The sequence below is a fragment of the Gossypium raimondii genome, chromosome 6 (assembly GCF_025698545.1).
Source record: "Gossypium raimondii isolate GPD5lz chromosome 6, ASM2569854v1, whole genome shotgun sequence".
In the NCBI taxonomy this organism is placed as follows: domain Eukaryota; kingdom Viridiplantae; phylum Streptophyta; class Magnoliopsida; order Malvales; family Malvaceae; genus Gossypium; species Gossypium raimondii.
Window position 1 is genome coordinate 53,143,999 of NC_068570.1, and position 116,647 is coordinate 53,260,645.

General features: G+C 33.4%; 7 protein-coding genes and 1 non-coding gene across 13 annotated transcripts; 5 read left to right on the forward strand and 3 right to left on the reverse strand.

Moving 5' to 3' along the window:
- Nucleotides 1–31,423: 31,423 nt before the first annotated feature.
- On the reverse strand, nucleotides 31,424–35,842 carry LOC105774194 (uncharacterized). 2 transcript variants are annotated; one of them, XR_001127293.2, is made up of 4 exons: nucleotides 35,357–35,842; nucleotides 34,726–35,010; nucleotides 33,658–33,708; nucleotides 31,424–31,734 (listed from the first exon to the last, which is right to left on the reverse strand). It is a non-coding gene; the product is annotated as an uncharacterized LOC105774194 (transcript). The 2 variants fall into 2 exon arrangements; XR_008196766.1 differs by having other exon boundaries at nucleotides 34,065–35,010.
- Nucleotides 35,843–53,195: 17,353 nt separating this feature from the next.
- Nucleotides 53,196–55,164, forward strand: LOC105774248 (transcription factor bHLH91). The gene is made up of 4 exons (XM_012596667.2): nucleotides 53,196–53,330; nucleotides 53,421–54,210; nucleotides 54,350–54,769; nucleotides 54,885–55,164. The coding sequence occupies exons 2-4, from the start codon at nucleotides 53,452–53,454 to the stop codon at nucleotides 54,990–54,992; spliced, it is 1,287 nt and encodes a 428-aa protein (XP_012452121.1). The 5' UTR covers nucleotides 53,196–53,330; nucleotides 53,421–53,451; the 3' UTR covers nucleotides 54,993–55,164.
- LOC105774247 (transcription factor bHLH91) lies at nucleotides 53,217–68,408 on the forward strand. 2 transcript variants are annotated; one of them, XM_052632502.1, is made up of 4 exons: nucleotides 53,217–53,330; nucleotides 66,660–67,452; nucleotides 67,592–68,011; nucleotides 68,127–68,408. In XM_052632502.1, exons 2-4 carry the CDS (start codon nucleotides 66,691–66,693, stop codon nucleotides 68,232–68,234), a joined length of 1,290 nt encoding a protein of 429 aa, XP_052488462.1. In that variant the 5' UTR covers nucleotides 53,217–53,330; nucleotides 66,660–66,690; the 3' UTR covers nucleotides 68,235–68,408. The 2 variants fall into 2 exon arrangements, with proteins under 2 accessions (XP_052488462.1, XP_012452120.1); XM_012596666.2 differs by lacking the exon at nucleotides 53,217–53,330 and adding an exon at nucleotides 66,423–66,569.
- A 1,685-nt stretch (nucleotides 68,409–70,093) lies between these two features.
- Nucleotides 70,094–72,498, reverse strand: LOC105774139 (protein IQ-DOMAIN 11). 2 transcript variants are annotated; one of them, XM_012596514.2, is made up of 6 exons: nucleotides 72,083–72,498; nucleotides 71,852–71,939; nucleotides 71,477–71,752; nucleotides 71,098–71,316; nucleotides 70,890–71,021; nucleotides 70,094–70,808 (listed from the first exon to the last, which is right to left on the reverse strand). In XM_012596514.2, the coding sequence occupies exons 2-6, from the start codon at nucleotides 71,924–71,926 to the stop codon at nucleotides 70,185–70,187; spliced, it is 1,326 nt and encodes a 441-aa protein (XP_012451968.1). In that variant the 5' UTR covers nucleotides 71,927–71,939; nucleotides 72,083–72,498; the 3' UTR covers nucleotides 70,094–70,184. The 2 variants fall into 2 exon arrangements, with proteins under 2 accessions (XP_012451968.1, XP_012451967.1); XM_012596513.2 differs by having other exon boundaries at nucleotides 71,477–71,755; nucleotides 72,083–72,497.
- A 21,172-nt stretch (nucleotides 72,499–93,670) lies between these two features.
- Nucleotides 93,671–96,780, forward strand: LOC105772387 (G-type lectin S-receptor-like serine/threonine-protein kinase At1g67520). The gene is made up of 7 exons (XM_012593658.2): nucleotides 93,671–94,853; nucleotides 94,970–95,080; nucleotides 95,175–95,350; nucleotides 95,438–95,648; nucleotides 95,735–95,972; nucleotides 96,054–96,204; nucleotides 96,305–96,780. The coding sequence occupies exons 1-7, from the start codon at nucleotides 93,689–93,691 to the stop codon at nucleotides 96,611–96,613; spliced, it is 2,361 nt and encodes a 786-aa protein (XP_012449112.1). The 5' UTR covers nucleotides 93,671–93,688; the 3' UTR covers nucleotides 96,614–96,780.
- Nucleotides 96,781–97,491: 711 nt separating this feature from the next.
- LOC105772388 (pentatricopeptide repeat-containing protein At4g20740) lies at nucleotides 97,492–100,928 on the forward strand. 2 transcript variants are annotated; one of them, XM_052632932.1, is made up of 2 exons: nucleotides 97,492–97,877; nucleotides 98,128–100,928. In XM_052632932.1, the coding sequence occupies exon 2, from the start codon at nucleotides 98,359–98,361 to the stop codon at nucleotides 100,513–100,515; it is 2,157 nt and encodes a 718-aa protein (XP_052488892.1). In that variant the 5' UTR covers nucleotides 97,492–97,877; nucleotides 98,128–98,358; the 3' UTR covers nucleotides 100,516–100,928. The 2 variants fall into 2 exon arrangements, with proteins under 2 accessions (XP_052488892.1, XP_012449113.1); XM_012593659.2 differs by having other exon boundaries at nucleotides 98,189–100,928.
- A 565-nt stretch (nucleotides 100,929–101,493) lies between these two features.
- Nucleotides 101,494–105,583, forward strand: LOC105772389 (ubiquitin carboxyl-terminal hydrolase 24). Of its 2 annotated transcripts, none has more exons than XM_012593662.2 (7): nucleotides 101,494–101,900; nucleotides 102,234–102,914; nucleotides 103,041–103,231; nucleotides 103,728–103,975; nucleotides 104,385–104,530; nucleotides 104,704–104,880; nucleotides 105,121–105,583. In XM_012593662.2, the coding sequence occupies exons 1-7, from the start codon at nucleotides 101,886–101,888 to the stop codon at nucleotides 105,307–105,309; spliced, it is 1,647 nt and encodes a 548-aa protein (XP_012449116.1). In that variant the 5' UTR covers nucleotides 101,494–101,885; the 3' UTR covers nucleotides 105,310–105,583. The 2 variants fall into 2 exon arrangements, with proteins under 2 accessions (XP_012449116.1, XP_012449115.1); XM_012593661.2 differs by having other exon boundaries at nucleotides 101,495–101,900; nucleotides 104,698–104,880.
- A 189-nt stretch (nucleotides 105,584–105,772) lies between these two features.
- LOC105772392 (protein trichome birefringence-like 38) lies at nucleotides 105,773–107,854 on the reverse strand. The gene is made up of 5 exons (XM_012593665.2): nucleotides 107,498–107,854; nucleotides 106,798–106,975; nucleotides 106,520–106,695; nucleotides 106,282–106,440; nucleotides 105,773–106,190 (listed from the first exon to the last, which is right to left on the reverse strand). Exons 1-5 carry the CDS (start codon nucleotides 107,785–107,787, stop codon nucleotides 105,896–105,898), a joined length of 1,098 nt encoding a protein of 365 aa, XP_012449119.1. The 5' UTR covers nucleotides 107,788–107,854; the 3' UTR covers nucleotides 105,773–105,895.
- Nucleotides 107,855–116,647: the final 8,793 nt, after the last annotated feature.

Consider the following 116,647-nt stretch of genomic DNA (forward strand, 5'->3'; position numbering starts at 1 on the left):
CTATGTTCGACAATGGTTTAACGGTGATGGAGTTTAGAGATTCAACTAAGGAGAGGAGAAGAAAATAGAAGAAAAAGTGAAAGAGGAAGTGGAATCGTGGTGGCACACGACGGTGATGGTAGGAGGGAGATGAGAAAAGAAGAGGAGCAACGGCCACGAGAGGTGGTAAATGGTAGAAGGTTGTTTGGTTCACGGTGGAGGAAGAAAAAGTTTAAAAGGAAAGGTGGTGGTTGTTTGCAAAATAGGGAGAAAAATGGTGAGAAAGAAATGAAAAATGGAAGAAAGTGAGAGGGAGAGGATTATGGACGACAAAAGCAAGAGAAGAGCTTGGTCAACTATGGTCAGGTTCAATGTATCAAGCTACAAGGTAAGAGGTGAGGTTATGTCAAGGGAGGGGGACATGGTGCAAAAAGAGAATCATGTACCCCCTGACTATGGTAAGTTTGACCATCAAATGGAGGAAACAAATTCTCCTCATTATGGTGCACAAGGTAGACGACAAACACGTTAAACAATAGAGAAAATTGCCAAAAAAATAAATGTAAGAGTGTGAACAATGAGGCTTGAACCTCGGACCACTAGGAAAGATAATTAGTTACTAAACCACTTGACCATTAATTCCCTTATGTCCAATATTATGCATTTAATTTAAAACATAGGAGATGACAATTTCACTTTCACTTAAGTAATCAAAAAGTGGGATGTGACAACTCTACCCTTCTTAAGAGAAATTTTTTTCCTCAAAATTACCTGATAGGAAAAGGTAAGGATATTGTTGTAGCATCGCATCTTTCAAATCCCAAGTGGCTTGACTAGAACCGTGATTCCTCCACAAAATTTTTACAAGTAGGATCTACTTCCTTCGAAAAAATTTGACCTGTCTATCTAGATCTGTATCGGTTCATCTTCAAATGACAAGTACAGTCGAACCTCAATCTCTTTAATCGAAACTATATAAGAAGGGTTAGACTGGTAAAACCTCAACATGGACACATGAAATACATCGTGTATACGATCTAACTCTTGCGATAACTCTAGTTGATACACCACTGGTCCCACTCTCTTAATGAAGTAATTTCCCTTTATGACCAAATCTTAACACTTTCTTCCAAAGTCAAACCTTTAGGAAGATTTGATTACCAACACTAAACTCAATATCCTTCCTTTTCAAGTTAGAATATGATTTCTGCCGGTATGATGCTGCTTTCTAACAATCCCAAATAAACTTCATAGTATTCTCAGTCTCTTGCACTAAATTTGGTCCCAACACTTTCTTCTCCCCTTACTCAGTTCCAACACAGAGGTGTCCTACACTTGTGTCCATAAAGAGCTTCATAAGGAGTGATCTGAATGCTCGATTGAAATCTATTATTATAAGTGAATTCTACAAGTGGAAAATGTTCCGCCTAACTACCTCGAAAATCAATAACATAGCCTCTCAGCATGTCTTCGAGAATCTAGATAACCCTCTTAGACTACCCATCAGAGTACGGATAGAAAGTAGTGTTGAAATTCAACCTTGTACTAAGAGCTTTATGTAGCTTCTTCCAAAATCGAAATGTAAACCTAGGATCCGAATCAGAAATTATGGAAAACGGTACCCCATGAAGTCTCACAATTTCGAAGATATACAACCTCGCCAACTTCTGTAATGAATAATCGGTACGTATTGGCAGAAAATGGGCGGACTTGGTCAAATGATTAACAATCACCCAGACAGAGTCTTTCTTCAAGGGTGTCAAAGGTAAACCACTCACAAAGTCCATGGTGACGCGTTCCCATTTTCATAGAGGAATCTGAATGAGTTGGAGCAAACCCGAAGGAAATTGATGCTCTGCTTGACTTTTTGGCACGTCAAGCATCTTGCCACAAAGTCAGTTACATCATACTTCAATCTCGGCCACCAATACTACTTATGAAGATCTCGATACATCTTGCTCCCTCCGGGGTGTATAGCGTAAAGACTACTATGTACTTCCCTCATAATGGACTGCCTCAACTTTGAATCTGGAGGTACACAATATCTTCTATGATAGCATAAAAATCCTTTAAAATTAAAGGCCAAAACCGAAGTCTTTCCTTCCCCGATAAGTTTCACAGGAGGTGCAAAAGACGTATCAGACAACTGCTTTAACGTAATCTTCTCTAAAAAAGTAGGTAATACTTGTAATTTCGCGAGTAAGCTACTGTCCTCAAACAAACTCAATCTAGCAAATAATGCTCTTAACTTGCCCATCGTCTTCCTACTCAAGGCATCGACCATGACATTAGCTTTACCCGGATGATACTCGATAGTGTAGCTATAATCCTTTAAAAACTCTATCCAACGCCTCTATATCAAGTTCAACTCCTTCTGGATAATGAGGTACTTAAGACTATTATGATCTATATAGATAATACACTTCTCTCTATAGAGATAGTGTCTTTAAATCTTAAAGGCAAAGACTACTAGTGCCAATTCAAGGTCATGCGTAGGATAGTTGTACTCATGCAGTTTTAGTTGTCTCGAAACGTAAGCCACTACTTTCTTATCCTGCATCAGTACACATTCAAAACTCATATGAGAAGCATCGCTATAAATCGCATAATTCTTACCAGATTCGAGTTGGATCAATACAGGAGCTTAAGTCGACATTGCCTTAAGCTTCTCGAAACTAGCATGTTGTTCCTCGATCCATTTAAATGGCACACTCTTTTTTTAGAAACTTCGTCATTGGTGCAGCAATCAAGGAAAATCCCTTAACAAACCTCCGATAATACCCAGCAAGTCCGAGAAAACTCCGAATCTCACTAACATTTTTAGGCTGCTTCCAATCCAGAATAGCCTCAATCTTCATGAAATCAACTCGGATACCCTCGGCAGATACCACATGACCCGAAAACATCATTTCTCGGAGTGAAAGCTCACACTTGCTGAATTTCGCATACAACTTTTTTCTCACGCAAGGTTTGAAGGATTAACCTTAAGTGCTCTTCATGCTCTAACTCAAACTTGGAGTAGATTAGAATGTAGTCGAAGAAAACTACTACAAACTGATCTAGATAAGGTTGGAAGACTTTATTCAAGAGGTCCATGAAAGTGGCAGAAGCATTTGTAAGTCCGAAGGGCATCACTAAGAATTCATAGTGCCCATATCGAGTTCTGAAGGCCATTTTTGAAACATCTACCTAATTTACTTGCAAATAATAATAACCCGACCTTAGATCAATCTTAGAGAAAACAGTGGCACCTATAAATTGATCAAAAAGGTTGTTTGTCCTCGGTAATGGGTACTGATTCTTTATAGTCAGCTTGTTCAACTGAAGATAATCGATGCAAAGCCTCATCGACCCATTCTTTTTCTTTACGAACAACACTGAAGCTCCCCATGGCAATACACTCGGCCTTATAAAGCCACGATCTAGCAACTCTTGCAACTGCATCTTGACCTCTTTAAGCTCTTTCAATGCCATGCAATAGGATGCAATAGACATCGGTTGTAACACCTCTAACCAATATATATATCATAAACACCACATCAAATTAAGATTAGATCATAATCTAATATACATCATGTTCTTTCATACTCATTAGCCGATTTTTTTTTAGTAAAAACTTACAAGATATTTACTATGTTTTAAACTTACTAATATAAACTAATTCATAAATTAATCATGACATAACCAATCAAGACATATAATCAAGTTACCAATCATACTAATTATCATCTATACCAAATGGACTTATACCATGGTCAAATCATTTCAAATCATTGAAACCAAACACATTGAACATTCAACCGAGAACATATAAAACTAAGCTTAAACATAATGATCAAGCCATTTTTTTTTTACTAAACAAAATTTAAGCTTGGAAATTAGGCCATTTTCGCATTGCCATTTATATACATAACCCAAAATCAAGCATTTCAGTTATGCTATACATACCATAAAATTTAATTCAATTTCAACAAAATACCGAAAGGATTCGATAGTGTGATAGCCTTCTCTGACGATCCCCGAGCTCGTTACCAACTTTCAAAATCTATAAAACAAAGAATAATCATACACACAGTAAGCTTTCGCAGCTTAGTAAGTCGTAAGCAACATTAATTATATGAACATTCACACTAACTCAAATAGCCAAATTAATCCAAACCTTAATTAAATATACATATATCACACTCACAAGTTTATATGTTATCAAAAATGTGTAGCTAAATGCACAATTACGCATAAACATATAGAATTATCATTTTTAAATCTTACAACTATATCAATAGGCTGAAATACTTATGTTCAATTGTGATAACACATAATTTATTTCTCACATAGCTTTAATTCATCAATTCAAGTATACAACTTACCTTAATTTCATAACATAGCATGAATACATACCTGAAACATTTAATTCGATTTCAGATTCTGTCTTTATATCATATTGCCCGTTGAACTATTCAGAATTACTATAGAAACTCGGGTAACTCGTAAAGATCGTACAATGCCTACGTTTCAGACGAGGTCTTGCATGTAATCAATTATCAATGCCACTGTCCCAGACAGGGTCTTATACGTAAATCATATACGATGCCAATGTCCCAAACATGGTCTTACACGTAAATCATATACGATGCCAATGCCCCAGACATGGTCTTACACGTAAATCACATACGATGCCAATGTCTCAGACATGGTCTTACACGTAAATCTCAAATCAATGCCATCGTCCCAGACGTGGTCTTTCTCAATATTGTATATCAAAATTCCTATGATTCATTAGGGCTTTTGAATGTCTGAATTAAATCAAATTAAGCTCGAAACAGGTCATTCCATGCGTAGTTAAAATTCGGCAACAACAACTCATCAATTATACAGGGCATTTAATTTATAAATTCATACTCAATATATATATTATTTCAGATAGTGTAAAGTCATAAACAATGCAAGTCCCTAAATCAGCCTAATAGCATCACATTCGGACAATGTTGTTAATCCAAAACGGATAGATTAATTAACACCAAATGGCAACATAACCACATCTAAATTTGACTGAAAAATCAATAAATTCGGACAGCTATTTTTATTAAATAAATGACATAAATGGTAGTGCATTGCATAGTGAATTTAACACAATTAGGCAACTTTAATTTAAGCTCCCTATCATTTAATTAGTGTATATAACATGTACAGACATTGCATTTATAGCTTGTTTCAATCAGCTTTAAAAAAAATGCATTAAATGTTGAAATTTATAGCATTCAGACAACAATTCTCATTTTTTTGGCGCTATGTTTTCAAAGCAAAAACAATAGCGGCCAATTCAAGATCATGTGTCGGATAGTTCTTTTCGTGCGGCTTTAACTGTCTTGAGGCATAAGCTACAACTTTGCCTTCTTGCATCAAAACACAGCCCAAACCGTTCAAAGATGCATCACTAAAAATGACAAATTCTTTACCCGATTCTGGTTGAACTAATACTGGAGCTTCAGTCAACAAGGCTTTCAACTGGTCGAAACTTTTTTGACACTTCTCTGACCACTCGAACTTAACATCTTTCTGCAATAGCTTCGTCATCGGAGTTGCAATCATAGAGAATCCTTTCACAAACCGTCTATAGTAACCAGCGAGCCCTAGAAAGCTTCAAACTTCAAAGACATTTCTCGGAGGTTTCCAATCAAGTATAGCTGAAATTTTACTCAGATCAAACCGAATACCTGATGCTGATATAACATGGCCCAAGAAACTGACTTCGCGTAACAAAAACTCACATTTACTGAATTTTGCATACAACTGTTTATCTCGTAAAGTCTGTAACACAAGTCTCAAATGTTCAGCATGCTCTGCCTAATCACGGGAGTAGATCAGAATATCATATATGAATACTACCACAAACTGATCCAGATACTGTCTAAAGATCCGATTCATCAAATCCATGAAAACAGCAGGTGCATTAGTAAGTCCAAAAGGCATAACCAGGAACTCGTAATGTCCGTACCTCGTTCGGAAGGCTGTCTTTGGCACATCAGAGTCTTTAACTCGCAATTGATAGTAACCCGATCTCAAATCTATCTTCGAAAACACTGAAGCCCCTTTTAGCTGATCGAACAAGTCGTCAATACGTGGCAACGGATATTTATTCTTTATATTCATCTTATTAAGCTGTCGGTAATCAATGCACATTCTCATCGTTCCATCTTTCTTTCTCACAAATAGAACTGGTGCACCCCAAGGAGAGAAACTCGGTCGTGCGAAACGTTTATCAGTCAACTCTTGTACCTGTGCTTTCAATTCTTTTAATTCGGTCGGTGCCATACGGTACAGAGCTATCGAAATTGGAGTCGTCCCCGGTATTAACTCAATACCAAACTCTACCTCTCGAGTAGGTGGCAAACCCGACAATTCTTCGGGAAACACGTCTGAATACTCACTCACAATTGGCATGGATTCAGTCTTCTTTTCGGTCACTCTACTATCAAGAACATATGCAAGGTAAGCTTCACAAACTTTTCTCACATACTTCTGAGCCAACATCGAGGATATTACAGCTGGTAAACCATTCAGATCATTAGATTCAATCCGAATAATCTCATCATTCTGACACCGTAGGTCAATAGTTTTCTGTTTGCAGTTTACAATAGCATCATGCAGGGTTAACCAATCCATACCCAGAATTATATCAAACTCGTCAAATGGCAACAACATCAAATCAGCCAAAAAACACAAATCTCGAACCATCAACGGACAATTCTTACACACTTTGTCAACCAAAACACACTGGCCCAGGGGGTTCGATACTTTAATTACAAACTCAGTAGACTCAACAGGCAAAGTCTTACTGGATACTAAAGTTTCACATACATATGAATGAGTTGAACCAGGATCGATCAATGCAATAACATTAGTATTATAGAGAGTGAAAATACCAATAATAACATCTAGGGATGACGCCTCCTCACGTGCTCGAATGGTATAAGCTCTGGCAGGTGCGCGAGCCTCAGATCTAACAGACGTATCTTTAGTACCTCTCTGACTGCCACTCACAATACCCGTATTCCTGGGTGGTCTACCTTGGGCTGCTGTGTTGCCCGATCTCGTATTCTGAGCCAAATTTCGATCCGCAAACTCTGGGCACTCCCGAATAAAAAGATCTTTCGACCTACATCTAAAACAAGCTCGATCATGCAATTTGTAACTGCCGAAATATCGTTTACCACAACGTTCGCACTCGGTTTGATTTGATCTGACATTACCCACACTAGCTACTAAGGTAGCTCTCGAGCTCATAGGTGGTCTATCCCGATCCCGTCGTGAATACCCCGCAGTAGCCTTTGAATGGCAAGTATCATCTCAAAACTTCCTTGAGGTCGACTGAAATGACTTACTAAATGATCTTTTACGGGAATCTCGAGCTTCAAAGTCAGCTTTTCTCTTTTCTTTCCCAAGCTCCTCGGCTTTACAAGCTCGTTCAACAAGTACCACGAACTCTTTTATCTCAAGTATGCCAACTAACAGTTTAATATCTTCATTCAGCCCATCTTCAAATCTTTTACACATAATAGCTTTAGTCGAAACACACTCTCAGGCATACCTACTAAGTTTCACAAATTTTCGATCATATTCTGTCACTGTCGTCCAACCCTGTTTCAATTCAAGAAATTCCTTGCGCTTTTGATCAATGAATCTCTGACTGATGTATTTCTTACGGAACTCAGTCTGAAAAAATTCCCGGGTCACTCGATCTTTCGGAACTACCGATACTAGTGTATTCCACCAGTGATATGCAGTGTCCCGTAGCAAAGATATGGCACATTTCAAGCACTCGTCAGGGGTGCAAGATAACTCATCAAACACTTGAATAGTATTATCGAGCCAGAATTCAGCTCGCTCAGCATCATCATCATCAGTGGCTATGAACTCTTAAGCCCCGTGTTTTCGAATTTTATCAATAGGAGGCTTAAGTAATCTTAACGGATCACTCACTTGAGGTATAATAGGAATCGAAGATGGATTAATCGAGGGTGGAGGTTGTTGTGGAGCCGGATTAGTTCGGATATATAGAGTAAACCAGTCGCTCATCATTTTGTAAAAGGCTTGTTTAGCCTCTCCCTCCTGGTTACTCAAGATCGGTCTAGAATCTACCGGCTCTGTCCCTTGCGCAGAGCAGGCGCTATACACTCAGCATCATCGGCTACAGCTCGATCGAGATCCATTACTATATGAAAACACATTTGCAAATGTCAGAAGTCATCACACTATCGTAGTAATATTTATTGCATGTATAGCTAGACTCACACGCGCTACATTAGTCCTAGAATCGACTAAATCGTAGCTTTGATACCAATAAAATGTAACACCTCTAACCAATATATATATCATAAACACCACATCAAATTAAGATTATATCATAATCTAATATACATCATGTTCTTTCATACTCATTAGCCGATCTTTTTTTTAGTAAAAACTTACAAGATATTTACTATGTTTTAAACTTACTAATATAAACTAATTCATAAATTAATCATGACATAACCAATCAAGACATAATCAAGTTACCAGTCATACTAATTATCATCTATACCAAATAGACTTATACCATGGTCAAATCATTTCAAAACATTGAAACCAAACACATTGAACATTCAACCGAGAACATATAAAACTAAGCTTAAACATAATGATCAAGCCATTTTTTTTTACTAAACCGAATTTAAGCATGGAAATTAGGCCATTTTTGCATGGCCATTTATATACATAACCCAAAATCAAGCATTTCAGTTATGCTATACATACCATAAAATTTAATTCAATTTCAACAAAATACCGAAAGGAGTCGATAGTGTGATAGCCTTCTCTGACGATCCCCGAGCTCGTAACCAACTTTCAAAATCTATAAAACAAAGAATAATCATACACACAGTAAGCTTTTGCAGCTTAGTAAGTCGTAAGCAACATTAATTATATGAACATTCACACTAAATCAAATAGCCAAATCAATCCAAACCTTAATTAAATATACATATATCACACTCACAAGTTTATATGTTACCAAAAATGTATAGCTAAATGCACAATTACGCATAAACATATATGATTATCATTTTTAAATATTACAACTATATCAATAGGCCGAAACACTTATGTTCAATTGTGATAACACATAATTTATTTCTCACATAGCTTTAATTCATCAATTCAAGTATACAACTTACCTTAATTTCATAACATAGCATGAATACATACCTGAAACATTTAATTCGATTTCAGATTCTGTCTTTATATCACATTGCCCGTTGAACTATTCAGAATTACTATAGATACTCGGATAACTCGTAAAGATCGTACAATGCCTACGTCTCAGACGAGGTCTTGCATGTAATCAATTATCGATGCCACTGTCCCAGACAGGGTCTTATACGTAAATCATATACGATGCCAATGTCCCATACATGGTCTTACATGTAAATCATATACGATGCCAATGTCCCAGACATGGTCTTACACGTAAATCATATACGATGCCAATGTCCCAGACATGGTCTTACACGTAAATCTCAAATCAATGCCATCGTCCCAGACGTGGTCTTTCTCAATATTGTATATCAAAATTCCTATGATTCATTAGGGCTTTTGAATGTCTGAATTAAATCAAATTAAGCTCGAAACAGGTCATTCCATGCGTAGTTAAAATTCGGCAACAACAACTCATCAATTATACAGGGCATTTAATTTATAAATTCATACTCATTATATATATATATATATTATTTCAGATAGTGTAAAATCATAAACAATGCAAGTCCCTAAATCAGCCTAATAGCATCACATTCGGACAATGTTGTTAGCCCAAAACGGATAGATTAATTAACACCAAATGGCAACATAACCACATCTAAATTTGACTGAAAAATCAATAAATTTGGACAGCTATTTTTATTAAATAAACGACATAAATGGTAGTGCATTGCATAGTGAATTTAACACAATCAGGCAATTTTCATTTAAGCTCCCTATCATTTAATTAGTGTATATAACATGTACAGACATTGCATTTATAGCTTGTTTCAATCAGCTTTAAAAAAAATGCATTAAATGTTGAAATTTATAGCATTCAGACAACAATTCTCATTTTTTGGACGGGGTTAACTTTTATAAATTAATATATATATATTTCCTTATTTACAACAGCAGTAGACCAATTACACTAAAATTTGTTGCACATTCAATCCAACAATTGCATGCTGTAGTAATAATCATTCATGTAGCAGATTTCAACAGCTCTTGTTTATTTATTCATTAAATTATTTTTCTTTTTCACTTCTAACTGCAGTATTTTGATAAATTATATATATATAACATGTATATTGAGCTACTAAATTCTGCTTAGCAGTATTTATATTCAAACATTACTTGCATGTAATAAATATATTTTAAACATAAAAATTTTACACAATTTTCTTCGAAGAACTTACCTCGGACGAAGACGAACGAATCGGAAGACTATTCGACAACTTTTGATTTCCCTCGTTCCAAATTTGATTTCCTCTTTTCTTGATCTAAATCAAAGCTTCAAAATGTGCCAAACCTAAACAACAACCATGGCTTCTTTTCTTCTCAACATTCGGCCATGCAAGAGATGAAATACTCCACTAACCTTTTAATTTGTTTTATTTATGTCATATTATTACATCATTTACAATTTTAACCTTAGTGATTTAATTTACAAAACACATAACGGTTGTCCTTTGCCGTCCATAAGCTTTAATAGTGGCCTAATTTCCCTTTAAGGACTTAACAATTAATTAACCATAGCAAATTAGTACTTTAATAATTTAAATGCCACTTTCACATTTTAAGCGATATAGCCATTTTTACAAATTAAGCACACAAACGGATAAATTAAATCATGAAATTTTCGCACATGTTAATTCATATACTATAAGCACGAAAAATAATATTAAAATATATATTTTTTCTAACTCGGACTTGTGGTCCCGAAACCATTGTCCGACTAGGGTCTAAACCGGACTGTTACATCGGTGCTGTCTTAGGCAGTACTCAATACCGAATTCAACCTCACGCTCTGGAGGTAAATAGGATAACCTTTCTGGGAAGAAGTTGGGAAATTCCTTTACCACGTGGATATTCTCCAACACTGCACTATCTATCTTCGTATCTAGGATGTATGCTAAATACGCCTCACACCCTTTATGAATCAAATTATCTGCTACCAGAACAGATATCACATTCGATAAGAAATTTCGATGCTCCCCAATCAGGATAATTTCATTTCCCTCTGGAGTCCTTATGGTGATCGCCTCTTATTGCAATCAAGGCTAACTCGGTGGTCACTAAACCAGTCCATGCCCAAAATGAAGTCAAATTCTCCAAAAGGCAACTCTATTAGATCTGTAGGGAATACTTCGCTTTGGACTAGCAACAGACATATCTTGTAAATTTTGTTCACATGCACTAATTGTCTTAAGGGACTAAGGACAATTACATCACTTTTGGTTTCGTCTCCTTGAATTCCCTATTTATCAGCCATTTTACAAGACACACACAAGTGGGTAGATCCAATGTTAATTAATGCAAAATAGGAAATAGCATTAATGGTAAAAGTACCTACTGTCACATCGGCTGCATCTCGATCCTCTCCATGTCTAGTCGTATACACAAATGGTCGTGGTCTCATATCTACCCGATTAGTACCCTGACTTGATGCTCGCTGCCTCTGATCGATATTACCACCTCAATTTTTACCCTAATCTCTACAGGGTTGCTATCCAGCTCTCTGATTTGGGGCTCAGTTCTATCCCTATGTGTAACACCCCTTACCCGTATTCAACTCTGGAATAGGATATGAGGCATTACTAGAACACTTACACATGTAAACGTATTAAACCGAGTTACAAAATTTCATTCAAATTTAAACTCTTCAAATTTTTAACATGCTTTTATAATTCTTTACAACATATCCTCAAAATATTATATTCATAACAAATAGGGCCTATGAAACCCGATACTTACTCATGTAATTCAATGCTTCATTTCCATTTTATTCAATTCACAATCTTTCATGTTCACAATTCAAATCAATTTCTCAATCCAATATATATATATTTCAATACCACAATAATTCTTTTAATTCAAATCATATCACTAGAAACTTCCATTTAATTCATGTACACTTCAATATCGTTAAGTTCAATACTAATACGTATTCACCATTTAACTCAACGTTTATCGATTATACCATTCATTAACACATTTATAAAATTCTTAGTATTACAATGAAAGCATCACTTAAGCTTAAATAACAACATCAAATCAACTCATCATCCCCTTTTTCGTCATTTTATTCTTTAAGTATGAACTTAGTATTTCATTTCCTTTCCACACCCATTTCCTATGAATATCACACAAAACAATAACATATCATTCAACCATAGTCACAAGCTAGTACATTTAAACGTAATTCTTTTTAGAATTAACCACATGATAAACCAGTTCAAATAAGTTTACATAATTTAAACATTACCACCCTTTCCATGATCACAAGCATATTCCCATCTAGGCACTTACCATTTCAATGCATAACTTATAAATTTAACGTGGCATAATTCAGCCACCACTTGGCCAAAGCTTAAGCGTGTACACTACACATGTTAGCCAAATAAACATATAGCGTATGCATTATAAGTATGGCTGAGTTCAAGATTTATTCATGTATCAAACTTACCAACATGAGTTAATCCATAAACCATTCATGGCCTTACTTCATACCAAATCATATACCAAATATACCACACTCACATACTATGAAACTTTATTTTCCCATATGAGCTTAAATCATGATCAATAATACGCAAATGTAAGCATCATTTCTATTTTAACATTTATCGATTATAATCGAGCATATAACCATTTATACACAAATTATTCATATATATAATTAATTTTCCTCCTCCTCCTCTCCATTCCACATTCTTTATGTGTAAAACATGCTTAAATAGCATTATACATAATTTCACTATTCACTTATATTTAAATTCAAAGCTGTCTATTTGAGTCAGAGTCACTAAATTATTTTTATCCGAAGCTTCAGAGCTCCAAATTAAGATCCGTTAATTTTCCTAGAAACTAGACTCACATGTATTCTTACCATAAAATTTTAATAATTTTTTACTTGGCCAATTAGTACAGTTTATTCTTTAAAGTCACCCCTATTTCACTACTCATCATCTCTGACCTCTCTTCACTAAAACTAAATTATCTCATTGTACAGAATTCAGATGATATTTCTGTTTGTTTCCTTTGAAAATAGACGCATTAAGGATTCTAAGCATATAAATTATAACTTGTAATTATTTTTTTACACTTTTTAATTATTTTTCAAATTCAGAATAGGGGATTCTGAAATCAATCCGACCCTGCCTCACTAAAATTTAAATATCTCAAAATGTATAACTATTTTGCTTGCTCTGTTTCTTTTATGTAAAAATAGACTCCTTAATATTTCATTTCATATCTCATTCACTCTCTAATTCAATTTTTGACATTTTTGGTGATTTTTCAAAGTCACACTATTGTTACTGTCCAAAACTATTTTGTTGCACATTTTACTTTTTCATAATTTCATTAGTTCTTTTCATCTTACTCAAGGGTCGATTAAATATCGAACCCAATATTCATCACGTAACGTTATTCAGTTCACATATATTTTCACTTATCCAATTTTCCTGATGAACACTTCGGAATATTAACCATTACACGGTGGAATCAGCACTTAGCAACCACCTCATGTTCAAAGGATCTTGGTGGAATCAGCACTTAGCAACTACCTTATAATCAATGATATGGGGAATCAGCACATAGCAACCCCTTTTTGATCAATTATTCGAGGAATCTGCACTTAGCAACCCCTTACAGTAAAAAAATCCCGGTCAAATCCGAGTGTTCAATCGGGAACCTTACTTCACAACATTTTACCAACTTTTCCAATTTATTCACATTTTGTAATCTACATCAAATATTTATTCTATATTCAATCATATCTCAACAATATATTAAATAAAATTAAAATAATGTATTATTCACATACAAACTTACCATCATGCTTTCAATGTCAATTCCTCATCTTTCTTGGTTTATAATAACACATTTAACTTATTCAACACTTACATTATTCAATCTAGTCCTAAAATCATACTTTGGCAAAAATTACATTTTTGCCCCTAAAGTTTCACAAAATTACGATTTTGCCCCAAAGCTTGTGAATTAAACGAAATACCTTATTCTTATGTATTATGACATGCTGAACATTTTTCCCTTCTATGGAAACATCGAATTCCCACTCTAACACTTACTTATGAACATTAGGTATTTTTACCGATTATGTCGTTTTACTCGTTTTCACTTAAAATCGCTTAGCAAAAGTTGTTTAACATAATTTCAAGCTTCATATTCTACCATAAAACATCAAAATAAACACATCTCACCTATGGGTATTTTTCCAAATATAAACCCTAGATTAAATTATTGCTAGAATAAGTTAAATCAAGTTACCGGGACTCCAAAAACGTAAAGAACATTAAAAACAGGGATTGAAATCACTTACTATGGAGCTTGGAAGCTTGAAAACCCTAGAAATGGCTTCCCCCATTGTGAAATTCGGCCAAGGCTTGAAGATGATGATTTTTGGCCTATTTTGTCTTTTTAATACATTTTAATTACCAAATTGCCAAAATACCCCTAACTTAAAATTTTCCTATTTCACTTATCTCATGTCCATTTTTGTCCACAATGTAACCAATGGTCTGATTACCATTTAAGGACCTACGATTTAAAATTTCATAACAATTGGACACTTCTAACATGTAGAACTCAACTTTTGCACTTTTTACAATTTAGTCCTTTTGGCTAAATTGAGTGCCCAAACGTCAAAATTTTCAAACGAAATTTTCATGAAATCATTCCGTAAAATTGTAGACCATAAAAATATAATAAAAATAAAATTTTTCTCGTCGGATTTGTGGTCCAAAAACCACTGTTCCGACTAGGCCCAAAATCGGGTTGTTACACTATGCTTGTATTTCATCATTAAATTGTGGACAGTCTCGAATCTTATGGTCCAACGTCCCATACTTCAAGCATGCACCCATACTCTTCAAACTGTCCCCAAAATGCCTCTTTCCATAAGTGGCACAGTTCTAAATTCTACCTCCTGTTGCAGCAACATTCTGACGAGGTCGATCATCTCTAGCCTACTTAACTAGGCGTTGAGCCTGAACATTAGGGCTTGATTATCTCTTGGCATGGACTCTCACATTTTCTTTCCTCTCATGCTCAATGCGCCTAACTTCCTCACATATTTTGGTTTTCTCCACCAAAGCTTTGAAAACCCTCTCTTGTAGTAAAACTACCTGGATCATCAACTTTGACCTTAGCTCAAACTCAAATCGAGTGCACTTATCTTGTTCCTCGGCTACCATACCCGGAGTATATCAGCTAAGCCTTAAGAACTTAGTATCATAATTAGCCATTGACACGTCTCATTGTCTTAGCCCAATGAACTCTAGTCTTTTGGCCTCAACGTACCTTGCACCCATATATTTCTTTTGGAAAGCATCCAGAAATACCTATGTTAATCGTTCAACTTGGGTACCTCTCATTATGGCCTACTATTAGCGATAGGCCTCATCACATAGCAATGACACAATCCCCTTAAGCTTCTATTTAGGGGTGCACTCTATATTGTCTAAGATCCTTCTATAGCCTCTAGTCAGTATTCAGCTAAGTGGGAGTCGTCCCAGCAATGCCCAAAATAATTTGGCCCTACTCAAACAAAGTCTCTCAGCTGTAATACCGCAACTATTAGCTCCAGATTGGGCACCCACCACTCGCTTTAACACTTGTAACATGGCTTGCGATACGGCCTCGTTCGCAGGCTCTTACTGACTTTCCTCAACAATGGGTGCGTGTTCTACATTCTCAACTACTGGTTCAGGGGTTCACACCTGAGATGCGGACGAGTCAACTTGGGTCCCTTGACTCGACTCTCCATGAGCTCTTATCCCTCGAGTCTTAAATTCGCGAGTACTTATTTTTTAGTTTTATGGATGTTTGTCAATAAAGATTTTTTTTATCACTTGAGCCTTTTAAATCGCAATTTTATTCAGTTGATTTATACAAGTCTCACTATCTATTACTTAGAGTTTGTCTTAATCTAAAATTTTCTATCGTTTTCCATAATATATAGTATATAGTTTTCACATCTAAAGATCACTTACCTAGGATCAGTTTTGAGAAATCTTGAATTTTAATAACAATTCACATGTGGTATGTTTTCCCTCAAAAATATCATTTTTGTGCTACATGAAGTTTTTCGAAAATATTTTTACCCATAGTCTGAGTTTTGAACCAGGCTCTGATACTACTAAATGCAACCCCTCAAATCGGGTCTAGACGTTATAACCCAATTTAAGTGATCACATGGGCCATAGAAATGGCCGAAACGCGAGTTGAAATAAACGGATTTAATTTTGAAAATGTGTATATAATATTTCTTTAGAATTTGTTTGTTCTTTTTCTTTTTTAAAATATAACTTGAGAAGTAATCTTGTTTATTATTTGAAAGATGTTATAATTACTTTAACATTTTAGATTCAATAAAATGAGTTTACGAAAAATAGATTTTATTAAGAAAACAATAAAACACTTCGTCCTTATTAAAAACTCATGCAAAATGTCAAATGTCCAAAGTTTAAAATAAAGTACCCATGCCACTGTTCAATAGTAATCCAGAAAATAAAATTTAAAACCCGCAAAAGTCCCAAAAATAGAAAATAAAAAATAACCATAAAAAAGGTTTAAATCTGAGAGCCACTCCGACCTCTGAATCCGAGTCCTAACCACGAGAATTATCTGAAATACATAAGCAATGGGGGTAAGCATAAAAAGGCTTAGTGTGAGATCAACACATAGTAAATATACTTGCATACATATCAACATACATATAACAATCAAAAAATAATCATATATCATGAAGATCATGGAATCTAATACTGATTACTATGCATGAACATATCGATGCATATTTAAAATCGATGCACATTTTATAAAATTCCTACCTATCTTCGCTACACACCAATATCAAATTCCCAGAACTCGTCCATCCAAAACACCATATGTGGATATGCCACCACTAATTTGTAAATAAATTAGCACTAATTTGCAGATAAAATGCCACTGATAACACTGATATGGACAAGCCACCACTGACATGTAGATTTACTGCCACTGCTTCCATCTTTCACAGTATCCCACCCCATGCATTTGACATAGCAATTACACATTTAATACATATGAATCACTTTAACACTTAGTCATATAAATATGCTCACATAATCACATTCACTAGTCATCACTTTTACATGTTTAATCTTGCTTGTCACATTAAATCATAGATCACAATATTCATATATTCATATATATATATATAAATATATCATATACTTGAATCACCAAATATAATACATAAGCCATGCAACACATGTCATGAGAACGAGATTTGAGATACTTTATTATTATAATGATAGTCACATCATATCACATATCTCATACATTCCACAAAAAGTATTTGGTTAGAATCACTTACTTGGGTCCTTTGTATTGAGTTTTTTAAACAACTCCACTTGAATACTTTATATACTCACCATTATTTATAATTTAATTATTAATATAATAAAAATAATTATGTTACACATAATGAGTACAATCGATCCCACACATTAGATTGTAGATCCAATTTGCCTAAACCCTTATTAATTGATTCCACTTGATTTACCTCACAAGACGATGTATCACATAATTAACATATATTATTATGGATCTTTAAAAATATTTCGTCACTTTAGTTATCTATCACTAATAGTCTCATCGCTTACCTTCGCAATCTAAGACTTTGAAAGGAGATTTTTCGTTGCGAAGTTAGGGGTCTCCCCTACGATTATTGTTTGGTCCTTTAAAATGATATAATGTAGCATTAGTACTGTAATACATAAATAATTAATATTAACAAAATACCACTATGACTCATGGCACTATACTATTCGACCATGTCAAGAAAATACTAGGAGAATGATCTTTATGACTTAAGATGATCCATACTTACACTTTGATCAATTCAAATCGAGCGTTAAATCGAGAAGGGGAGATTTCAGATAATTGAGTAATCTAGAAAGTATCATCGAGATAAAAGAATAAGTTTAATTAATTCAAAATAAGAATCGGCACAAGAAGAGGAAAAGAAAAAGAAAAGAAAGGTTTTTATCACCAACGACGGCGACGAAGGTGGTCCGACAGTGGCAGCTCAGCGACAGTCTGAGGATGGTGATTCTATGTTTGACGATGGTCCAACAATGGTGGAGTTTGGAGATTGGGCTAAGGAGAGGAGAAAAAATAGAAGAAAAAGAGGAGGATGAAGTGGACTCGCGGTGGCACACGGCAGCGACCATAGCAGCGATGGGAGGAGGGAGATAAGAAAATATGAGCGACGACCATGAGAGGTGGTGAACGGTGGAAGGTTGTTCGGTTCATGGTGGAGGAAGAAAAATGTTAAGAAGGAAAGGTGGTGTTTGTTTGCAAAAATGGAGAGAAAAATGGTGAGAGAGAAATGAAAAATGGAAGAAAGTGAGAGGGAGAGGGGGTATGGACGACAAAAGCAAGGGATGAGCTTGATCAACTATGGACAAGTTCAATGAATCAAGCTACAAGGTAAAAGGTGAGGTTATGGCAAGGGAGGGGGATATGTGGCAAAAAGGGGATCATGTACCCCCTAATTATGGTAAGTTTGACCATTAAATGGAGGAAACAAATCCTCCTCATTATGGTGCACAAGGTGGACAACAATCACATTAAACAAGGGGAAAAATTGTCAAAAAAATAAATAAATGTAAAAGTGAGAACAATAAGACTTAAATCTTGGATCACTAAGAAAGATAGTTAATTACTAAACCACTTGACCATTAATTCCCTTGTATCTAATTTTACGCATTTAATTTAAAACATAGGAGATGAGAGTTTCACTTTTGCTTAAATAATCAAAAAGTGGAATGTGATAGAACCCTAGGCGTGTCCAATGCCTACCCGGTTATTGCACACATTCGAGACACTAATGCTTACGTTATTTTGTAATTTTTAATTTTTATATACTTTGTTTTACATCTGAAATGTACAATTATTTACAATGTACAAAACAAATTTATTGAATTGGTTCGTTTTGTATGCAACCAGGTTATGAGTTTAAAATTTATAATTCGATTTGAATTTTACAATTCGAATAACTTAAATAATTCGGATAAGTCGATAACATATTTTACATGTAAATTTATAAAATTCCAATAAAAATTATAAAATTTCAAAAAAATTTAAAAATATATTAAAAAATTAAAACTTTCTATAATAATAATTTTGGGACCTAACTAAGCTAATTAACAATTCAAGTTTATCATACTAAATTTTTTTTTTTTTGCTTTGGAAAAGTTTTCAAATAAATGTGGTTTAAAATTTATGTGTTATAACATGAAATTATTTATACTAGCACAATATTTTAACTTGACATGTTTAATTTTTTAATTTAACTTGAACACTTGCACTTGATTTGATTCGACTCGAATTTCATTTCACTCGACTCGATTTGAAAAATTTTCAAGTCGAGTTAAGATGATAAAATATGAATCGTTAACTCGATTAACTCAAATTTTTTCACTCAATTGATAAAATAGGACACGCGTAATTTCTACATTTTCCTCGATGAAGTTTATCCCGGGAATCCCGAGTTTCAGGGGATTAGAAGCAATTAAGTTCAGTGGTTGAAATGGACAAAGAGAAAACGCTCCCTGCAGAAGGCATTTTCACTTGACATGGTCGTGAAAACGATTCTTACAGGACACATTTTCAAGCCAAGTGTTTGGCATGTCAATGGAAAACGCCCTTTGCAGGAAGTGTTTTCACTACCGTGTCAGATGAAAATGCCTCCTACAGTGAGCGTTTTCTCTATGGCCATTTCAACCACCCCAGCTTGATTGCTTCTGAGCCTTGCAACCTGAGATTCCCGAGATAAATTTGTTCCCCTTTATACCCCGCCCCATCCCTTATGTAAACATTCCGTCTTCATCCCCTACTCACCACATCTCAATCTCCTCTAAATTGTTTTTTTTCTTCTTGCGTGTTAAAATTTTTGGGTTTAAAGATTTATTTCTCTCTCGCTTTGAGAGAGACGTAGTAATAGGTTTAAGTTGTGTTTGGGTTCACGATGATATCATGGAGCTCGGTAAGCTACAAATTTCACCTACCCTGTGAGTATGGCGCCATCACCTCAGAAGTCGGGATCACTTTGCAACTCGAGGCCTAAGTTGGCGATGATTATACCGTCTCGGGTTGAAGGGTAACTAAGGCTTCAAGTTTACAAAGGTTATGCTGTCAAAGGCACCATAGTTGGCGGTGCTAATACGGGCACGAAAACGAGTCTTCTCATCGAAATAGCATCTTTTATAACACTCAAACATAAGTGCGAGGAAGGAAAACGCAAGGGGCCTTCCAGTGCAATCAAGTTATTCGTGTTGTCCATCTCCACCAAAAGCGGTGTCCTTGTTAGTATAACCTGTTACCCAATGCTGTCACAGGTTATAATAACGGGGTCACCGCCTTCAATGGTGGTGGATAAGATGCATCACTTGATTGTACTGAAATGCCACTGCGTTTTTCTTCCTCGTATTTATGTTTGAGTTTTATAAAGCATATTCTTCTGATGAGAAACTCGTTGTCGTGCCTGCATAACCACCGTAAACTACATCCCCATTTATTCTTCATCCCCTAACAACATAACATTTGTAAACTTGAAGCCTTAGTTACACTTCAACCCCAGACCGTATAATCACTGTCCATTGGGACTTTGAGTTGCAACATGATCCGGCTTTCTAGGAGATGGCTCCATACTCACATGGCAGATGAAATTTGTAGGTCACCCAACTCCATGGCACCATCGTAAATTCAAATATTCCTTAAAACTATAGCAATGCCTATCTCAAACACAGATAATAAAAAATATATCTACAAACTTATAATTTCCAATTGCAAGAGGAAAAAAAACAATTTTTACCTAAGTGAAAACGTGTCCTATAGGGCGCGAGCGTTTTCACTGATGTGTAGTGAAAACACGGCTTATAGGATGCGTTTTTATGAGAGAGAACAGAAATGCATCCTACATGGCGTGTTTTACCTAATGCGACAATGAAAACGCGCCCTGTAGGACGCATTTTCACTTCTCTCTCCAAAAATAAATCGATAAATTTTTAGGATTTAGGAATAGTTTCTCAAATAAAATTTTTTAGCATATATACATAAATTAACCCGAGTTTCGATTTAATTTTCTTATATTTTGAGTATAAAATTTAGGATACAATTAGTATATTTTGAGTTTAGATAATAATGATTATTAAAATCTATAAATTTAATAGTCCTATAAAATCAATTATTTATATGGATTAATATTTGGTATAGTGGTAGTATATATATATTATTTCACATGCGCTTTTAAAAATTGTTGTGTATCTTTTATTAAAAATATTTTATTATATTCTATAGGACACTGTCAACCCCTAACTTGCTTGTGAAGTCTAAAAAATTCACCAAAGATGTACCTCTAATTATATTTTGATTTATATTTTAAAAATATAAAATTAATAAGGTTTTTTAAAATGAGTTAATTACCAATAAATGTTAAATGTAGTGATAATACACAAATTATTTTCCGTAAATCATAAAACGAATATGAATACCTAGATAATAAAAACAAATTTAATAAGGGGAGTTAATTATATTTTGAATTTTAAAACCAAGAACCAAAAAATGTGATCCATACCCATCCGAACACAATGCAACAAAGGTGAAAGAAAAGAAGCCCAAGTAAGAACATCATTTGGGCCTTAGACGACCTAGGCTAGGTTTAGGTCATGAATAAATAAGGTACCTCTGGACTTGATGTTTCATGGTGGTAACCACACTTTGCTTGTTGCTCAATCATCTAACGAATTCTTTGATAACTTGACGTGATGTATCCCATCATGATTTCATTTACAAAAATACAAATTGAAAAATTGAGCAACCATCTCCATCTCCATCACGTTTTACTTTTAAAAGCTAGAGTTCTATATCAGGTCAAAATCGATCTCCATCGATTAGGCTATAATGGAAAGGGATTTAACATATTTTCTCCAAACTTTGTCAGATAACGCACAAGTCACGATCCCTATGATTGTGATAGTTTTGCTATTATTATTCTTCCTATTTGATTAATTGCAGTAATTGGCTTAAGTAATTGATTGGATTAATTAATTCTATTCACTGTTTATTTAAAGTGTTTTATAAAACTTAGTTATTGCTAAAATTGATCGTGTAAAATAACAAATAATGATATGTCACATTTTATTATTAAGTATTTATTTATTTATTTATAATAATTTAGTATTTATTGGGTGAAATTATTAAAATAAAACATTATTACCAAGTATTTAAAATATCCATTATGAAAATTAATTAGTAAATATTTTTAAAATTTTATATAAATAAATTTTTAAGTTCCTTATTTGCAAATATTAACCTCGTGGAAATTGATAAATATTAGTAGTGTATCAATTTAATTGTAAACTATATTCTTAGTGATAATTATGTCATTTTTAGTATGTAAATTAGTGATAGTTATGTCACATTCGAATAAATTTGTCAAGTAACATATTTCAATTAACATAAAGTTGTATAAGAAGTCATTTTACACAAATAAATTGAAAATAAATTAAGAGTACATAAATATTCAAAAAATAGATGCATATCTCATTAGGTTTGAGAGCATGTGCCAAATTGAGTAATTTTTTTAGCAAGTATGGTCAAATATGTCATTCGACATATCTCATTCTTAATAAGCTATGAAAAAAGTTCTCCATCTCTACATTTTTTGTTTTGGAGGTTTTAGCTCAACAAGTTCTTTCAAACTCTATTCACCAAACACTATAATTAGAGGGTTTGACTACTCAATCATGAGAAAAACCTTTACCACATTAGACACTAATTTATTTTTAACATTTAATTAGATCAGGTAATCATTCAAATTGATCACAGAAGCTTGTTATTTTTTGTTTCCTTATAATTGGGACCGTAGAGCTCTATTCATTTATTCACTCGACCCTACTTTGAATTCAATTCATTTTTTTCTGCACCGAAAATTCAAAAACGGTTTTTTTTTGGAATGATTCGGAAAAAAATGATTCTTAGAATTCTCCATTGATACGACATGCTCTTTTTTCCATCCACTCCTTTCAGGCTCAGTCGTGGTCTTACAAACTCTACCTCCATTTGTGTCCAAATCAATTAAAAAAGGCCCAAATTCTATTTACCAAACACCTCATTATTAAAATTTAAATTTAATTCTTATATTTTAATTCAATATAATTTTATTTTTTTATTTTTTTAATATTATTAGCGAGTTGAAATAGTTAAATCTTGATTAACATATTTGCCTCTATTTGTTTCTTAAAAATACAATGACATAATGTTAAGGATGGTTTGAATTTCCAAGCCAATTAACGTACCGGTTGTTTTAGAATTTTTATTTGAATTTAACAATAATCCTAACAAATGTCAAAATTGGTGCCTAATTCATGCACCAATTTTTATCAATATTGATAATACTCTAAAATTGCATACTTTTATGTGTTAATTGCATATATATTTTGAGTATGATCCTACTAATTTGAGCTTTTTATGATTTTTTATCTTGTAGGGACTAAATTGAAGGCAAAATGAAGTTTGGGGGAGAAAAGCGTGAATTTAAAGACAAAATAGGTCAGCATGCGAAATAGGGAAGAAATGATGCTAAAAATACAAAGTGCAAAATACTTGGGGCAAAAAATTCAAAAAAGAGATTTATGAACAGAAAACTCTATTTAAATTCGAATTTTATTTTTAGGATTATTGTTAGAATTATTATGATATTATTTAGATTTAATTTCAGATTATATCTTTATTTATCTTTTAGATTTTAAATAGGAACAAACTAGGTTTTCTATGTACTATAAATAGGGGATAGAGTGAAATGAATATGCACTTATCATTTCTGTAAAAAACTCCTTCCCCCTAAGGCTCTAGCCTTTTTGTTTCTTTTCATTTTCAATAAAATTTTATTCCACTACACTTGTGTTTCTTTTCCCGAAAGCATGAGCCATTAAACTCATTTAGCCAAAGGTTATCGAGATTCCTCAAAAAAAGGTTCATGAGGTTTAGAATTCACACTTAGCCTTCTCAACGAGTATTCATTATTTCTCCGCATTACGGGACTGACGCTTCCGTCTATGTCCTTCCAAAAGTGATTTTTCCATCTTGTGCAAGGAACGGCTACTTTGTATGTTTTGGGAAGGTTGTACAGTCGGTTCATTAACTTACTACATTAGAGGTTGTCGAGCCCAATAGACAAAATGGTATGACATTCGCCATTGAAAATGATGATCTAGTGTAAGACCGTCCCACAAAAGTGACGGTTGGCTAGAGTCAGGTTTGTCTAAATCGTAAGGCTAAAATCTAAATGGAGCTGGTGGTCGTAGGCGTCCTCTTCCACTATAAATGGCTATAACTGGCTTATTCTGTCATGAGAATGATCATCTAAAAGCTTAGAATTGAACCCGAGGATGATCGAGATAACCGGAGGTTGGAATCTCTCAAATTGAAGAATCTCTTTCTTCAACTTTGTTTCTTTTTACAATTGCAATGTCAATTTATACAAACTCAACTTGTCCACATTTTTAATTCTGTTTTTCTCCTAGGTCAGATATTTTTCTTAGGCACTACTGTGCCCAGGATTTCGAGGAACAAGAAGTTGTACCAATTCAGTCCCTAAGGATTTGACCCTACTTCCCTTATACTATTCTTTTCGTTATTTCATAGGGATAGGTTATTTTTTATGCTTTCAACAACACACCAAATTTTGGCGCCATTGCTGGGGACTGGTAACGTACCAAAATTTGGTGTGTCGTTGAAAGAACCAAAATAATCTATCGTTATGAAATAACGAAAAGAATAGTATAAGAGAAGTAGGGTCAAATCCTCAGGGACTAGATTGTTACAATTTCTTGTTCCTCGAAATCCTGGGCATAGTCGTGCCCAAGACAAACGTTTGACCTGGGAAAAAACATAATTAAAAAAGTGGACGAGTTGAGTTTGTATAAATGGAAATTGCAATTGTAAAAAGAAATAGAGTTGAGGAAAGGGATTCTTCGATTTGAGAGATTCCAGCTTCTGGTTATCTCGATCCTTTTCGGGTTCAATCCTAGGCTTTTAGGTGATCGTTCTCATGATAAAATAAGCCAATTATAGTGGAAGAGGATGCCTACGACTACCAGCTCTAGTAAGATTTTAGCTTTATGATTTAGACGAACCTAACTCTAGCCAACTGTCACTTTTGTGGGACCGTTTTACACTAGATCATCATTTCTTAATGGCGAATGCTACACCATTTCGTCTCTTGGGCTCGACAACCTCTGATGCAGAAAGTTAACGAACCGATTGTGCAACCTTCCCAAAACATACAAAGTGGCAGTTCCTTGCACAAGATGTAAATATCACTTTTGGAAGGACATGGATAGAAGTGTCAGTCCCGTAATGCGGAGAAATGATGAATACTCGTTGAGAAGACTAAGTGCAGATTCTAAGCCTCATGAACCTTTTTTTGAGGAATCTCGATAACCTTTGGTTAGATGAGTTTAGTGGCTCATGCTTTTGGGAAAAGAAACAAAAGTGTAGTAGAATAAAATTTTATTGAAAAGGAAAAGAAAAAGAATGGCTAGAGCCTTAGAGGGAAGGGGTTTTTACATAAATGATGAGTGCATATTCATGTGACTCTATCCCCTATTTATAGTACATAGAAAACCTAGTTTGTTTCTATTTAAACTCTAAAAGATAAATAAAGATATAATTTAAAATTAAATCTAAATAATATCATAATAATTCTAACAATAATCCTAAAAATAAATTTCGAATTTAAATAGAGTCTTATGTTCATAAATCTCTTCTTTGAATTTTTTCCCTAAGTTATTTGCATTTTGTATTTTCAGCACCATTTCTTTCCTACTTCGCATGTTGACCTATTTTGTCTTTAAATTCACGCTTTTCACTGCTCAAACTTCCTTTTGCCTTCAATTTAGTCCCTACAAGATAAAATACCATAAAAGCCCAAATTTATAGGATCTTACTCAAAATATATATGCAATTAACACATACAAGTGTGTCATTTTAGAGTATTATCATATTCCCCCTACTTAGCCCATGCTTGCCCTCATGTACGGTTCCTGGCCCACTATGTAATTTAGATTTTACCATGAAAGAAGTATCACTTCAAAGTTTTATAAAAATTAGGCATAATGCATATGAAAATAAAGAAAATATTTAGCTTGCTTTAAGTAAAAACGAAAAAGTACTCCAATTTTAACACACAAAAGTTAAATTGACTTGGATTATTTCATGAAAATTAGGTAATTTACAAAACTTACCAAGACACCCTATTTGTTCCACCCTTAGTCCCCAAATGAAATTCTTTTCTCATTTTTTTTCTTTTTTTTCTTAGGTTTTTATTTGTTTTTTTCTTAAGATTGTATTGACCCTTTTGACGTGAAGAGGGATGACAACCCAAGCACCCCACCCCGGTTACTCAGCCCAACACACTCCTATTTTATTATTATTATTTTTTGGTTAAGAATGTTTTGGCCCTTTTGACGCGAAGTAGGATGACAACTCAAGCACCCCAACCTAGTTACTCAGCCCAACACACTCTTAATTTTTTTGTTTAATTCTAGTTAGCGGAGTTTTACGTAACATATCACACAACCTTTTTACGCGAAGTAGGATGAACCTAAGCACCCTACCTCAATTACTCAGTTAGTCACGTTTTAAGTTGTGCTCATAACCACTGAAACATAAGATTTTAGTTTATTTTTTAATGAAACAGAATTTCAATTTTGGAGGATTAGAAAAGATAATCAAGTGTCAAAAATAAGTTTTGGCAATTACTTATCAATCATGAAAATAAATTTAGCATACAATCGTATTAAGTGTCCTCATTGTATTTAGAATTAATCAATTATACTATAAGCAAGATAGGATCAACTTCATTAATCATAATTATTTTAGCCTAATAGAAATAAAACAGTGGAGATGAAATTAATATAGAAAAATCATAACTAACTCAGTAGACAAGAATCCTGCCCGTAGGTCAAACACTGGGTAATTCTTAGTCAAAATCTTGGGCATGAAAAGGGGAAAGATATACTAAGAATAAATAAATGTGGGCAAAAACAAGCACAAGGCAACAACAACAGTAACAAAATAATAGATAAAACAGTAAAAACAATGAGGAATGCCTCCCCCTACTTAAAACACATTGCCTTCAATGTTAAAAAATAAATATGCGAAAGAAAAAGGGTTTAGCAAAACTCCCCATGTAGTTACTGTCATTCACATATAGCTGCAATAAGATCAGACATCTACTGGCCGGAGGTGTCCAGCCGAGCTTCAATGCGCTCCAAACATTGCTCGATGGTCATGAAAGGTTGGTTTTGGTTGGGTACCTCTTATTGATTTTGCTGCCTAAAGATCCGTTCAGCTGGTGAAGCTCGGATACCTGGAGGGACAAAACGGAAAGAAGAAGGAGTGCCAAAAAGTAATCCCATAGAGTCGAGACAGCTAGCATCCAATGGATTGACTTGAAAAGTAATATGTAAGTCCGAAATAGAACCATTAGAGCCATGTAAAGAGAATAACAATTGTGTAACAAAAGAGCCTAAAATTAGAGGTCATTTGACATTTATAATATGCTCAAATTGAAGCGCATACCAATAGCCCAAATTTATCAGACGACTAGTGTATATACACCATAAAAAAAATAATTTCATCTTCGAGATAGTAGCCGGCGCATCTCTCTGACTAGAAAAATTGTAAGCCAAATAACGGTGTACATAACATAAGGCAGAGTTACGAAACCATAAATCTTTTGATGTTTTAGGGCTATATGTCATTTTGGCATTGTCTGTTAATAACGCAAAGGCCTCGATAACCTTGAATTCGATTGAAAAAGTATACAAATTGTTTCATAGTCAGTGGAGATAGCATTGTCTTCTGTCACAAAAGTTAGTGCAATATTAAAATCAGTGAGGGACAATCTGTGTGTGGTCTCAAGTAGTCAAAATGATATAATCCCAGGTGTGCCCAACGAGAATTGGCCATGCCGTCGAAAATGGAAGGTGGAAAAAATTCCAAAATTAGTTCATAATAAGTGCAGTGAATGATATCAAAATTACCAACCCAACCAATATTGCGAAAATAATCGGTAACAATAGTGTCAATATGCAAAGCATTCAAAACAGACAGTGATAAACATTTGCAATACACTACTTGTTTGTGTCGTAAACGATTATAACTGTCTCAATCGACAGCTTTATCAAATGTTAAGTTACCATTTAAACGACATTTCAGTGGCAGAATATTCACTCGAGATGGTAGGTTCTGCCTTGGGTCGGTAACGGTTGATGGTCATTGTGACTCCTCGATGCGTCGAGCGTGTAGGACGTACATTGACGTCGTTGTCTGAGTTGGGCTTCGGCATGGGGTAAGCGGACTTAGTGGATGAGGTAGTGTTAGACGCGGCTGCTGGTTGGGCCGAAAGACCCTGAGGCCGTTGACGGGTCCAACAACTAGTGGAGGTAAGAGCCAAAGATGATGGTGGCGATGGTGGGTGTGAAGCAATCGGCAAAGGTGACGGTGGGGGAAGAAAATTTGGTAAGGGTAACGGTGAGGTTGAAGGGAAAGGTACGACATCGCGTGGAAGGGAGGGAGGAGGGGAAGGTTCGACGTCGAGTGGAGGAGAGGGAGGAGGGGAATGTTTAGCGTCGAGTGGAGGGCAGGGAAGAAAGAAAGGTTCAGTGTCGTCAAAGTCAATGTGTTAGGGTACTGAGAACCAGCGTCGACAGTTGTTAATGGTGAATGGGGGTTCGGCAGCGACGCAGATCCTAGTCTTAACTATAGTGGTTCGAAAGTCAGCGTTGAAGGTAGAGGAGAGGGCTAATAACGGCTTGAGTGAGTTTTGGGTGAATATGGGTGAAAAATTAGGGTTTAAAGGTGTAGGAGGAAAGATGTTTGGCTGTAAGGTGGGTGTTTGGCTATAGGTTTGGGTGTGTTTAAAGCAGGGATGCGCTATTCCTACTTAGATTAGGATAGAATATTGGGTTTTGCTAAAGCATACCTATTCATTTAAGATGCTATTCCAATTTTAATTTTTTTCTCGTCGGTTCTCCTAGACATAAGAAGACAAATTTATTAACATGAAAATAAAATAAAATAAAATAAAAAATAATATATATAAATTGGGTTGCCTCCTATTAAGCGCTTGTTTTACGTCATTAGTTTGCATCCTGATTAGTATTATGGAGGTTCCAGCTGAATTTTTTCAACTGTATGGGCTTGAAAATTCTCATAAAACGGTTTTAACCTTTGATCATTGACCCTGAACCATTTTACCAACTCTTCACTTTCTGTTTCAACTGCACCATGTGTGAATAATTCAGTTACAATAAAGGGTCATTGCCTTCGAGACTAAAGCTTACCGAGGAACAATTTTAGCACGGAGTTGTAAAGTAACACTTTTTGTCCTATCGAGAAATGCTTTCGGGATATTTTCTTGTCATGGAACAATTTTGTTTTGTCCCTATTGATACGAGTATTCTCGTAGGCATCATTACAAATTTTCTCTAATTCTTGGATGTTAAATTTTCTTGCTCTTCCTACAGGTTCTAATTCCATGTTACATTATTGTACAGCCCGGTAAGCCTTATGCTCCAATTCTCCTAGAAGGTGGGAAGTCTTGCCAAAAAAAAGTTGATATGGGCTTATACCAATTGGTCCCTTATATGCCGTCCAATAGGCCAAATGTGCATCATTTAGCCTAAGACTGTAACACCCCGACCCGTGTCCGTCGCCGGATTAGAGTTACGAGGCATTACCGATCAAAACCCGACTCAAAATTTTTTTTAACTTAACCACGAAATTTCATTCCATATATATATTATCACATAACCAATTAAAATCAAACATGCATCTTTAATCAAGTTTCATATACTAACCATGTTTGAACAATTCATCCATATCATTATCATTTACCTAATCAAAATTTAATATCATAAATCAAACATTTATCCAAGCATTTATTTCATTTCAATTTACTAAATATAGTACATATTTCATTTCAATCTACCCTGTTTGGACAGCTCTTATACATCAGAAATTGAGCAGCATATATATATACAAAATTGGACAGCATTTATACACCAAAATTTGATAGCATATATATACAAAATTGGACAAAATTTATTCACCAAAATTAGGCAGCATATATATACTAATTTGGACAGCACTTATACACAAAATTTGACAGCATGTATATGTAAAATTGGACAGCATTTACTCACCAAAATTGGGCAGCATACATATACAAATTTGGACAGCACTTATACACAAAATTTGACAGCATGTATATGCAAAATTGGACAGCATTTATTCACCAAAATTAGGTAGCATAATTAACACAAATTGGGCAGCATTTAAGCATAAAAATTTCATGAACATATACCACATTTTAGACCATTAAAGCATATGCATTAATACCGAATTCAAACCAGAAGAGATAAGCCATTTTAGCATGGCTTTTAGATACATATACACATTGGTTCCAAAATCAATATTTTAACTATACTATCACTACACCAAAACAGGCTTTTAGCGGCGCTTTTTTAAGCCTTTAGCGGCGCTTTGAGAAGCGCCGGACAAAACGCTGCTAAAGACCTCGTCGCTAACTTTAGCGGCACTTTTCCCACAAACGCCGCTAAAGACCAGGACCTTTAGCGGCGCTTTCCCAAAAACGCCGCTAAAGACCAGCACCTTTAGCGACGCTTTTCCCACAAACGCCGCTAAAGACCATACCTTTAGCGGCAATTTCCTCACAAGTGCCGCTAAAGACTAGGACCTTTAGCGGCACTTTTTTCATAAACACCGCTAAAGACTCAGACCTATAGCGACGCTTTTTCCACAAACGCCGCTATAGCTCAAGACCTTTAGCGACGCTTTGATTACAAACGCCGCTAAAAGTACTATTAAATATTAAAATCAAACATTATTGATATAAAAAATTAATTAGTATTAAATATATACTTTTAGTCAAAAATATAATATTTAATCATATAATAAATTAATTTTTTAATCAAAATATTGAAAAATCATGTTAATATTTAAATTGCAAAATTACAAGTTCAAATAGTGCAACTAATTTATTGCAAAAAAAAAAAAATGCACAAGTTCATAATGTACAGTAATCAACTTCAGGGATATGGATCATCTTCATCTTCATCTTCATCTTCATCTTCATCATCTTCTTCTTCACTTTCAACTCTGTGACCATATTCTTCTCTGCTGCCTATGTGATTCAATGCTCTCCTTTCATCATCTTCATCGTCATTATAAGGCACAAGTGACTCTTCAAGAGGTGAAGATGGTGAATCCACAACCCTCTGCCATTTTAAGTCCCGTTCCCCGTCTACACTATCACCAAGTTCCCTTTTTGCTTTCATCTTCTTTCCCCCTCCTTCGCTCTCACAATTTCTGTTGCTATACCACAGTAGCATTCATCAATTAAACTAAGTTCCCATGAGATCTTCTACTACAATCGTTCACTTAAAATAAATGATAAAAAAAGAACTATACTTTTAGATCTTTGAGAAAAAAAAAGCAGGAAAATTCATAGCCAACTATCTAGGGTTTTTATTGAGTACCGGATAAAACATAGCGACATAGTAAAGAAACTTAAGTACAAAGGAGATTAGATAACTTTTCAAACAAAATATCAGCGACTAAAATATACTATACATTTCTTTTATTTTTAAAGAAATTAGAAGAAGAGTTATAACAATAAAATTATGAAAAACCACAAGCCACAAGATCTTTGGGACATTCAAACGGCATAAATTAAAGCCAAACTCCGATCAAGAAATGAGTATATTGAAAACAATCAAGATTCTTCAAATATGAAAAAATTAAAATCAAAATAAAGAGGAAAAATACTGGAAAAACAAAATAAAATATCAAAGAAAATGAAGCGAAGAAAATTTTAATAAAGAAAATGAATATGATCACCTGACGTCTATAGTAATTTGAACATACTAAGGCCAATTACTAATTAGTAATTTGAACATCTATAATATTTAAACATACAATAAAGTGCAGATCCGAAAGGACAGTTCACATACAAAGGCCAATTACTAATTAGTAATTTGAACTTCACACAATTTACAATCACCATTTATGATTAACATATTAAGAGATGGGTGTCAAATTAAGAAGAGAATGAAAAAGGTACTTGACTATAACAAGCATGTGAGAATTAACCTGATCCCTTCCAACATGTATAAGGCATTACAAACTTTTATAAACAAGGACAACTACAAAATGCATTTCATCACATCTCTTATATTTTAAAGTAATAAATCGAATAAAAATGAGAAAATCCAAGAAGTGGAAGAATAGATACCATCATGCATTTCAAAATCTTTGGATTAGATATTTGTGATCACATGTTAGGCTTCAAAGGCAAAAATAGCATATATCTAACGATATTGCTTCCATTTTGTCATTACATATTAGAGAAAGTTACTTGGAAATACATTAGCATATATCTAACTGAAAAATTGTAAAAAATCTACCAACCAAATTTCTACATTATTGAATCGGGTCATACATTTTATATTTTGTAGTTACAAAATATTGTTAGAAAACTAAGTTATAATTTTATATTTTGTAAAATTGTAAATATTATTTTGTCATTTTATAGAGCAGTAATGAATCGGGTCATACATTTTTGTCCAATTTTTACTGGAACACATACAAAGGCATAAACTTGCAGCCAGCTTATATCAAAATGACCAGTTCTTGATGTCACTAAATTTATTCAACATTATCTGGAAGAACTATACAAATACAACAGCCATGAACAGGAAGACAACTAAACATCGTTACTTTGAACATTCAAAGTACGTTAAGGTTAAAGTATTAACTAGCGACCCATAAAAGAACAAATAATCACATTTTGAATTAACCAAGGTATTTCAGCATATTCAGCAGCCTATATGTCTAAACAATATATCCTCAACCCAAACAGAAATTATTCACCATAAATAACATAAACAAGTGCTGGTTGGATAGACAATGCAAACAAAATGATGAGGGAAAAAAAATCAGTCAGAAATAGGATACAAATCGTGCAACCAAACGATATTTATTTTAAATGCAAACTAGACCTAATCATTGTATCGAATCTGAAAACCTTTGCTCAATTTTATCTCAACTGAAGCATTCCTTTATTTGATTGAGGCTGACATAGACTTCCTAATTATCGCATAAGGGGTAGTTTAAAATATCAAGTATATAGTAGGCATGCGACAAAATCCCCATGAACAACCTTGAACTAACTCATCACTGTTAATTAGCATATAAAAACTACGACAAAAGTTACAAATATGATGTCAGAACACTTACAAACAGTGTAGGAATAGCTGCAATGACCAGGCTTGTAAACGCCAAAGAAGCCTGCATGTACTGAAAATATAGAAAATTGAAACACCAAACATAGTACTTAATACCAATGCACAACACTTGAATTTCTACCACTGCCTGCCTATAAAAAGAATCTATTTGATTTGCAGTAACAAGCCAAAGAAAATTGCAAAAAATAAAAATTATCCAACAAATTGTTCAAATGCCATATGCATCCAACAAAATGCAAAACACCGATTATAACAATGAAACTATAATCAACAAATGCAAAAAGAATTAAATAATGAAAAAAAAAGCTTATCTAAAAGAACATAAAAATAATGAAAAAAATAAATAACAAAATAGGACAGATGAAAAAACCAAATCATCGAAAATAAGAAACGGGTCACCTTATTATCAATTGGTAGATTTAGATTTGCAGAAAACAAGTAATGATGGAAATCATCGAGGGTCAGTGCGTGTTTTCTGAACTTCGCCATATGGTGTCGTTTCTGCAGACCCTGCAGCAGAATCTCCTCCGCGTCGGAGACCTTCGCACCGCCTTACCCCTGCGCATCCACCAAGAACCTATGCAACTGCTCCGCCGTCATTTGAGGCCCACCTTCGGCGTACTTCTCAAATGCAGCTATAACATCCGGTGGTGGTGCCGCCTCAATGAGTTTTTTCTTTTTAATGTTATTTTGCATGTAAATAACTTCTTTATATGTGTTATCGAAATTAGCATTAATTACTTTTGTTTCCTTTCTTAACTTTTATTCCATAATCTAGAGGTGATTACTTGAGAGAGAGAGAAATCATGTTTTTCTGAATGTTTAAGTTATTAGTTATTTTAATTTTAATATTTTTTTCTAAGAGAGAAAATTTTAAAATTTGTAATTCACAAAATCATTCATGGTTTTTAAAATTTTGCAAGCGAATATCAAAGAGCTGTTAGGAGTTAAGGAAACTCAAAATGTTATATAGGTATTAGCTACCGCCATCTTGCAATGATTCACAGACATATACTCAAAATGTGCAGTAAGCAATAATTCATAACATGCACAAACTTACCTTTTGAGCAGGCCAATTATATATCATAGACATCATCTCTCCTTTATCCTTTACACTGAAATACATTCCACGTGGGCGTCTAAATAATCCAGAATAAATTTGGCATACCAGTCCTTATAATCGAGCAATTATAGCAACATGTCCAGGCCTTGACTCCGTTGGAGGCCAAACATGAGATACTCCCCAGCGACCTTGATTGATTCTTAATCACATTTCTTAAAAAGGGTGCTCTGAAATTCCCTTCCAAATCTGGCTCGAAAAATTTATCAGCACGTAAACCATCCACTGCAATGATATGGTTTTACCAAGACGTAGCAATTAGTAATTACACTAAACATTAAAAAATGAGTAATCATTTCAGGAAATGAAATGTTTCAAACATTAAACTGTAGATGCACCACAATAATCATGAACAGCCCATCATTGAGTTCTCCATTTTTCATATAAAAAACTTAGCCTTTTAATATAAAGCTAAAATAAGTAAATAACTAACATACCCAAAAGGTTCTTTGTTTCTATTTAGCTGAATCGTCAGATTCGCATCAAACTCAACAAGCCATTTTTCACTATCAATCCTATTCAACAAAATCAAGGGGGTTGAACCCTAAAAAGAGAAGAAAGGTGGGTTTACCAACAAGAAGAACAAGGCGTTTAGCAGAAGGAGAGAAGCGAGGGGAGACAAGATCCATGCCATGAACAATGGGGGTCTTGAAGTAGATGTCGAAAATGCTTAACATGTAAACGGCATGGAGGATGACACCAAGTATAACCAGCCATGTTTCTCTTCTTTTAACCCATTTTCGTCTCCTGGGTATGCTTGGTTTGCCTAGCTTCGAATCTCGGTTACCCAAGATCCCATCTATATCCACCTTTTTCGTTACTTTGGTTTCTCTGTTGTAACCCAAAATTACTTGGTCTCACCTCTCTATAAACTCTTGCAAGAAAACCTCAAAGTGAAGAAGAAATTGGGAGAGACGCAGTTTAGGGTTTGGATTTGGTTGAAAAACTCTTGTAAGGTCTCCATGAATCTGTACCCTTTGAGGAGATGCAGAGGGCTGCCAATTTGGGGAAATTGGGGGGAAAGATAAAGGGAATCGGGGTAGGGGAGAAATTGGGGGGAAAATAAAGGGAATCGATTTTGGGAAAAAGAGGGGGCAAAATATAATTCATTTGGATTTTTGGGATAAAAAAAATATATAAACACAAAACGACGTCATTTGCAAAAAATATTACTGGCGTTTGGAAGAAAAACGCCACTATTGCTCTTTTTTTGTAGCGTTTTTAACAAAAACGCCGCTATTTCCTATCTTTTGCGGCGTTTTTTCAAAAACGCCACTATCGCTCTATTTCTTACAATTTTTATATTAAATGATTATATCTTTCAAATAAATTTTAAATAAATAATTTTTTAAATTTAAAAGAATTAGATAAAATTATAATTTTTTGTTTTTGTATTTCATTTTTATTTGTTCTAATTTGGTCCTATCCAAAATAGATAGTTATTTATCCGTATCCATCTATTACTTTTTTTATCAATTTTTTATAATTTAATATTTAAATATATCAATTAATTGTTTAGATTAAATATTTTTAAATATAAAAGATTGTATAAAATTTTATTATTTAATAAATCTCAAGTAAACCTTAAATCCTAAACCATTTAATATATATAAAGTTTATCTATTATCTCTTAAATAATGTAAACTATAATCATAATGTTAATCTAAACCCTAAACCCTTAACCCCTATCTCCTAAACCTTAAATCATAAAATATAAACCCTAAACCCCTAACCCTAACCTCTAACTCCTAACCCCTAACCCCTAACCCCTCTTTTACAATTATATAAGAACTTAATTAATATATAAATTAAAAAATACTAATTAATCTAAACCTTATACCCTAACCCGACTCCAAATCTTTAAACCTTAAATCACTAACTCTTAAACTCTAACCCCTAACCCCTAACCCCTAACTACTAACCCCTAAACCTTATTTAATATATAAATTAAAAAACACTAATTAAACTAAACCCTAACCCAAATCCCTAACCCTTAACCCCTAAACCTTATTTAATATAAATTAAAACACACTAATTAATCTAAACCTTAAACCCTAACCTAACATCGAATTCATAAACCCTAAATCACTAACTCTTAATCTCTAACCACTAACCCCTAACCCCTAAATCACAACCCTTAAACCAAAATCCCTAATCCATAATCCCTAATTTCATAATCTATAAACCTTAAAATTGTAACTCCTAAACCAGCCTTAAATCCTAAATTAACCATATACCTTAAACCATATACCCTAAACCATATATATTAAACCCTAAACTATAATGATAATAAATTAAATATTTTAAAATTAATACTATGTATCTTTTACAATTATATATGAAATTATTTAATATATAAATTAAAAATTAATCAGTCATGTACCCAAAAAATTTTAAACTTATTTTAAATAATAGTATTTTAATTTTTCCATTTTTAACAAATATTCAATTAAAATAAATTGAATTTTAATTAATACAAATAAACAAATTAAATAGTAAATAGAAAGATAAAATATTTTTGCTGCGCTTTTCTAAAAACGCCGCTAAAAGCCTAAGCATTAGCGGCGCTTTTTCAAAAATGCCGCTAAAGATCTGAGCATCAGCGACGCTTTTTAAAAAACGCCGCTAAAGCCCTGAAAGGTCAGAAAAACGATGTCCTTGGGCTTAGATTTTTAGCGGTGTTTTTTGAAAAAAGGTCGCTAATGCTCATTTTTAGCGGCGCTTTTCTAAAAGCGCCGCTAATGCTCGATCTTTAGCGGCGTTTTATGTAAAGCGCCGCTAATGCTCGATTTTTAGCGGCATTTTTTGTCCAAACGCCACTAAAAGTGCCGCTAAAAGCCTGTTTTGGTGTAGTGTATACATGCCATATATTTGAGAACGATTTAGCAAAATACCAAAAGAAAATATCGATAGTGTGACGAGCTTAGCTGACGATCCCCGAACACGTAGCGATCACCAAAATCTATACATCAAAACAATTATCCAACACATTGTAAGCTAATTTAGCTTAGTAAGTTATAAGCAAATATACTCTACTATTTAAACCGATATCTCAAATAATATTCAACCAATTCATACTACTAAATCATCTTACATTTAGCCTACCATATCATAAAATAATTATTCACTTATTACTATGATTTAACTAAAATCAATATAATTACACGACCTTAAACATTTCTTCAAATTAATCACAAGACCAAATACATTATGCATTTCCTCATCATGTAATATAAAGAATCATATATATATATATATGATTCCAAATATAATCACCACATAGGTTTAATTCCTACAAAGCTTAACCTTAAAATACAACCATAATGGTTATTACTTAAGAATTCCAAGTATTTACTCATTTTAATAATCATGATTTCTCAATAAGACAATTACTCAATACTAATAGTTATTCGAAAATATTTAATAAGTTCGCACACTTAGTGCTCAATAATCAAACTCACACACTTAGTGCTTTACCATTAAACTCGCACACTTAGCGCTTTACAATTAAACTCGCACATTTAGTGCTTCACAATTAAATTCGCACACTTAGTGTCGAAAGTCAACAACTCAATACATCTTATTTCAATAATTTTATCACTACATGTATATATATATTCCATTCAATTCAACATAATTACTCAGATACTAAGCTGATTTTAAAACGATACAATTATATATGTGCTTAATAACTTACCTCGGATGTCGTCGACTAATAGATCGGCTACTCAACTACTTTCGATTTCCCCCGATCTAAATCCAATTTCTTGGTTTCTTGATCTAAACATATTCAAATAAATCTCATTTAAACATATTTCATTCAATTTAGTCTAAGAACACATAAATGGGAAAATTACATTTTTACCCCTAATATTTCACATTTTCACAATTTAGTTCTTATTGCATAAAACACAAAATACACAAAATTTGGCCACACTCAAGGGCCGAATCTTCCTAGTACCCATATAAGTCCATACATTTAATTTATTTCACATTTTAGTCCTTCAAAAATTTATTTTTTTTGTAATTTAGCCCTAATTACTCAAAATCACCAAAAAATCCAATACAAAACATATTAATCTTTAACATATCTTTCATTTTTTATCAACAACTATCAAAAAGCTCAAGCACTCATCAATGGAAAAACACAAAATCATCATCAATTCACAAAATTAATACATGGGTTTTGAAGTATTCAAAGCAACGATCACAAAAATATAAAAATTATCAAAAACTAAAATCAAACTAACCTTGAATTGAAATCCCTAAGATGGCCGAATGCTAAAGCTTGAAGAACAAAGTTTCTTTCTCTGTTCTCGGTGGAAAAAGGTGAAGAAAATGACTTTATTTTATAATATTTATGATATAAGATACATTATTATTCTTTTACTATTTTAACCTTTGTAAAATAATATTTAAAACATATAATACATGGCTTTTTAGCCATCTTACCGTCCACTATATTTTAAATGGGTTTATTGCCCTTTAAAGACTTCAAGTTAAAAAGTCATTACCAAATAGGTGCTTTACACTTTAAGTATCAACTTTTACATTTTATGAAATTTAGTACTTTTATCAAATTAAACACAAAAATGGCCAAATAAATTTACGAAATTTTCACACAATCAAATTCAAATATCACAGACACAAAAAAAATATTAAAATATTTTTCAGACTCGGATTTGTGGTCTCAAAACCACTATTCCGATTACGGTCAAAATTGGGTTGTTACAAAGACTCCAGTCCTTTTAGTTAAGCCGAACCATTTTCTCCAAATGGTCTTGATTTCTCGGTTCGAGACTTCCACTTGGCCGTTCGTTTGGGGGTGATAGGTTGCAGCTATACGGTGGTGAACTCCATAGTTTTCATAAGTGCTTCCATAACTTTATTGCAAAAATAGGTTCCGTGATCGCTGATCAAGGCTCGATGTGTGCCAAACCTAGAAAAATAGTTCATTTTTAAAACTCCATGACTGTTTTAGCATTGTCATTCCGAGTAGGCTTTGCTTCTATCCACTTAGAAACATAGTCTACCGCAAGAATTATATACACATTTCAAAATGAGGAAATAAACGGACCCATGAAGTTGATGCTCCACACATAAAAAAATCTCACATACATGAATTGGGGATAGAGACATTTGATTTCGCTTAGTTATGTTACCTGTATGTTGGCATTTATCGTAAGAATTAAAAAAAATCATATGCATCTTAGAAAATGGTGGGCCAGTATAGCTCACACTCTAATACCTTATGAGTAGTTCGTTTAGGGCCAAAGTGTCCTCCATAAGCTTTGGTATGACAAAAAGTGAGTATAGAAGGTACCTCGATTTCTAGAGCACATCGTCTTATTATCTAATCAGATAAATGTTTCCATAAGTATGGGTCATCCCAAATATAATATCGAGCTTCTCTTCTAAGTTTGTCTTTCATGGGACGAGCTAACCCAGTAGGTAATGACTTGTAGCAATGAGGTTTACCATATTCGCATACCATGGGAAATACTCAAGTGGTCAGCCACTAAGTTTTCGTGTCCCTTCTTATCTTGAATCTTGATATCAAATTTTTGGAGCAGTAAAATCGATCTAATGAGCATCGGTTTCGCTTCCTTCTTTGCGATCAAATACCTAAGAGCTGCATGGTCAGAAAAAATTATCACTTTAGATCCCAATAGGTAAGACCGGAATTTATCCAAAGTAAATACAATAGCCAAAATTTCTTTTTGTGGTGGTGTAGTTGCTTTGTGTAGCATTTAGGGTTTTTGAGGCATAACAAATGACATGGGGCTCTCTATCTATCTTTTTCCCCAACATGGCCCCCACAATTTGTTCACTTGCACCGCACATGATTTCAAAGAGATAGTTCCAATTTAGTGCTTGTACTATAGGAGCAGAAACCAACTTCTATTTGAGTGTGTCAAAAGCCTCCTTGCATTTTGGGCTGAACTTAAATTTCTTATCTTTTGTAACAATTCGCACAGTGGTTCAACTACTTTTGAGAAGTTCTTTATAAAGCGTCTGTAAAACCTTACATGGCCAAGGAAAAAACAGGTTTCCCATACAGTTGAGGGATATGGAAAAGAATCTATAATGTCAATTTTGGCCTTATCGACCTTAATCCCTTTAGCTGAAACTATATGTCCTAGAATTAAACCTTTTTCTACCATAAAATGACACTTTTGTAATTCAAGACAAGATTAAATTCTATGCATCTACTTAAAATTATCGCGAGGTTTTTAAGGCATTCATCAAAAGAGTTCCCATGCACAATAAAATCATTCATAAAAATTTCGATAACATTTTCTACATATTCAGAAAATATACTCATCATACATATTTGGAAGGTGGCTGACGTGTTACAAAGCTGAATGACATCCTCCTGTATACAAATGTGTCGAATGGGCATGTAAAAGTGGTATTTTCTTAGTCCTCTGGTGTAATTGGGATTTGGAAAAAACCTGAGTATCCATTAAGATAGCAAAAATAAGTTTTTCCAACTAAACGTTCAAGCATTTGATCTATTAAAGGAAGAGGGAAATGGTATTTTCTAGTATAAGAATTCAACTTCCTGTAATCAATGCAGACACGCCACCCATTTTGCACTCGAGTTGGTACCAGATCGCCCTCAGCATTTTTCTTTACTGTCACATCTGTTTTCTTTGGCACGACTTGTACCAAACTTACCCATCTACTGTCAGAAATGGGATAAATTATGTCAGCATCCAACAGCTTAATTATTTCTTTTTTTACCACATCCATCATATTCAGGTTCAATTGCCTTAGACCTTCTAACTTTGATTTCGTGTTTTCCTCTAAGAAATCTTGTGTGTGCATGTCAAGGGGCTTATCCTTTTTAAGTCGTCAATGGTCTAGCCAATTGCCTCATTATGGTTTTTTAGCACTTGTGTCAAATTTTCCTCTTCGAACTTGGAGAGTTTATTTGAAACTATGATCGGTAAAGTACTATCTTCCCCTAAAAATGCATATTTGAGATGCTCAAAAAGTGGTTTCAATTCCAAATCTAGTGCCTGCACAACAGAAAGTAGAAGTTTAGTGTTCATCAGAGACAACAATTCATTAACAGATTCGTAAATAAATCCTAAATCAAAGTCATCAAACAACGTTTCAAGTTTATCTTTATAAGGTGATTCAAAAGTTTTTCCTACTAATGAGTTAATTATGTCGACACGATTTACGTTTAAGATTTCACTTGGGTGACTAATAGCGTCATAAACGTTAAACTTCACAATCTCCCCGTCAAATTCCATCGTGAGGGTTCCGCTATGTACGTCAATCTTAATGCTAAAGGTACTAAAGAAAGATCGTCCCAACAAGATGTTCGAAGACTCAGGAGTGTTATCCTCTTCTATTTTCACTACATAAAAGTTTGCATAAAAGATAAGTCTGTTGACTTTCACTATTACATCCTCAAGGACTCATTCAAGATGCACAATAGACCTGTCTACCAATTGAATGATAACACCTATTTTCATAAAAAAACAAACGTTAATTGATTCATAAATGGAAAAAAGGCATTACATTTATGGAGGCTCCTAAACCACACGTAACTTTTTTTATTCTTAAGTGGCCTATTTTGCATGGTATTGCAAACATGCCCCTACCTTTACACTTTACTGGCATTCTCCGCTGCAACACCTCAAATACATTTTTACGAACACTTACTCTTTCATTTCCAATTGATTTTCACTTGTTGGTGCAAAGCTCCTTAAGGAATTTGGCATATCATGAAATTTGTTTAATGGAATCCAACAACGGTATGTTAATCTCGACGTTTCTAAATTTTTCGAGGATCTCTTTGTCCTCGTTACCTTTTCAATGTTTGTTCAATGGTCCTGGAAACGATGGTTGAATTTTGGGCAATGGAGGTTTCGTTCGAACCTGTTCATCGTTCTCATTCTTTTCCTGGACGGAATATTGATTAAGATTTTTGCCAGGATTTGGTTCCAGTTCTTTTCAAGTTCGCAATGTCACTGCATTTGTGTTTTTTCTTGGGTTAGGTTCCGTTTGTGATGGCAGCTTTCCTTGTGAGTTCATTTTCTCAATTGATGTGGTCAACTCTCTTAGAGACGCCTCGATTTTTTATTGAAAATCCTTTGTTTCCTTTTGGAAATCAATAGTTTGCCATTGTATTTACTGTTGAAAATCAACAGTTTGTCATTGTATTTGTTGTTGGAAATCAAGCACATTAGCTTCTAATTTATTGATTATGGTTTCTGGAGAGGTACTTGAATCTCACGTTTGTTATGGAAACCAGTTTTAGTATGGCTGGTTATACTATGGGTTAGCCCCATAACTCAAGTTAGGATGGTCCTTCCATCCTGGGTTATATGTATTAGCGTAAGGGTCATATCGCCTTTGGGGTGGTCCAGGAAAGTTCCCCACAGCATCCAAATGGCCTATAGTATCGTCACAAAAACTAGGGCATACGTCTATTGTATGTTCGGGTGCTGTACAAATTTCACATAGTCGGGCTAGTCCTGCTTTTTCTGCAATAAGAGAATTCACGATATTAGTAAGTTTTTCAATTTTGTCTTCTAAAGTTGAAATACTTAGCTGGTGAACCCTTCTAGTGGGTTCAAGATTGGCTAGGAATTGCTGTGTCTTTGCAGCCATTGTGGATATCAAGTCCCTTGCTTGTTGAGGGGTTATGTTGGCTAATGCCCCTCCACTGGCGGTATCTATCATATTCATTTCTATGGGCTTCAAGCCCTCATAGAAGTATTGGAGCAGAAACTGTTCTGTTATCCCATGTTGTGGGCAACTTGCACACAACTTCTTGAATCGCTCCCAATAGTTGTAAAAAGACTCTACATCACTTTGCCTTATCCCAACAATCTCCCTCAATAACTCAGTTGCACACGATGGTAGGAAAATATTTTGAGAAACAAACGGGAAAGATCAGTCCAAGTTGTGATAAATCTAGGAGGTAGATAAAATAACCATTCCCTAGCAGAATCCCTAGGGAAAAAGGGAAAGCACGTAATTTGATCTGATCCTCAGTTACGCCCTAAGGTTTCATACTAAGGCAAACCATATGAAATTCTTTTAGATGTTTATGTGGATTTTCATTTTGCAATCCACGAAAAGTCGGTAGTAACTGAATTAATCCTGACTTCAGTTCAAAATTAGTATCCATAGTAGGATACGCAATGCATAACGATTGTTGTTCTACATGAGCTTTGGCCATTTTTCGAATCGTTTGAGCCATAGATTGTTGTGCTAGATTCGGGTTTACGTTAACCCTAACGTTAGGCACTTTTTTGGTGGATCGACTCTTATTATTTCATTCTCCAATGTTTGAGTAGGGTTTTCGTTAACCCTAGACCCAACTTTGTCGACTGCCTCTATTTTCGACGTTGGGTTACTCTAATTTTCTACTACCTCTGACTACTTTTTTTCGTAGCTTCGTTTCTTTGCCATTAGCTCTCGCAATCTTTTCTATTTCTGAATTGAATGCAAGATGTTTTAGGGCAGATCTGGTCATAAGCAAAAGAAATAAGATTAGTACGTTACCAGTCCCCGGCAACGACGCTAAAATTTGGTGTGTCATTGAAAGCACCAAACATAATCTATCCCTATGCCTAGGATTTTGAGGAACAAGAAGTTGTAACAATCCAGTCCTTGAAGATTTGGCCCTACTTCCCTTATACTATTCTTTTCATTATTTGATAGGGATATGTTATTTTTGGTGCTTTCAACGACACACCAAACACAAAAATTACTATTATCATCTTTCAATTGTCAAGCTTTATTAAATGTGACCATGCAAACTAGTATAAATAGGTCTTAGTTCTAACTTTCGAGACATACCATTTTTTAGGATGAAATAGTTAGTGAGTGCTAATTTGAGAGAAATTGTATAATAGCTCTTGGATATATTTCGAGTTGTTTCAAAACACCTGTAATCTTTATCTTCTTTTTATGGTGAAATTTCTTGTTGTTTTTGCCTGTGGAGGTAGGCTTTAAAGTTGAACTATGTAAATCCTTGTGTCTCTTTATTTGTTTTTTTTTCACACATTATTTTTTGTGGTGTGTCCTATTTATTCTTAATAAATTTGTCTTATGGTCGTATTAATGTACTTGGTTCATCCATCATCAACACATAATGACTTTTTTGACCCTCGAACTTTACATAAAAAAGTCGTTTAAGCCTTTAAATTTGTATTGTTTGTTAAATCACCCCAAAATGGATGAAAAAGTTATCTGTTAGCTTTGCTTACGTAGCATACATGTGGATTGCCACGTCAGCAATTAATTATTTTTTTTTAAATTTAAAAAATTCAAAAATTCAAAAATTATTTAAAAAGTACAACAATTATAAAAATAATTTTAAAATTTAAAAAATTAATTAATTACTAATGTGGCATACATATGGATGTCACATTAGCAAAGTTAATGATTGTTAATTTTTTTTATCCATTTCAAGATGATTTGACAAATAATATAAATTTAAAGACTAAAAGAGAAAAAAAATTAAAAGGAGATTAAAATAATTTTTTTTATAAAGTTAGTGGTTAAGGACATTCGTAACCACTGTCTACACGAAAGACTATGGATTGGAGTGAGGCAAAAGTTTGGGCAGGACTTGTCAGGTAGGTTCCTAATACTTCCATGTTTTATTTAAGGCCAATTTTTAAAAAAGTTTTAATTGAATTATTGATTTATTTAAAGAGTTAAAATGAAAATTTTCAATTTAATTAAACGTATCAAAATCTTAAATTTAATGTTTAAAATTTTAAGAATAGCCTAAAATAAATTTTAGTGAAACATGCAAAACCCTCTCTCATATACCCATTTATGGTAAAAATTACATATGTATTAAAAGTATGCATCAAAATTAAATAAAATTTTAGTTAAAAGGTTAAGTTGAATATTTAAAATTATAATTGTTTAAGTTTAATTCTTATAATGTGTGAGTTTTTAAGAATTTTATATAAAAATATAAAAACATCTTCAAAATAATATTGAAAGTTGGTTGAATTTTGCTTGTCGAATATTGTTCCATATATACATCAAGTTACAATTATACTAAGGGGATATTGTAGAAAACTAGAGATGGACACCAAAAAATTGCTTACAAAGTTCGGGTCCTCTTCTTACATCAATAAGGCCTTGCTCAGAAAGTAATTAACTATAAATCAATAGTACAACACATAATTTAAATTCAACTCAATCATTTAGTTGTAACCTCACTCCTATACATTTAATTAAAAGCACTCTCCCAAGTTTGAGACATTTTTTTACATCCGTGGAGCCTTGCTTAGAGAATAATCCACTATGAATCAATGGTACAATATGCGATTTAATTTCAACTCAATCACCAAGTTGTAACATCGCTTTTATACATTTAACTAAAATCACTCTCTCGCTAAGATTTTCCCTAATGAAAACTTAGTTATATATTGATAGAACAGTTTGAATATATTTGTAACACCCCTAACCAGTCTCCATCGCCGGATTAGAGTTACGAAGCATTACTGTACAAAACAGAACATTTAACTTCAATACAAATCAATAAATCAATTTAATATTTATTTACAAAAAAATCATTACAATCATAGCAAATATACACATTTGGGCCTTAAATCGAGCCTTTGGGACCCTAAAAACAATTTGATAGCAATCGGGGATCAAATTGAATCAAATCAAAAATTTTGGAAAAACATGAAAAATTGAGAAATAGGGGTTATACGACTATGTGACATAGCCCAGACCGTGTGGACATCCGAAGTAGGGACACATAGTTGTGTCCCAGCCTGTGTGTTCACCCATGTTATTATTCGAAATAGGGTCACACGGTCTTGTCGCAGGCCGTGTGCCAGACCGTGTGAAATCTGCACCTAAAATAATAATGACCCACGGCTGTGTGAGGTGACTGTGTGTGGCACACGGCCGTGTGACAGCCCGTGTCCCAGGCTGTGTGCTCCAAATTTAGCCCCTAAAATAAGCCACTTCAATTCCTATCCTTGCCCAACAAGATACACCATTTACACATACATTCATTTGACCAAAACACTCTTTAAACACACTCAAAACATGCCAAATCAATCAACCTATGAATTCTAACCAATATGTCATTTAAATGTACTACAATTCACACCAATTCATTTCATTCAAAAACACATCATACCTTAAACATACATCACTACAACCACACATCATTTAGCCACTTCAATCACATATAAGCATGTCTCAAACCATATATTTACAACGCATCTAAAAGTGATCAAATGATACATATTGCCAAAACATTGCAAGCCCAAACAAAAATATATACACAAAAGGCATAACCAAACTAAGTTGACCAAATAGCGTATTAAAAAACTCTCACTACCATAGCCATTTATAACCATAGCCAAAATAACCAAAAACTACCAAAGTGATTGCTGAATAGTGTGATAAGGCTCTGACAAGGTTCCAACCGATCGAGCTTCTGATGATCTACAAAATAGAGGAAAACAACTTTGTAAGCAACTAGTGCTTAGTAAGCTCGTATAAGAAAAACTCAAACTTACTGTTCCTTAACATTTAATCATTCAATCATGCTCATTAGATCATATAAGTACTTGACTTTCCTATTCACAACAATCCACATATTTAGTAGATAACTTAAAAATATAACATCAAAGAAACATGACATATATCATGAAATGAATTGCATCCATTCATCTTTCTCACATGTTTGATTAGTAATATTTTCCATCCATTTGAAAATACCAAATTTACCAATTCATAAGATCATTAACAAAAATTAATTTGTATTCATGCTTTTCCATTAGTTTTTACTTACCCGTTGAATCATATAGAATTACGTCGGATACTCGGGAATGCTCACACATAATGTGTCTTTTCATGTAACAATATCATTTTCAATAATGCTCACACGAGCTGTGAGTCGGGATGTTAGCTACACGATGTTGCTCACACGAGTTGTGGAGAATCCACAACAAATGCAGGACCTCAACCATCGCTAGGACATCTAAGACCAACACCCGAAACTGTATAATCCCTAATGACATGTCATTTGTATCCTAAGAATTCTTAAGGTTCAAACGGGATTATTAAACTATCAAGTATTCAAACTATATTATTATTGTCGTTTCAAATTAAATCTAACATACCATTAACTAATAATCAATCCAAACAATAATTAATAAGTATATAACTCATACGAACTTACCTCAATATCTATGGTTGCAAAAACAAAGTTGAAGACTAGTTCGAAGCTTTAGCTTTTCCCCGATTTAAGTCCGGTTGTTGCGGATCTTGATCATGCATAAAACTCAAGCATGGACGAATGCTCCTAGCTCCCTCTAATGGTGTTTACAGTTTTGGAAATTGTGAAAATGAAGGACGTGATGAAAATTTTGTCATCTTTTGTTTAATTTTTATCTTAATTATTCAATTACTTAATTAACCTTTTAAAAACTAATAAATTACACCAAAACCAATCCAATATCACCCACTAACTTTAAATATGGTAAAATTTCCATCTAAATCCATTAATTTTCCTTTCGAAAGCTATTTTCCCCTTTTAACTAATGGAAATAAACTTTTGTACGTTTTACAAACTAGTCCATTTTACTTAATTAACTAACTAAACCTTAAAATTTTCTAATGAAAATTTAATATGACCTTAAAATAACCTTATAGACATTAAATAAACATTAAAATATTAACTCACTCGTCGAAATCGTGATCCTGAAACCATTATTTTCGGCACCATTATAAGCGGGTTGTTACAATATTACGAAAACACTCACTAATGTTCCTCAAAATGAATAGATTGAGTTCTTTCTAAATCCACATACTAAACAAGTCTTCAATATTGTATCCCTAGTTAGGGATGTCAATGGAGTGTGCTAAATTCACCACTGCTCCGTAGTTGGCACGCTCTACTCCACCACTCACTCCGCTTCACTATGGATCTATAATTTCAAAAATCACTACCACATCTATGGATGTTGGATACATCTATCCCTACCTTTCCCTGCCCCACCCCACCCCACCCCATTCCGCTCCACTTCAATTTAATTTTTGCAAGTTATCTTTAAATTTTCAATCTTTTTAAATGCAAGTAAATATTTAAATATAATTCTTCAAAAAAAATTTAAAACATAAAACATATAGATTTTCTATAAACATATTACAATTTTACCCTTTCAATAATTATATAAAAGGATAAAATGTTAATTTAATATAGCAGAGTAAGGCAGAGCGAGGCAAGCAATTACTATAACCACTTCATACCCACTATCTAAAAAAATACATCTTGCCCTACCCCACATCTACTTTTGAAAAGAGAAAAAGCCCCTCCATTTGGAGCGAATTGGTTTTGAATCCATCAAGTGGTTCGAGTTTTGCCATCCCTAGCCTAAGTAAATTCAACTAGTATAATTTGATTGAATCATTAGGATTTTATCCATATCTGACATCTTTAAGGAAAAAGATAATCTTGAGATATTTTCTCCAGATTTTTCTCAATCACATGTCTATTTATTTTTGAAAAGACAATTGTACTAAGCTTCTTCAAGTTGTCCTTGCTTTACTAAAGATCTTCCTCAAGTAACCATGAAATATATTGCACAATATCACTTAAGAAAATGCACAAAAATAGTCACAATAATCAAATCAAAATATGCCAACAAAATAAACAATTTATCTCGTTTTGCTAATTTTCCCTTAAGTAGCATTTGGCTTTGTAGTTGGCAATTATAATTGGCACTAACAACTACTTTTAAGGTTAAACTAGTCCATAGGAAGAGCATGTGTCCAACTTCATTAAGTGATTTTCAATCCATTTTGATATGCCAAGATCTCACCAAATCAATTACCTTAATAGAAGAATATTGAGATAAGTCTTCTCAAAGTCAACCCACGTATTCCTGTGATTGTATATATTAATTTATAGGGTAAGTAGATCATACTAGGACACTTGTAAACTAATACTACTTGATCCTATCTCTTCAATTATAATCTCATAAATTGCTGCTAAAATCACCAAAGATATACAAGTAATTAATCAAGATACGTTGGTAAAAATACCAACAAATAAGCCAAAATTTATCATATTACCAGCCATGTCTCAAGTTACAATTGGCGTCATAATTGATAGTTAAAACTGTCATTAACAAATATAACTTATTCTATAAAAAAGAATGAATTTTAAGTCATTTCTCAACTTAATTATTACCGGTTAACTCATGATACGATACTAACTTAATTGGAGATGTCGGGACACTAATTCAATTGAAAAGAAATAACCAAACTAAATCATATTAGTAAAATTATTTAGGTAATTTAACTTTCCTAAAAATAAAATAAAATTTCACTCTAGGTTTAAACTTTGGCACCTCAAGAGACAACCGTCTCAACCTTTTCAACACAATTAAATTCTAGGGTAAAAGATAAATTTATTATTATATTAATTTATAATTTTCAAAGGACTTGCAAGGTAATTTTACAGTTTTTTGGGGTAAGGCTACTTCTTACCTCTTAAATACCTTTTAGATTATTTTTGTTGATATTACGAGTTAATTAAATACAAACTCAATTAAAAAAGTTCATATCACATAATGTATAATAGATTAATATTTGTTTAAATTTCAGAAATATAGGGACTTGTTTTGAACTTACACGAAATTGGACTTGTTTTTGTTTCTTCAAATTTTTCCTTAAGGATTGGATACCGACAATATATTTTGTATATGTGCAATACATACGTTTGCTTCAATCAATGATTTCTTGGTTTTCTTTCCTTTCCAAACTGATTAACTAAAAGCAATAGGTTAAAATATGTTATAAGTTCCTATATTCTTAATAAATTTAAATTTTAGTCTTTATTTTCTTATTTTTAGAAATTTAATTTCTCCATTTTCATATTTTAAAATCTAGGTTTAACGGTTAACCGTGTTAAAATTATTTTGTTAAATTTAGGTTCATTATAACGTCATTTTTAGTTATATTGCTACCAATTGAGTATTTTTTATTTAAAAATATCACATCAATAAATTTAACAAAAAATTAATAAGTATTAACAATTTGACCTGAATTTTTGAAATTAGAAAAGCAGAGAAACTAAATTCTTAAAAAAAGAGTAAAATAACTAAATTCTAAATTTATAAAAAAATACAAGGACTTGTGACATAATTTAATCAAAGCAAAAAAATATAATAGAAATAAATAGTGGTCATTGGGTTCTTAATATTTGGAGCATTTCCGGTTAGTTAAAGAGTTGTTGAGAAGTTGATGAATGAGCAATTTCTTATTTAAAATCAAAATCCTTAAATTAATATATTTATATTTATAAATTTATATTTAATATACTAATAATACAAATATAAAAAATTCTTTAAATAATATATATAATAGTCGATTGAATCTTAGTTTAATTAGCATAAGTATTGTTGTCAATATAGGAGAACGAGAGTTTGAGTGTCTTGAAGAGCATTATTCTCCTATTTATGGGTCGGGAGGGACTATAAATAATTATAAATATTATGAAAAAATAAATATGATCATAACTTATAATGACATCGTTCAAATATATGTATAATATACATAAAATGAGAGTCACATATAAAGTTTGAAAATTCCCAAACCTCAACCCTATTATTGAATTAAATCTTGCAATTTCAACCTACTATAATATGACATAAATAGTTCTCAAATCTAATTAATCTATATATTAAGTTCCACCATAATTAATTTCCACATCAGCATTTTTATATTAAAGTAATTAATTAAATATGTAATTTGATTTTTCAGAAATATAAAGGAAAAGGTAATAAAAATAGGATAAATCTCAAAACTATACATGATAACTATGGTTTAATGTACAATTGTATACACGAACTTTGATTTTGTGCAATTTTATGCATAAAATTTTGATTTGATCCGAATTTGTAAATTATTAACACAATTATTGATATAACATCATTTTATATTTTTATATTGCGTACATAAATAATTATATTTATCCAATATAAAATTAATTGATGTATTATTTCTTTAAATATGTATGATTAAAGTAAAATTAAAGTTTTTAGTATACATGTGAATCCCAATTAGAGTTTTACGTGTATAATTGGACCAAATTGAAGCTCATGTATATAGTTGCACATTAAATCAAAGTTAATGTATAATTTTAAAGATTTATCCCTAAAAATAATAAAATTTGTTTTTTTCCTTCCCACCATTATGAAGAAGGTTTTTTCTGAAAATCTACGAGATTAGTCTTTCTGGCTTTGTTAGATTTATAATTTAGTCCCTCTTTGAATTTGAAATTATTATTTATAATTTAGTCCCTATTTTAATTTATTTATTTTTATTGAAATTATTATTTTCCATATAAACAAAGCCAAAAATATTTTACGAGATAAGCCTCGTTAAAAATATAAAAGATGATTGCAAATAGAAATTTTGGTTTTAGAATTTTTTAACGATACATACAAACAAAAATTAGGGAATTATTTTTTTCATAAGTAAAATTTATGCTTTTACATTATTTAAGATATTATTTCTAAAGTTAAAAGTATTAGATATATTTTATTTCTAAAATAAAAATAAAAAAAGGTTTAAAACTTTATTTCTAAACCTGCTTAGATAATGTATGTTAAGATTTTGAATCATTAATTATATAAATACACAATACGGTTTTATCTTTCAAAATTTCTTGCATGTAAATAAAGGTTACAAATTCATTTTATTATATTTTAAATTATTTATATCTTCAAGTATTATTTCATTAATAATTTTAAATAATATATTGTTTTATAAAACACGCGAACAAAGCAGAGTTGGGTTTTTTTTAACTAGTATTAAAAATGTTGGCACAAGCTTTGCATGAAGTGGATGGAAAGGGAAGAAGGTAGTAGCATAAAATGCTCTACTTTCTTTATATTAATACATTTCGTATTTTATAGACTGATGCTCAACTTTTCTTTTATTTAAAACAATGTAATGTCTAGTTCTTTCCAAATTGGTCCTTTTTTCAGTATGTTTTTTTTTTATGTGTATGCATATCAAAGTAATTTTTGTTATGAAATCTAATAACCCTAATTTCCAATAATACTAACTCATAAAAGAAATTATAATGGAGGTTGAAAATGAAGGCTAACTGATTGGGGGTGAGTTAGTCGGGGCGAGCTGTTTGCATGGGAGAGAGATAAAAACTAACAAACAGTAGATATGGAATATATTCCATCACGAATAATACATGTTGGAATAATTACTATTACAATTAATTTAAAATTATTAAATTATATTTTTTAAAAATTAATTAATTAAATTAAACACCAATGTTTTCTAGTTAAGTAAAAGGGAAAAAAAATCGGCTTGCTGAAATCCATTGATAACTAAACTAACAAACTAGAGTCGGGCACGATATATCCCACAAGGCTGGCTGGCTGACAGGCAGGCAGTCAGGCACGCAGGAAACAATCAAAACCATCCATCCTCTCTCTTCCTTTCTCCCTCCTTCACTATCATTACCACCCATTTTTGAACCCATTTCTTCCCTTTCAAAGGTTTGTATCTATTCCGCAATAATCAAACATATACCATGTTTCTTCTTTTCTTCTTATACTAATTCATCTTGTTCCTGTTGATATCTAAAGGGATACTTCGAGACCAGAAAGGAGAACAACAATGAAGGTGTACGAGGAGAGTGGTTGCTTTGATCCTCACTCCCTCACAGATTGTCAGGAACTGATGGGGTTGCCAGGGGCCACCCCCACCAACTGTCACAACAGTTTGGAAGACACCCTCAATGTCTCTTCTTACAATCACCATCACCATGAGGATGCCTCCGCCGCCTTGGATATGGAACCCCACCAACACTACTTGCTTGATAATACTACCAACAATAATTCCCATTTGATTCCCTATCTAACTCAGGACCTTCCTTATGATCAGTCCCATTGGGAAAGTTTCAATGTGGTGCCATCTTCTACATCCCCAGAAGCTGCCGCCGCCGCCGCCGCCGCCGGTGCTTACACTCCTACACCTGACCTTCTCGGCCTTTTCCATTTACCTAGATGCTCTTTCCTCCCTAATCCCTCCATTTCCTTTGAAACCACACCTGGCTCCCCTTCTGTTGTGTACGACCCACTTTTCCATCTCAACCTGCCTCCTCAACCTCCTGTTTTCAGGGAGCTGCTGCAGTCTCTGCCGCATGGCTACACCGTTCCAGCTGATGACAAAGATGCCGCTGGGATTGGAGGACTTTATCATGATGGGGACAATGGCATAATTCAGTTCACCAGGGACATCTCTATGGCAGGCCGTGCCAAAGACAGGGATAAAGCTGGCAAAACCACCAAACACTTTGCCACTGAGAGGGAAAGGAGAGTCCATCTAAATGACAAGTACCAGGCTTTAAGGACCATGGTCCCTAGTCCCACCAAGGTACATAACCAACCACTTCATCCTTAAACAGCCTGTTTCTTTTATGACAATTGCACTAACAATGTTTCATTCTTTCGGTGTTTGTTAATATGTTTCTTTGGTGGTGGGGGAAACGGAAATTTCATTGCCTATAACCAAGAATGATAGAGCATCCATAGTTGGAGATGCTATAGACTACATCAAGGAACTTCTTGGAACTGTTCGTGAGCTTCAATTACTGGTGGACAAAAAGAGATGCGGCCAAGACAGGAGCAAAAGGCTTAAGACTGAAGATGCTGCTAGTGCTGCTGATGCAGGGGATGTTGAGTTCAAGTCTTTAGGTGATCCAGACCAATGCTATAATACTTCCTTGAGGAGTTCTTGGCTTCAAAGGAAGTCTAAGGATTCTGAGGTTGATGTACGCATCGTTGATGATGAAGTTACCATCAAACTTGTTCAAAGAAAGAAGATCAACTGCTTGCTGTTTGTGTCCAGACTCCTTGATGAGCTTCAGTTGGACCTCCTACATGTTGCTGGTGGCAACATTGGTGACTATTACAGCTTTCTCTTCAACACCAAGGTAAACATCTCCCTTAAACATACATATTATTTTATCCAGCATATGTATGTTTGACAATTTTGAGTATATTTTTGTTGGAATGGTCATAATTCCATTGCTCCTGTCCGCGATGCAGATATACGAAGGCTCTTCGGTTTATGCTTGTGCCATAGCCAACAAGCTCATCGATGTCGTGGATAGACAGTATGCAGCTGCTCCACCAACTAGTAGTACTTCTCTCTAGTTTAGCAGTGATGGAAGGGGTTCCATGTTTTATGTTTCTGTTTCAATGGAAATGAACAACTTCAGTTGTTGAGTTATCAAGCATTTCTTTGAATAGTACTGTTAATCAAGGATTCCATGATGCTACTTTTTTCAAAGTATTGATATATAGATGCACTAGATATGGTTTTTTATTTTGGTAGTCTAACTGTTCCTTATTGCTTTAGTTTTATATATATACCAGCAGCAGGGGTTAGAAATTAAGAGAAAGAAACAAAAACAATTTGACAAACTGTGATCCTCCATTGATTTTCCTGGTGATAGCAACCCACAGTTTTAGTGGTTAAAGAAAAAGGAGAAATTTCTATAGGAACAATATTCCAAAGTGAGGTATGTTTAATCATTACTGTTTTTATTCTGAATTGCTTTGAAATGCCAAAACAGTCGGTTCTTTCACTTTCAGTTGTGAAATGGATGTTGAGGAATGATGGGCCATATTTCTGAATTTGTTGAATGACTCTTTTTCACTTGACTTAGGTAGGTCTCTCTTCTCTTTAAGGATGTGAATGTTCCACTCATAATATATGTAATGTATGCATACATAATATTTTCTTAGGTACGTCTCTGAGGCCCTTCTTTTGCTTAATTTCGGATTATCAAACCACAAATACTCTGAGATGGGCTCATAGGATGGCCCCTGTTACATTCTTGGTACGGGTAGATGCAATTAGCCCATACACGAAACTGAATTCATTCATTCAATTGTTTACGTAGCATCTAGTGTTCCAAACCAACACAACAACTACGAATGCTGATAAGTAATATGATGTTTCTCGTCTTAAATTATATTATTTATATGTATATTTAATTTATTATTGATTTTTGTCATAACTTGAGTTACAGACTTCCGTGTTGGACCTATGATATATTGATTCGAAGAAAATTAAAAGATTTATCTGAAGTTGTTTCACAGAAGAAGACATTTAAAAATGATCTAAAAGTTTAATGTGAAACTAACTGAAAAACCTAAAAAAAACTCTACTTTATTTTATTAAGGACACTTTAGTATTTTCTACATCATCTTATTTTGTTTTCTTTATTTTATGGTTTGAAAGTAAATAACCAAGTTACGTTGGTCAAATATACCAACAAAAAAGACAAATTTTATCATATTATCAACTGCGTCTCTAGTTGTTGTTGGCGTCGTAATTGATAGGTAAAACTGTCATTAACAAATATAACTTAATTGTTATCTGATTAACTCATAATACTAATTTAATTAGAGATGTCATGACACCAATTGAATTAAAATAAAATAAACAGTTAAATTTATATTAGTAAGATTATTTAGGTAATTTAACCTTTAAAAAAAAATTCACACTCTAGATTTAAACTTTGGCACCTCAAGAGCCAACTGTCTCGACCTTTTCAACACAAATAAAATATAATTAACAGTATTTATTTATTATTCATAATATTACTCTTTTCAAAAAGTAATTGCTTAAATATTTTATTCTTTTCACCCACACAACCGGAAAAAATTTAAGTGGGTAGCAGAATTAAATTATAGGGAGGTAAAATATAAATTTATTATTATATTAATTTGTAATTTTTAATTAAAAAAGTTTATTATTTGTTTAAATTTCAGAAATATAGGGATTTAGTAATAATTTTAACTTACACGAAATCACAATTTTCCTTAAGGATTGGATGCCGACAATATATTTTGTATATATGCAATACATACGTTTGCTTCAATCAATGATTTCTTGGTTTGCTTTCCTTCCCAAACTAACTAACTAAAAGCAATAGGTTAAAATAAGTCCCTACACTCTTGATAAATTTAAATTTAATCTCTATTCTTTTATTTTTAGAAATTTTATCTCTCTATTTTTCAGATTTTAAAGGTCCAACTGTTAATAGTCTTAAAATTATTTTATTAAATTTAGGTTCATTAAAAGCGTCATTTTTAGTTACATTTTTACCAAGTGACTATTTTTTCTATTTAAAAATGTCACAACAATAAATTTAACAAAAAAATTAATAGTGTTAACAATTAGACCTGAATTCTTGAAATTAGAAAAGCAAATAGACTAAATCCTTAAAAATAAAAGTAAACTAACTAAAATCCAAATTTATGAAGAATACAAGGACCTATGAGATATTTTAACCAAAGGAAAAAAAAGATTATAAGAAGCAAAACAGATTAGAGAAATAAATAGTGGTCATTGGGTTCTTAATATTTGGAGCATTTCCGGTTAGTTAATAAGTTGTTGAGAAATTGATGAATGTGCAATTTCTTATTTAAAATAAAAATCCTTAAATTAATATATATGTATTGTAAAATGGATGTTTATATAACTTCCATAACCTTCAACAAATTTTTTCTTCCAACTCCTGCAACCCTAAAATTTATAGGGTACCTTAATTATATATTTGTAACTTACGGTGATTGAGGTTCTATAAATAGAGGTCATGTATAAGCTTTTGATATCCCAAGGAAAGTTGAATCATCATTTCATTTCTTTGTCTTTCTTTCTTTCTTAATATTTGTATTCTTCTTTTAGTTTTATAATACGTTATCAATACAGTTTTATTCGAGAGTAATATATTCTTAGTTTGTGTCAAAATTTTGTTGGGATCCAAGTATTGAAATTTAACTGTTTGGTTTAAGAATCATTAGAATCATGACTATTTGATATTTGTTTGGGAATGATCTCTCTCTTCATTACAAAAGATGCTTATAATCACTACTTCTCATCAATGGTAATGTAAGAAGTCTAATCAACTTTTTTGAAATTTGATTTGATTTCTATTAAAATTTTAATTTATATAATTCTCTATTCGTATCTCGTGAATTTATAAAACCTTTCACACATTTAGCTATTGGGATTTTTATGTGGAGATAAATATTTTTTATTTTTTTGGTTCATTTTAATAAAAATTGATTGGTTTAATTTTAATTTTGATTAAGATATATGATTATTACGGAATGGGAGTAAAAATATTAACTTGTTATGAATTTTGAGATATTCACCTGTCGGATAGTTTCATGATTATTGTAAAATTTGAAATGAAATTATGCCATAAGAGGTGGAGGTTAGAAAATGTTTACATTTAGACTTTTATAGTTGTAAAGTTACTTTAATCGGCGTTATAATATTTTGTATTTTGTTGCGTTACGGTATATAAAAAATTATCTAATCATAGTGATTTATTAGTAACATGAATTTATTATTTGTTATGTTTAATATATGTTTTATTTATATCTATTCATTTTATTTTTACATGAATAAATAAAGTTTTGAATATCAAAAATTTTATCGTTTATGTTGAAAAGAAGGACAAAAGTGTATATTATTTAAAATATTTTAAACATTCATTAAGGTTATGTAATAAAATGATTAGATGCTTCTAAAAGCTAATAATCTTGCATCAAACTGTAAAAGACTCTTTAAGAGCTAATATTTTACCTCTTTGTGATGCAAAATTTTATAAAATATAATATTATTTTTCAGATCAAGAAGATATATGTTGAAGGAAACCTTTATGTGTTTTACATTAAAATCATATATAGAAATAACATGAGATACTTGTGTATTTGTATTATATTTATTCCCCAAAGGAATACATTACACTTATATGATTGAAATAAGTAATGTGCTCCTACAATAACAATATTGTGAAAAAGACTTTAAAAAATATTTTGAAACGATCTTATACCTTCTAGTGGCTAAGTAAAATAATAAGTTATTGATGAAAAACCATGAAATTCTTCCCATTAGTTCTGCTCCATTCCTCGAAGTAAATGTAGCAGTACATAACAATTATGAAAAATGAAAGCATAAAGATCATGGTTGTCGTTCTAATTGAGGATGTGGTTGGAGTCGTACTAATAACTGTTATCATGGTGGTTATAATACTGGTACTTCTAACCACTAAAAAAAAGAATAATAATGAAAAACAAGAAAATGGTGGTCAAAATATTTGAAGGTTACTGAAAATCCATACTACCAATGTAGTATGAAAATGCGTTGGTCACATACATGTCCTACTTTTAAACATCTAGTAAAATTTTATCAAAGAATCCATTAAAAAAAGAAGGGAAACAATATAGAGACAAACTTCGTTATCTAAAATGATGAAATGGATAATAATTTTTCGACAAAAGATGACAATTTTTATTATGATGCTAAAGCTAACCATGCATACAAGGATGATGATTTTAAAGGTCTTAATTGTAACAGCCCGTTTTCAGTGAAATCAGAACAGTGGTTTCAGGACCACAAATCCAAGTCCTTAAGAAAAATTATTTTAACATTATTTCACGGTCTACCATATGATAAGAATATCGTATAAAAATTTCATTAAGAAAAATTTTACCGATTACATGTTTAATTGATAAAATGACCAAATTGCATGAAATGCAAAAGTTGAGTTCTAGTAGCTATAAGTATCAAATAGCTATGGAATTCAAAATTTGAGGTCCTTATATGGTAAATAAACCATTAAGAGAAGTTATTAGATAAGTATGATGATTCATCCATGGAAAATTAAATAAAGAAAAGGACTAAATTGGAAAGTAAAAATAATTAAAGATGATAAATAATAAAATAATGAAACTATCATCATATGATCATCTTTCCCAAATTATTTTACATGGAAACCCTAGTTAGAAGAGCTTGAAGGTAGCAAGCTTATTTGGTTCAATTAGGTAAGTATTCAAGTTCCGTTTTTAATGATTTTTATGTTTTCGAGATCGTAAAAGCTTAATTGAGCTATCTCGAGGATTAATTTGTAAATTTATCAAAGTATTAGGGTTTTTTCATGGATGAGTATACATGAATTATGAATTTTTATGGTGGAAAATGAAAGGTTGTTGATAGATAAACAAATTTTGTAAAGGGAATTTTGATGAAATTGTGATTTAGGGACTAAATTGTAAAGATGTAAAATTCATGGAAAAATTCTAAATTTTATGAAATAAATAGGCTGTTAATGTTACATGTAAAAATCGGCTAGGCTTGGAATAAGGATTAAATTGCATGAATTTTATTTTCCGAGCCTAGGGACGAAATCATAATTAAATAAAAATATAGGGGCAAAATAATAATTTTTCCTAAGATGTGAATTAGATTGAATTGAATATGAATTGTATTAGATTGAGCTAAATTTACTCGTATAGATCCAGATAGATCAAATGCGGAATTGGATCGAGGAAAAGAAAAAGTATCGAATTAGTAGATTTCAATTCACGAACACTTGTTAATGTAAGTTCATGTGACTAAATTGAGAATTCATATGTGTTAATTGAATTATATGTATGTGATTGAATTGTTACTATGTATATGAAATTAATCTTATATCCGACAATGTTTGACAAACATTAAGTCCCGATTGAATAAATGAAATTCGATAGATACAGGGTTCTCGTATTGGTTGTGGTCTTGCATATGTTGTGGAAACACCACAGCTAGAAAGAGCATCCCGTTATTAGCCCTCTCGAGCTTCCCGTTATATGGTTCTTTGAGCTACTCATTAATAGATCTTCGGAGGATCTCGATTGGTCGTGATCCTGCATGTGTTAAGTAGACACCACAGCTCTTATGAGCGTCCCGTTATATGGCTATTCGGAGCTTCCCGATTAAAGGCTCTTTGTGAGCTTCTTGATTAATGGCTCTCCGGAGCTTTCCGATATATAGCTATCCGGAGCTTCCTGATTAATGGCTCTTCAGAGCTACCCATTATTGGCTTGCATGAGCTTCCTGAATATGGCTCTTATGATTTTTCCATTATACAGCCCGGATAAGCTTTCTGTTTTACAGCTCACATGAGCTTGCTATTATATGGCTTGAGAGAGAGCTTCCCGTTTATGTGCTCATATGAGCATTCCCGAATATGAATTGACGGACTACAGTTTTGTACACTTCAAGTGTACTACCTGTGTATCCATCGATATTTCAAATAAATCCAACGAGCGAAGTTTCGACATGGAATAATCTGAACTTGAGATGAATTATTATGGAAATTTATACGTTATATGAATATATGATGTGGAAAACATATGTATATGAATATTGTTACATGATGAGCTCATCCTTATTTCTTGATATTCACATGAAGTACATGACTAACATGTTTCTTGAGGTTAAATGTGCTTAGGCAAATTGCCAAATTTATTTGGATGCATTTTGTATGATTATTTAATTGAAAATGATTGGTAAGTAAATTTTCTGTTATACGAGTTTACTAAGCATTAAATGCTTACTCTGTTTTATTTCCTCTATTTTATAGTACTCGGAGGCTCGTAAAGGTTGGAAGCTGGTCGGAGTCACATCACACTATCCCTCGAACTTTTCGATATATATATAGTAAACTAATTTTGGTTATAATGGCATGTATAGGCTAAATATGACCAATGATGGCAATGTAAATGTTTGGTTGTAACTAGCCATTGGGATGACTTGTGAATGACATATTTTGATGAGTTTATATATAGTCTTAATGTGTTTGATGAGTCTTTGAATTGGTTAAATGATGGAAATTATACAGGCTCATTATTAATTGATTTGAGTTAGTATAATTGGTAAGATATGCATGTACGTGAAATGGTTCAATTAGGGGAAATTGAATACTTGGATATATAGGATGTTATAATATGTACTAAACTTGGTTTTTGCATGATTTGAATGATTGGCATTGCCTTGTGAATGTGTTTAAGTGTTCATGTAGGTGGAAGACAACTTGGGTGAGAAAAGTGGCATTGGAAATGACTTATTTTCGTCCACACGGGCAAAGCAACGGTGTGTGTCTCAACCGTGTGTGACGCACGGCCTAGCACATGGGCGTGTGATCTAGTCGTGTGTCCATTGCCGTGTGACCCTTGCACTTATTTAACGATGTTCACACGGCCTAGCACACGAGCATGTGGCTTGGCCGTGTGACCCAAGTTAGAGAGTTACACGGGTTGGACATTGCCATGTGCCTTATTTTGAATGCCCAAACGGCCTGAGACACGGGTGTGTGTCCTCTGCACCTTGGAAAAATTTTAAAATTTTGCGAAAAATTTTCTAAGTACTCGGTTTAGTCCTAACTTGTTTCTAATGTGTATTTTAGACCTCGAGGGTTCATATAAAGGACTTTATGAATAATTTATGATATGAATGTTAAGTAATATGAATTGTCTGTATTTGATCTGTATATTCCGGTAATGCTCCTGTAACCTTGTTCCGGCGACGGATATGGGTTAGGGGTGTTACATTAATGGTATAGCTCGTTTGTATGTTATTAATTTTCATTCATAAGAAATAGTTTTATATATTTTTTATGACTATTTGTAATATTTTTTATTCCTTTAAAGAACAATATGATTTTTTTTTGTCCTTTCGTTAAATCCAAGAATATAGACATATGTCACATAGATTTTACTACAACATATTCTATTTTTAAAGGTAAAAGGTTATTCTCATTTAATATCATATTAGGTAAATACTAAAGTAATAAAAGGCTACTGAAGAGCTATGATAATATTATTTCAAGGGTAGAATATATTATAGATGATGCATTGTTTTCATCTAAGTCTCAAATAAATTTAGCTTTATAGATATTAGTGAAATAGATATCATATCAAGAACAAATGAGAAAAAAATATTGAATATCTATAAATTGAATGTGAAAAGAAATATGATTTGGGAAGACTACTGTTTTTCATCGGGTTTATATTATACACATTAGTAAAATTGAGACACATGTTACTATAAACCGAAGTTTGTAGAACCACATACTTTTATTATTTGGCATGGTGATTAGGTCATCTCGGATAATATATGATGAGAAAATTGATCAAGAATTCATATGGACTTTCATTAAAGAACCAAAAGATTCTTTAATTTAAAAGAATTCTCATGTGTTGTTTGTTCTCAATGAAAATTGATTATTAGAAACTCACTAACTAAAGTTGAGATTTAATGTCTTGCATTTCTTAAATGAATATGGGTCCATTCATCCACCATGTGGATGATTTTGATATTATATGATTTTGGTAGATGTATCTACAAAATAATCACATATGTGATATCAACTCACAAACTATCGTTGTCGATTAGGATAAAAATTAAACATCCTGTGGCTTATGTTCACGTAGAAAACGATTTAGCTAAATTGTTTATCAATCGCCTCCAACCAATAGCTAGGCCCTTACTTATGAGAACAAAACTCCCTATTACAATTTAGGGATATGCTATTTTGCATGCAACAGTACTTGTGCGCATCAGGCCAACAAATTATTATAAATACCCCCCATTACAATTGGCTTTTGGTCATGAGCCAAATAATTCTCATCTTAGAATTTTTGAACGTGCAGTATATGTTTCAATTGCTCCACCAAAATGTACAAAGATGAGTGAGTCCTCATAGGAGGTTAGGAATGTACATTGATATAAATCTCCTTCTATTAATAAATATCTTTGAGATATTAATTGGAGATTTAGTTATGACATAAGTTGCCAATTATTATGAGATAGTTTTCCCAACATTAGGGGGAGAGAATAAAAACTGGATGAATAAAATACTTAGAATGAATTATCATTATCTAAAATCCTTGTAAAAAGCAACGTGACCCAGAAGTTCAGTAGATAATTTATTTTACAAATAAACTATCAGATTCATTTACTTACTTAAAAGAGAATTACAAAATCTCACATACCAGCTGAAAATGCTCCAATACAAATTGATGTCCCAATAGGGTAAACTGTTAGTGTAAAAGAAAGTAATCCATGCCTGAAGCATGAAAGACCAGTCAGTTCTACAGATAAAATTTCTCGTAAAATGAAAGGAGAAAATATTCAAGATGGTCGTCCATATTGTGAAGACAAATGCCCAAGAAGAGGCCAAAGATATAACTAATAATAATAACCCAAAAGAGGTTCAGGTATTTGAAAATGGTGATAACAAAGAGATCTCGATAAATTATGTTCCTTCAAGAAAAAAATGGAGCTGAAAAAATATCATTGTCGACAACAATTTTGCTTATAATGTTTCTATTGAAATATCAAAAGAAAATGAAGATCTTGAGCCTAAATCTATTGAGGAATGTAGAAATAAAAAAAGATTGGCCAAAATGGAAAGACGCAATTCAAGCACAATTGAATTCACTTTCTAAAAGTGAGGTTTTTGGATACATGTAGTTCAAACACCTAAAGATTTAAATTATGTAAGATATAAATGGGTATTTGTGCAAAACGAAATGAGAAAAATGAAGTTGTAAGATATAAAGCACGACTTATAGCACAAAGATTTTCACAAAAGACTCAACTTGATTCCGAAGAGACATATTCTCCTATGGTGGATGCAATCATATTTAGATACCTTATTAGCATGGTAGTACGTGAAAAACTTGACATGCGTCTAATGGATGTTATTACAGCCTATTTGTATGGTACACTTAATAGTGAAATTTATATGAAAATCCTTGAAGGATTTAAAATCCTAGAAGGATATAGACTTTCTCAAAAAAATTGCTCGATCAGATTAAAGAAAAGTTTATATGGATTAAAACAATCTGGACGTATATGGTACAGTCGTCTTAGTGAATATTTGTTAAAAAAGGTTATAAAAACAATCCAATTTATCCATGTGTTTTTATAAAAATGTCTGGATTAGATTTTGTGATAATTGTTGTTTATGTTGATGATTTGAATATTATTGGAGCTCTTGAAGAGCTTTAAAATGTAGTAAATTATTTAAAGAAAGAATTTGAGATGAAAGATTTTGAAAAAACAAAGTTTTGTCTTAGCCTGCAGATCGAGCATTTAAAAGATGGAATTCATTTCCATCAGTCCACTTATATGAAAAATATCTTAAAGAAATTTTACATGGATAAAACACATCTATTGAGTACCCTAATGGTTATATGATCGTTGGATATGAATAAAGATAAATTTTATCCTTGTGAGAATGATGAAGAGTTTCTTGGTCTTGAAGCACCATATCTAAATGCTATAAGGGCATTGATGTATCTTGCAAACAACACAAGACTTGATATGGTTTTCGTTGTAAACTTGTTAGTAAGATTTAGTTCTTCTCCAACACGTAGACATTGGAATGCGTCGACTCAAAGATGTAATGTGATGTTGTCATTAGGGAGAGTCAAATACACGTTGCATTCTTTTCTTTTAACCAAGGTTTTGCCCCATTGGGTTTTTCTAGTAAAGGTTTTTAATGAGACAAATTGTAATAGGAGATTGTGTACTCTTTTTCCTTCATTAGGTTTTTATCTGACAGAGTTTTTTCCTAATAAGGTTTTAACGAGGCACACTTTCATTGATGGACATCTAAGGGAGAGTATTGTAAAATGGATGTCCACATAACTCCCATAACCCTCAAGAATTCATTTTCTTGAAATCCTTAAAAATTTATAGGTTACGTTAATTGTATGTTTGTAACCTATGGTGATTGAGGCCCTATAAATAGAAGATTGTATTGTATTCTTTTTTTAGTTCTATAATAATATCTATATTTATAAATTTTCATTCAATGCATTGATAATATAGATATAAAAAATTCTTTAAATAATAAAATATTAATTAGCACCCACAATTAATAAAATATAAATGAAGGATGTTTATATGGTTTAGTTTTTTTTAACTTTTAATTACCACACGTTTTTTTAAACTTTTGTATTATGATAAATTAGAATATTTTTAATACAAATACAAATTATGAATATTGTAAAAAACAACTAGAGTAGTAAAATGTTAAAATTGTAGTAGGGTAGGATTACAATTTTTAGCATTGATGGTTGGTTAATATATATTATGTTAATGTTTTGTATTAAAAATGTTGGCACAAACTTTGCATGAACTGATTGGAAAGGGAAGAAGGTAGTACCATATAATGCTCTACTCTCTTTATATTAATACATTTCGTATTTTATAGACTGATGCTCAACTTTTCTTTTATTTAAAACAATGTAATGTCTAATTCTTTTCAATTTGATCCTTTTTTTAATATTTTTTTATGTGTATGAATATCGAAGTAATTTTTGTTATGAAATCTAATAACCCTAATTTCCAATAAGACTAACTTATAAAAGAAAGTATAATGGAGGTTGAAAATGAAGGCTAACTGATTGGGGGTGAGTTAGTTGGGGCGAGCTGTTTGCATGGAGACAGGTAAAAAAAAAAAACAGTAGATATGGAATATATTCGATCACGACTAATACATGTCGAAATAATTACTATTAGAATTAATTTAATATAAAGATTTGTTGAAATTTTAAATTTTAAATATTATTAAATAATGTTTAAAAAATAATAGCCATTAATTAATTAAATTAAACTCCAATGTTTTCTAGTTAAGTAAAAAATGATATATTAAAGGGAAAAAAATTGACAGTTACAAGGATGGACTTGCTGAAATCCATTGATAACTAAACTAACAAACTAGAGTCGGGCACGATATATCCCACAAGGCTGGCTGGCTGACAGGCAGGCAGTCAGGCACGCAGGAAACAATCAAAACCATCCATCCTCTCTCTTCCTTTCTCCCTCTTTCTCTATCATTACCACCCATTTTTGAACCCATTTCTTCCCTTTCAAAGGTTTGTATCTATTCCGCAATAATCAAACATATACCATGTTTCTTCTTTTCTTCTTATACTAATTCATCTTGTTCCTGTTGATATCTAAAGGGATACTTCGAGACCAGAAAGGAGAACAACAATGAAGGTGTACGAGGAGAGTGGTTGCTTTGATCCTCACTCCCTCACAGATTGTCAGGAACTGATGGGGTTGCCAGGGGCCACCCCCACCAACTGTCACAACAGTTTGGAAGACACCCTTACTGTCTCTTCTTACAATCACCATCACCATGAGGATGCCTCCGCCGCCTTGGATATGGAACCCCAGCAACACTACTTGCTTGATAATACTACCAACAGTCATTCCCATTTGATTCCCTATCTAACTCAGGACCTTCCTTATGATCAGTCCCATTGGGAACGTTTCAATGTGGTGCCATCTTCTTCATCCCCAGAAGCTGCTACCGCCGCCGCCGCCGCCGCCGGTGCTTACACTCCTACACCTGACCTTCTCAGCCTTTTCCATTTACCTAGATGCTCTTTCCTCCCTAATCCCTCCATTTCCTTTGAAACCACCCCTGGCTCCCCTTCTGTTGTGTACGACCCACTTTTCCATCTCAACCTGCCTCCTCAACCTCCTGTTTTCAGGGAGCTGCTGCAGTCTCTGCCGCATGGCTACACCGTTCCAGCTGATGACAAAGATGCCGCTGGGGTTGGAGGACTTTATCATGATGGGGACAATGGCATAATTCAGTTCACCAGGGACATCTCTATGGCAGGCCGTGCCAAAGACAGGGATAAAGCTGGCAAAACCACCAAACACTTTGCCACTGAGAGGGAAAGGAGAGTCCATCTAAATGACAAGTACCAGGCTTTAAGGACCATGGTCCCTAGTCCCACCAAGGTACATAACCAACCACTTCATCCTTAAACAGCCTGTTTCTTTTATGACAATTGCACTAACAATGTTTCATTCTTTCGGTGTTTGTTAATATGTTTCTTTGGTGGTGGGGGAAACGTAAATTTCATTGCCTATAACCAAGAATGATAGAGCATCCATAGTTGACGATGCTATAAAGTACATCAAGGAACTTCTTGGAACTGTTCGTGAGCTTAAAATACTGGTGGACAAAAAGAGATGCGGCCAAGAAAGGAGCAAAAGGCTTAAGACTGAAGATGCGGCTAGTGCTGCTGATGCAGGGGATGTTGAGTGCAAGCCTTTAGGTGATCCAGACCAATGCTATAATACTTCCTTGAGGAGCTCTTGGCTTCAAAGGAAGTCTAAGGATTCTGAGGTTGATGTACGCATCGTTGATGACGAAGTTACCATCAAACTTGTTCAAAGAAAGAAGATCAACTGCTTGCTGTTTGTGTCCAGACTCCTTGATGAGCTTCAGTTGGACCTCCAACATGTTGCTGGTGGCAACATTGGTGACTATTACAGCTTTCTCTTCAACACCAAGGTAAACATCTCCCTTACAAATACATATTGTTTTATCCATCATATGTATGTTTGACAATTTTGAGTATATTTTTGTTGGAATGGTCATAATTCCATCGCTCCTGTCCGCGATGCAGATATACGAAGGCTCTTCGGTTTATGCTTGTGCCATAGCCAACAAGCTCATCGATGTCGTGGATAGACAGTATGCAGCTGCTCCACCAACTAGCAGTACTTCTCTCTAGTTTAGCAGTGATGGAAGGGGTTCCATGTTTTATGTTTCTGTTTCAATGGAAATGAACAACTTCAGTTGTTGAGTTATCAAGCATTTCTTTGAATAGTACTGTTAATCAAGGATTCCATGATGCCACTCTATTTTCAAAGTATTGATATATAGATGCACTAGATATGGTTTTTTATTTTGGTACAGTCTAACCGTTCATTATTGCTTTAGTTTTATATATATACCACCAGCAGGGTTTTTGCTATAATGAGTTGAAATTTTGGTTAGAAATTAAGAGAAAGAAACAAAAACAATTTGACAAACTGTGATCTCCATTGATTTTCCTGGTGATAGCTACCCACAGTTTTAGTTGTTAAAGGAGGAGAAATTTCTATAGGAACAGTATTCCAAAGTGAGGTATGTTTAATCATTACTGTTTTTAAGTAGGCTCTCTTTGTTTCCACATTCTGAGTTGCTTTGAAATGCCAAAACAATCAATTCTCTCACTTTCAGTGATGAAATGGATGTTGAGGAATGATGGGCCATATTTTTCTCTGCACTTTCTGAATTTGACTGGTTTTCACTTTACTTAGGTAGGTCTCTCTTCTCTTCTAAGGATGTGAATGTTACGTTCATAATATTATGTTCATAATGTATGCTATGCATACATAATATTTTCTTATGTAGGTCTCTAACCACAAATACTCTTTTGGGTCATGGAGATGGGCTCATAGGATGGCCCCTGTTACATTCTTGGTATGGGTAGATGCAATTAGCTCATACATGAAATTGGATTCGTTCATTCAATTAGCATCGAGTGTTCAAAACCAACACAACAACTAGGAATGGTGTTAAGTGCGTAATTTTCTATTTATTCTTGGCTTGAATCATATTATTTATGTGGGTTATAATATTATTTATATTTATATTTTATTTATTATCGATTTTGACCATAACTTGAGTTACAGACTTCTGTTTTATGCCCATAATATTTATTCAAAGGGAATTGAAAGATCTATCTAAAGTTGTTGCACGGATGTAGCCCAAAAACGTCAAGAAGATGTTCAAAATTGATCTGAAAGTTTGGTGTGAAAATAGCTTAAAAACCTAAAAAAAAGAAAAATTTATTTCATTAACGACACTTTTGTATTTTCTCTATTATATTATTTTTGTCATATAAATAGACATGATTAGGTTAAGACTAGGGAGACTCGGGCCTAGCCATTCTTAATTTTATTTTGTTTTCTTTATTGTATGAATTTTAAACTCTCTTTTCTAGTTGAAGTAATGTTTGAAGTTTGATTCTACATGTTTGTGTGAGATCAAATTGATCTTAATCATTACTTGTTTTTTTAGTATTTACATGCCTTTTGGTTTAATTACAATTGTTTAAGTTTGTTAAATATCAACAGCTATTTGATAGCTTAGAATAATTGCTTTATCAATTAGATAAGTAGTCAATTGATTGGTTTCTAATATTTGTGATAACTGCATAATTATTTGTGTAGTGTCGCACGAGATGTAACTTAAATAAAGTTTGATATTGTGATTATTATAGGGTTGTTTATCAATAAGAAAAGTAATTAATAACGGTTGTCTTATTTATCGAGAACCTAAGAAGAGATTAGGTTACTAGGAGATTACTGATGATTATAACCAATTTATTAAAAACATTGGCATTTATCTTTATATCAATTATAAAACCCTTGAATTAATCTGATAATTTACTTTGACTAGAGTTTTCTCATTCATTTTCTTATATTTTATTTTCTTATTTTGTTTTACTTTTAATTTTAGTTTTTAATTCTAAATCTTCTCATTTATTTTTATGTTACTTGTTTGTTAAAAAAATAAAATTATTATCAGAATCTTACTTGTCAGTTTCTACTAATTCATCTTCTTCGAGTAGATATTATTTTCGACAACCGTACAAATGGCTACCACAAGCTAATAACCAGAATGGAAGAATCAATCATCTAAAGGTGCTTTCTTGCACCCAATTAGGCAACGAACACTCAGAGTTAAAGCTAAGATCCTTTAAGGTTCGCTTCGATTTGACAGGACCCGGCACACCCTTTAGGCTCGGGGATCTCTGCTGATAAGCACTACTCCTGCTGCCATTCATCTTATAACTGCTTGGCACTTCACTTGTAATAGAAGATATAAGACACAGTTTGTTCTTAAATGGTGAGTAGCTTTCAGACTGAGTTTCAAAACTTCCAGGCCTTACCTTTGGTGAACTCAATGATCTTACCTTTGCCCTTGCTGATTGTGTAGCAGCCATGTAAGGTGGAACTACAGGAGAGGTTGGAAAAGAATTGTCTTCTCCCAAAGAACACTGCTTCTTATGAAACGATCTTCGTGGAACTGGTACTACCGGAGACTCCAATCCTTCCGAATTATAATGATATGGTCTCGGAGAAGTCTTCAGCCTTAGATGTTTAGCTCTGTTTTCCTCCATGGGCTTGCGATTCGAGGTCCAAACCGAGTCCAAATCTTCAAGTTCTTTACTTTTAGTGACTTGAGTATCCACCCATTCGTCTAACCAGTACTTTAATCGTCCATTACCTTTGTTTAGTTCTGATTCAGCTGACTTCTGCAAAAAGAAATTTCAAACTCATCAGAACAATGCACTAGGAAAGAAAAAGACAGATTCTTGAAGCCAAAGAGGGTTTACCCTATGAACATATGAGTATTCCTTTATCCGTTCTCTTTTGATTGCAGCTTCTTTCCTGCTTAAAACCATCGCTTCTGCCTCTTCCTTTGTCAAAATGCTATCATCCCATCTTCTTTGACTGTTTATGTCCACCTGCAATTTTTTGAACATTTATGTCAAAACCATGACATGAAAATCCTCAATCGCGATATAGGAGTTTGGCATATACCTTAATAATCTTGTCTTCCAATGTCACCAACTGTTTGGTCTCATCATATTGCCAAGTACCTTCTGCCATTTGGAATCTCATTGCACTAACCTGAGACTGAATATTCACAATTGATTGTAAGCATTTTAGAGTATTCATTGCTTGTCGTCTCACAGCCGATCCGCGGATGATTGCTTGAAGCCTCACTATCCCCTTCAGCGCCCGCAAAGCTTTCCTTGCCTACAAGTTTCTCCAATATCAACTTCATCATCGATGCAATTTTTGTTCATAATAGTTAGCCAAATTCTCAGCTCAGTTTTCTTACAAGAAACTAGAACGACAAATCACTAAAAAATATAGCCAAGGGAAAGAAGGAAGTTCAGTAGAGTGATGAACTTACCAGGTATCCCCGAAAGGTAGCTTGGATTTTTGTGGCAGCAAGTTCTTGAACATCCAGGGCTCGTTCATCTGTTTCTCCATCACATATATGGTTAGAATGAAGGGTACCATAGGGTGGAACAGCCTCGGCCGCAACCTGAGCGGCTGCAACACCTGCTTCGGCGGCAGCAGGTGTGGCAATAGCCACAGTTACATGCTCATCCTTTGTCACGTCGTTTGGTGGTGCTGTCAACCTCTTGGTCCTTAACCTTCCAAACATCCATTTCCTTTTTTTCTCCTTCTGACAAATAGATAACATCCATTCATAAAGGATAAAGCAAAAATAAAAATAAAAACTGGGAAACAGCAGTAAATAGCAAAAAAAAAAAAAAGTTACCTTCTCTGTTCTTGCAATTGTCTCAAAGAGAAAAAACTTCTTCACTAGACTGAACCAGCTCTTTTTCTTAGCCATTGTAGATCTTTCACTGCAGTAAAAAAAAAAAAAGGGGTTTCTTTTCAAGTTATTTTCAGTAATTATGAAACTTAATGCAGCTGAAAATGGAGGAAATGTACAAGATGAAGCATACTATAAAGAAGACCGCTTGGGAAAGGTGCAGTGAATTCTTACCCATTTCCTAAAATCCCGTGATCCGGAGAGTCAAACAGGAATCACCGCTTCAAAAAAACTTGGATAGGATTGCCGGGGATTTAGATCAACCATTGTTTATTACAACCAAGAAAAGTGGGGGACTTGATCACATAAACTGAAGAAACCCCAAAATATTTCCTTGAGAAACTGAAGCCACAGACACCCAAAAGTTTGATTAAAATCTAGCCATGTACAAATAAAGATCTGTCCAAGGATTCATAGTTTTTCTTCATGATGAGTTTCATCTGTTCAAAGTTGTGGGCCTTCCAGGCAACCACTGTATGACTAATAAAAATAAAAATAAAGCTAAGCTATACAGTATTTCATGGAGGGAAGCTCTCAATGAATTATGAGAAAGTCTCACTGTCTGAGCTTCATGGCATGGGGCCTTTCCATCCTTTTCCAACTCCCCACTTTTTCTCAAGTCCTAACAGACATTTGAACATGTCTGTTGGGAAGGAAATTACTTTCTTATCCCTTCACTTATTCCCTTTTCTTTAACATTGGAGTTGAGTTTTGAAATAAGATTACTAAAATTTTAATTTAAATTCGTACATAAATATGTACTTAATATAAATACATTAATATTTTTAAAAAATTTAAAAATTGTACCTATATTTAAAAAGTTATTTCGTGAGATTTTAACTCGATTAAGTGTATCAGTTTAAATTAAAAAACTTAAAGACTATCTAAATACTTTGGTTGAAATTATATACGAAAAACCTAACATGATTTCCTAATTAACACCTTGAGTTTTGCCTTTCTCTTGATAAGAGTAAGGGCATGATGTGATATACTTTCCCTTTGCCCTCAAAGGAAACTTATCCTTCTTTTTAGAAACATATGGACCATTGCCTTAAAGCACAAGTAGTACACTGGGATACTATTATATAAGTTAAAATATATTGGAGGAACCTAGCTATATTATAGGTAGATAATTAAATTAGTTTCTTTATTATTAAATGAATTATTTTAATCATTGTACTATTAAAAAGAATTACATAAGTTTAAATTGTAACAGAGTTAGCATTTATGGTATAGTCAATTGAGTTTTAGTTCGATTGGCATAGGTATTGTTACCAATACGGGATGATTGAAGAGTATTATCCTCCTAGTTAAAGATTTGAGAGGTGCTATGGGTGATTCTAGGCATTGTCTCAAAATAAAACAGATATGATCTGAATTATTAAAAAAACATTTAATTGTAATTCAATTCCAAATAAAAGATTTCATTTACAAAACCATAAAACTTTAAAAAATATTAACTCTATTAAATAATGAATGATATTTTTTAAATAATAAATATTAACTCTATTCTAATTTGTCCTTATTTTATTCTTTTAATGGTACAAATTACATTGATCCATTTAATGGTAGTGGGACTAATTTAATCAAGACTCTATAATAGAAGGGTCTTTCAAATATGTTCACCTTATTATATATGCATATATTATAAAAATGTTACTTAAACATAAATGAATGTCAAATATAAATATATGTATTAAAATATCATTTTCAAATTCAAATATATATAAAATTATATATTTCTAAGAAAAATGAAGAGTATATTAACTTGAAGAAGTGGAAGTGAACTTCCCTTACCATTTAAATCAAATTCGAATATTAAAAATAGCATTATTAGACACTACATATGACACACAAACCAGAATTATTGTGGAAGGTGGGGGGATTATGGATTGTTGGGATGACAGAATTTAGAAGAAAACAGAGCAGCCTTGAGTTGTGGAGGGAATGACAGCTGTGAAAGGGCCCAAATGTTGAAAGAATGAAAGAATCCACCCATCACTTGTAATGGTCTGTAGCATCATACTCGTAACCTTCTTTTATCAAAAGAATAAGAATAATTCTTTCCTTTTCAGCCTCTCTCCTCTTCCACTATAAACCATTATTTTATTTCTTCTGTTAAGACTTCAGATATATAATGGAACTTGTATATAATTCAACTTAAAGCATGATCCAGATTTTTGTCTATTATAATCATACACCCAATTATATATATGTCTGCAATCAGAGGATGGGGTTAGTACATAAAGTACTAATTATGGTGAATTTATAGTGAGTGGAAAATGCAGATCTAACAAATGTTAACAACATGGCTTTCACATGCTCTTTTGTATTACCTAAATCATTGTTATCACTATTCACTAAATCAATACCCACTAGTTTTTGCTACTCACTCTTCATTTCTTTGAGATACTCCTATTTGATATTAATAATTAATGCATATTTAGATATAGGTATTTTTGAGAGACATCAACTCTGTTATTAGGCGAAGTATTTAAAGTGTCGTTTTTTGAGCAGTCGATTCGAATTTTAAATAGTAGAGGTATTTTACTTGAGATGTTAATGCTAGATTTTAACCTTGAGATTTTGTTTCCTGATTTCGAGAAGAATTCAAAGAGCCTCATGAAATTTATCATCAACGTTTGAATCCACTAAGGAAATGTTTTATAATTTTGGCTTGGTGAGATTCGAACCCAAGCCCTTAAAGGGTGAGAACACTAGCAGATAAACTAAGATAAAGTATATAAGGCATTGATTGATGGTTCGATCTCTCATAAGCACAAATATATAATTAATATTCTAACAATACTGATATATCTCCTGTGAGTTTGTAGGACAATACAAAAGATACATAGGCTCTCGAAATACATGAGAAAATGGATTCAAGCCAAAGTGCGAAGGTAAGGAGCAGTCATTATTGACTCACAAAATTCATGATATGGCTTGGACATCAAGCCCCGTCATGAAAACTTTTGAGAGCCATCTATTTTGTAAGTTAGAAGCTTGCCCACTTTGACCGTGCTTGGACCAGGACGACATAGTTTCCACACTTGCTTAAAAAGATTGAAAGTGGGAACCCAAGCATTAGCACATGTTCTTTCAGGCTTTATACTTGATCCATGATGGTTGATCCAAAACAGGCATTTTACTAAGCAACACCATCTAATTGCCTGCATGGAGTAACTCATATCTCTTTCTTTTTTGCAACAGGATAATGAAGTTGGAAACTGCCACCTTATAACTTTTTAGCTTTTGTGCATCAAAAGCATTGATTGAATTGAACAGGTTGGTGTGGTTCTATGATTACAAGAACCAACACAAAAGAAACATTTCAACTTAATCCAATAACTATAGCATCACTGTCGTACTTTTTCTTTCAAAATCTCTCTCACACCATCAAGGAAAAACTTACATTAGCAATCTAGTGTAGAATACAAAGAATATAACCCAACAAAAATGTTCCTCCATAGAACTGATTTAGCTCACAGAACAGTGCAATAAACATAGTGGTTTGCCTCCTTCAAATAGCCAAAAAACAAAAAAAAAAAAAAACCTTCAATCTTCAAATTTTATCCTCTTATGTTGTTTGTGTAGAGTGTGTCTTGTATTTTTGGATGAAATAGAGTCAATGTCGCTACGAGGAAGAATTATCGTCCTGACGAGGCGACATACGACGTCATGGCGTGGCAACGTGTTCCCATATAAATCATGTTTTTTTCTCCTGGTTAAATTCTAATTATTTCTCCCATTCAAACTCTAATTACTCAAGGGATATTTCAGTGTGATTAACTTAGCCTATTTAAAGGGGTATTGTATCCCTATTTCGATAAGGTAGTTAAAGATGTAGTACTACAGGGTTTTTCTTTTGGGGGTGACAAGATGTAGTCGTAGATGAATTTTGGTCAGAGTTTTCGTGGTAGTTATTGAGAGAATTTTGTACCTCTTTTGAGACAACTCTATGAGAATTAGAGTTTTGTTTTCGGGGTTTGGGTTTGTATGTTTAATACATTTAGGTTTATTTTCTCCATATTGTAATCTCGTTTGTTTATTTATTTAGTGAAAAGTTAAAGCCTCTTTTGCCCGTGGTTTTTATCTTCTTCAGAGGAGTTTTTCATGTAAAATTTGTGTGTTCGATGTTCTCTATTTTTCTATTTCATTGTTTATTTCGGTCGATCCCTAACATTTGTAATTTAAATTTAAATACTCAATTTAACATTTGACCCATTAACAAAGGATATTTATCGCCTCTCCAAAGTCAAGCTATACCTATTTATATGGTAATTTAAACAAATGTGTGTGAATGTGTGAATTTGAGATTATTTAGTATAAAAATTCAGTAAATTCAAATTCTTCTCAAGTACAACTTTTATTCTCATCACAGCATGTTTTAAAAAATTCATAAAAACATTAAAAATCAATTAATCCTTCATTGTTAGTTTGCACTTAATTCAACTTTTATTGAATACAAATTAATTAAGAAAAGTCTATACAAATTTAATAATATATGAAATATAAAAGCTATATAAATTAAGGGTGACTTTCCATAAATTAAAAATTAAAATATTTATTATTCATTTTATATATAATATTTAAAATCAAAGTCTCTACCAATAAAAGGAAATTAGTATACGTGGAGGCCTAAATTTTGATACATGGCAACTTCAAATTCTGACATGTGCAATATAAATCAATTATATAAAAATAATGAATGCATTTGTAATAAATATAGAAAATAATATCAATTTTAATGACTATTTTACTAATAAAGGCCCATTTCTAATTTTATTTACAGAAATGGATCACTTTTTTTCATTATTTACCAGAACGGGCCGAAAACTCCAAAGCGCGTCCATGTAGGAGCATTTTAGGGGGAAATTCCAGCAAAACGCGACCCTGAGGTAGCTATTTTGCCATGTCATCACAAAACGCGCTAACGTGGACATGCTTTGCTGACATGGCAAAATCGCTCCCTCAGGGATGCGTTTTAGCCCGTGTTTTTTACCAACGGTCATTTAAAATTTTGACCGTTGGGGGATCCAAAGGTAAAAAAAAAAAACTACAAAAACCCCTCCTATTTTTTTCACACAACATTTCTTCTAAATTTCTCAAAAAAGCTCTCAAATTTCTCCCTAAATTTCTCAAAGCTCTCTTTTATTAATTATTTCCTTTATTTTTTTCTAAATTAGTATTTCTTTTTATAATTTCAAAAATATTTGATCGTGTTAGCAATGGCCAGAGAATTAATTTGTCTCGATCATAAACATATCTCCGTCGGACAAATGAAAATGGTAAGGATTAATTTCAATTTTTGAATATTATTTAATATTTTTTTCATTTATGTAATTTTAATTCATTTTTATTTTATAATTTTTTATAACAGCCTGTAGATCGGGTGTTACAATGTTATATTTGTAATATGTCTGGTCCTCCATCACCGTTGATAGAAAATTACTTGAGGGAAGCAGGTTTTTAGCATGTGGCCAATATAGGCCGAGGGTGTAAGTTGGTCCCAAAATTCATCAGCGCGTTCATAGAGAGATGGAGACCCGAGACGCAAACATAACATCTTCCATGCGGAGAGTGTACCATCACTTTGGAGGACGTGCAGCTACAATTGAGATTGCCGGTGGATGCGTCCGTACTGACCAAGTCTATTCAATCTGCTGATTGGGGAGCCATATGCTACGATCTTTTGAGTACGATTCCGGATAATATTTACGGAGGTCAGATCGAGATGGGCTGGTTACGAAATACATTCTCAGAGCTGGGGAATGATTCGACTGAAGTAAAAAGAACACGATATGCTCGGGCATATATCATTGAGATGATTGGAGGTTATCTGATGCCGGACTTGTCACGAAACCTCATACATCTAAGGTGGCTACTGAAACTTGTTGATTTTAGAGCAGCTGACAAACTTAGTTAGGGGTTTGCCGTGTTGGCAACATTGTACCAGGAGATGTGTAGGGCGACGCCACCAAATAAAGCTAAAATCGAAAGTTGCCTATCACTACTACAATCATGGGCACGGTTTCGCTTTCCATTTTTACGTCCTCGAGTGAACCACCCATATACATTCCTACGCATAACGAGGTAAAATTTATATTAGATTTTACAATTATTACATAGATTTAAAATATAATTTTATGCTAAAACTTTATTTCATTAGGTGAAACCATTCGGCTAGTTATGTTGGAATACCTACCTCTCTTAAAGATATACGACTTCTATTAAACCAATGGTCAGAAGCGCATATAAGTATTAAATAATATATATACATAATATAGTCATTTCATATTTAGTATTTAATATTATATATATAACTAATATTTTTATCACGTTCATATAGTTTCAATGGACACCATATAAGGATCCGGCAATTCGGGCAGTAATTCCGGATGAATTCTTTTAAAATCTGAACATTTGGCATGTTAAGGTCCCATTGGTCAACTATGCTACTGTCAAGATGCACTAGATGGATAGAGTGTTGCGGTAATTTAGATTTCGACAATCGATTCCCGTAACACCTGAGGTACTCGATGATGAGCACAAAATCGAATTACGACAATCAAATATGAATTGACTGATATTCTTCTCGGAATATATCGAAATTTGGAAAAATTTGTATGATCATATACTTACTCACGAACCAATCATCGTTCCAGAGTTAGCGTGTGCGCTGGATTACATGCCATGGTTTAGGATCCATGACAAGTCATATTTGCTCTCGAAAGAGCAGATGCGCCAGCAAATCTATGTCGAGAGGGAACGACAGGGCCCTTTAAATCCAAGGAGAAGGGATAACGGCACAGGCCCATCAACAGTGCCCATACAATCACCGGGCCCACGCCTCAAGCGATGACACCCACACCACAGCCCTTTCAGATTATGCCAGGTGCATATCCTAGCCCTTATATGTATCTTAACCCTTATATGTTTCCTTTTCCCAATCCTATGCTAGGTTGAGATGCACGGCCCGATGTATCTCCTTTCCCAGTGACTCTGACTCAACCGACGATATATAGGTCATCGTCGTAGGAGGGATCGCACAAGGCACCGTTGGGGAGCTCATCTTATTACCAATCCCCATCGTCTTATGGGATTCAAACACCTCCGTCGTATGTGATACAAACACCTCCGCATTCTTTATTCTATCATGCTTGGTCATCCTCCCAACGCATACAACCAGAATAACCACAACCCCCGTCGAAAGTTGAACCAAGAAGGAATCCAGCGCGTAACCGTCTACCACCCCCATGTGGCACTGATTTCGACCGACACATACATTGATTTTTTAAAATATATTTGTACAAACTATTTTTATATTATTTCATTTAATAAAATAAAAGTTGTTTTGGATCATTTTACCAATAAAGGCTTATTTCCAACTTTATTTATGAAAATGGGCCAACTTTTTCATCATTTACCGGAAAGGGCCAAAAACTACAAAACACGTCACATAGGAGCATTTTTGGGGGAAATTTCAGCAAATCGCGTCCTTAAGGGAGCGATTTTTCCATGTCAACACAAAACGCGCTGACGTGGATGCACTTTGCTGAGGCAAAATCACTCCCTCAAGGATGCTATTTAGCCCGTGTTTTTCTAGGGTTAAAGCGATTTAAATGTTTAGTCCCTAGGGTTTGTGGGTTTAGAGTTTTAAGGTTGTAGCGTTAGGGTTTTATTAAAATAATTTAGGGTTTAAAAAATAAATTAAGGTTTAGAGTTTTTTTAAAATTAATTAAATTAGGTTTTAGGGATTTTAAACAAATTAATTAAATTAGGGTTTAGAGTTTTTTAAAAAATTAATTAAATTAGGGTTTAGTTTTTTTAAAATAATTTTGTGTTTAGGTTAAGGGTTTAGAAAAAATATATTGACAATAAGGATTTTGTTTTCTCTCTACAATAGTTTCAGAAAAATTAATTTTGAGAAGACGATTCTGAAAAGATAATGTCAAAAATGCTTCAAGCAGGATGCACTGTTAGCAAAATTATTGAAAAAAGCTCCAACTTTGATGCTTTTTTTTCTACAGTAGTTCCTGAGAAAATAATTTTTAGAAGACGGTTCTGAAAAAATAGTCAAAAATGCTTCAAGCAGGATGCACTGTTAGCAAATTTTTTGAAAAAAGCTCCCACGTGGACGCTCTTTTTCTACAATAGTTCCTGAAAAAATAGTGTAAAAAACACTTCAAGCAGGATGCACTGTCAGCAAAATTACTGAAAAAAGCTCTCACATGGACACTCTTTTTCTACAGTAGTTCCTGTTTGGCCTTAGGCTATAAATGAGTCAAATTTCATTCTCTCAGGTTGCATAAGTTACAGCAAGAAAAATTAGAGAGGCTAAGCAGAATAGAAATTGAATATGAGTGAACATATTAGTGGTGTTATTTACTATAATGATGAGGTCCGTGACACCGAGAACGGTGTTGTTTTTTATTGGAGAATACAACACGACTGGTTATTAACTAGAACATAGATTTGACAGAACTTCATAAAAGAATTAGGCGCAAAATCTTTGAAACGACGCCAATGAGAGTTTCGTTTATTAAGTATCGATTTTGTGCTTTGATTGATCCTGTGACATATGACTCATTTGATATCAAATGTGGTAGTAGCTTGGAGGTGATGGTGCAGACTTATCTCATTAGTGGATCACTATATCTTGAGTTATATGTACCATTTTCATCGCCAAATGAAGCATTTGCGACTTCAACATCTAATGCTACTCGAGAGAAATACACGAACCCTACCCGATACTTCGTTAGTGGGAGGCAGAATACGGGAAGTGCCCATCTTTGGTGGCAGTATAGAATACACAACTTTTGCATGACACCCATCTTTTGTGGGTCAATGTTCGATGCTGGAAATACGTACTGAGAATGACATCAACTTCTAGTGGTTAGCAATTCACATTTAATTGGGGATGTTACGAAACGTCCACAAGAAGGGATGATATACTCCCTATGACGTCCACTGGCGAGGGGACCTCGTACGTTACAAATGATGGTGGGTTCGATGATGAGTCTGATGTGGATCCACCCCGAAAGTTTGGCCTCGATGGTGCAGAAGTTGCATTACTTTCTGAACCGGAGCCTATTCTAACCGAACCTGAAAACATTGAAGGGTGTTTAGATGAAGAATAAGAAAAAGGTCCATGAATCAGGGCGTACTCGCCTCCAGCCCACATGCATAATGTCGATCTATTGGCAGATGATGCTTTAGAGTTTCCAAATCCACCATAAGATGGCACAGTATGACAGTGGAAGAATCATTCCAATTGCGTTTACAATAACACCGGGGAGTCAAGTGATGACTAGGAGAATCATATACTCATGCAATTGCAGCTTGTCAAAATCTTCGTTTGGATCCCATGAGATATGTCAACGAAGTGTACAAAATAGAATACATGTACAATGTGTGGAGACACGTATTCCCACCGGTCCCAGATGAACGAAAGTGGTTGTCTATAGCGCTTGCTCCGTTCAAGTTGTTACCAGATAGAGAATTGCGTCGCAAACTAAAAGGTCGACTTTGATCGAGTAGAATACGTAATAATATGGATATCCGGGAAATAACGAACTAACAAAAGTTGTGCAGATGGTGTAGGAACCCAGGTCATACAATTCGAACATGTCCAAATCAAAATAGTTGATAATTGCTGTAATGAAATTATGTTGCATTATTTCTATTGTCTTATTCAAAAGAACTTCTATTTTATTAAAAATATAAAAATAATTTACTATTAAAATATTCAAAACAACTTTTATTTTATTAAATCAAACAATATAAAAATAGTTTGTACAAATGTATTTAAAAAATCAATGTATGTGTCGGTCAGAATTAGTGCCACATGGGAGTGGTCGACGGTTACGCTAACTCTAGAACGATGATCGGGTCGTAAATAGGTATATGATCATACTAAATTTTCCAAATTTTGATATATTCTGAGAAGAATACCAGCTAATTCGTATTCTATTACTAAAAGTCGATTTTGTGCTCATCATCGAGCATCTCAGGTGCCACGGGAATCAGTTGTCAAAATCTAAATTGTCGCAACACTCTATCCGTCTGGTGCATCTCGACAGTAGCATAGTTGACCAATGAGACCTTAACATGCCAAATGTTTGGATTTTGAAAGAATTCATTCGAAATTACTGCCCGAATTATCGGATCCTCGTATGGTATCCATTGAAACTATATGAACGTGATAAAAATATTACTTATATACATAATACTAAATACTAAATACTAAATATGAAACGACTATGTTATGTATATATATTCTATTTAATACTTACATGCGCTTCCGACCGTTGGTCTAATAGAAGTCGTATATCTTTAAAAGCAGTAGGTATTCCAATATAACTCGCCGAATGGTTCCACCTAATTAAATAAATTTTTAGCATAAAATTGTATTTTAAATCTATGTAATAATTGTTAAATCTAATATAAATTTTACCTTGTTATGAGTGGGAATGTATATGGGTGGTTCACTCGAGGACGTAAAAATGGAAAGTGAAGCCCAGCCCATAATTGTAGTAGTGATAGGCAACCTCCGACTTTGGCTTTATTAGGTGGCGTCTCCCCGTACATCTCCTGGTACAATATTGCCAACGCGGCAGACCCCCAACTAAGTTCACCAGCTGCTCTTAAATCATCGAGTTTCAGTAGCCACCTCAGATGTACGAGGTTTTGTGACAAGTCCGGCATCAGATAACCTCCAATCATCTCAAAGATATATGCCCGAGTATATTGTATTCTTTCTACTTCAGTCGAATCATTCCCCAGCTCCGGGAATGTGTTTCGTAACCAGCCCATCTCGATCTGACATTCGTAAATATTATCCAGAATCGCACCCAAAAGATCATAGCATATGGCTCCCCAATCAGCAGATTGAACGAACCCGGTGAGTACGAACCTATACACCGGCAATCTTCATTGTAACTGTACGTCCTCCAAAGTGATGGTACACTCTCCACATGGAAGATGGAATGTGTGCTTCTCAGGTCTCTACCTCTCTATGAACACGCTGATGAGTTTCGGGTCCAACTTACACCCTCGGCCTATATTGGTCATGTGCCAGAAACCCACTTCCCTTAAGTAATTTTCTATCAACGGTGATGGAGGACCAGACATATTACAAGTATAACATTGTAACATCTGATCTACAGGCTGTTATAAAAAATTATAAAATAAAAATTAATTAAAATTACATAAATGAAAAAAATATTAAATAATATTAAAAAATTGAAATTAAACTTTACCATTTTTATTCGTTCAACGGAGATATGTTTATGATCAAGACAAATTAATTCCCTGGCCATTGCTAACACAATCAAATATTTTTGAAATTATAAAAAGAAATACTAATTTAGAAAAAAATTTAAAGGAAATAATTAATTAAAAAGAGTTTTGAGAAATTTAGGGAGAAATTTGAAAGCCTTTTTGAGAAATTTGGAAGAAATATTGTGTGAAAAAAAAATAGGAGGCGATTTTTGTAGTTTTTTTTTACCATTGGACCCCCTAACGGTCAAAATTTTAAATGACCATTGGTAAAAAACACGGGCTAAATCGCGTCCCTGAGGGAGCGATTTTGCCACATCAGCAAAGTGCATCCATGGTAGCGCGTTTTGTGTTGACATGGCAAATTCGCTCTATAAGGGACACGATTTGCTGAAATTTTCCCCAAAAATGTTCCTACGTGGATGTGTTTTGTAGTTTTCGGCCTTTTCCAGTAAATAATGAAAAAATTGGCCCATTTCCGTAAATAAAGTTAGAAATAGGCCTTTATTAGTAAAATGGCCGTTGTTTTGAATATTTTAATAGTAAATTATTTTTATATTTTTAATAAAATAGAAATTCTTTTGAATAAGACAATAAAAATAATGCAACATAGTTTCATTTAAGCAATTATTAACTATTTCGATTTGGACATACTCGAATTGAATGACCTGGGTTCCTACACCATCTGCACAACTTCTGTTGGTTCGTTCTTTCCCGGATATCCATATTATCATGTATTCTACTCGAGCAAGGTCGACCTTTTGGTTTGTGATGCAATTCTCTATCTGGTAACAACTTAGATGGAGCAAACGATACAAACGACCACTTACATTCATCTGGGACCGATGGGAATACGTGTCTCCACACATTCTACATGTATTCTATTTTGTACACTTCGTCGAAATAGCTCATGAGATCCAAATGGAGATTCTAACAAGCTGCAATTGCATGAGCGCATGGATAATGAAGTGCGTCAAATGTCCTACAGTTGCAAGTCCTATTTCTCAGGTGTACATAATATTGTCTGCCGATAATACATTGGTTTGGTCTGTCGAACTCCGTCACACGAAACCATAGGTTGTCGCAATTGTGACACACTATGTACATGGTGTTGGCCCGCGCCTTCATATAATACCCCAAAAATTACTACAGTAAGAAAGTAAGATAGTATCCTTGATATAGTAAAATAAAGAAATAAAGTGACAAAAAGGGAAATTTTGAGTTATGTCAACATTGGGAAGTGCATTATGACATATTAATTCAAGAAAGCATTAAATCGCAAAAGTGAGAAAAGTTTTGTTGCCCAAGAGTAAATACTCAAAATTTAAGAGGTTAAAGTGTAAATATAAAAAAATTTAAAGGATCAATAGTGCAAATATTTTAAGGGTGGAATGATTTAGAAACTAAGGAAAATGGATGAATTAGGACCAAATTGAATAGGTGAAGAATGATGAGGGACTAAATTGTAATTTTACCAAATTAAGTGATGACTCAAGGATGAAATTTTAAAAGATCATAAAGGACAAAATGGTCAATTAGAAAGAGAGAAATTTAGAAGGCAATGATGATATTAGAGATATTTTGATGATATTTTATAATTATTTACTTAGATAAATATTATTTTATTAATATTTTAATGAGATATTTTTTATTATTTTATTTAGTATAAAAGGAAAGAAAGATAAAAAATTTTCATCATCTTTCCATGCACCCACGTGAGAAGAGAAGATAAGAAAGAAATTTTCTTTTATTTACAATTTGGTCATTTTACCAAAAATTTACAATTTTACTTAGAAATCAAAAGAATTTTCATAGCTGCCAAGAGAGAAAAATAATAATGAGACAATGGGGAGCTAGAATATCAAGTTAGATTCAAGAAATAGAAGCTGGAGAAGAGAGAAAATCAAGTTAAAGATTGAAATCAATAGGACAAGGTAAGAACATCAAGATTTCAATATAATTTTGAGTTTGATATTTGAAAAGTATGAAAATGATGTTAAAGTAGAGTTTTATTATATAAGGTTCTATGTTCAAAATATGTTAGTGAAGGAAATAAGAGGAAGTGATGGGAAATATTGTAGAGAAAGGAAAGGAGGGTGTTATAAATTTGGTTATCAACATTTTAAACTAAAATAGTTTTGAATAGCAGCAGTAGTCTAACTTTTAAAATTCACCAAAACTTTTATAAATTGAATTAGAGGTTAATTAAAGTATTAAATTAAATTCTATTGAGTCTAGTTTTACATAGAAGAAACGGTGTAAGCAAAAGAATTTCATATTATGAGATATATGAATTTTTGTGAGACAGGGTAAGATTGATTTTGTGTTCCCCTGTTCTGACTTTGGAAAATCATCAAAAATTGTAAAACAAAATAATTAGGGGTTTAAATTTATATTTTTAAATTCTTGATGGGTCTATTTTCAATAGAAACAAACAGGAACATCATCCAAATCTCGTACTAAGAGATAATTAATTTTTTGTAAGCAAAGTCCAAAGTTGTCAAATAGCAGAACAGGGATAAATTTGAAGATTTTACTGTACTTATTGGCTAAACTATAAATTCTGAAAATTTTATGGTAGAAAGATATTTGAGTCTAGTTTCAAAAACATCAAGCGAATCTTAATTTATAATTTTAGCTGAATATATAAATAATTTCTTGACTATGACTCAAGTGGACGACTTTGATATGAACATAAGTAAATAATAGAATTATAGATAATATTACATATAAGCATGTTATATACATTAAGGATGTGGAATGGAGAGGAGGAAAATATATGAATATTCAACTAGCATGGGTTTTCATTAAAAATGGCTAATTTGCATGTTTTAGGCTTAGGAACAAAATTGAATAAAAGTAACATTTTAAGGGTAATTTTGTAAAATGTCAAAATGACCAAATTGTATGAAATGAATTGTTTTATTGTCTAAATTAATATATTGAAAAAATTATTAATATCAAGTGGGTTTAGAGTTTTAATTTTGTTGTATGATGATATTATAAAGTGATTTTGTTAAATATTGATGTTAGGATCAACTTGTGAAAATGGCTAAAATATTAGGGTTTGGTATCAAATTTCTATTTTATTAAGGGTTTTTGATATCCTAGAATATTTGGATAAATTATTAATTGAGGAAAATTAGTTGTTTTGATAGATTAATTAGTTAAGGGACTAAATTGTAAAAGTTGGGGTAATTATGTAAATTTGAAAAAATTGAAGGGTATAAATAGTGAAATGAATTGGAACTGAAATATATGCTAATGAATGAGTATTTTTATATTTTAGGTCAAGATTTTGTAGATACTGTGAAAAGGAAAAATAGCGAATAGTCCCTGAACTCCTACAATTATTACAATTCAATTTAGGTAAGTTTGTATGGTTAAAATTTAATGTTTATTTATTAAATTGATGAATGGTATTATGTATTTTTTTCATATTTATTACTGAAAACAAAATTATTGTTAAATTATGAAATTGAATTAAATGTTCAAAATAAGTGGAACGCATGATTGAGTACAATCGTTCTGTGGCAAAGGATGAATTGACGGATAAGACCATAACTAAGTTATGGAACTATGAACGTAAGACCATGGTTGGACCATGACAGTGTTTATATGTAAGACCATAGTTGGGCTATGGCATTCTGATGATAAGACCATAACTGGGTTATGACACTATGAACGTAAGACCATGGTTGGACCATGGCAGTGTTTATATGTAAGACCATAGCTAGGCTATGACATTCTGATGATAATACCATAACTGGGTTATGGCACTACGAATGTAAAGGATGAATTGACGGAAAATGTAAATGATGAATTGACGACAAATTACCCAAGTAAACCGAGGTTCAGCATTTGTTGCGAACTTTCGTGTTTACCTTCTGTTTAGCTCTCATGAGTTTTTGTTTAGCCTTCGGGCTTCTGAAAATGATGTACTCATATCCGTAAGTTGTACTTCGAATGGTAAAAGAACAGGAGTTGTTTTTTAGATGATATATATATGAAAAAACGGTAAGAGAATGATATGTGTCATGATATGTATATATATCAATATCTTAAAATGTTGATACATGGAAATTATGTAAGTTGTGATGAGTAATAAACTCAAGTGTGATATGTTGATAAAATAAGTTTATCAATGTTGAATTTATATGCAATATGTTCAAGTATGCTAACAAGTGTTGTTGTTGACGCTTAGACAAGTGCCAAGTTACTGGTTAAATGGTAATATGTTTATTATATGATGCGTTGAAAGGGTAAGTGCTCAAATGAAAATATACTTGTGGTCATGAAAGAGTGGTAAGTTTTAAGTTATGCAATTCTTATAAAGTGAGTTATCGTGTGATTAATTCAAAAAAGGTCTATGTTTAAATACACTAGCTTGTATCTGTGGTTGAATAATATGCTTATAACTGGTGTGTTATGCATATAGAATGAGTGTGGAAAGTAAAGAAACGCAAATGAAAATAAAGAAAATTTGGAAGAGTTAAAGTTGCTTAAAATCCTACTATATGCTAGGAATATTATGTATAAGTGATATTGTAGATTTATTCACTTAGTGAGTTGTTAAATATAACTTCATGAGTATTGTGGTAGCAATATTAGATTATTCTTGATAAGTATAAATTTCATATTTGAAAAGGAACTATTACGATTAAAGTTTATACGAGTTTACTAAGCATTCATTGCTTATGTATTTTTTTTTCTACTTTTCAGATTATTGGAAGCTCAATTGGGTTGGAAGCTTGTCAGAGATATATCACATTATCCATCAGTTCTATCAGTATTTTCGAATGTTTTGATTTTGGTTATTATGACATGTATAGGTATTTTGTTTAATAATGACTTATATGTAGTGTGTTGAGTTTAACCACTTATTTTGGCTTGTTTTGAATGTATAATTATGACTTGTTGATATGTGTAATGTTGATTGTAGATAGACACAATTGGGTGAGAAATATGGCTTGTAAAATGTCCTATTTTCATCCACACGGGCAGAGACGCAGGCGCATGTCTCAATTGTGTGTGACACACGTCCAGGTGACACGACCGTGTGTCTCCTATATCTTAAATTCGCACAAAATAGAATGCTCACACGGCTTAGCACACGGGCGTGTGACTTGGTCGTATGACCCAAGTCAGTATACTCACATGGGCACAGACAAGGGCTGAAATACAGTCGTGTGTCCCTATGTCCAATAACCACACGGCTTGGGACACGGGCGTGCCTCTAAACCATGTGAGTCACACGGCATGGCCACACGGCTGTGTGACCCCTGCAGTGTTGAAAACTTTAAATATTTTCTAAAATTTTTTTGAGTTTTCGACTTAGTCCCTATGTGTTTCTAATGCGTAAATTTGGGCCTCGATGGCTCATTTAAGGGACATATTGTATGACCATATCGTAGGCCACCGTCGTATGCTTGTGTCCACTGATCGAAAGGTATGATACAGAGGTAGTCTGCACCTTGATCGTTAACTGACCACAAAATCGCCAACATCTCATGAAAACAGTCATTATTGATCTCGTACCCTGCCAATATAAGTTGATAGCGAAAATTACATATCATTCTTCCATTCAGAATAAATTGAATATTACAAACGAAATTATATTAATAGAGATTAAATACCTATGTTGGTCACTTGCCTTCGTTCAGCAGTAGACCGATATTGCCCATAGTAGTTGGATGCAACGTGCCTTAGACAATACCGATGGTGTGTGCGATCCCATAGGCTTCCTTATCGCTCAATTGTGGCTATTATTCCAGTGCCCCGATCTGATATAACGCAAATATCAGGTTGGGGGCAGACATGCCTCCTTAATCTAGAAAGAAAGAAATCTCAGTCATCATCTGACTCCCCCGGTGTTATTGTAAACGTAATTGGAAAGATTCTTCCACAGCCATCCTGTGCCACAACTAGCAATAGTCGATGGGTATATCTACCATACATAAAGGTACCGTCAATTTGTACCAATGGCTTACAGTACACAAATGCTTCCTGACATTGCTTAAAGCTTTAGAACAGATGTTTGAACACTTGGCATCCACGGAGCAAGCGTCGTTGTAGTAGGCATGACCCATTTCAAGGTCTGTTATGCAACCTAGGATGTACCTCTCTAGCACCTGACACCACTGCCACACCTCATTATATGAAGCGTCCCACTCACTATGCATCTTTTCCAACGCCTTCTACTTAGCTATCCAAGCCTTGCGGTAAGAGGGTGTGTACCTCAATTGGCTACGAATATTGGTAATTAAGACTGACACAGAAGTATTGAGATTCACCTTCACAATCGGTAGTATTAAGCTAGCTATCATATCTGAACCTATCTTGGGATGATCTTGTGAAACACCTGTCAACGAAGTATGTTAAATAGTGCAACATTAAGTAATAATAGTATTATTCAAAAATCCTAAACACCCAATGATACTATACCGACAACATAGGTATGTGGACCTTTGTACTTTTTTATCTCTCACAAGCCTATCTTTTTCCTAATCGAAGCCATGATTTTCCATGAACATGTATCGTATTGCATTGTACACTTGTCCCCGAACTTCTCAGATTTGGATTTAACCACGTGGTAGTTAACCCCGTTCATGATGCTATGTTGTTTCAATGCACCAAGAAAACTATCGTTACTGGAAAACTCCTTACCAACTTCTAATTCACCTGAATCCAATGACAAACTTGTATGGCTATGCCTTTTGTGTGGTAGATCTGGAAACTCTAATGCATCATTTGCCGATAGATCGACATTATGCATATAGGATAAAGGCGAGTACGCTCTGAATTGCGGATCTTCTTCTTCATCATCTAAACCCCTTTCACCATCTTTAGGTTCTATTGGAACAGGCTCCGGTTTAAAAAATAATTCAACTTCTGCACTATTGAGACTAAGATCTCGAGATGGATCCACTTCGGACTCATCATCCAACCCATCATCATCTGCAACGTATGAGGCCCCCTAGCCGGTGGACGTCGTAGGGAGTATATCATCCCTTCTTGTGGACGTTTCGTAATGTCCCCAATCAGATGTGGATTGCCAATCACAAGAAGTTGATATCATTCCACAGTACGCATTTCCAGCATTGAACATCGACCCACCGAGGTGTATTTCCCATCCACTAACCGAGTGTCGTACAGGAGTTGTGTATTCCATACTACCACCAAACACGGACGTTTCTATGTTTTGCCTCTCACTAACGGAGTGTCGAGTAGAGGTCGTGTTTTCCTCTCGAATAACAGTAGATGTTGAAGTCACAAATGCTTCATTTGGTGATGAAAATTGTATATATAACTCAAGATAGGGTGATCCACTAGCGAGATGAGTCTGCACCATAGCCTCCAAGCTATGACCACTTTTGATATCAAATGAGTCATTTGTCACAGGATCAACAGAAGCACAAAATTGATGCTTAATAGACAAAACTCTCATTGGCGTCGTTTCAAATATTTTGCGCCTAAGTCTTTTACGAAGTTCTGTCAAATCTATGTTCTAGTTAAAAACTAGTTGTGTTGTGTTCGCCGATAAAAAACTAACGCCGTTCTTGGTGTCACGGACCTTACCATCATAGTAAATAACAGCACTAATACGTTCACTTATATTCAATTTCTATTCTGCTTAGCCTCTCTAAATAAATAAACCCTAAATTATTTTAACAAAACACTAACACTACAACCCTAAAATCCTAAACCCACAAACCATAGGCACTAAAAATGCAAATAGCCCTAACCCTAGAAAAATATGGGCTAAAACACGTTCCTGAGGGAGAGATTTTTGCCATGTCAGCAAAGCGCGTCCATGTCAGCGCGTTTTGTACTGACATGGCAAAATCGCTCCCTCAGATACGTGTTTTGCTGGAATTTCCCTCTAAAATGCTCCTACGTAGATGCGTTTTGGAGTTTTCCGCCCACTCCGGTAGATAATGAAAAAAGTGGCCCATTTTCGTAAATCAAGTTGGAAATGGGCCTTTATTGGTAAAATGGTCAATTTTAATTATAAAAAAAAATCAATTATATATAAATTTATATCAAAGTACCTCCATTTATATGGAAAATATATCAATTGTGATAATATGATTTCACTTATAAATAATTATATTTAAAAAATGATAAGTCTCAAAATTATAAATGAATTTTGATTTAATATGGAATTTGATACATAAACTTTGATTTTATGCGATTATACATATAAAACTTTGATTGTGGCTTAAATACATATATGAAACTTTAATTTTGATTAAAACATACACATTTAAAGAAACAAATACATCAATTTATTTTATATATGAAAATATAATTATTTGTATATGAAATATATAAACATAAAATGATGTTATATCAATAATTGTGTTGATAATTTGTGAGAATTGGATAAAATCAAAATTTAATGTATAAAATTACACAAAACAAAGTTCATTTATAAAATTGCACATTAGACCAAAGTTTATGTATGGTTTTAAGATTTCAAAACTATCCAATTTGGTTCTACTGCATGCTCGGGTTAACAAAAGAGTTTTTATAAACTTGATTAAGGCTCAATTTTGATTGTATAATATGAAGTAAATGTGTTTGATATTCATTTGCATGTTTGAATGATATTTATTGTATAATTGGCAGTAGTTGTTCCGGCGACGAATGTGACATCTTGTGGCTCAAATTCGATAATCTAGTTAGGCGAGGGGTATTACAGAAAACTTAGAATAAAAACCAAGTAACACTTTTGATTTTACAATCAATGCACTCTAAATAAACATTCCTCACTGAACAGAAATAAATGCTCTCAGATCAGTTCATTCCCTATACAAGTCTTATTAATTTATAAGGAACTGAGACTTGTTAATATACTAGATCAATTAGAATAAATATTCCTAATGGAAAAACGTGATAAAAAACTCTAAGAATCTTTTTAATAAGTTCAGGATAAGTCTTGATTATTTATGATATGCTTTCAAGTTTATCTGATCCGATACAATCTCTTCAAAATAGGGAAGTCAATTCTTTGATCCGGTCTAAATTGACCTTTAGTATATGTTGCTATAAAAGGTTTAAATATCATAGATGCGCTTGCTAATTCCATAATGTTAGCAAATATCAAAACCCAAAAATTTTGTTACCAAAATTGACCAACACTAAGCATGGCAAGTTTATAGTTGAGCAGTGCCAAACACCAATGTGCACTGCTCCTTGGTACTCTTATAAATTGCCTCAACAATTACCATAATAGTAAAAAATTAAAATTTTTATATAATTTTAATATTATTCATATACCAGTTGGTGGACCATGTTTTGATCAGTGTGGTCAGGATTAGGCGAAATGAGTCGATATGATTGATGCAGATTGAAATTTTCACCAGTGTAAAAAAGGAAGTTTGTTATTCTAATTTATTACTAGAATAGTGCACAGCTACTAGTATGACTAGAATTAGTGCGAAACCGGCCACCATGCTGCTAAGGGATTTAAGGTATTGTATTTTTTCAATTTAATTTTTTGTATTTTTTATATGAAGCAATAAAGAAATGTACATATTGTGCTTGCATAGGTCATATTTTGTATTTTTTTATAAGTATAATTTTATATAAATATTGATGTAAGACTAATTCATTTTATGTAGGTTTATAAAGGGTCATAAGTAATTATAAAGGTTCATAACCATTTGAGTCATAAGTAAAAGTATTATAAAGGGTCTTGTACTATGAGTCAGATTGTGTTTTAATTTTTTTTAAATGGGTGGACTAGTCTCCGTACATTAAATTAAAGAGCAAATTGATCATTTTTATTAATTTTTTTCCATTTGTATTGTTAACTGGCGTGGTTGATTGAATAATAAAAATAGTGACATGTGACGTACCACGTGTACCTCAACTTGACGTATAGAATTAATTTTTAACAGTATAAATGGATGAATTTTTAACATAAATACTAGTTTATTCTTTAATCTAATGTATCAAAAATAATTTTCTAATAAAGGAAATAAAATACAATCTATAACGTTCAACATAGTTTTACCGAGTCAAACAAGGGAACATTGAAAGGAGAGTATTGGGTGAATCTAGTCTGCCCTTATAGTACTCAACGTATGTTTCTCTAAACCTAAAGAAATGGTCAAAATTGGGCTTTGAAAGATTAAATTTCAAAATAGTCTTCCAACCTTTGACCAATATTTAGAGCGGCTGAGAATAGGTTGCAGCAGCAATATGAAGGAATTAATATCTTGATGTGTAAAACTAATATCTCCCTCCATCTATGTGTACGACAAATTCAAAGCAACAACACATGCATTAATTCTCCATATCTTCGACCCTCTACCTTTGCAGAAAGTTCAAAGACGTGATTTAATTGAACATATGATAACATAGACAAGTTAAACAAACAAAAGTCAGAGATCAGAAAATTCAAACCTAACTGAATAAATTAATATATAGCTGCCATTAGCTTAGGACATTGCTTCTTCATTCATCCTCCTTGTCTTAAGTCTTAACTAAAACATGTTCAGTTTCCGAGTTGTGGTGCTTATCTTGGGATGCCTTTGCTTAACTGAAGCTGAAAGAGATACCCTAAACCCAGGTGATAAGCTGAGTTCCAATTCATCTGATAATCTTGTATCCCCAAATGGGAATGTCACCTTAGGCTTCTTCAGACAAGAGTACGGTCAGACTTGGAATGACAAAAGCTTTGGATATTATTTGGCTATGTGGTACGCCCAAGGCACGTCATACAACCATTCGATTTGGTTAGCTAACCGAGATGATCCCATCGCAGACGATTCGGGAGTTCTTGTCCTAGATGATACTGGACTGAAAATTACACGCATCGGTGGGAATCCTATCCAACTTTTCTCACTTCAATCTACCTCTATCACCATCAACACTTCCGATATGAAGGCGGTCTTACAAGATTCGGGGAATCTTGTTTTGCAAGGTACAAATGAGGAAAATGGGGAAAACGTAGTATTGTGGCAAAGCTTTGATTATCCAACTGATAGTTTTCTACCTGGGATGAAATTGGGGGTCAGCAATGAGAGAAGCTTCTCACTTACATCTTGGTTGACTGGTTCAATCCCCGCGTCTGGATCGTTTACAATGGAATGGGATCCTGCACGAAATCGATTAGTAGTTTGGCTTAGAGAGAGGATTTTGTGGACAAGTGGTGAAAATTTTGAAAATTTTGGCACCTTGGATCCAGTCAACATGAATTATGTTTTCACTAATGTTTCTAATCCAAATGAGAAGTACGTTTATTATACTCTTATAATTAGTCAATATACTCCGGAAGAGCGAAGGAAAAACGGTAGGATAGTGTTGCAGGACGATGGGGATTTACTACTTGGAGAAATCTATACAAAAAATTTACTACTCTGTGATGGTAATAGCACAGAGAATGGTTGCGAGAGATGGGAAGGACCAAAGTGCCGAAAGAAAGGTGATAAGTATGAATTAAGAACCATACGACCTTACCATAAAGATTCTTTAAACGACACATTATATGGAAACAACAATCTTTCCTTGAATGATTGTAAGGACATATGTTGGGAAGACTGCAAATGTTTGGGAGTTGCAGTGCAGGACCTTCCTTGTCGGTTTCTTTTAGGGTATTATTATGAAGGTGTGTCGTATGGATCTTCATATGCAGTAATAAATCGCAACCGTCCAAGTAAGTTTAATATCACTCGCTCATGTTCTAATCTTTGAACTTGTTTTGATTCGGTAGTATAGTATAAAGACAATCAAATTCATGAATACCTCTCTTGTTGTGTACATTGATTGCAGAGTCGAAAACTTGGATATGGATTTTAATCTCTATAGCAATGGCTCTAATGATCATAGTACTGCTTTCCACTCTGTTTTATTTGAGAAGGCGAAGGCAAATTAGAAAGGAAGGTACTAAAATGGAGGGGAATCTCAAATTCTCAATCAATTGATGTTTCAGTAGTATTCTTTTTTTTAATGTATCATTCAACTTTGCTTTGAACAGAAGAGTACCTACTTGACTTAATGACTTCAGAAGATGCAAATGACGTATCAGAGCTTCAAACTGGAAACAATGGTCGTAATCTAAACATATATACAGCAGCCTTAATAATGTCCGCTACAAATGGCTTCTCACCAGATAATTTGCTTGGAAGAGGTGGCTTTGGACCCGTTTTCAAGGTGTTTGCCAATCCCCCCCATAAGTGAATTAGCGATAATGATTTCATCAATCTGCCTCTAACACTTGAAAACTCGTTAAATCATTAGGGAGCATTGGATGATGGACAAGAAGTTGCAATAAAGAGATTATCAAGCGGATCAAGCCAAGGGCTAGTGGAGTTCAAAAATGAGCTTATACTTATAGCCAAACTGCAACACACAAACCTTGTGCGGCTCTTAGGCTTTTGCGTTCAAGGAGAAGACAAAATGCTGGTCTATGAGTACATGCCTAATAAAAGCTTGGACACTTTTATCTTTGGTCGGTACCAACTCTTTAGTTATTTCTTCAACTGTAGATTCCAATTTCTATGTTTACATTGTCTTTTGTTTTTTTCGTTCTAACAGATGACTCCAAAAGGAAGCTATTAAATTGGGATAAGCGTTTTAGCATTATTGAAGGGATAGCTCAAGGGCTACTTTATCTTCATAAATACTCTAGATTGAGAATCATTCACAGAGATTTGAAGTTGAGTAACATATTGCTTGACGAAAACATGAACCCCAAGATATCAGATTTTGGGTTGGCCAGGATATACAAAACCGGTGAAGCTGGATCAAATACGAACCGGATTGTCGGCACATAGTAAGTACACACTTCTTGTTTCCATGTCTCGTCCAACGAAAGAATATGGTTGTTAACTGTACTGTTGATGAATCAATGCAGTGGTTACATGTCTCCAGAATATGCAATGGAAGGAATATTCTCTGAAAAATCTGATGTATACAGTTTCGGAGTTATGGTTTTGGAAGTTGTCAGTGGTCGGAAAAATAGCAGCCATTTTGAGTTTGATCGTCCACTTAACCTGGTTGGATACGTAAGTTCATATCATATTCTTGCAGTAGTTAGCATAGACTAAGCTTTACCGATATAGAGCAAACACCATATTTTTCTAACACCATGATTGATGTCTGCAGGCATGGGAACTATGGAAACATGGTGGAGCATTAGAATTAATGGATCCAACTTTAAGTGATTCATGTTTTAAACAATACCAAGTTTTAAGATGCATTACATTGGGTCTGCTATGCGTGGAAGATAATCCGTTAGATAGGCCAACGATGTCTGATGTTATCTCTGTGCTAAACGGAGAGATGCAATTGGCATTGCCAAAACAGCCTGCATTTTCCACTGGAAGAAGGATTGTAGAAACAAATATAGAGAACAAAGAGGTGGAAATTTACTCATTGAACGGCCTAACCATGTCTACCATGGATGCAAGATGACCAAAAGACTTAATACTCTTATTTTTTATGTTTCCTGATCATGTTTAAAGTATTATTTAAGATATTCTTTTTATATTACACCTCTTAAAAATTAAAGTAGTTTTATGTACTTTTATAACTATTTATATCATTAGTTTTTAACAATGCAATTTTTATATTTTATGATCTATTTATATAGACCATACATATAAAATTTAATGTAAATTTAAAATTTTTAACTATTTATTTTATGTAAAAATTAAACTATATAAAATATTTTAAATAGATATAATGTGATTAGGAGTGAGCAAAATCCAATTCGATTCGAAAAAACTCGATAAAATCTAAAATTTTGAATCAAATAGTTCAATTAATTGGATAACTCAAATAAAAATTAAGTTTTTCGCTCAAATCGAATATGAATTATACAATTTGAATTATCTGAAAGTCCGAATAAGAAAAGACAAAATTACGTCATTTTGATAAATATTTATTTTTATAAAGTTAAAAGAGAAAACCATTACATTAAAAGAAAAAATAATATGTCTTTATAAATGTTTACTCTTTAAGTTAAAAGGCAAAATCATTATATTGTTTTTGTAGTTAAATAATTTTGTACTTTGTCTACTAGTTAAATAATCGGTTCATGTAACCGTAACAATGAGTATAAATAATAGGATTCATTAACTCGACTCGAAATTTTTTGACTCGATTCGATTTGGAAAAAAATTCAAATTGAATTCGATTACTAAAATAGAATTCATCAACTCGACTCAATTGAATACCGATAGCTAAATGTGATAAATATTTTTTTTTTTAACCCCTCTAATTTCACCTCAGGCGAAAGGTGAGGATATTTTTAAACCTAAAAGTCGTAGACCTTCCAAAACACTAGCAGCATTGCCATCCGCAATTACAACTTTACAAGCAGTCCCCTTCTCCCTCTGCCATTAAAAAATAAAAAATAAAACCTAATCCTAGAAATCCAAGAAAACAAGAGCCCGAACAAGTAAAGGATTAAGAAGATATCGTGGGAGTGGGATATTGAATCCGTCGATGCTTAGTTTTGGTGGAGTAGAAGAGGATCAAAGAGGGGGTTCTTCCAATAAACGCTCTCTCTGTATCTCCCCTTCGAAGTTGCTTCCTTTTTCATGTCTTCTTCATACACACCCTCTTTATTCTTTGCTCATTCAGGGTCTTCTCAAGCCCTAGGCTTTCATCTTTGCACTATGCCTTTTCTGTGATCTCAATCTTCTCCTTTGTATAAAACATGATTGATTCGAAGGTTTGTCCCCTTCCCCTTTGCCGCCTTGTATGATTTCAAATTTTTCGTGTTTCTTTTACATCTGGATTTTTGTTAAATGTACGCAACATGCCCTCTTTCTTTGTTAGAATTGATGTTTTTTATTGGATTGATGATTGTAAGCTGAGTTTGTGGAAATGAAAAATATGATTTGGTTGAAATTGGATTATTATGGATGATGAAAAAGAGATTGTCTTTTCCCTTTTCTAAGACAAGCCTTTATTTGTTTTAGGAATGCTGCCTAGGTCTCTAATCAGAATTGTGGAACCATTGTTTTCCCTGATTTTGAGCAGGTATTCGTTTTTGAGTTCTTCACTGAAGACGAAACCAGGTTGTTGCTGTCAAAGCAGTCATCTGGAATATCTTTGTTATACGGGGTGTAGATGGCTTAAGCAATCCTTATCAGTAGCCGGACTGCTGGAGCCAGCAAGTTAACGAAATCAAAAAGTCAAAAGCATCCAAAATGCCACCCAAGTCCGTCCCACTTCCGGCTAAACCCTCCAAACCCTACCTTTTCTATGGCCACCGGAAGCCCTCCCAAAACCGCCCCGTTGTTTATGGTGGCCTCTTTTCCAACCGCCAAGTCCTCAAACCTCCCCAATCTCCTCTACCGCCTTCACCACCCTTTGATCTCCGTAAATGGGATCCACATCACCTCTCTCAGAACCCATCGCCACCACCCATTCCCACACCACACCAACACTCAAAGCTATCACCAATAGCCCGGTTCATCATTGATGCCTTTCGCAAGAGCCAGTACACTTGGGGACCAAGTGTTGTCTTTGAACTCAATAAGCTCCGTCGTGTTACTGCATCACTTGTAGCGGAAGTGCTCAAAGTCCAAGATGATCCCATTCTGGCTTCCAAGTTCTTTCATTGGGCTGGTAAGCAGAAAGGGTTTAAGCATAATTTCGCTTCTTATAATGCATTAGCTTATTGCCTCAATAGAAATGGTCGTTTTCGAGTGGCTGATCAGTTGCCAGAACTAATGGATTCCCAAGGGAAGCCTCCTACTGAAAAACAGTTTGAAATTTTAATACGCATGCATGCTGATAAGAATAGAGGACAAAGGGTTTATTATGTGTATCAGAAAATGAAGAATTTTGGAATAAAGCCGCGTGTGTTTTTGTATAATCGAATAATGGATGCGTTAGTCAAAACAGGTTATTTAGATTTAGCATTGTCTGTGTATGAGGATTTTAGAGGTGATGGTTTGGCGGAGGAAAGCATTACATTCATGATTTTGATCAAGGGTTTATGTAAGGCCGGGAAGGTAGATGAAATGCTAGAGGTTTTGGGGAGGATGAGGGAGATGTTCTGTAAGCCGGATGTTTTTGCCTATACAGCTATGATTAAGATCTTGGTTTCTAAAGGGAACTTGGACGGATGCTTGCGTGTTTGGGAGGAGATGCGGAGAGATGGGGTGGAACCGGATGTAATGGCTTATGTGACATTAGTTGCAGGGTTGTGTAAGGGAGGAAGGGTGCAGAGAGGGTATGAGTTGTTTAAGGAGATGAAAACGAAAGGGATATTGATTGAGAGGGTAACGTATGGTGTTTTAATAGAAGGGTTCGTGAAGGATGGGAAGTTGGGATCTGCTTGTGGTTTGTTGAAGGATTTGATAGATTCTGGATACAGGGCTGATTTAGGGATATATAATCCTCTTATTGAGGGCATGTGTGATGTGAAGCTGATTGATAGAGCATACAAGCTTTTTCAGGTAACAGTTCAAGAGGGTTTAGAGCCAGGATTTGCAACCGTGAAGCCCATGCTGCTGGCGTTTGCAGAGATGAGACGAATGTCTGACTTTTGCAAGTTGCTAGAGCAGATGCAGAAGTTAGGATTTTCTGTTAATGATGATCTTTCTAAGTTCTTCTCGTTTGTGGTCGAGAAGGGGGAAAGAACAATAATGGCTGTACGAGTGTTCAATGAATTAAAAGTGAAAGGTTACGGTAGTGTTCGGATTTACAGTATTCTAATGGGGGCTCTCCACAAGACTGGGAAGGTGAAACAAGCATTATCACTCTTTCAAGAAATGAAGGATTTGAATTTTGAGCCCGACTCCTCTACATATAGTAATGCGATTATATGTTATGTTGAAGATGAGAATATCAAGGATGCTTGCATCTGCCATAACAAAATCATAGAGATGTCATGTGTTCCTTCCATTGACGCTTACTATTCTCTTACTAATGGTCTCTGCAAAATTGGTGAGATAGATGCAGCTATGATGCTTGTTCGTGATTGCTTAGGTAATGTTACAAATGGACCCATGGAATTTAAATACGCACTTACTGTTCTTCATGCCTGTAAATCAGGTGCTGAGAAAGTGATGGAAGTGTTGAATGAAATGATGCAAGAAGGTTTGCCTCCAGATAACATTATATGCTCTGCAATTATATCTGGCATGTGTAAGTACAGGACCATAGAAGAGGCAAGGAAGGTATTTGCTAATTTAAGAACACGCAAACTTCTAACCGAAGCTAATATAATTATATATGATGAACTATTGATCGAATATATGGAGAAGAAAGCAGCGGACCTTGTGCTTTCGGGACTCAAGTTCTTTGGCCTGGAATCTAAATTAAAAGCAAAGGGCTCCACCCTGCTATCTAGATAAAGAATCGAAGGCCAGTACCTATTATCAGCGGAGTCTAAACACCATTTTCCTGATTATCTAAACACCAGAGTCTGCAGGAAAGGTACCCTCTTGCGCCATTGAGCTTAACAGGTTATCAGCAGGGGTCTGGCTGCATCTATCAGCTCAGCTTGCTTGTTTTTGCTTCTCTCTGCTGCTAGGTCCAAATATGCACAGTGCAGTGTCTGTATGGTCTTTAAATCAAACAATGATGTTGTTGCAGTTCACTGTTTCTCAGATTTGGTGTCAACTGTGTCAATATCATCAGTTTTGGCTCTTAATACCTCGAAGTTAAAACTCATGTAAGCATGGAATACACCCTTTTGCTTGTTGTACTCATAAACCAAACTCTTCCAGGTTTCTCAAAGTAATGAATGCAGAGATTATTATATTTATATGCATCGTTTGTGCTGGCAGGGTTATGAAATGATTGCTCTTGATCCCATTATCACCCGATTGCCTATTCCCAAATGTGGAATATGTTTAAGATTATTATCTCAATTGGACAAAATTTTGAACTCTACAAATGATCTTGATTTAGCTATTATTTTATTTATTTCTAGTTTTAAATATTTCTTAATGGGTAGCAAAATTTGTGATAATGAAATGTAAAAAAAAAATTACAGTAGCAGATGTCTATTAATAAATAAGATTTTTGTCGAAATGGTAAGATAAACATGACAAAAATTATATCGATTTAAGTTTAAATCTTCTTTCTTGTGTATTTTCTATTTTAATGTAAAAAAATAAAAAATCCAAAATAATATAATTTATTTTATAAAATAATTATTTAATTAAATTGATGTTAATTAAACAATAATATTTTAGCAAATATTCAATCTATATATATTTTATATATAATTTTTCATAAAATGTGAAAATTACTAATCTAAAGTAATTTTATTTTAGTAAATTCACTTGAGGGCGAAAGGTGGGATATTTTTAAACCTAGAAGTCGTAGACCTTCCAAAGCACTAACAGCACCGCCATCTGCAATTACAAGCAGTCCCCTTCTTCCTCTGCCATTAAAATAAAATAAAATAAAATAAAAACCTAACCCTAGAAATCCAAAACAACAAGAGTCCCAACAAGTAAAGGATTAAGAAGATATCGTGGGAGTGGGATACTGAAGCCGTCGATGCTTAGTTTTGGTGGAGTAGAAGAGGATCAGAGAGGGGGTGCTTCCAATAAATGCTCTCTCTGTATCTCCCCTTCGAAGTTGCTTCCTTTTTCATGTCTTCTTCAATCACACCCTCTTTATTCTTTTCTCATTCAGGGTCTTCTCAAGCCCTAGGCTTTCATCTTTGCTCTATACCTTTCCTTAACTCTCAATCTTCTCCTTTGTATAAAACATGACTGATTCTAAGGTTTGTCCCCTTTCCTTCGCTGCCTTGTATGATTTCAATTTTTTCGTGTTTCTTTTACATCTGGATTTTTGTTAAATGTGCACAATATTAAATTTCAGGATTGCGTTTAGCCCTCTTTTTTTGTTAGAATTGATGTTTTTTATTGGATTGATGATTGTTAGCTGAGGTTGTGTACATGAAAAATACGATTTGGTTGAAATTGGATTATTATGAATGATGAATAAGAGGTTTTGTCTTTTCCCTTTTCTAAGATAAGCCTTTATTTGTTTTAGTAATGCTGCTTGGGTCTCTAATCAGAATTGTGGAACCATTGTTTTCCCTGATTTTGAACAGGTATTCGTTTTTGGGTCCTTCACTGAAGATGAAACCAGGTCATTGCTGTCAAAGCAGTCATCTGGGAATTCTGAAAAGCCTGTAGCAACTAAGGAATTGCAATTTGGTTCTTTCAATTTTGCAGCTGGAGGATCTTTGGGCAGTGTCAATGGTAATTTAAGCAACAAGCCAAGTTCCACAAATGAGCCAATTGAATTTTTATCCTCAACTTCTCGAATAGAAGATGGAAAAAGTAGAAAAACAACAACAGATCATTCCTTGAACGCGCTTCAAACTCCTAAAGAAGCTGGAAGTGCAAATAGTTCCAGCAGTAGTTGTAGCCTTAGTAATGGTGTAAAGCAGCTGAATGCAAAAGGCATTGATGTAACTTCAGTTCACTTAACCATAAATGAACTCAATCCCTTGAGTGATTCTCAGAGTTCAAAATTTCATGTCCTTGAGAGCGAAATTATAGAGGATAGAGATCAGAATGGGACGGTTGATACTTCATTAGGAGGCTCTATTCGAGGAGACATTGCAAAAGAAGAGAAGGATCCAATTAAAGTTGTTAAAAACTTAGTACCACGAGGCTTGATTAATTCTGGAAATTTATGCTTTCTGAATTCCACTTTACAGGCTCTATTGTCATGTTCTCCTTTTGTCCAGCTCTTGCAGCAACTTAAACTTCGTAATATACCAAAGGTTTGTTGTATGCTTATGTTGTTTACTTAGTTATGTACTAATAAATCATCTCTTCAAGGTGAGTAAATATGAGCCTGTGAATAGATTTATACTAACTGTCACTTTTATTTGGCTTTGATTTGATAGGTTGGCTATCCAATATTAACTTCGTTTGCAGAGTTTGTATCTGACTTCGATGTGCCATCCAGTGATTCTAAATTGAAGAAAAAGGATACAGCAGTTCTTGAGATTGGAAGACCTTTCAGCCCTGTCATGTTTGAATCTGTACTTAAAAGTTTTACTCCGGATGTGCCAAATAGCATATCTGGTAGGCCAAGGTTTGTACGATTTCTACATCAGTTTTATTTCAATATTTATACTTTTTACCAGTCCCAAGTAATGTTCCTTGCATAGACCATTTCTATTAAAATAACAGAACATGGCCAGCTGATATTGAAACATCACGATCCATGACCAAAATCAAGCATTATATATGCTTGTCCTGGCCCTCTTGATAATCATGCATTATATATGCTTGTCCTGGCCCTCTTGATTTCTTTTTAACTCTTTCTGAAATACTGAAAATTTTTGAGAGCTTAATTATCTTACCTCTGAATCCCTTTCTCCTTGCATTTGGTGTCAATTGTATAGTAATTTAGTGCGAACTTGCTACAGCTACCTCATCAGCATTTTATTGAAAGAAATATGATGATTGGTTTTAACTTTGAAATGTTTGTATATGCTTGAAATCAGAATGATAAACAGATATAACTATGTACAATATACATATGTAATGACATTCTGATGATTTTTTTTATTTATCATCATTTTCAGGCAGGAAGATGCTCAGGAGTTTTTAAGTTTTATCATGGATCAAATGCATGATGAATTGGTTAAGCTTCAAGGGCAGTCCGGTAGCTCAAATGGGGTCAGATCATCACTAGTTTCGTATGCAGAAGATGATGAATGGGAGACAGTTGGACCAAAAAACAAATCTGCAGTCACTAGAACTCAAAGCTTCCTTCCTTCAGAGTTGAGTGATATTTTTGGAGGACAGCTAAGAAGTGTGGTGAAGGCAATAGGTAAGCACATTTGCTATGGCTGCAAAGTATATTGGATGATATGAAAAATAGCCAATTGATGGGGTTTTTTGTATGAATACATATTTTTATGTGGTTGGCCAACCTTTTTTTTTTTTTTCCTTTTTCCTTTTATACTTTACAACTGTTGTCATCAATAACATGCTCAAAACAAGCTAAAACGCTGGACGTAGAGAAGTCAACTGGATAATACCAGCAATTTATGCTTGTAAATTTTGATATGTAAACCAAGTGGAAATGTTGATACTTACTCAGAATTGGTTGTCTTCACCTGTCATATTCGGATGTTAGTTTGTTTTTATTGGGTGGATTTTGAACCCTGATATCTGACCATAGTACCATTTATTAACATTATAATCTTTTCTTTTTCATAATTTGCTTTTTGTGGCAGGAAATAAAGCTTCTGCTACTGTTCAACCATTTCTATTGCTGCACCTTGATATCCATCCTGAAGCTGTTCATACTATTGAGGATGCACTTCACTTGTTCTCAGCACCAGAGTTTCTTGAGGGTTATCGTGCATCGACTGCTGGGAAGGTATTTATTTCTTTTGATCATTTCCTTTTGGCTATTGGCCGCTATATCTACCTTTATAGGTCTTATACTTTGGGTGTGTGTGTTTGTATTGTATGTCTCAGCTTTTCGTTTATGTTTAGATGTTATTAGTGATAAACTGGATGTTCTTATGCTTTTATGGCTGTTAGTGTCAGACTGGTGTTGTCACTGCCAAAAAATCTGTCAAGATACAGACACTTTCGAAGATAATGATTTTGCACCTGATGCGTTTTAGCTATGGTAGCCAGGGGAGTACCAAGCTGCATAAGCCTGTACACTTCCCTCTTGAGCTGGTATTGGGTCGGGAACTACTTGTTTCCTCATCCACCGAGGTATAACTTCTCTTCATAAGCTTGTTTAAATACTATTGTATTGGATTATTTTGAATTTGCGAGTTTATATTGTGAATTATGAAGCAGCTTTTAGTCAAAGCTGCTTAGCTAACTTGCTCTTTTTAGTCCACGAATGTATTTGGTCCGCAATGCTGTATTTGTGTTCTACATTTTTGTGTCCTAACTTGTTGGCAAGTTAATGCTACATATTTAATGTTCATTTTTGTACTTCATTTATAGGGCCGAAAATATGAACTTGTTGCTACAATAACACATCATGGAAGAGAGCCCTCCAAGGGGCATTATACAGCTGATGCTCGATACCCCAACGGCCAATGGCTGCGTTTTGATGATGCCTCTGTCACAGCCATTGGGACAAGCAAGGTGTTACATGACCAAGCATATGTTCTTTTCTACGAACAAACATAGAAGTCGTCGCAATTTTACTCCTTGTTCGCATGATCTTCATCCAAGTACTATGGCGCCTGTTTGCTAAGATCATCATTACAGAATTGGCTCCTTGATTTTTCCTTCCCTTGTAACAGTTAGTCACGCTTTACCTTCAAATGGATAATTTAACTGCAGCCCATATATATACACATATATAGGTTTATGTATTGATAATCAAACTGTGAGAAAGTACTTAAAAATTTTTCTAATGTTCTTGAACTAGTAGTGATTATTATTTTTTGTTTTAGTTTTATTATTACTGTTATTATTACTATCATTATAAGACACCTGCCCATGTATACAATAAATAGGACATACACTATTATATTCTTATGTATACGTGTGTATAGCAAGGCCCTCTATTATAATTTCATTGTTGATAACCTTTATTGTTGTCGTTGGAGGGACTGATAATATAGCCAAGGTTTTGCAGAATAATAAATTTAGACGAGAATAATTAGGTTTTATTTATTTAATATTTTCCAATAATAAATTAGCAGAATAAATTCTCAAATACTAGGTTTAAGGTTGATATATGCTTCTTTTTCTTCCCTAATTTCTTTGTTTAAATAAGGAGAGCTGCGTACAAAAGTTGATTCCAAGTATCAGTAAGGCCAGCAACACACCAATGGGTGCAATCCATCCCCTTGAAGGCATTGTAAGAGCTAGGGTGTGCGTCTTTTCTTAGCTGAGACAAAGCTGTAATATCCAACAAATGAACAGGTTTCTTGATGTTACTTATCACATCTTTAACCACATATGCTGCCTCAGGCAACCCAACTGGATAAGCTGATGACCCATTGAATGGTTCCATCTCCTTGAAGCAATTTCTCACCCCTGGCTCATTCCATTCCGTGCCACTGAAACATTGTTTCATATGAAAATAGAGTCAGTGAACAGATTATTACATGGTTTAGCTGATACAGTGTTCAAAGCAAAAGCTGGTCTCACTTGTAGTGTGATGGAGAGATTCCTTGAAATATAACTTTAGTTCTGTTAGTATCCACATCTGAATCAACCCATTTGGCCCATGTTGTTAAAGCTGTCCGAAATGCAGTCATACGATCAATATCTTTCGTAATCCTCCCTTCATCATTCACATAATCCCATCTGCAGTTCAACAACAACACATGCCATTATATATATGTTTAGCTCATTAATCAATGTAATGTAGAGCTTATTGTATTACTGTTGCTTTAATCCTCTGCGGTACCACCATAGCCAAGTGTTGAAAACTAAAACATCATTGTTCTTCCAATGATCGCCATTCCTCATTGAATTCAACTTCAAAACTCTGCCAATTCTTTCCTCATCAACATCCACCAAGTACAGTGAATGAAATAGCATCACGGATATCTTGTAATCCTAACAAATTAACCAACCCCGTGAAAACCTTTTTCTAATCACAGTTCCTTTGCATACATCTCGTGAACTGAATTCATGTTTAACTTTTTTTATTACAGATACCTGGAATGTGACTGCCGAAATGGTGTTGTTATTCAACCCCTGTTTGATTATTCTGGAATTTGGCACTGCAGCATGAAGCATGCATATCAATGATTGCCATATGTTGAGACTTAGAGAATCCCCAATGAACATGATCTTCTTTCCTTTGAATCTCTTCAGAAAATACTCTCCATTAAACCTGTCATTCATTAGATGTTGGAATCCAAACAGGGACACTAATATATAGAAATAATTAAAAACAAATAAAATGTCAGAAACAACAGAAAATGTTTTTGTAACATATTCCTGTCCCCCCCCTCCATGCATGTTCCCCTCATGTGTATTACCATTAACTATTAGCAAAATATTTCTTTGCCATGATTAGACAAAGGTTGTTGACTTTTTCTCTGCTTTCATATGTACTTTATTCTAATTGTCTTTTCAATCATTTCCATCACTATCTGACCTTTCATATCTTACAACTCATAGCAGGCTGTATTTTTTGGAGAGTTAATTTCACCTCCAAAATACTAAACATTCAATTTGATTTAATTAATTTTAGTGAAATTAATGCAGAAATTAAAGAGCACAGTAAACAACAAAATGAATATGCAGCTTATTCTTCAAAACTGTAGTTAACATTAATAACAATAACAAATGAGAATCTGCAAATGAGAATATTTCATGAAAAAAATTAATATATAGATAGGAAGCAAAGTACCTTGGTAAGTGACAATTGGTTGGCTGCCATCTATATTTAAGGTAGAGGTGATCGGGGCGGCCATACTTGAGGCAATCGAATTCTTTGCGGATGAAAGGACAGTCTGTTGAGTTGTAGAGAGGATAGGAGTCATCGTACACCCACTTACCTTGGTACATATTACAATTCATCTCTTGTTTTTTCCTCTCAAAGCTGCTTTTTTTTCTCTGAAAACTATTGCCATTTGCATTTGCATTGGTTAAACATATACATGAAAAGATGACAAAGCTGATAGCTTGAATAGATCCCATTAGAGACTGTGAATGGATGATGGGAGAAAAGAGAAGAATGTGGCTCAAGTTTCATAGAATAAAAAGGAGACAATGCTAGTGGGGTGCTATTTATACTCCCCCACCCCCCCCCCCCCAAAAAAAAAAAAGGTAAAACTTTTTTATAACACTGTGCATGGGACTTGGGAGAGAGTAATCAATTAGAATTGGCTAAATGAGCTAGTTTTCACATGCAACACATGAAAAACAACTCACTTAGTCAACACATTATCTCTTTTAAAACAGTATGTTTGTCTCTAGAGTTACCAGAGAACCAACCATAGTTCTTTTTTCCTCGGCTTAATATTATTAAAAAAAAAATAGAAGTTACAATTTTAAAATAGATTTCATATCTTAGCATTGCATAAAATCATATATGTAATCTTCTCAATAATATGCTAACAAGGAACATTGAAATTAACTGGGACCTAACATGCTATCACATTGGATTTAGAGTCACCGACATTCATCAGTTTTGAGTTATTTAGATCTTCAAACACAGCTAATACATCCAAATGTGAAAATTATGTATGTTGCCATATTAACACTAATCAGCCATCTCCATTTTCACCTTGTGCAACATCATCAGTAGCAACAAAATCATACCCTATTCACTCCAGGTCATTCAAATCTCATCCCCATCCAAAATTGCATCAATAAATCTCTAACCCAAAAACATATAACATGACTTCACTCCATTACTGATATAAATGTTATCCCACTTGTTAGTATTTTCACAATAGAAACCTTACTTTAGAATATTGATACTAGTTTTTTTTATCTCGTGTAATGCAAGGGTTTAATCATATATATCACTTAAAATATATGTATAATGACTTATTTGATACTCATACTTTATAATAAAAAATTATTTTAGTCTTGTATTTAATTTTTCGCTTCTTTTAATCATTGAACTTATATTATTTGTCAAATCACTACAAAATAAATAGAAAAGTTAACGTTTGTAACCTTGGCATCCACGTGGATGTCACATTAACAATTAATTAATTTAAAAAATAAAAAATTATACTTTTTAATTTTAAAATATTTTTATGATTCTTTTTGAATTTTAAAATTTTAAAAGATAATTAAGTGCTAACATGACCACATGACAATCCATGTATATATCGTCAACAAAGTTAACAGCGTTAATTTTTCCATTCATTTTGGGTTGATTAGACAAATATCGTAAGTTTAAGGGCTAAAAGAGACTAAAATATTAATGGAGGGTTAAAATGATTTTTTAATAAAATTAAAAGGTCAAATAAGTCATTATACCTAAAATATATTATATAATATTTAAGATAAAAATAAAACAATATAAATGATTGATTTGTAGAATAATTTGTACCATGATAAATATAAGTTAGGAGTAAAAATTTTCACATTTAAAATAAAATAAAATTAATATTTATTATTGCTAATAGTATATTAAAATTTAAATAATGATAATATATTATTTAAAAAATTTAAATAGAAACAAAAGTTCATTATTTAAAATATTATATAAAAATTTAGTGTAAATTTAAAATTAATAAACTCTGATAGTAAAATTTTTAAATGAGTACTAATATATACTAATGTTGTTAATAGATATGGATTATAAAATGTTTTACAGTAATACTTAATTTATTTTCACATGATTGTTAATGTATAGTATATATTATTTATTTATTTATTTTAAATTAAAAATATAGTTTTAATATCTTTTACATAAATTTTAATTTAATTTACATGTGATATCTGAAAATAAATATAGTTTTTAAAAAAATATTTATGTTAATTCCATTAAAGTAAGATTTTATAAATTAAAAAGTTATAAATTAAAAAGAAAAAGAAATAAGATAGTTTTTCAGAAGTAATTGAAAAATATAAGGGCTAATGTATGTGTTAAACTAAATTTTATTTGAAAACATATTTTGATATAATAAATTAAAGGGTTTTTGAATAAAAGTTAATATTACACAAAATTGAATAAATGATTTTTCAAAAGAAGCCTAAGAGATAAAATTTACAATTCTTACTTAGAAAATTTGTGAATCAATCTCAAAATCAAGTTAAAATGATTTTAACTAAGTATGGACTTTTTCAACTAGACAAATTGTTTTTTAAACAAGTCAGAATTGCTCCAAGCCAAAAAGGTATGCCAAGTATCGATATTTTCAAAATATTGATACCCCATGAAACAAACTATACCAAAATGACATTCTGGCTTTTATAAATTCAGCTAAGTATCGATCCGATATCCATACCTTTTATGTGATATCAATAAAATCTTCCTAGCATCGATTTTTCAGCTCTAACGGTTACTGAATTTAGCATTTATTACAAAAAAAATTAATACCTTTTTATTTGGTATTGATACTCACTATTGCAGGTGTATTAAATGTTCTGGTTTTCACATCCCCAACAACTTATTAACTACCACAACCACCCCAACGATTGGAAATCAGTTAGGGAGTATAAATACCAGCGTCTAAAGATACTACAAGAACAAGAAAGCTTATTCAAGCAAAAATCATCAATCAAACAACCTTTGTGCCCAATACTTCCATAATTTTCTTGTACACACTTGTGAGCTTTTATTGTTATTCTTTAGCTCAAGTGTATTCTTGTCTATTTTTGCTTAATTGACAAACATTCTGATCTTATAAGGATTATTTTTTTGTTTACTTCTTTGTAATTCTTTGAGAGGGTTTGTGTCTTAAGATTTGAGTAGAAATCTTAAGGGAGTTGTAAGGTTAAACCTTCTTCTCAAAGGTTGTACAAATTAGTGAATTTGGGAAAATCCTTAGTTGTGGAAAGCTAAGGTAGTAGAGTAGGCAATTGGGGTTGAACCACTCTAAATTATTGTGTTCTTTGTTCTATCTTTTTTTTTTTAGCTTTCTTAAAATTTTAAAAGCCAATTTACCCCCTCTTGGCTATTTTGGTTTAATCAATCAAGCTAACAATTGGTATCAGAGCTAGTCTCTAAAAAACAATCTAACAACCAAGAGAAGATCCTCGAGGTAGCTCAACTTTCATCTATTCAAACCACACAAAATGACGTCTACTTCTAGCTCTATTATTTTTGGTGAGCCTCAATTCATTAATAAACCTCATTATTTCAATGGTGTCAATTATTCCTATTGGAAGAATAGAATGATGTTGTTCATACAAGCCAATGATCTTGTCATATGAGATATTATCATAGATGATCAATCCTTACCTTAAAAGCAAGAAGGAGAGATCTTAGTTCCAAAGAGCAAGAAGAAATGAAACGAGAAAGATAGGAGAAGCATGCAACTCAACGCCAGGGCCATGCACACTCTCTTTTGTACACTTGGTCTGGAAAATATATAGTAGGGTATCATCACGTGCCAATTCCAAGGGAATTTGGGACAAATTGGAGGTCACTCATGAGAGTACCAATCAAGTCAAGAAATCAAAAGTAGGAATTGCCAACCTCAATTATGAGACGTTCAGGATGAAGCTCGAGAAAGACATCAAAACTATGTCCGATAGATTCAGTATCATCATCAATGAGCTCAAGTCCTATGGGAAGACCTATCTCAATGAAGAAGTAGTGCGAAAAATGCTTAGAAGCTTGCCAATGTCATGGGATGCCAAAGTTACAGCCATAGAGGAAGCAAAAAATTTGGAGACTTTTTCATTAGATGAGCTAATTGGTTCTTTTCTTACTCATGAAACGATGCTCAAATGAGTGAATAAAGGAGAAGAAAAAGTTGAAAAGAAGGTTGGTATTGCCCTCAAGTCCACAATAGAAAAAGGTAATTTTAGTGATTATGTGGATGAGGATCAAGAGATGGCCATGTTTGCAAGAAGATTCAAGAGGCTTATGAGATCTAATAAAGGAAGAAAATTCCAAAAAAGGGATGAAGTCAAGATTAAATCTACCACCATATGCTATAAATGCAAGAAGCCGGGACACATCAAGTTTGATTATCCTCAATAGAAGAAAAGGGGGTCAAGAAAATAAAAACTTAAGGCTTATGTTGCTACTTGGAGTGATGAGGATTCATTTAACAATGAAGATCAATAAATAGCCAATCTTTGTCTTATGACCATCGACAACTCTAAGGTAACTTCTAACTTATCCAATTCAACTTCTTATTCTTTTGATGAGTTACAAGATGCCTATGATGAGTTGAGTTTGGAGTTTAAATTAATGGTTTTAAAATATAAAGAAACTATTTCAAAACTAAAAGAGGAAAATAATTCACTTTCCAAAGTTAAGCATGAACTTGAAAGTAAAATAAATGATATGCAAGCTAGTATAAATGATTTTGAGGAAAATAATTTTGACTTGCATAATTTGCTTTCTAAAGTTCATGATGATCATCAAAAGCAACTTGAGTTGCTTAAGAGTGAAAAAACTTACTCTAACAAAGTTTTACCAAAAAGATCTTTTAGAGGAGAAAACTCAACAAAAAACTGTCAAAACTAGCTTTAATTTCTATAAACATAGAGGTCCTCAAAATTTTTACGAAGGAAAACTTATTAAAAGTGTATGGGGACTCATAAGTACTCAAGCTAAAGACATTCTTTCAAAATGGATAACTAAAGGGACTAAAATTATAGGAATTGATGTTTATGGGCTAAAATAATTTGGGTACCAAAAATCAAAACTTAATTCTATGTTTGTAGGAAGAGGAGCATTGCCTCAAGGTGGAGGATTTATTCAAAAACTCATGGTACCTTGATAGTGGATGCTCAAAGCACATGATTGGTGACAAGAGTCACTTCATCAAATTGAAGAAAAAAAATGAAGTAGTTACATTTGGTGATAACTCTAAAGGACAAGTAGAAGGAATCGGCTCTATTGGTACAAGCTCTTCACTTATTATTGAAAATGTTCTCTATGTCAACGGTCCTCAGCATAATCTACTTAGTATTAGCCAACTGTTTGATAGTGGTCTCAATGTCATTTTTGAGTCTAATGGATGTAAAATAGTTGACTTTGTGTCTAATAAGATTATGCTTGTAGGACATAGGATAAAAAATATATATATAGTGCATTTATATGATTTGCATGATTCAATCATATGCCTTGTTGCTAAAAATAAAAACAATTCTTTACTATGGCATAGAAAAATAGGGCATGCTAGCATGATCATATTGCATAAACTAGCTAAAAATAACTTAGTAAGAGGATTGTCAAAAATTGATTTTGAATTAGATAAAGTTTATGATGCCTATGTTAAGGGTAAATATAAAAGAGTTTCCTTTAAACATATTAATGATGTATCAACTAGTAGAGTTCTTCAGCTAATTCACATAGACTTATTTGACCTTAATAGGACAACTAGTTTGGGTGAAAAAAATGTGCCTTTGTGCTTATTGATGACTATTCTAGATTTACTTGGATTTTTTTCTTAAGTACTAAAGATGAAACTTTAGAAAAATTCATCACATTTTCATAAATGAATCAAAATGAAAAGGTTACTCTATCACTAGTGCTAGAAATGACCATGTAACCGAATATCAAAATCTTGGTTTTGAAAATTTTTGCAACTTAAATGAAATTAGCCATAATTTTTCTGCACCTAGAACCCCTCAACAAAATGGAGTTCTTGAAAAAAATATAACTTTAGAAGAAATGGCTAGAACCATGCTTTGTGAAAATAATTTACCAAAATATTTTTGGGTAGACCCTCAAACACCGCTTGCTATATTGTAAATACAGAATGATTAGACCTATTTTAGAAAACTACATATGAATTTTTCAAAACAAAAAGCCTAACATTAGCTATTTTTATCCTTTTGGGTGCAAGTGTTTTGTTTTAAATAATGACAAAGCTATTCTAAAGGTTTTGGAATATTTAACAAAAGAACTTTAGTAGTAGAAGAATCTATTCATGTTGTTTTTTATGATTCTAACTTTCCTCATAGAAATGATTCTGTATTTATGATGATGTTGCTGAAATTTTTCACAATGATGATAAAGTTGATCCTTCATCAAATGACAAGATACAAGAACAAATACAAGATACTCTAAAGGAGCTTACAATAGAGGAGAGGGAAATCACTCATCCAAGAGAGTTCAACTATGTGAAGGATGGTAAAATATAGGAGATTCATCCAAATGGGTAACTACTAGATCTTCTCTTAGAAATACTTGTAATTATGTTGCATTTATCTCATGCATTGAGCCTAAAAATATGAAAGAAGCATTAAATGATAAATATTGGATATCGGCTATGCAAGAAGAGTTAAATCAATTTGAGAGAAGTAAAGTATGGACCCTAGTTAAAAGTTCTAGTGAAAAATCTACTATAGGTACTAATTGGGTTTTTAGGAATAAGCTAGATGAGAGTGGTAACATAGTGAGGAACAAGGCTAGGCTAGCTACTCAAGGTTACACTCAAGAGGAAGGAATAGACTATGATGAAACATATGCTTCCGTAGCTAGAATGGAAACCATTAGGATGCTTTTAGCTTTTGCATAGTTTAATGATTTTAAGTTATATCAAATGAATGTAAAAAGTGATTTCTAAATGGTTTTATAAATGAAGAAGTGTATGTTGAACAACCACTCGATTTTGAAGATCCAAAATTTTCAAACCATGTTTTCAAACTTTCAAAAACTTTATATGGTTTGAAACAAACTCCTAGAACTTGGTATGAAATGTTATCAAATTTTCTTATTGAAAAATATTTTAGTAAAAGGAAGGTTGACACAACACTTTTATTAAAAGAAAAGATAAGAATTTATTAGTAGTTCAAGTTTATGTTGATGATATTAATTTTTGTTCTACTAATGATCTTATTTGTTAAGAATTTTCTAAGTTAATGCAATTCAAATTTGAGATGAGCATGATGGAATAACTAAACTTCTTCTTGGGACTCCAAATCAAGCAAAGGAAAGATGACATCTTCATCAATCAAGCTAAGTACACAAGGGAAATGCTTAAGAAGTTTGGGATGGACAATCTCAAACACAAACTATAGCAATGAGTCAGTCTACAAAGCTTGACAAAGATGAAGGTAAATGCGTAGATTTAAAATTGTATAAGTCAATGATATACTCTTTAATTTATCTTATTGCAAGTAGACTCGACATTATATTTAGTGTATGCTTGTGTGCTAGATATCAATCTTGTCCTAAGGAATCACATTTACAATTCCTTAAGAGAATCTTTAGATGCCTTAGAAACACTCCTAATTTAGACCTTTGGTATCCTAGAGATTCATCCTTCAGCTTGCATGCATTCTCGGATGTAGATTTTGGAGGTTGCAAATTAGATAGGAAAAACATCTCCGATACTTGTCAATTCCTAGGCAACATGCTTGTATCCTGGTTTTCAAAGAAACAAAATAGTGTTGCTTTGTCCACTATCGAAGCGGAATATATTTACGTCGATAGTTGTTGTACTCGATTTTATGGATGAAGCAAAACTTATGGACCATGGAATTGATGTAGATACCATTCCTATCAAGTGTGGCAATACTAGTGCTATTTGTCTCACTAAAGATCTCATCCAACATTCTAGAACTAAGCATCTTGAGATTAGACATCATTTCATTAGAAGTCATGTCCAAAAGGAGAAATAGTTCTAGAATATGTAGACACCTTAAATCAATTAGCATATATTTTTACAAAAAATTAGATAAAAAATATTTTGGACACTTAAAGGAGAGTTAGGTATTACTACCTTGCCTTAATTTTGTGTTCAAATGAATTTTAACACTTTGTTGGTTTTAAATGACATAAATGAGAACTTTTGAATAGTTAAGTGACCATTTTGTAATTTTTAAAATTGAGTGACCAAAACGTAAATTTTACTAATGGTTTAATGACTTTAGGTGTAATTTACCCATTATTTTAATAAAATTTATGAAATTTCCTTATTAAAAATCTTAAAACTAAATTTACATAAAATCTCTTTCCTACATATAAAAAAATTATATTAATATTACACTAGATGTGGAGCTCAATTTATATTAATAATATAATAAAATAGGTGTGTGTAACGTGTCCATTTATTGTAAATCTACAATACCATATAGAATTATTCTATAACTTATTTGTATATCTTACAATATTATAGTTTATAAAAGAGTTAACCTTAGTTTAACATTACTTCTTAAAAGTATTTTAGGTCAAAAAATACTTTTTAATAAAAATTAAAATTTTCTACTTTTGCTTTTGGTTCCTAAAAACTCTTTTGAAAAATTTAAAGCATCTTATTTGAGAATACTTTCATATCAAAAGTATCTCAAAATGTTTAGTAAACTGGCCCTTAATGGTATAGGCATGGGATACAAGGAATCTTGTGTTATTGAGAATTGCTTAGTCCAATCAACTTATCTTTTAATTCACTATCTTTAGGTGTCATTCACAAGTAAAAGAGTGGCCTCTGAAAATGATATTTGAACAAATAATAATGGCCTATCAAAATGCACTAATTTATTGGGGTGTCCACATCATGGGCCTAAAGGAGAATGATTTTCTTGATTATACTACTCCATTTGAATCCTAGTATAATAGTTCAATTATTGTATCACACAACTGTTAGGAGAATTCCATGAAATACTATGCATAGCAACACCCAATACTGAGTACTGACTGCACCTATGATTTCAGCTGCTTGTGCTACCAAACAAGGGCCTTAGGTCCCCATTTAGGGCTGAATCGCAAACACTCCTTTCATCTCTATTTTTCTTAAAAGGATGGGTTTGGAACCCAAGTAATGATTTACAAATAAATATTGATAATTTTATTAAAATTAGTTATGATTTTGTCGTCCATCTCCTTCCCTGTTTTAAGTAGGGTTTTTTCCCAAAATCTTAAAAGAAATATTATGTGATATACTTTCGTTGAAAAAACCACTAAAATTTA

Excerpts from the sequence above, each read along its gene's own strand:
- LOC105774248 (XM_012596667.2), top strand. The coding sequence starts at position 53,452 with ATGAAGGTGTACGAGGAGAGTGGTTGCTTTGATCCTCACTCCCTCACA. Across the intron at positions 54,211-54,349 it reads TGGTCCCTAGTCCCACCAAG|AATGATAGAGCATCCATAGT; the intron begins GTACATAACCAA and ends CCTATAACCAAG. Across the intron at positions 54,770-54,884 it reads GCTTTCTCTTCAACACCAAG|ATATACGAAGGCTCTTCGGT; the intron begins GTAAACATCTCC and ends TCCGCGATGCAG.
- LOC105774247 (XM_052632502.1), top strand. The coding sequence starts at position 66,691 with ATGAAGGTGTACGAGGAGAGTGGTTGCTTTGATCCTCACTCCCTCACA. Across the intron at positions 67,453-67,591 it reads TGGTCCCTAGTCCCACCAAG|AATGATAGAGCATCCATAGT; the intron begins GTACATAACCAA and ends CCTATAACCAAG. Across the intron at positions 68,012-68,126 it reads GCTTTCTCTTCAACACCAAG|ATATACGAAGGCTCTTCGGT; the intron begins GTAAACATCTCC and ends TCCGCGATGCAG.
- LOC105774139 (XM_012596513.2), bottom strand. The coding sequence starts at position 71,926 with ATGGCTAAGAAAAAGAGCTGGTTCAGTCTAGTGAAGAAGTTTTTTCTC. Across the intron at positions 71,317-71,476 it reads CTACCTTTCGGGGATACCTG|GCAAGGAAAGCTTTGCGGGC; the intron begins GTAAGTTCATCA and ends AGAAACTTGTAG. Across the intron at positions 71,022-71,097 it reads TGGAAGACAAGATTATTAAG|GTGGACATAAACAGTCAAAG; the intron begins GTATATGCCAAA and ends AAAAAATTGCAG.
- LOC105772387 (XM_012593658.2), top strand. The coding sequence starts at position 93,689 with ATGTTCAGTTTCCGAGTTGTGGTGCTTATCTTGGGATGCCTTTGCTTA. Across the intron at positions 95,351-95,437 it reads GCTTTGGACCCGTTTTCAAG|GGAGCATTGGATGATGGACA; the intron begins GTGTTTGCCAAT and ends TTAAATCATTAG. Across the intron at positions 95,649-95,734 it reads CTTGGACACTTTTATCTTTG|ATGACTCCAAAAGGAAGCTA; the intron begins GTCGGTACCAAC and ends TCGTTCTAACAG.
- LOC105772388 (XM_052632932.1), top strand. The coding sequence starts at position 98,359 with ATGCCACCCAAGTCCGTCCCACTTCCGGCTAAACCCTCCAAACCCTAC.
- LOC105772389 (XM_012593661.2), top strand. Across the intron at positions 103,232-103,727 it reads AGCATATCTGGTAGGCCAAG|GCAGGAAGATGCTCAGGAGT; the intron begins GTTTGTACGATT and ends CATCATTTTCAG. Across the intron at positions 103,976-104,384 it reads AAGTGTGGTGAAGGCAATAG|GAAATAAAGCTTCTGCTACT; the intron begins GTAAGCACATTT and ends TTTTTGTGGCAG.
- LOC105772392 (XM_012593665.2), bottom strand. The coding sequence starts at position 107,787 with ATGGGATCTATTCAAGCTATCAGCTTTGTCATCTTTTCATGTATATGT. Across the intron at positions 106,976-107,497 it reads ACCAATTGTCACTTACCAAG|GTTTAATGGAGAGTATTTTC; the intron begins GTACTTTGCTTC and ends AATGAATGACAG. Across the intron at positions 106,696-106,797 it reads TTTCGGCAGTCACATTCCAG|GATTACAAGATATCCGTGAT; the intron begins GTATCTGTAATA and ends TTAATTTGTTAG.